General features: G+C 39.7%; 1 protein-coding gene and 1 pseudogene across 1 annotated transcript; one reads left to right on the top strand and one right to left on the bottom strand.

Annotated features, from left to right (window-relative positions):
• Positions 1–37,780: 37,780 nt before the first annotated feature.
• LOC149796556 (MAP kinase-interacting serine/threonine-protein kinase 2 pseudogene) lies at positions 37,781–38,218 on the bottom strand (annotated as a pseudogene).
• Positions 38,219–46,962: 8,744 nt separating this feature from the next.
• Positions 46,963–98,624, top strand: LOC149796555 (uncharacterized). The gene is made up of 6 exons (XM_089961254.1): positions 46,963–47,137; positions 52,270–52,366; positions 54,648–54,741; positions 60,349–60,473; positions 77,047–77,199; positions 97,331–98,624. Exons 2-6 carry the CDS (start codon positions 52,282–52,284, stop codon positions 97,975–97,977), a joined length of 1,104 nt encoding a protein of 367 aa, XP_089817380.1. The 5' UTR covers positions 46,963–47,137; positions 52,270–52,281; the 3' UTR covers positions 97,978–98,624.
• Positions 98,625–144,179: the final 45,555 nt, after the last annotated feature.

Raw genomic sequence — 144,179 nt, 5'->3', positions numbered from 1 at the left:
TTTCGCAAATTCGCAACGTACTATTGGATAGTACATACCTCTTCGACAGCGTGATCGTCCGTTCCCAGCTGTCACAGTACGGTGATTGGGCCACGTATGGTCCTCCCATGCAAGAGTTCAAAGGGAGAAAACACTTGTACTTCCCGATATGCGAAAAGCATGGCAGGAATGTACATATCCCAGTCTTTGTTCGGCGTTCACATAGTACCCTAAACCTGTTTGTCACAGTCCCGTTAAACCGCTCGACCAGTCCGTTACATTGGGGGTGTTACAGTGTGGGCGTAAGATGGATTATCGACAACAGCCGGTTCACCTCTGCCATTATGCGACTAATGAATTGTTTCCCTTCATCGATCAGGATCTCGTCGTGCTCTAAGGCTGTTGACCAAATCCCAAACAGCGGTTCAGCTGCGGTTTCCGAATCAATATTACGCAACGCGACAGCCTCCAGATAGCGTGTAGCGTAGTCTACAAACGTTAAAATATACCGATTTCCTTGCGACGATGTTGGTTTTATCCGTATGATCAAATCCATCGTGACGCGTCGAAATGGTTCATCGATAATGGATGTACTCCCCAAGAGGATGGGTCGATGATCCGTTTCCGGTGCCATTCTCTGACACTTGTCACAGGAGAGACATAACCTCTTAAGATCTCCATGGACCCCTGGGAAGTAGAATTCCTTGGCAAGACGATCACGCGTCTTGGCACTTCCCATGTGTCCTCCCATGATACTCTCATACGCGAGTTTCAACACTTCACATCGCTTCTCCTTTGGCACGACGACTTGCTTGAAGTGTTCGTCTTCCCGACGTGGTGTTACAAGTTCTCCTTCTTTTATACAAACTTCACCTGCTCCATTCAGAGTTTCTTTCTCCATTCCTTCTGCAGCGTCGGTTTCGTCTGTCAACTCTTTTACCTGGTTTCCACCTCACTCTCCGGCGTTTATGTGCAGGTTTCGAAATTCGGTTGTGGCAACATATAACGACATCGCAGTATCCCAGTATGACGTTATGTGATAGTTCATCCAAGTAAGAAACTTCAATTTTCCCATCACGTACGGTGAATCGAGATCAACAAGAGCCACTGGTGCCGCATCACGTGCACTGTTCGCTTACTGGACCTCAATTACCTCTCCTGTCTATTCCTCAGGCTTAACATACTTCTTGTCGACAAGGGCGGGAACGATAAAGCCTGTGTCGTACAAGAGTGTGGCACCTTCTCCGTTGACAGTTGCAGACGCGAGATTTGCTAGTTTCAGCTTGCCTCCGGCTGTCACTCATTTCCAGCGACGAAATTCGCTTGGCTATGCCTGCCCTTGGGATAGTTCCTTGCAAAATTCCCCGGGCGCTAATACGGCAAATAATACTAATTGCCGTATTATCACTATTTAATTACAAATAATTTTCGTATTATCAATCTTCATTACACGATATTCTGATGATACTTTTCAATCATTTTTAATCAATATTTCAGATCGACCTCGATTACGGGACTCGTCATACGGATTATATGGCGCATAGATTTTCTCCAAACTGCGGAACTGCTATAGAAATCAACGGAAAGGTGGAAATCAATATGATACAGTTTACAGACAACAGTTCGTATTAAAACAATTGCTGGTAATGACGAAGGAAAAAATGTCTCAAATGCTTAAGTGTCAGGATCATGTTTGTTATTTTCTTTCTAATATCTACATCAACAGGTCACACTGATGAGTGAGGAAACCCATGAAGAAAAAGGATAATAAAAAGATAAACAGCAATTTTATGTCAATCTTATCCAAGTGTGACTAAACTGACACTATATTACTTTCAATGGTTCATTTCCCTTTATTCATAAAGACGAAGTCGTTTAGTCATGTCAAGTTATTTTACTCTTGTAATTATTGCCATTGATTTTCTGTTTGTTTGTTTCGATATTGCTTTTTGTAGTTGTTGTTTTGCAGTGAAGTGCGTGTATATATATATATATATATATATATATATATATATATATATATATATATATATATATAGATGCACGAGGAGGTAGCTTTGTAAGTACATCAACAATTTATCATTACTTAGAAGTATCGATTTTCTGAAACGTTCTTGTCTCATTTTAACTCAATTTTCTTGATATCGACCAGTCAAGATTGTCCCATCGTTTCGTAATACAATACATATTTAGCATTCGCATTCAAGGATATTAAAGGATACAAAATTCTGCTAAATGTATCATACACACCTTAATTCATTTTATACCAGTAATAATCATATAGTTTCAATTTCTTAGCTCGTTGTTTAAGGTTATACAATATATTCAATAAATTCAAAATTCCGCAATAACCGAATACCAGAGCAAAGGAATATAATAATTATAGCAAGGAAGCTGTATGTTACAGCTTTTAACTGGGTGTCGCCACACACATTAATTTCATCGTTCCAAACTGATTTTATCACACATTCATTATTCTTTTTCCTTTAGTGCACAATTAACTAGTTAAATTTTCTTCCCCAACGACAGACAATAAATCGCGGCCCATCGGATGTGCATACAGTGCCTGGGAATACGAGCAAAGCAAACAATTATGACAAGAATACGCTGCAGTAATACTTGACCCTTACGATTTGCACACAGCTCCGTGGCGTAAGTGCCAAATAAACAATGATGCTAAAATCGGCTCCAATAATTCGCATCGTATATATATATATATATATATATATATATATATATATATATATATATATATATATATATATATATATATATAGATAGATAGATAGATAGATAGATAGATAGATATATAGATAGATAGATATATATAATGGCAAGAATGGGCTGTATATACCTTTACTCAAAGAGAAGGAAGCTTCCTTTACTTGAATCAATTTCATTTTTAGGTTGCTTTATTTTGATTGCGTATTAACAAAATATCTCGGGTTATAGAGCAAATTATACATATCTCGTCATCTGAGTTGATACGATTATGACCCTTCCGCCATCATGTATTTGTTTTAAAGAAATTCCTTCTCAATGTAGTCCTGCAAGGTTGATTGATGTATTGTGTGCAACAACTGATTCCTGTCCGATAATATTTTATTGTATTTCTTTCTTGCTTTTGAGTTATATTTTACTTTGAAGCTATATTTAATAAATTTTCTTTATTATTAAATGTAACGTTAACCAAAATTACTACGTTGTTGGTTATTGCTACGCTTTTTAAAACGTATTTAAACTCAGTGGATGACGTGTCGATAATCATAATGGTGTAAGCAGTGAATTCACTTTTGCGTCCATACAATCAAATCAAAGACTAGGCAAATGACTTGATGTATACAGTTGTATAAAGACCGACTAGCCATAGCCATAGCCAAAAGTGGGTGCATTTCAATCCGAGTACTCCGACCAGTTCCAAAAATACACGAAAAACACAATAAAGGCCTGAATATGAGACTCATAAAGTATCTACCATCTGATCCTTTAGTAAAACCACAATCGACACTAGTGTTTTATGAAGTAGGCTCCGATGGGTTATAATAGTCTACTATTATAATTACACAAAGTAAAATCCGTGTTTGTAATTACCAAGGATGACATTTATAATGGGTAACAGATTAAGGCAAAAATGATGAAATTTTATATCAGCACATTTTTTTGCTCATCTTCTGTAAGTGATATCATAGACAGCATGGTGTGATTGTCAACTAGTTGTTGTCTCTTTGATGTCTTTTGAACCAAACATATTCTTTACTTTAATGTAAATTTGAAATACTCTTTTGCCAATTATATATTTCACACACATGTACATTTATGTGCAATCTTTAAATGAAGTTTAGATTCTATAAACATTTAGAAAAACTACTGCAGCAATTTCGTAATCTATTTTTTTAGAAATGACGGTTAAACAATTTCTGGTATTTTAAATATGATAAGGACAAGATTTGATTGACAGCTTCCCATGGTTAAACTTGTATGATGTTCTTATTCTGATTTTAACAAGGTTTAAACCGAATGGATTTTCGACCGAGTAAAAACACTGAACACAAAGTATGCGAATGATTGAATATTTACGAAAAGAAAATAAAAATATGTGAAATGAAGTAAACACGTACGTTTATAACATTCTACCTTGCATACAGACAATTAATTAGACACAAAATTCATAACTATGTGAGTAAATGAAAGCCGCTAAGACTACATGAAACTACCATACTGAATATGTCAACAACAAAAACTCTAAACTAAAACAAACTGATTCATGTACGATATAACAATGTTGATTTTGGTGCATACAACTACATGTTTTATGGATGAGTATTACTTCCTAAAACTGCATGCTTTAAAAATGGGTATGATTAACATAACCATGTTATTTTAAATAAGTATGGTTCGTGCAATCATGTGTTTTACAGATAAGTATGGTTCATACCAACCATAGTTCACTGTCCTTTTTCTCAGTGAGGAATCAATATCCTTCAACGAATTTCTGTTACAAATTACGCTGCCCCTGCCAGAAAAGTTGCCACACAACGTGTCTCGCTGTTACGCATACAGCTCCGCCGGCAATGCGATTTACCACAATTTACCACAATCCATCAGAATTTACCACAGTCCACTAAAATCTACTATGAAACCTCTGCAATGACCCATATATATATATATATATATATATATATATATATATATATATATATATATATATATATATATATACTGCTGTCGGGCATTTCTGCGCACCTAAGGTTTTCGTTTCCAATATTGAAGCAAAACGCATACCGAATTCGAGCGATTGACAAAAATAAAATACAGCAATGCTTACCATTTGAAAAGATGCAGCTGTCACCAGAATATTCTGTTCAAAATAATATTAATTTAGGACACAGAGGATACCACCACCCTGTTTTCCTGACGCGCGTTATGTCGGCCTATTCTGCACATAGCTTTGAAAAGATATAATGTTTATTCATCGGGCTACAGAAAACAAATATATTACTCTGGACTGTTTCTGTCAGCAGTTCAGTCGAGTAATTAGGTCAGGTTTATAGCTAGTTTTACAAACTTAATGTAAAAATGCCAACAAATGGCAAGATATATTAAGCAAACTAAACCGATCTTGTAAAAAAGTTAGTAAAGTTCAACATTTTATGAAAAATAAGCTATTACGCGGAAGAGAAACAACAATGAATAGTATGTAATGTGTTTACAACGTCTTGTTGATGGGGAAAAATAACTACAGAATTTAGAAACAGACTATACGCCGGAGAATTTGTGGAGAATTTATCTTCTAGCGGCAAGTAGACACGTCGGGTAGCAGACGATTTTGTACGTGTGGGACAAATTCTTGCAAAATTGGAAACTTGGATTAAAATACAGCTTTGATTTAAGGTACACATTTCCATCTTGTATATAATGTATTTTATTTGTATGATTCTAAAAGATGTCTAGTAAATCGAATTTTCTGAGTTACAGGTTCAAGAAGGTCATGGAGTGGGTCTTCACGTTGCCATTTAGAAATCACATTTATATGTGCATTTCGAGTCTAAATGTGGGATATTTTTGTACACTTTATGAATATCGTTGGTCTAGGGGTATGATTCTTTTATTGGGTTCTCGGACGACCCCGTATACTTTAGTTTTCCATCCCTCAAATCATTGTTTTGATACTGTTCACGTTCTGCACAAATCGTATTTGAATAATAATAATAATAATAATAATAATAACCCTTGCTCCATTTTCTCTATACACCCGGAGTTCTCTTTCTCAATTGAGATCTTTGAAACATATCTTTCACAAGCCATATATATATATATATATATATATATATATATATATATATATATATATATATATATATATATATATATATATATAACTTTACTTTTTGTTATATCTCGGAGAACACCTTGACGATTTCTTTATATTTTAGAAATAATTTTATTCTATTGTATTTAGGAATAAAAACTGTTCCTAAGAGTACAAATTTTAAGGTGGCTATTTTTCATCCCTATCTGCTATCATCCTTTCTTTCTGCTATCATTTACATTTTTGTATATAAATCAAGCAAATTAAAGGGGGTTGTGTATTTCGTCTGCCCTTCTACTAATGTAGCTTATACTTTATGACTAAATTCAATATGGAGAGGATATTGACAAGGAGGAAGTACGAGTAAACTGCCCTTAAAAATGTGTTGGTGTTGAAACGAAAATGCTTTCAGTAAACAAAATGTGGAGAGTTCTCCATGTACCTTTTATAGGTATACAGTTATAACGGACACATTTTAAGTGTACATTAATCCAAATATTATTTTACTAGAAAAAAAATGTCTGCGAAATGTATCTGCATAGCGAAAATCGGAGTAGTGAGTGATATACAAAGATATACTTTTGAACAAGTTTAAACGTTTAATCGTTTTGCAATTTTTAATAATATACAACACAGAAATATTTATAAATGGAATATGGAGAACTCGCTCCATGGAGAACTCGCCCTGGGAAAACTCACCTTAACGGAACTGTAGAAGTCGCCCCAAAGTGGTTGGAGAAGTCATCCCAAATGGTTGGAGAAGTCACCCCAAAACCTGCCACCCAGAAAACCTATTTAATATTTATCTTTGAAATAAATAAGTAATTTTGATTTTGATTTGTTCAATTACCTAATTGAGATTATAATTCATCGGGATTACGATTCGCACTAGAATTCAAATATACCACCACATACATTTCGTTTCAATTGCTGATGATTACTAAAGCCTGTTTATGTCAGACTATTATTGCCGATCATTGCGGAGTCGTTGATTGCTGTTGTTGATGCTGTTTAGTACTGTTACCATTGTCAGACGTTATAGCAGATTTGTTGTCTGAAAGTTACCAATTACGAGATGATATAATCATCTGAGTGGTGTCCAAGATGGCAATAAATTTATGCAGCCCCGATTGTTACTTCATATAACACATTAATTTACAGATTTATAATTTCCCTCATAAGTTGTATCACCATCCATCAAAAAGCAGACTGTTCATTGTAACTGTTTATTTAACTATTTATTTTCAATGAAAGACATTATTTTCAATTGAATTTAATCTTTGCCTCTTATTTTAGTAATATCTAAATTATATCAGCAGTACCCTTTTTAATAGAAACAAACCTGGGTTAGAATAACTGAAATACATCTTAATTATGCAATGGCTTCACTCCGTCTGTTGTATATTATATGCTGCATCTGTATCCAAATTTGCTGAGGTCCTACTTTTCATCGGACATCCACTAAAACAACAGGAACACTTGTTTAAATATTAGTATTGTTGGTATCACGGGTTCATTTACGGAATTGTTTAGAATTGATTTGATTGCATACAAAAACAACGAGTCGTCATTGTTTGTAACTCTGATATAAACATTTTTGTCCTCGACCCATTTTGACAAAATCTATGTATGTCCTGTGCACAACTTATTTAAATTCATCGATGATCAAATAAATTTAATTTTATCAAACGTACTATTAAGTTGTCAGTCATTATTAAGTAAGTAGAGGGTTCACATTGTCAAATAGGTCATTGAATACATTGTCCTTGATTGAATATGTTCAGCGCGTATCCGAATACATTTTTGTGTCATTCTTTTAGACGATCCTAAGCTTGGTACTGAATACTATGGAAAATATTGCCGTTGTTTTCCATCAGTGCTTATCTCTGGGCCCCGATGATCCACGTGTTGATCATTTTGGTTACTTCGAGATTCACCTAGTGCAACGCATTGAGGAAGACAAATTAAAGGATTACCAACATATTTTACGTGGAATCTACTTAGCGGAAGAGGAAACTTCTAAACAAACTCTGACGTTTCGGTTACAGTATGCAAGATTTAGATTCCCTACTGGAGAACGAAGATCTCTGGCTAGAAAGTACGTGTATTGTTTCCGAAACAAAGAGACTATAAAAACAGGCTGCCATGCCACGATTATGTCACATATAATTGAACAGATTCCGTGGAAGGAACTCAATGACCATATTCAAACCGTGGATCATTACCATCAATTATTACAAGAACTGTATCCATTCAATTTGGGACGACAAGTGCTGTGTGTCCTAGTGACTTGTTTTCTGGGATTTCGTTTACCAGCCGATTCCTTGTGGACTCTTTACGAACAGTATTTAACACCTCAGTGGCCTTAAATGGTCACGAAAGACTCCTTTGCTCAAAGCTTTGCGTTTTCATCTGGATACTTCTCGACCTCAACGGGAAGAAAAGATTCGTCAACTTTTAGCTACCCAAGACGTGTATGACGATGTGTGTGTAGCTTTTGACTTACACCCCCATTGGACAGATGTCCGTGACTGGAAAAAAGAGGGTTTTGAGGTTTGGACCCAAGAAGAGGCCCAGTATGCACGAGAGTTGTTCAAGGAAAAAAGTCACTTTTCAACCTGTGTTAGTGACGGTGCCAGAAGAAGCTGTCACCCAGGACAGGACTATCGTGGACATGCCTGAAAGCTCATTCCGGGAGGACACTTGTGTGACCTTACCCCCTATAGAACTGGTCAGAACTTTACCCAAAACATGTTGTACAGACACTTGTGTTTATTCCACGTTAATGATTTTCATGTGCCTTTTATCGTTGTACTTAAGCCTTTGGCTTTTATGTATTTTTGTCTTTCGTATTCATGTTTAAAACATTCAATAAATGTGTCCTGAAAAAAGTATATAAACTCTCGTCTTGATTGTTTTCGCGTCACAAGTGACATTCCTAACACTATGGCTATCTCTGCTGTCTCTACTCCCTCTTCCTCTACTGTCAAAGTCATCGACGAACACTTAGATCGTGCCAGTTGGGAGGCTTTGTATCTTCGCCATCCCTTTAACATGCTCATTGCTGGACCTAGCGGTTCAGGCAAAACCGAATTCGTCAAACGTTTGATCGAACATAAACATCATTTGATCGATCGACCACCTCAGCGGATCGTGTGGTGTTACAAAGAGTGGCAATCGGCGTACAGCCTCTTGCGAGAAAGTCAAGGCGATTCCATCGTGTTTGTGGAAGGCATTCCTAAAGAAGGCGACGGCATCGTCTCTGATTCCCGTCAAACCCATTTGGTCATTTTCGACGACATGTTAGGAGAAGACGAAGAAGAAATTAAACTGTGGTTCAAGCGCAAAGGGCATCACCGTAATGCCAGTGTCGTTTACATCACCCAAAATTTGTTTCAACAAAGTAAATCCCACAGAAGAAAACTAGTCGCAAGAGAGGCATTTCGGCCAGGACGCAACCTTACACTCGCAAACCACGACCTGCCACTGCGGCGACCGCGTCTCCGGCAGCCTCACGTTCATCCACTTCCCCGTTGATGTCACCAAGAACTGAAGAGTACTTGGAGACGTTGATCACACCAAGAACTTCTCCGTTGATGACCCCAAGAAGAACTTCCCCAGTGGCAGGACCCTCCAATTTAGTGGCAGTGGCTGCTGCTCACAAAGTACCTTCTCCCAAAATCAAAGTTCAAGAAAGATCGGGCATGTTACAAAGTTTACTGGATTTGTCCAAGCAAGAACTGGCTCGATTTAGTCCGTTACGTACCCCTGCACGACGTGTCATGTCTGTCCTGAAGTTGATACGACGTAAAGACAACCAGTGGCGACGCGTTCCAGTATAAAAAAGCCTGTGACCGAGTAGGGGTATCAGTGTTTTGGTGCTCCTGAAGATTCAAAGATGTCACCTTCGAAAAAACATCCCTCTTCTAAATAACCCCAAGGAAAGAAAAGGAAAGGACTGCCACCACGTTTAGTCAAACATGGGGACATGTTATCTGTCCTGTCCAAAGCTTCTCCACCCCTACGAAAAATACTCATTCAATCGGCCTCCAAAGAGGTCATCGATACCGTGTGCGAATGTTGTTTGAACGTCTTGAAAGGCACGATCCCTTTGTCCAAACACCAGAAACAATGCTTAGGCAAACATCGTCACGTTCTTCGCCAATTGGTTCAAAAGAAAATTCGCCTTCGTCAAAAGAAGAAGATGTTGGTCCAACGTGGAGGTATTTTACCCCTCTTGTTAGGCCCATTGCTGAAAGGAGTCTTGGGAACCATGTTGGGAGGACTGGTGGGAGCAAGATAAAAAGGCCCTCGGAAGTCCCAAGATCTCAGAATCGACCCCTGACAACCCCATGGAAGGACGAAAACTAGCTTTAGTGCCTTACAAACGATGGATGGAATACCATCGTTGGCAAGAACAACGCACCCCGCATTTACCTCCCAATCCCCATTTGAGCGAGACGTCCCAGTTACAACACGAATTGCAGTCCTTGATGGATCGCTAAGATTTGTCCGAAACGGAAAAATCGCAAAAGTACGGTCAACTCTTGCAACGACTGCAACTCTTTCACCAGAAAGCTTTAGACGAAACAGCTCTACCCACTCTGAAAGATTTTAAGACCTTGATGAAAAGTCCAGCATCATTACCAGTACCACTACCACCACCACTACCAGTGACCAAGACAGAAAAAGGAGAAGAAGAAGAGGAAGGGTTTCAAACTCCACCAGAAAAAATACGCAAGTTAACAACACCACCTAACTCCAGAATTGGATGGATTAAAAAGATGATGACCACCCCTTCTTCATCACAAGAGAAAAAGAAAGTGAAGTCAGAAGTGAAACAAGAAAAAATATCCCCTGTTCCGACATCCTCCTCCTCCTCTTCGACACCTATTGCCGGTCGCACACGCAAAGCATTGCAATCCAAGAAAGTACCCCAAGAGAAAAAGAGTAGTATCTTCCAAGAGTGGGTGCTTTATTAACACACAAACAAACAAAATAAAATGGAAAAAATGTTAGCCAGCATTTACTACGATCCCTCCCATCGTGCAGGTTACGCAGGAGTTCAAAAATTGTATCGTGCTGTAAAAACTCGACTGAAAAGTCTCCGTTTACCTCAAGTGCAACTATGGTTACAAGAACAAGCTACCTACACTTTACACAAACCCATTCGACGCACGTTTTCCAGAAGTCGCACCCGAGTGGAAGGCATCGATCATCAATGGCAAGCCGATTTAGCCGATGTCTCTTATTTGGCCAGCTACAATCGTGGCTACAAATATTTGTTTTGTGTCATCGACGTCTTTTCCAAATTTGCCTGGGTCGTGCCCTTGACTTCCAAATCGAGCAGCGAGTTAGTGCGAGCCCTGTAACGAGTGTTGAAACAAAACGGTCGTCACCCTCTTCGATGGCAAACGGACAAAGGTACCGAATTTACGAACCAAGCTTTCCAAAAAGAATTAAAGAAACGTGACATTCATTTTTTTTAAAACCGAGAATCCCGAAACCAAAGCCAGCATCGTGGAACGTTTTCAACGCACTTTGAAAGAACGCATGTGGAAATAGTTTACGCATCACCAGACTCTGAAGTACATCGACATCTTACCGCACCTGGTGCAAGCGTACAACCAATCTTACCATCGAAGCATCGGACGTGCCCCGCAAGAAGTGACTCCCGACAACGAAGTGCTGGTGTTTGAGCACCTGTTTGGTACGTCCCCTACGAGGGCTGTCCCCAAGAAAAGTGGAGAGTTGACCGTAGGAGATTGGGTGCGCATTGGTAAAACCAAACACACTTTCGACAAAGGTTACTTACCTAACTGGACGACCGAATTGTTTCGTGTCACTGGACGAATGCATGGCCGTCATCGTACCGTCTATAAATTGGAAGACATGAACGGAGAAGTACTCAAAGGAACGTTTTATTTGCCCGAGTTACAACGTGTCACCAAAAAAGAAGACGACGTGTACGACATCGAAAGCATTCTCGAACGCAGAACCCTTAAAGTGGGCAAACGACGTGTCAAAGAAGTCAAAGTACGTTGGAAAGGATATCCACCCAGTTTTGATTCTTGGATCGACGCTTCGCAAGTCATCGACTATAAAAGGAAGTGACCATCATGCCCTTTCACACAGACGCAGCTACGTCGACCACTCCTTCACCTAGTTCTTCTCTGCAAGATTTACAAAAACAACCCTTATGGGTGTGGTGTGGAGAACGTGTGCCTAAAACGCAAATCGTCTTTTTCTGCCAAATCTTCGTGGTGTATTGTGTCATCGGGGCAGCCATTGCCAATTTGAGTTTGCAACAAGGAGACAAACAATTGTGGACCATTTTATTGAGCAGTTGCATCGGTCACCTGCTTCCCAATCCCTCCCTGAAATTCTCCTCGAAAGGGAACCACGGGAACCTTGTGTCACCACTCCAACCACAATAACAACCCCATTTTGGGCGGAGACACGCCTCTGACGTCCAGTAACCCCTCGGACAGCCACAGAACTCTGGAATTATGAGTCATCAAAACCAATTTTACTTAACCTCGCCCAGTGACAGTTCCATGGAGGTGTTTCCCCACAACACGTTGTGCTGTTACACGGCCAAATTACCTCAGGCCATTCCATTAGAGCACGAAGCCCATTGGGAAGTGACTTTGGTAGAAATGATTTATCCAATACAAATCAAAAACATCACTGAAACTCAAAACACTTTTGACGTCGAAATTCTGGACCCAACGGTGCAGCAAACCATGACGACCACTCATCAACATAGATCACTTTCGAAGACCCCAATACCCCGTAGCAGCAGTGACACTTCTCCTCCTTTTTACGTTTATCACTTTAAAATTAACTCAGGCCATTATTTTAGTGGTCAACATCTGGTGGAGGCAATCGCTGACAAATTCCATGCAGCATTTGACAAAGTTCTGACCGGACTAAAAAAACGTGTCACCATTGAGTACCACAAACTGTCTCACCGTCTACTCATTAAATTTGAAAGTGAGGAAAAAAGTATACGTATTAAATTTTGCCCTGAATTGTATGACATTTTGGGTGGAGACCTCAATATGGTCACGGATAGAAAGACCAAAAAGATTGAGAAATGAGACATTGACAACAACAGGCATTTTGCGAGGTATTTTCGTTTCCCGGTAGAACTGAACCAGGGACTGAATTTGATCTTCGTGTACTCCAATGTGGTGGAGTACAACGTGGTGGGACACACCTCCGTGTCGTTACTGCGTGTCATTCCTTTCAAAGTAAATTCTGCCACGAACGATGACCAGGAAGGTGGAAACACTTACCACGTCCACCGCGAATTTGTACATCCTCATTATTTGCCCGTCAGCAAGTCGTATTTGGACACGGTCAACATTGCTATAAAAGGAGATCTGGGACAAAATATTTCATTCACCAAAGGAAAAGTCACGGTGAAACTCTATTTTCGAAAACGGTTCTCTCACGACTCGTAAGTCATGTATCCAATGTACCGAGGGGTTGCTCGACAGCGAGGACACGGTTTAGGAGAAATGTTAAAATCGACCTTTCGTTCGGTGTTGAAACCGATGGTGACACGCGGATTGCACGCCTTGAAAGATGCGGCACTGACGCAAGGCAAAGAATTTTTCCAAAATGTCATCATCGACAAACAAAACCCTAAAGAAGCCTTCATGAGGGCAGCCAAAAATGTCTTGCTGCAAACGGGTAAAGACCTTTTGGGTCGACGAGAAACACCTATAAATGCCCTGCACGCTACCGAGTCAGGCATTCAGCAAGGACAAGGCAGAAAGAGACGACGAAGAAAATACCCTTTCACCAGACTTCACACTTCTAAAGCTAGAAAGGCAAAGAAAAGAAGAACCGTTCGAGACTTAGACGTTTTCGATTATTGAGACACAGAAAAAAATGATGCACCGAGAGTCATGCGCCTGTTCCAAGTCGGAACTGGATCTGTTTGCCATGCCCCCCACCATGATGACGATGCAAGAATCCCAATGGGTGGAATTTCACCCCGTCTCCTCTTTGACAGATTCCGCTCCCATCGAGTTTGAAATCAAGGGACAGCCCGAAGATTACATCGATCTGAATAGCAGTTACTTGTACTTGAAAGTCAAAGTTCTAGATAAGAATGGAGGTGCTATAGACGATGGCGAGAAAGTAGCTCCCGTCAACAATTTCATGCATTCCTTGTTCAGCTCAGTGGACTTGTACTTGAATAACAAACTGGTCAGCAGCAGCATGGATACTTACCCTTACCGTGCCTCCCTGGAAAATCTCTTGACGTACGGAATAGATACCAAGAATACTCATCTCAATGCTTGTGTGCTATGGGAACCTGACGAAGCGAGAAAGTTTGACATAATAGATAAAGACAACGACGGCTTTGAGGAAAGACGAAGCAAAATTAAAGATGGAAAGAGTTTAGAACTGATGGATCGTTTGCATTTGGACATGTGGTTGCAAGAGAAATATTTGCTGAACGGGGTAAATGTTCGCTTGAGACTGAATCGCAGCAGTGCCGCTTTCCATTTGTTGGCTGATACTACTGGTGGCAATCCCAAATCCAAATCGAGGAGGCCAAACTCTACGTACGACGCGTGGAATTGTTACCTAAAGTGGAAAACGACATCAGTCAGACGTTGAGCAGAACGACCGCCAAGTATCCGATACGACGCGTGGAAGTGAAAACGTTCACCATTATCGCTAGCCATCATTCCATAATCGAAGATCATCTGTTTCAAGGACAGTTACCCAAACGTTTAATCCTTGGTATGGTCCTGAATTCAGCCTTCAACGGAGACTTCAATGAAAATCCTTTCAACTTTGATCACTTTTTTGTGAAGAAAATCGAAGTCAGTCGCGATGGCAAGACCTTGTGTACCCGACCTTTCGAACCTGTCTTTAGTAAGGCCGTGACTAAGATGAATTACTTGAGATCGTACTTGTCCTTGTACGAAGCCACCGGACAATTAGGGACCAACACCAGTCACAGTATTACGTACGAAGATTACGCAGGAGGCTATGCTTTGTGGGCTTTTGATTTCACCCCAGACCAAGGCAGTGACGAGGGACATTTCCACCCTATAAAATCCGGCCAGATTCGTGTGGAACTTCAGTTTGCAGAACCACTGGGCAAGACAGTGAACGTCATCCTGTATGCAGAATTCGATAATACCATAGATATCAACAGTTTGAGAAAAGTCATTCTAGATTATTAGAAGCTATGGAAGACTGTTATCCCTCTTTACCTAGTGGAGAAACTTTGGAGATGGAATGTGAGGAGACTGTGGAAGAAGAAGAATCCCAAGACGAAGAAGTTATCATGATGAAGTCGAGATGGCCAGAACAAGAAGCCCATTTAGTCTCCTGTTTTGCTACATTCCTGACAGATGCAATGAAAGAATTGATCAAGGAAGAGTGCTATGGATGTCATAACGATCATCCCAGTCAAATTCAACACGACAAATGTCTGATTTTGAGCCAAGAAGAAAAATTGGACGAATATCTGGACAAAGCTTGGGGTGTCATCGAGATAGAATTCGTGTTGAACGAGTGGTATAAAGGCTTGGATAAACATTCTTCTCCTCCATTAACGTCTCTGGAGCGCCGTCGCATCGAATCTCTCTTTGACCAGAATAAGAAGTCGGAGCCAAACGCCTTTTACTTGTCAGACATTTTCAAGCAAAAAGTCAGGATCGAATTGATGACTTATCATTACCTGTGAAGAAAAAAACAATACAAATCAATGGATACCTGGGAAATTTATTACCTTTTGAACCACAGTTCGTACACGGTTTCTTGGAATCCTGTCGTCTGTGCTAAAGATGAACTCCCTCATCGCAAACCTCAAGGCCATCTAGCTTATGTGATCGACACGGACGACAGTCATCTCCCAGGAACCCACTGGGTAGCCGTCTACTTTACTCAAGAAGGATGTGTGGAATATTTCGATTCGTACGGATTGCCTCCTTTGGAAGACGATATCATTGACTTTATGAGAAGAAATGCTCAGACCACCCGATTCAATAATGTGAAATTACAAGGCACAGATTCCTTGGTGTGTGGACAATATTGTGTGTATTTTCTGCATCATCGCAGCCTGGGCTATTCCTTAGAACATTTAGTGACTCATTTTGATCCTCGTTCTTCTTCTAGAAATGATGTGAAAGTATGTCAATGGTTTTGTGACCATTATGCTTATCTTTTGTCTCTAGCTAGGAAACGTAGTGTCCATCAATGGCCTAATGACTTCCAACAGTGGAAATCACAATTTCATTCACAACGTTGTCAGCCCTGTTTAAAGCAGAGTGTTAATTGAAAAAAATGTTTGAGATTTGAAAAAAATGTTTGATGTTATATTGTTGGATTATTGTTAAAAATGTTAGAGTTGTTGGTTAGTGTTAAGTGATTTTTGAATAAAAAATGTTGTGTTTTGAAAAAAATGCCTCTGTCTTTTGTTTGGCTATAAGAATGTTGATTCATGCTCTTTGACTTCTCTCTATCTCTCTCATGACACTCATTGATCGTATCGGCTCGAAAACCGTAGAGGAATGTTTTCCTTCACGTCCGCGCTTTGACTTTAAGAACCGGGGTAGTTTCCAGTCTAACCATCTATTGTCGACTCATCCTCCTACGAAGATGTGCTCCAAACTAGCTAAGCTAAACGAAGCCTACGTGAATTTGCAAGGGGTCAGACACAGTCTGACACCGAAGCCTGAAGAGATAGAGAATGTGAGAATGCTAAAAGTCACTGAAGACCTGATAGAAGAGCTCTTCAGAGAAGAAGTGAACAGGGAGAAAGAAGAATGGACAGAGAAGTACAGACTTCAGAGACAGCAGCAACAGCAACAACAACAACAACAGCAGCAGCAGCAGCAGCAACCTGAACCTGACAGAGGCTTTGTCGATTGTCGTATCGACACCAAAGAGTTCTTCGTCTCTTTCCGAAGAAGCAGGCCTATCGTCAGAAAGTATATCCTCAGATAACGTCGCATTCTTAGAAACTAAAAAGATTGCCATAGCAAACAAAAAAAGCAGCCCTTTTCAGGGCTACTCAATACTCTAGAAAAGAAATAACAATCGATTTGCCAATGTGTGTAGGTAGAGTAGTGTGAATATAAAGACTGACTCTTTTTTTTAATTGCGAGTGTATGTGTTTGTGTATATGATTGTGTGTTTGTAAGTGCTCACGTAAGTTTGTGTGGATAGTAGATTATGATCATGTTTTTTTTTTGCTGTTTGACGTGTGGGGAGAGTAGATTTGGGGTTTGATTGCTTTGCGTATGTGGATAGTATATTGAAGTGATTAATGAAAATTTTTAAATTAGTAATGGGTAGTATAAAAAAGTGAGTGAGTGTTTCTTTTAGGTCCGCGCGTTGTTTGGTTATGATCTAGGTAAGATCAATTTTGTTTTAGGGGATGTTTTCCATCACGTCCGCGCTTTCAGTATAAATTAAAAATCGTTCGGCAGTCTAGCTACCCTTGTTGATTGATCAACACCACCAGAATGAATACCAGACTAGCTAAACTGCTTGAACTTCATGTACACCTGGAATATGCCAGGCGTATAGTGAATGAGCTGGCTGCAGAGGCCATCGTAGAAGAGGGAAGGATGAAAGAGGAGGAGAGAAGAAACAAAGAAGAGGAGGAGAGAAGAAACAAAGAAGAGGAGAGAGGAAATTTCAGAATCCCAGAGACAGAAAATTGGGATCCTGAAGCCACTTATCCCGCCTCCCCCCAAAAAGAGTGAAAAGAGACTGGGGAAGAAGATGTGTGCGTGGTGCCAGGCCTGGAAGGTGCCATCATTAACCAGGTGTCATGGAGTTCAAACAAAAAAAACAGCCCTTTTCAGGGCTACCCAATACTCTAGAAAAGAAATAACAATCGATTTGCCAATGTGTGTAGGTAGAGTAGTGTGAATATAAAGACTGACTCTTTTTTCTAATTGAGAGTGTATGTATTAGTGTTTGTAAGTGATCAAGTAGGTTTGTGTGAATGGTAGATTATGGGGTTTTGTAAGCGCTCACGTACGTTTGTGTGGATAGTAGATTATGGATTTCGTTTTAATGATTTATGTGTAAATAGTAGATTTGGGGTTTGTTTATTGCTGGTTCACGTATGTGGATAATAGATAATATGAAATGAGAAAAGTAGGGGATGTTTTCCTTCACGTCCGCGCGTTGTTTGGTTATGATCTAGGTAAGATCAATTTTGTTTTAGGGGGATGTTTTCCATCATGTCCGCGCTTTCAGTATAAGAACCCACAGTATTCGTCGTTCAAACCATTCTACAGAGAATAAAAAAGAAGATTGCTTCAAACCAACTTGATAAAATGAAAACATTGCAAGACGTCATGGACAAATTGGGTATGATGGAGCAAATGTTAGTGAGGCTAAACGAGGATCACTATTCTTATAGTCCCCATCGAGTGAAGATGGAGATCAACAATTTAAGAAAAGTAAAGGACATGATCAGTGCTCTGATGAAAGAAATAAAGGAGGAGAAGGAGGATGAAGAGGAAAGGATAAGGATGAGAGATTGGAACGAAAAAATTGAAAAAAAATGAAGAAAATGAGAAGAGGAAGAAAGAAGAGGAGGAAAAGCCAAAAGAAGAGAAAAAGGAGGAAGAAAAGAAAGGAAAGAAGAGAAAAAGTGTTGGACAGAAAATAAGAAGTTGGTGGAGAAATAGAAGAAATTAGAAGAAGAAACCCAAAGGCCCTTTTCATGGCCACTCATAGGTCTCGAAAAGAGATTGACTTTCCATTGCCTACCCTTTTTTTATTTTTATTTTTTTTTTTTAAATAGAAACCCCTCCCTGTTCAATTTTACATAGACCCTATACAGACCCAGGGTTTTTTTTGTCCATGTTAAATTTACATAGACCCTATACAGGCCCAGGGTGGTTAATGTTAAATTTACATAGACCCTATACCGGCCCAAGAAGGTCTGTAATGCTAATTCCCCTAGACCCTATACAGGCCCAGGGTTTTTCTCCATGTTAAATTTACATAGACCCTTTACAGGCCCGGGGGGTGGGGGTGGGGGGTCTGTAATGCTAATTCCCATAGACCCTATAGTGCCCCACTTCACTACTTCCCTTAAATGGGCCAAAGGAGTTCAATCTCTGCACAGGTTATGTTACACCTGGCATTGATGCGTGACTTCGGTTATAAGGGACCTTATTCTTGAAGTTCAATCAATCGATTTTATCCATTTAGACAAAATTAATTCCATTTACGAGAAATGGGCTACACATTTATCGACAACTATTAGATGTTGTCAAGAAAACTATACAAATTGTTAGGCTTGAGTAGATCTGTACGTTACATTAATCATTCATTTATTAATGTCCCCCACGATTAATTAAAATATTCCTTTAAAAACTGAAAAAGAGTGAAAACAATGTTTTATTGAAAACACGATTTATAAAATCATATGGCAATCTGCACCAGACCTTTCTGAAATGTTCTCCATGCCACGCCCACTCAATTACATAAGTAATCTTTACTAATGCATCAAAAGAAAAAAATCAAATATTGTATTTTTTCTCATGAACTAAAGGCAAGATAAAGCTTGCATTGAATCAAATACAGAATTCAAATTTTTAGTTATTCCACGTCAACATTTCTATATACACTGAAACGTTTCGAAACCGAAAACACCTGGAACCCATTTCATTCGGTTTTGAGATGTTTTGTGCTAAGTAATACTTCTGCTGTTGTGAAAAAGTATGAGCACCCACGTGACTTGGGGGGGGGGGAGACGGAAGAGAGAGAGAGACACTGCAGTTACGACAGCATCAATGTTTTTGCGTTTAAAAATGATGATTTGTTTCTCTCTCTTTTTTTTGGGGGGGGATACCAGACATAGATGCCCACCCACCCCACCCCCATCTAGCCAAAAGGTTGTAAAGGGTTTATGTGTTTATGTTTCCCCCGAAGTTGTGTTGTTTGTATTTTTTTAGAAATTTAGAATTTAAGATTATTTAGAAATTTCGAAAGGGGTATTTCAAAATTTTCCCTAGTGTGTCTATAGGGTTGTTCATCCGAGTGTGATTTCCATTACCCTCTCGGAATTCCCTCCCTTGTATTTTTGTCGACCTTGCTAGGGTCCCATGTTTGCTATATGAGTGTGCTATGTGTTATGATTGCTATTTTTTATTTTCGTGTGGGAACAGCATATTGTGTCAAATCTATTCCCAGTTGTCTTATTTTATCCCGTGTTTACATTACACCGGGAGTGTTCTTTTAATTTGGAATTTTCTGCGAGTAGCGTTATATTGTGTATAAATTTGAGACCCTATTGGTTTATATGTGTGCACTATATGTCGCTCTCGCATATTGAAAGGATTGAACTGTGCTCGAGGTGGGGTCTATACTTTCTTTATTTTGTGTATGTCTTCCATCTCGAGCAGGTTCTCTTTTATTTAAGTTTATGCCAAAGTACCAAAATATTTTTATTAAAATTTGTCTTCCCTTTCGGGGTATTTAGTACAGTTTGGAGCTGTACTATGGTTAGTATTGATAGATAAAAAAGGGGGGGGGGGGCGGGGGACCTAGGGTGATATATTTATATGGTTAAATATGTTACTTATTCTATGTTTTATTATCCCTTCCATAAGGGTTCCTTTTCCAGACTCTTCCATGGGCCTGTTCACTTCGCGTAGCGCCATGTGACATTGCCCCATGGCGTACTTATCAGTACTTTCCTCATGGGGGATGTTATCATCTATTATCTATTGTTATCACCTGTCCACAAGCTTTCATAGTTGTTACAGTGTAATTTGTTATTTTGTATAGTATATTTTTGTTAAAGTTTCCATCAATGTACAGAATATTTTGTGGTTTGTATGTCTCATTTTTGTGTATTTCAATTATAACTTGTTCTCTATTGTTTTTGGTTTGTATGCATTGTAATATTGTGTGTGTTTTACTAAAAGGGCCTTTTTTACACAGTGGACATTTTGGCGGTACTCTGACCATATGCCGTCTCACTGCAGCCTCTCCCGTCGGCCATGCATCGTGCATGTATTTGAAGCAGAGGCTCTGGATTTTTAGGAAGCCCAGTTTCGACCAGTGCCCCCATGCTTTTTTCCAATTAATGTACATATGTTCTTTTTCTACTTTACATGTTATTTTCCCTATGATTTCCTCCCTTATCCAGTTATATGTAAGTTTTTCATCAATTTCCCACAATTATTTCTTGTCTCTATATTTAAACAATAATTCTTTGTACTTTTAAATTTCCTAGGTATTTCAAGTAATTTAGTAAGACTATTATTTTTATATATGTAAATTCTATTTGTTAGCGTAAAACCAAACCAGTAAATATATATATATATATATATATATATATATATATATATATATATATATATATATATATATATATATATATATATATATATATATTCCCTCCCACGGTAATTTAGGATCTGAATTTAATCTTTTGAATCTATTTATAATATTTGATATTTTGAGAAGCATCGGGCTATGTATTCCTATTCCTCCCCTTTCTTTTGCCCTATATAACGTTTCTTTGCTTATATAGTGCATTTTGAAATTCCATATATATTTTAAAATCTGGTTATCTATCTTGTTCGGTGTAAGGTTATTTATGTCAATCGACTTCATAATATAATTTATATTAACATACATATATGTTTTTGCCACTTGGGCTCGTTCCATGATACATAATGGCGTCAGTGCCCAGATATCAACATTTTTATTTATTTTGTTTTCTATTTTTTTACAGTTTTCCTTTTCTTCATTTATTCCAAAATATATACCTAATGCTTTAACCCTTTTTTTAAAAGTTGTGGTGGTAAATCTGAGTGTTTACCTCTCCAGTTGCCTATTTCTAAAATTTCTGTTTTATCTTGATTGATTTGCGATCCTGATGATTTACCAAATTTTTCGAATTCCTTTAATAAATGTTTAAAGGATTTTGGATCTTCTATAAAGTTTGTACAATCATTAGCATGCTGTAGCATTTTCACATCATCTTTTAAATTTGGGAACTTTTATACCAAATATTTCTTTGTTGAGTTTTATGCTAATACTCAGCATTTCGATTGCTATTACATATAATAGCATAGATAGTGGGCATCCTTGCCTCACTGATTTTTGGATTTCAAATTTTTCTGTCATGGATCCATTAACCTGTACTCTAAAGGTTACGTTGTTGTACAGTATTTTAGTCTATTTTCTGAAATCATCTCCGAAACCGAATTTTTTTAGAACTTTTTGTATATGGTTATGTTCTAATCTATCGAAGGCATTTTCTTGGTCAAAAAGTACTATAGCAGCGTTTTTTTTTTTTTTATTTTCATGTAAGTAATCTACAATTGTTTTTATTTTAAGTATGTTATTTTGTATATCTCACTTTTAGGGTCCACATGTCTGATATATATTAATCATTTGGTCCATACTTTTTTAACCTGTTTGCTAATATTTTGCTTAAAATCTTATAATCCATATTTAGGAGGGAGATGGGCCTCCAATTTTTGAGGTCTTCTCTTTCTCATTTTACCTTATATATTAAAATTATAATTCCCTCCCTCATACTTTCAGACATTTTATTGTTTCTAAGTAGGATATTATTGTATAACCATTCAAGTATGGGCAACAACTCTCCACAGAATTTCATATAGAAATCTGCGGAGAGTCCATCTCCTCCTGATGCTTTCCCTTTATTCGATGTTGGAATACTTTCTCTTATTTCTTCTTGCGAGATGAAATCATCACATAAGTCTTTATGTTCTGATGATATCACTTCACAAGGGATATCTTGCAGGTATTCATCGATTGTTTTCCCTGTAATGTTTTGTGTTTTATATAAATTGGAATAGAATTCTTCAATATGATTCATAATTTCCCCCTGTTCTGTTGCTAATTTATTGTCCGCTACTTTTAATTTATCTAATATCCCCCCCCCCTTCCTTCTCTCTTCTCTTTTGTACAAGCTTTCTGCTGTTTTGTAAATTTGGGTGAAGTTTCTATCTCTAATTTCTTTCCCTCTCATTTCTTCTTCTATAATCGCATCTAATCTCTTTTTTAATTTGGTTTCTAAATCGCTATTATTAAGTTCTTGGAGTTGAAATTTTATTTGCTTCTTTTTCCAATTTCATTTTCATACTTTTTATATTTGAGAATTTAATCGCTATTTCTTTGAATTTCTTTTTTAAAGTTTCCCATTCTAAAATGATATCTATATTCGCTCTTTGTTTAAAATCCTCTATTTCTTTTTTTATTTTATTTATAAAATTAGCATCTTTTAAGAGTGAATTGTTAAACATCCATCTCCCTTGACCCCATCTTTTTCTTTTGTTTTAATTTCCATGGTCATATAAATAAGTTTATGATCTGAGATTTTTAAGTTTGATATCCCTGCTTCTTTATGTATATTTTCATCGTAATTTGTACACAGAAATTTATCTAGTCTGCTTCCTTTATTTATTTTATATTCGTATGTATATTCCTTCCTTTATATGTTTAGCCTTCTATATATGTCTACAAATTTATCTTTCTTTAAAAAGAATTCCATTTCCGGTTTAATCCTTACGTCGTTAGGTGTTAATTCCCCTTCCCTATCAATATTTTCTCCTATCCAATTGAAATCTCCCCCTATAATAACATTTTCCATTGTATATTTTTCAAGGTACTTTATAAGTTTCTCTAAAAACATTTTTTTTTGTGGTTTCTGTTAGCTGGCATATATATGTTAATCAGATGAGTCTTTTCAATGGTCATATGTAGAAGCCTTCCTTTAAAATTTTTCCATTCATCTATTCTTTCCCACATTAGTCTTCTTTTATTTTTAATCAATGTCGCTATCCACCCCCACCCCCTTACATCATTTCCTTCATAGTCATTATTCAAAAGTATACCATCTAAAATACTTTCACACAGTGCTTTGGTTTCGTTGTTAAAGCCTTTATGCGTTTCTTGGAAAAACATGATATCATAATTTATATCTTTTGGATATAAATATAGGATCCGTAAGTTCATTCCTTCCATTCCTGTCTCTTCCCAGGGTTTCGCACTGATGGTTATACTATCTTAGATTTTTGGTTTTTGAGTTTGGTTTTATCAGATAGGGGCACTGGTTTCCCCACCCCCCTCAGAAGAGTTGGGCGAGGTTTCATTTTCTGTTATCATTGTTTGATTTGTTTTTTGTAGTGTGCTATCTGGTTCGTTTGTTATTTCAGTCTCTCTTGTTCCTTCTTTGCTGTCATATTCCGTTTCTGTTTCAGTTTCTATTCCTGACTCTATTTCCGTTATTTCTTCTTCTTCATTAGTCACATCTTTTTCCTTTTTGCTCTCATTTTCGGTTCCCATTTCATCCTCATCTCTGTCTTCATCTTACTTTATCTTTTTGGGTATGCTTTTTCTTATCTCGGTTGGTTCTTCCCTGGGTGTTGTATTTTTTTCTTGTGGTGATACGAAGTCCGCTTTTCTCTTTTGTCGGTTTCTTCTGGCTAGGGGTGTCGATGTCAATGGTTTAATTCCCATCATTTCATTTTCTGCTTCTTCTTGTGTCGTTTCTATTGCCAGTTCTTCAAATCTATTTTTCGAGAGTATATTACTCTTCTTTGCAGGTCTGTGGCTCTTTCTAGTTCTGTTTGGGCTCAAGATTTCTTCCCATTCTGGTTTTTTTTGCCCATCTCCAATATTTGTAATGTCAATTTCCGGGAGTGTATGTATTGTATCTTCTTCCCCTGCTTGCTTTTCTTCTCTTATCTGCCGGATTAAATCTAGTATTTGTTCTTGATGTTCTTTATGTTGTTGTTGTTGTTGTTGCTGGTCTCTCGGTTTATTTGCGGTAACTTTGCTTGCATAAGTTGTTTCAGGTACATTTTTCTCTGCTGTTGCTCTTGTTTCTGAGCATTCTCTGGGACCATGCCCTGTCATAAGAGGCACGCTCTATCTTTTTCACAGCCCTTATACCAGCTTTTTAGTCTAAAACCTAATACATAGAAATATATAGGTATCTTCTTTGCCTCCTCTCTGTTCACGTATATAAAACGTATCCCGGATTTGATGGGGGCAATGCCCCACACAGTGGCCGTCTTGTGCGTGATGACTTTGGCCCGAACTATTTTTCAATCTTTTGCACCAGCTCCGTGATTTTAACCTCAAGTGGCAGACCAATAATATCTATTTCGGTTGCTTTTGGTTCGATTTCTCTTACAAAAGGTGGTGTTTTGGTGACTGTAACCAGCATTCATTTGATCTGTAAGGTATCCGCCTGTATTAGGGGGGATTCTCTGTTTAGGGTATAGCACTAGTTTATTGATCCCTCCATTTTGCAGTGCGTCTATTTTCCCTATGTCGATTCCTAGGGTGTTGAGCGCCATTAGCACCTCACTTTACCTCGGCATGATTTGTGTAATCCCGAAGTCCAGTGTATGTACTCCCTCGGGGTGACAAACAATGAGTCTTGTGTCCTCACCTATGGTTTGGAAATATTGCTTAAGTCTAGAGCTCCGCGGCACTGACCTGGCTGGCATTGTATCCACTTCCATGTTTTCCGAGTAGGCGATTGAGCTGTACTCAAGGCTTACAGGTAGCACACTACTATAACTATACTATGCTAAAGAAAATCTTGTTTTTAGGGAAATTAAGGCGGGCATTATTCCTGAAAACTTTGGCAAACAGGTTTTTGTAAATCTCTTTAAGGCAATGTTTGCTGTTTTTTACTTATTATGATGGTCGTTTAAGGCAAAAAGTTTAAACCAATAGGTTTAAACGGAGATAGGTATATATCTCAGTCTTGCCGACTGCCTGCTAACCCCAGCCGGGTTTAATACATGCAGCAGACAAAATCAAGATAGAATGTATGGTTAAATACAATATCAAGTATACAAAGGGTGTTAGTAGATATAAACGTCTCACCAAACTTCTCACCAGTACAGACTGTGCTGCTTTGTCCTTGCCATTTCAGATGATAAAACAACAGACTGTTTCTCTCAAGAAGGAGTATAAGAATTCTTCACTTTGCCAAAAAAAAAAGAGGCTGTGAAGATTAGGATTTCTTTTGTTTCTCTTGCCAACATATCGGTTTGTTTATCCATTTAATAAATATTTGTGTAGTCATCCACGATTTCCTGTTAGCCACGTATGACACTGGTAAGTTTATAATGTCCTTAATGCAGTGGAATTTCTGGGAATTGTCAATTACAAGTGGTTTCATTTTCTCACACGTAGCACTGGGTGCAAAAGATTGTTGAGAGGAAAGAAAAGAGATAGGTATGGCTAAATATATATATATATATATATATATATATATATATATATATATATATATATATATATATATATATATATATATATATATATATGTGTGTGTGTGTGTGTGTGTGTGTGTGTGTAATGATTATCCTCTGTTGAAAATAATTTGAGTTAATCTGATTTTGAGACTGCTGCTTTGTCTGCGTCGACAAAGCATCAAAAGAGAGATCACATGCCTGGTTAATATAACCCTGATAGTTAATTCAAAAAACACGTAAATAATATTCAGTTCAACATGTATACAAAAGAACAGCATCAATCACAATTAGATAATCAGCAGATAATCACAATCTTTATTAAATGGCTTCTACATTCTACATAGTTCTTAAGTTCATGTAATTAGCCTTAAAAACCTGTTGTTGTTTTTTTAATCGTGCACAGACGTCGGATTGGCATATTGTCAGACTTAATCTGTGTCGGCGCTAGTGTCATGTGTTTTTTTAAACACGCATACCCTGGGGATATTCTCCTGGATCCTTATTTCACAGATCACAGCACCACAGTACCTTTTAAATGTAACTTAATCTGTTCCAGCGTGTCTCAGAAATTTAGTAGTTAAATATAATCTTATGTTACGTGTTTAGGCTCAAATAAGCAGTAACACAAGAAGGAGTGAAAACAACAAGTTTTGAAAAATTTAACAAATAATATATTTCCATTGAAAAATACTGTAAAAATAACAAAATAAGAACTTACGGTTTTAAGAATCTAATCCAAGAATGACCCGCGAATAAAATTTTAGAAGTCCTAATAATAAGATGTTCTTATGATTTCAAGTTCGAGTCCCGACGAAGAATCCTAGATGGAAAGCGATGACGTATGCTGTATCCTGTACTGTGTTGACGTCTATAGTTCCTTGTAAAAATCAAGAAATAATCCGTAGTTGAAAATCCGAATAAAATTTTTAAGAAATGTCTTTGTTCAAGAATTATGTATGAGCACTCGGAATATTTCCAGAGAAATGAATTAAACCTTTAGAAATCAAATAATTCGAACAAACATTAAAATGTAATTCCCAAAATGACACAACAGAAGAAACACCTTTACTCCCAGTATTTAGAAGCAAGACTGAGAGATCTCTTCCTAAGCTATGTTTTAAAACTTGAATATTGCGCAAAACAGATGCCCGGATATGGGTAAAGTGATCATATTTACAGCACGTATTCTCAGCATGGCCCAGACAAGAACCAATCATTTTACTCAAAGAATAAAATAAAAACGTTGTTTACTTCAATAAAACTATTTACAAGACTAGGGCACGTATTCAATACAGCCTAGGTCTCACTCTTGTTATTCCCACAATACAACTAAATTTAAAAGAAACTTGTTCACGAGACTGTTACTAATTTTGAATTAAGGTCGAGAACCAGGTCAGCCTTATTTGTTTTCAAAATGAACTGTCAAGGTCAAACTATTTTCTGGAAAAGTAGTAAACAGAGCTACAATATTTTGACATATAATGAAATTAAAAAATAAAAAGATTTCAAAACTTACAAACAATTAAATCCGATATATATTAAATCAAAATATTTCTGACACTCACTCTTGAGAAGTAATGTCTATCAGATATAGCCATGGCACGAACGAAACAAACTGCACTTAGTTCCACATTCTAACTCCCATTCTTGAGACGGAAAATCTTATTTCTTCCAAAAATTTCCCATGGCACTAAAGAAACAAACTGCAAAATGATGTCCTAATAATAAAAATCTTCTTTTTTAAAATAAACAAACAGAAAATACCATAAGAAAACGTTAGGGGAAATTTAATATACTTGCTGTCCTAACATACAAATCTATAGCACACAAACAACATAGCAAATACACATACAGCATACACATGACGTGGAGAAACTTGGCAAAGGTCATTTTCAAACAAAAAGGGAAGGGATTTCGACTAGGAAATTGAAACTTAGATCGGATGAACAACTCCATCGTAAACACTTGGGAAAAAATACGTTATCAAAAATGTATTAACTGAATTTTTGGTCACAATATTTTTGAATGAAAAGGAATACCCCTACACGCACCTTAGGGGAAAACAAATGTGATGTGATGTGATGTGATTTTGATTTTTAACGTAGCTTTAACAATTTTTCAGTCATATCGCTACGATGTCTGCAATGTGGCAGTTTATAGTGATGTCTAGCACTGGGGCATCATGCCGCAGACATGTAGCATCATGTCCCACCCAGTCACATTATCCTGACACCGGGCCGACCAGTCCTAACACTAACCTCTTAATGCTGAGCGCCAAGCGAGGCAGCTGTTAGTACCATTTTTGTAAGTCTTTGGTATGACTCGGCCGGGGATCGAACCCACGACCTCTCGCATCCGAGGCGGACGCTCTAACCACTAGGCCACCGGAGCGGTAGGGAAAACAAATACACATAAATATACTTTTTACTTTTTGGGAAAAGATGGTGGGCATCTGTCTGGTCCATCTCCCCAAGTAAGTCCACATTCTGACGCTCATTTTTGACAAGGAGCGCCTTCCTATTTCATCCAAACCTTTACCATGGTTCGTATTAAATGATAACGTGAGGGAATATAAAACAATTATTTAAAAAAGAATAATAACGTAAACTAATTTTGAACAAATATATACTCGTTTTCACGACACACACACAATTGCTAGAAACAGGGAACTAATTGAAATAGAAAAATGTTTTGACACAGAAATGATAGAAACAACTAAGGGATCTTTCCTAAAATGCTCAGATAAAAAAGGAACACAGGAGATCGACATATCTGGAATAACAGAGGAGCGAAGACCCACAATGTCCATGGTAATGGTTATTTAGGACAAAGGAATAAATAATCCACAAAGTTAGCGTAAAGTTTGAACACAAAAGGAATGAGCTGATACAAGTGGTATAGTGGGATACCCTAGGTAAAATGGGACTTTAATGTTAAACTGGTGGTGGTGGTGGTGGTGGTGGTGGGCGGGTTACCATGGTGAAAATTGGAATTTAACATGGGGAATTTTAACACAGGTGGGACTATGGAGGGACAAAAAAGTATTGGGACTGTCTAGGAATATAAGGAATGGAACAGATGAGGTGACGTCACGGTACTGACTATTAGCAACAATGTAGCAAGGGGCTGAAATCAATCGGACCAAAGAGCGGAAAAAACATAGAACGCTTGGTGGGACAAATACATATATAACACATACAACATACATCATACAAACACAAACAATTATACAACCGACTATAAAAAGTGTAGGCAAGAAAGCAAATCGTTTCAAGGCGTATGAGTGGCCCTGAAAAGGGCATTTGGGTTTATGTTAGCATCGTTCCGTTAATATAGAGGGCAACGCATAGGTGTTTTCTTTCTCAAACTTCTTCTGACTTTTCATGACCGTAGATGCGAATTCGTTTCAAACAGCCTTGTCTCTCCACATAAATTCTTCTTTTCCAAACGCTCATATCGGTGATCCGGGTATTTGTCCATGATGATTTCACATACATGGGTAAGTCCGTACGGAACAGCATCGACGATACGAGAGAAGATTGTTCTACGTTTGTCCACATCTTGTGACGAGAACAGGTGAAAGGGATGAAATGAACTGTGGTTATTTGTAGTGGAAGAGCGGATCGAAACGGATTTAGTTTTTTTCACCAATCAAAACAAGCTCTTACAAATTTCCTACACAGTGCGCAGTATGTCTTCCAATCCGAAGAGAGCGTTCTGTGACGTCACATTCCCTATATAGGATCGCTAGCGTCAGTGCTTAATCAATCCATGCGACTTAGTGTTCAATAATGACGGAAACTAAGAAGACAATAAATTGGGGTGCACCAGCCGTGAAAACGAGAAGCGATGGCATAGAAGCAGTACCAAAGTCAACACAGGCCTACTTCCAGAACAGGTCGAATTTATTGGGATTTAGTCGATTTTACTTCTTCAAAAGAATTTGTTCCGGAACCAGTTCCTTAGCCACCTTCAACTTCTTTACCACGCGTCGATGATTTTAAACAGACAGAAAGAAGAATTCAAGAAATTTTTACAACAGCAGAAAAAAGCAGAACAAGCTTTTCTCCTTCAACAACAACAGCGAAAAGAAGAAGCAAGGAGGAAACGACAGGAAGAAGCAGTAGAGAAGGAAAAAGGTCTAGGAGAGAAGTAGGACAGTGAAGGTCAAACAATGACGGTATTCTTAAACGTTTTAACAGGGTTAAGGTGTCTGAAACAAATGTATCAGACGTTTTTAATACGACCCAAAAGAAAAAGACTTTCCCTAGCCAAAGACCCAACCCTGGAAGTACGCCTGCGATATCACCCCTAGTGATTTGTACCAAATCATCATTGACAGGAGCATGTCCAGATGTAGACCTTGGTCGTGGCAAAGGCTTAAGCCATTTAAAGCTGATTACTTCCCGTTCCTGAGTTTGTTTCTTTAAACAAACACCAAAACAGTCCTTTCCAGGACCAGCTACTTCTCTCGGAAAGAGAGAGCATTCATTTTCCCAACAACAATTAAAACTCCAAATCCCCTTTTTTGCCCATGATGTACGTGTGTGAATGCGTGAGTGTAGGCCCTTATTCTAAATAATCATAGCCAAGAGACACTTACTTTTTCCGTCTGGTCTATTCTGGTACAAATTTTACAATCCAATTCACAGTTTAACACTTTAAATAGTTCATAGACTTCTTATGTGTCTTTGTTCACTCTCTCTGTTTTTGTTGTTGAATTTCTTCACCTTCACGGGTTTTTCCTCCTCTTATTCTTCCCTTTCTCCTCGTGATCTTTTATTCTCTTTATATTTCTTTCTGGACGTGTCTGTGTTCTTCCTTTGGGGAGGGTACCTCTTCTTCTTTCTGTTCGCAACACCTATGTTCTTCTTACGCCTGTTGTTTCTTAGGGCATTCTGAAGACCAATGTCCTTTCTCTTGACAATGATAACAGGTATCTTGACTTTTGTCTCTTCTGACACCTGTCTTGCTATTTGGACGGTCTGGACACTCTGTAGACCAATGTCCTTTCTTCTTACAGATACAGCAAGTATCTTGACCTTTACCTCGAAAGGAAGGGGCGTAGTCCGTCGGTTTGTTTGAAGAAGACATTCTTATGACACTTCGCAAAGCTCTGTTCAGAAGTTCAATCTCTGGGGCCTCTTCCATCGTTCTGGTCGGTTTGAGAGTCAAATGAATACTGGGAGGGAAGACACTTACCCTTCTATAGGGAAAGCCCAGGTTTAACATTTATATAGGGACCCATGGTGTTTAAAATATAGTCTTTTGACTGTTTGCAGTCAAGATGAAACGATCGCATCATTTCGTGGTGAAAGATGAAGAAAGTAAGAGCCAGAAACGTTATTTATCGCCTCGCACAGTAACTAAAGTCTTGGCTGAAATTCATGCCAGTGATTTTGAAGATGACATGAGGGAGCCAGAATCCAGACCTAGAGAGTCTACACCCAACCAAAGTTCACCACAATTAATCTTAAAAATTACGACCACGTTCGAGAGACGGAAAAGCGGTTCTCTAGAAAATTAGAACCACGGCTTACACCTTACACGGTGAATTTAAAGATGTCAAATCCAACGTACCCCTGGGGAAAGCAGAAGAGTGTATAACTGAGGTGTGGGATTCTGTGTTAACCAAACTGAAACGACAATGTGAAGCCAAAGACGACGATCGCTTGAGACTTTCCATTGATCACGACAGTTTAAAGTCTTCCGTTTGGATCGAGTTTAGCAGTCCGGCAGATTTAACACCTTCCAAAGTCATCGACAAAATTCAACAATTCAACGACAAGTTTCACATCACCGATGCAAAAACGACACTTCATGACCCACGTGTCTCTTCTCCAATGTTCCGGACACAAAAAGGTGTTATTGGTCGACGACCTTTGTAGCACCAAGACGAGCCTCGTCCGAATTAACAATCCTCAAAACAAGACGTGTTTAGCCCGTGCGATCGTGGTGGCACGAACGTAGACCGACAAGAACGACACGGTAGAATGGAAAAGGGCCTGGAAGAACATTCGAAAATCGACTCGAGCCAAACAACAAAGAGAAACAGAACTCCTGTTATAGCAAGCGGGGCTACCCAAAGACACACCCTGTGGCATTCTTGAAATGCAAAATTTGCAAGATGTTCTAGCTCCACCCTACACCTTGAAGGTAAACCCTCAAGAAATGCGAGGACCTCTATTGTTCCGAGACAAATATTACAGTGACGGAGAATAAATTCAAGTCTATTATCACGATGAATATTTCGATGTCATCATTAGTATCACCGGATTCCTGGGATACGGTCATTACTGTGAGAAATGTGACTATGGCATTACCAATCGTTAGCATCAGAACATTGGGGATCGGAATGTGAAGGATGTTTGGCCGATAAAGCCTGTATGGACGAAGAACAATTTCGAGCGCATTGCCCTGCTTGTCAGGGAACTTTTGTCAACCCTGCCTGTTACCAACAACATCTGAAGACGCAAGGTTTACAGACGAAAAGTGCCTGTCAACTCCTAAAAGTGTGCCCTACTTGTGGACAAGGCATACTTACCAATAATTCCATGGCATACGTCTGTTCAGGAAACAAACTATGTCACATACAAAATGTGTGTTTCTGTTAGTAGTTAAGGTCTGTAAGTAAAAAAGTGAATGAATGACTCTTATAAGTCCGCGTGTACCATGTTTATTTGGGTAATGATATGGGCAATGAATGTTTTGGTGACAGAGGATGTTTTCCTTCACGTCCGTGCTTGACAAATATAAAAGGAAACGCGCATCAGTCTGTCTACCCGTTGTTCTAAATTCAAAATTCGTGCGAGATGACAACTTTATATCAACACCCTGGATTCGTCAATGGAGACCTTCCTATTGATCGGCGCCTGTCCTTCCGCCAACCTCCTCTCATGCCTAGGGTGGGCATCAATTAACAGCGTGCAATTCGCGCATTAATTTATACCAATCAAAATCATGTGTGAGTATCGGTCCTAATCCCACTCATCCACACAATTGGTACTAGCTAACGTAAACATGAGTGTTGGTTCCATTCCCACTCATGACAGCCCACCATTCAGGTAGCATGGGACTACATGTCTCGCTAACTAACGGCTTAATTATCAGCACTCTTTGAGTGCATAAACGCCTGGGTGATGTGGTTCCAATTCCTTCCCCAGTTAGTGTTAGGACTGGTCGGCCCGGTGTGAGGATAATGTGACTGGGTGGGACATCATGCCACATGTCTGCGGCGTAATGCCCCAGTGATAGACATCACTAAAAACTGCCACACTGCAGACATCGTAGCAATATGACTGAAACATTGTTAAATCTACGTTAAAAATCCAAATCACACACACACACACACATACACACCTTCCCCAGTAAAAATTAGCTTCCTGCTGCGCAGGAATAAACCAGAGGCACATGCAAACCGTGCTAAGCCTTTATAATCCAAAAGATCAATATATCAGTCTGGCTACTAAAGAAGATGAGCAACATAATTGTAAATTGCTTGAACTCCAAATGCACGTGGAGTAGGCCAGGCATATACTTGATGAACTAGCGATGGAAGCCATAGCCGAAGAGGCCAATATAGAGAAAGAGGAAAAGAAACAACCTATCTGGAGTTAAAACAAACAGCCCATCCCAGGGCCTACCAAATCTCTGGAAAATCTACTGTTCAAGTTGCCAATTGGTGCAAATACGGAGTAGTGTTATTATAAACACTCACTCCTTTACTGTTGTGATAGCGCGCGCGCGCGCGCGTGTGTGTGTGTGTGTGTTTGTGTGTGTAGGCTACATCCATCATCTAGAACCAACTGTGTTTCAAATTGTGAAACAAATATATTGCCATAATTGTTTATTCAATGTTGAATGGCTCGAACAATTAATTTAGACTGATTATTTAAATTTACGTCGTTTTCGTCAGAGTGGGCATAGACAACGGTTTATTCTCTTGCACCGCTAGGTGTTTCTGTTGATCATGGGGAAGGAATTAGTGCATCATCCCCCAGGCATTTATGGGTTCGAATAGCACTGATTAATTTGGCCATCAGGTTATGGGACTAATTGTTCCCTAACGAACTGAATGTAGGGCCGTTATGATTGGGAATGAATCTAACACTCACTCATGATAAAAGTTGGTAGTTAGCTGAGATTGAACGCACCAGGTGTCAACCCAACCTGTATGTAACGTCCGCTACGATTGGTCGGCAGCGATGACGTCACATTACATTAGGACACCTGGTTTTATGACGGGTGGAAATGGTTCCACATATCCGTAAATATACGATGTACGAGAGATGCAACGAAGGCAAGTACCTCTGCAAGCCGACCATGGATGTCGTGTACTCCCATAAACGCCAGCCCGTACCTATTTCAAATCTAGTCCAGTTATTCTAATGGATAGTGAAATTACCATTAATGTGTTAGCCACCTGTACAATTAAATCAAATCCAACAAGTCTAAAACAAATTCCTAATTCTTAACAAATCTATCTTATTCTAGTACATAGTGTACATAATAAATACCATACTTGAATTATTTAACTAATATGTCTAAGCGACTTATAAAAAGTTTGGTCACTATTAAGCCTCTAAAACAGAACAGAGAAAGGATCCAAGAAGAAAGAAAAAGAAAGCTAAAAGATCGCTACATCTAGAGTATCAAAATGACCAATCCCAAACTACATCGGAAGAAGGCGAAAGAAAAAGGAGAAAAGACTTCAATAATTTGACATACGACGAGGAATAAAAGGAAACACAATATTACGTTAGAGAATTTGACAATCTCTTGGAAATTGTAATAATGTCAAAGAAGTGAAAAAAGATTCAAAAGGACAAAAACCCATACCATAACCACACAATCCATACAAAGGATTCCCAAAAATAAAATATAACAAACTAATAAATAACACAAACCTATAACGTAAAGAATACAGCTTATACTACATAACAAAATCACCAAGCATTCGGGTAACATTACAGTTAGGAGGGGTCTACCTTGAATGTTCTGTAAAGATCAGACGAGAGACATTCTCATCCCCCCCCCCCCAAAAAAAAAAAATAAGTTCACATGAATAATAACTGATTAGCAGGCAGTTTTCAGAAGCCTAGCTGAAATATATGGAAGATACAAATAAAAGATCATATAAAAAAATACAAGATTAAAACTCAACTAAAAGAATCGTGCTGCACGTGCAAGATGGCGTACTGCGGAGAGCTTACAGATTTGGAGAAATTTTTCAAAACAAGAAGAGTTGAAACAACAGAAGGTTCGTTCCTAGAATGCGCTTATAAAGACAGCACCCGTGAAATAGATCTATCAGGAATTCTCATGGAAAGAAGACATTCAATGGTAACAATAATGAACACTGTTAAATGGGTAAAAAAAGAATTCACTGAATTAACTGACGGCTCAATAAAAAGGCAATATTTTAAGATCATTGGGAAACCAGCCGATAATTCTATACGAAGAAATGGATTTTGGACGGGAAACAGCAGTGATAAAAGAACCATTACCAATATTACGGAAAATAAAAAGACAAGAGAACAACACCTATGAGGCTAGAATTACCCCTGCATGCAACAATAGAGAAGTTTGAAAAAAAGTTCCAACTAAAATTCACAATTGGTACAATGGACACATTTCCCTATCCTCCAATAAAACAAAGGGATAAGTACTCTGGAAATGGAAAACATCAGATAGATAGATAGATGCATGGATAGATGGATGCATGGATAGATAGATAGATAGATAGATAGATAGATAGTATTGAAAATTAAAAATCACATCTAATTAAAACATTTATTTCACAATAGAAAACAATATTTCATTGAAATGGCACTTTTACAAGTGTCCGGCCAATGAGAATAAAAAGGAATTGCAAAATACACCATGACAGAACAAAACTAAATGCTAGTATGAATTTGCTTAATGAAGAAATATTATAAATCAAACTGAATTTTGAAACTTAAGAGTGACATCTACATATTTTCACCTGCAGATGTACTGGCACTTTAGATAAAACAATACTCTTTTTTGACATGTACAGTCTGTATCACTGTAAGCATCATATAACTTAAGTTTTACATTCCACCAACCTTGTTCATGAATAATAGCACAATTATAAAATTAAAGCACTTCTTGAAAATTAACAAAAACACTGAATAATCTCACTTTTCCAATATTTTCAAAACCATGTATTGATCATGAATAATTAGTCGCATATATGCCTTGGACATCAATGGCTTTTTTCAACTGGTTGCATAAAACCTGAAGATTCTCATTCCGGACTTTTAAGGTGATAGTGCATTGTTTTCCTTTGGTTTTAGAAGATTTAGATTTTTATAAAGGAAATAATGAATGCACCAGTAAGATCTAAGACATGATGCAATTAATTTGAAATAGAGAATTGTAATTGAAGGATACGTCAGTGAACAAACAATGCATTAATTTGTGCTATTTGCACATTGTCAAGACATATACCCAAACGGCACAAGACCATGAAAATCACAAGTTTGCAGAGTGTGTTAAGAGGACAAATAAGACATGCTTTTATATACTAATATAATTTTTGACGAAAGCAATTTGTTTTGTACAGTATTTTCTTCTTTTTTCCACCGAAATACACAATCAGACACATGCCGCAGTTACAGTCAAATTACGAGGTATTTGCAAAGACGAAAAACAAATCAAAAGTAAAAATGTAAACAAAGCAGCATTGCTTGTAAAAGCAGTTTTAACAAATGATAAAATAGACCACATGAACTATGCTCAAATGAGAACGGACAGGTGCAATTTTGATGAGACTAAATCCTGATCGGGATAAACGAATTACTGTAATACCATAGGTTGTTGGTCAAATGGTCATAAAAATCTGAGAACAAATATATAAACATATTATTTGGTGTGTAGAGCAATTTTAAAGAATTTTTTGAAAGAATTAGGATGAACATTCTGGAAATAAAACTTTAAGATGTATATACAATATGTTCCCATGCACGTTTTTGTTTGCATCTTGGCAAACATGTATCAATGGTAAGGCTTCAAAACAAACCAGAAATAAATCGACTAGCTCCTTAAAAGGTCGCAGCTGTTACAGCTCTTCCCAAAAATATGTCGGCAAATTCCTCATTATTCCAATCCAACAAGCAGAAGATTTTGGACATCAATCATCATAGCAAAATTTACAGACCAAAATTATTTGCGTATTTGCAATTATCTAAAAAAAATTGAATTCTGTTGAATTCTGTTGAACGAACACTGGTCCTGGCCTCCAAATTTGATTGTAGCTTTGCCAAGTTGGAAGCGTGTGGGGACAATTTAAAGGGTGGTACTATAATTTCTTCAGAATGGATTTCATCCCTTTCATTTCCCTCATCTTCTTCATTATAAAGAAATCTCGTGGTCTCGTTATGAATCAAATGCTGCTGCATTATGCGGTTGATTTAAATAGCCGTCTCAGCAAACGACTCAAAGTCCTTGGTACTGTTGTTCTTTGTAAGGATTCTTGGATTCGCAAGAGGACTTGCAGCAGGTGGGCAAGATACGAAGGGGTGCTTCAAGACCTGCTTGGCACCAACAAGTGACGAATAAGATACTTAGGAAAGTCTGATATTACACTCCACTCGTTATCTGGAAACTCATAAAAACCGTAATTGATACTGCTGAAAAGCAAGTCCTGGCAGTCCTGACACGTCACACCACGGGTCCATACACAATCACCTCCACAGTGGCCCTAAAAGGGAGAGTAACCGCACAGCGTGATGGATATGATTATTCCCAAGCTCATGTATTTACATTTCTTGCCATATGAGAAGGAGTCACAAGCACAAACTTCAACAACTTCAGAAGCCATATACTCTGCTGTGACGACAGGTGTCAGAAGATCTGGTATAGTATACATATGCATTTGACTTCCAACCGGCACACTACTTGCCAAGACAAAATCACGTATTCGTATCCGGGATATTTCTCCCTTTTCACACAATACTTTTTCTAGTATTAGGTCCATCTGGGCTATTCCTTTATTGTGAAGGAAATCCAAGGTTCGTGTGATACATTTCACTGTTAAGCTGACTTCCGTCTCAATATTGTCAAACAAAGTTCCTCCCAACATCTTGTCAAAGACCAAATACAACCGGTCTTCCTCTTCAAAAAAATCATCAAGCTGCATGATGTTTTCCTAATCTTGGCACAAGTGAAAGATCTATATTTCTTTGCAGTCTTCTATGGGGGATCGGATCGTGTCTTTCTGAATGATCTCAATAGCATCAATTTTTGTTGTTGGAAATGTTTTAAAGGTCTGCACTAAAGAAATAACAACATTTCGTAACATTTCTCGTCTTCGTCTGTAAAATTCGCGATTTTATTTAAGCTGTCTTTTTTTTTACTTCTTTCTGATTCTTGTTGGATTTAAAATTTGGTTGTTCTCTGCATCCCGTAAGTCATGGCTTTCCATATCCTAAAATCCTTTTCCATCTGTATATTCAATCCGCTTACCTTACAACAGTGTAGGCAACTTTTATATATGTGATTTCGGAGACAATTTGATTGCTGATTGGCTCGTGTCATCCTGTCGAAACGACTACATTTCAACACTATTCAAATAAATTGCGTTTTGACATCAAGTGTTTTAAGTAAATAAAATCTCGTGAAATATTCCTTTTATGAAAATGTACAATTTAGCATTTATTTAACATAGACGATCGCCTGCCTTTTCTATACAGTGTAAACTCACTAAAATTTGAAATGCCACTGAGGAGATATGATTAAATTATTTATCTTTATAAGTTGAATAGACCTGTTTTTTCGGGGGGGGGGGGGGGTAGTTAACAAAATGGTCGCTTATAAAGCTATGGTCGAAATTATTACGTTTTACATGAATGTAATCCCAATTTAGTTTTAGAGCAGTGTTCTCTTTCTTGATGGTGATCCTTGGATTAGGTGTATGGATTCTTGGCAGTGATTTAAAGGAAATATTTTATTTTTAAATATTTGCAATATAGTGCGATTGATTACGTGCAATTTGACATGAGTGCACAGCATGTAATCTGGTATTTATGCCGGAGGTGAAATTTTTACCCATAGCATCTTGTTTAATGTAAAGGACTGTCTCTTAGAAAAAGAATTCCAGCTATCCTATAGCAACAACTTTACAGTGAGTTCATAATTTAAAATCCTTTAGATTAAGATGGTTTGTTTGATTTGGACACCACTATTGATTCGTTGAGCGGCCCTAAAGCACGAAGACTCTTTAGGACATAACATAGGACAGTTTTGGAATGTGGTTTAGGGGCGCTCAACGCATCAATAGTAGGTTTTTTCAATAAATTTCCTCTCCTAAAACTGAACAAATGAATGTAATTTCCCCTTTTTCTGGCATCTAATTATAGAGCTCAACCAAACCAAATTGTCTATTGAAATTTGCTATGGTCATAACATTTTTGGGGCCTGGTGCTTTTTAAATGTTTGTGTCGACTTGTGAACACAAAGAGGCCATGGTTTGTAAAATAAATCTTTTACTGTTCAACAGAGTGAACATTCAATGTTTTCAAATCTAATTTAAACAGTCATGTGCATTAACAATTCAACTGATAAAATAACTGAGTACCATACAATTTCCAAAGAACCAAGCCATGAATTCCACCAAAAAAAGACCTTATATATGGCGGTCATCAGTTAAAATAAAAAAAATAAAAAAATTGTTAAATTCATTGTACGATATGAACCTATACAAAATATATTTAGAGAAGGTCTATGTCCATCTACAAAATATATGGGAAAGCATGTCTGATCCCAAAAAATCTTAAAAATAATTGGAACTACATATCAAAGTGTGCAAAGTGCATTCGTTGTTAGTAAATGCCTATGTATATGGAAAGATGTAAAAAAAGTAAAGAGTTAGGCAGGCGTCCATCCTGTGTTCTGTCTTAATCTGGTGACTTTCGACGAGTTGGCACGCGATTTAGAAAAAAGCAAAACAAATTCAGTTGTAAAGTTGTAAAAATGTAAAGTAACTTACCTAAAATGTTAGAGATTTTTCTCGAACAATCAAACGTTTCAGAAAAAAAAAATGAATTCTATGAAGTCATATATTCTTGTTTTTGTAAAGGGATGGAAGTTTAATTATAAACTGCTTAAAGAAATAATTCATGAACCAGACCTAGGAATATTACAGGACACGTCGTTTCATTAACCGTACACACAACTCTTGTAGAAGATCAAATACGCTCTTAACAAATACGCTCAGACATGCGCAGTTTGGGATGATAAGATTCAAAAACCGAAACTGATTAGCGTAAACTTCTTTTAGGTAAACTTTGCACCTTGCACAATAGCGTCATCTCCAAGCAAGAATTTATATACTTTTTGTACATGTACGATGATAGCACCCAGCATCTACGATCATTTTTTTTTATTCCAGGTATTTGGTGCGTACTACCTAAGTATGAGCTTACTGTTTTGTCTCTTTAATTTCATTAATCAAAGTATTTTCCCAAACAAATCTGAATGGAAACAATTGGTCAACGCGAATAATTTAGACATGCAAGAGACAGCTTGCTTGACGAAACATAATAAATACAAACTATGACCTTTTTTTACGATTTCGACATTGACAAGCACAAATTTGCTCCTTCATTCTGTATAATTTTGCAAAGAATAATTATAAAAAATAAATTAGCATGATTTAAAGTGTAGTGGTGGATATTCAACCCAGACCTTGATGTTTCCAATTGTAATACATCTGGTCAGAAGCATTTCGGCCAACAGTTTAATCATGTGGTCACATCATGTATAATAACAAGACAAAAGCGTCAACGACGTTCTAATAAGTTTTTGGAAATTTAGATCTGAGGTACACCCGGAACTCAATCAAGGTAACGATTAGAACTCAAATTCCTTCCCCAAATTGATTCGTACTAATGGCATCATCGTGTTCTTAGCCATGCCGGCAATGTAAAAGTACAGTCTTACTACAAACATCTATTCAGATCGTCCAGCCTGACTTATTTCAGTTTGTGGACACCCTTGTTTCGTGACCTAAAACTAATTACTGTATTATATACGGTCACTGATGTCTGAGGTTTATTAATACGACTCGTCTTACCTAAATTGTAAACTTTCACTGTGCGCCGAAAATCGATTCTGATTGTGTCTCCTATATTTGTATAACTAGACCAATTTTAACGTCTTGTACAAATCATATTATGAACGCAAACGGCTTTGACGACCAAGGTGATAAGTATGACTTGGCTACGCACAGCTGCATGTGAAATAATATTCTCACCAGGTACTCCTTTTATAAAGAAGAAACCATTGTTGTCTTCTGATGTGAATGACGGAGTTATCAAAAATAATAAAATACAACAACAACAACAACAACAGATATATAACTAACGAAATTCACTCATAATGCAACACCCGAACTTCATTCATAAAGGTTTCTCCAACTTTGATAACACCATGCAATACATTTTAAGAGAGACAGACACACCCATGCACATGACGTTGAGTTATTTTGGTGTAATGTTAGCGCATACTCAGCATGGCGAATTTTATCATATCTGTAACTTAGTAAATTTCCAAGTCAGGGTCAGTAAATGTAGTTAAAATAATCTAATTAGTTTTAAATACTTCGTTTGAAACAAATTAGGTAATTTTAGCTACATTTTATGACACAGACCTTAAAACTGTACGGAGCTACATATATGATAAAATTCACGTTGCTGTTTGGAGTGAATTATAATAGAAAATACTGTACAAGACAGGCAGGTAATACACATCATTGGTTACATAAAACTCCAAACTCTCTCAAGAGCGTCCGCAAAACCGACAGCAACCGGAAATGTGTTATGCCTGACCTGTGGTCTTCAAACTTTGTCAAACACCCACAACCATCACCAGTTGAATCAAACATTGAAAACAAACAAAAGTTCCCGCACGTAACAATCAGAGTGGTTAATTCATCAGTCCAGACGCTCTTGCACAAGAAAATGGCCATGTATATTATCCTTGTACCAGGAATAGAAACAGGACTGAAAATACAAAATTACATGAATATCACGATTTAGAAATATCCCTACAGTCATTAAACATTTCGTTAGACTGGGTTGTGTACAGTTGCCTACCATATACCTTTTTCCAAATTAGAACTGATGAAAGTCAAAAGTTCTCCGTATCAAGGATAATAATTACTTAGTGTTATTTGCTCATGGCATCCGTCGATTATATGTGATAACACAGTAATAACATCAAATGATTTGATGCTTCTATTTTCTCATGCGCAGAACATGTGTACTTAGACTCCACTGGCCACTCAGGTGCCCTTATTTAACATAATGATATTAATGGATGTTTAGAAAAATAAAAGTATGTGGTTCGAGACGCTCAGGGCAAAATACTGCAGCACGTAACAATTGTAACTTTGTCCTTGATTTTTGGGGGGTTTCTTTTCTTAGAGTAGCATATATAGCTTAAGCTTACTTAGATAATTCTTCAGATTTTCATCAAAAGTGTACTAAATCTGATGACCTTTACACAGGTTACAAAATCTTATGACCTTTATACAGCGTACAAAATCTGATGACCTTTATACAGAGTACAAAATCTGAAGACCTATATAAAGTGTACAAAAAATCTGATGACCTTTATACAGAGTAAGAGACAATACTATTACCTAAAGAATACTTTGTTTTGAATCTGCTAACAATATTGCGGAAGTGCAGGGTCATTTTAATTTAAATGGAACAATTGGGTGAAAAAAATAATATATAGTACCTGGAAAAGGAAATGCAAGTCGTTGGCTTACGTTTTATATCTCCCCCATCGACATAGCCGGGTGGGGAAACTAATAATATAACCCATTGGCTTAAATTTCCCTTGTCTAGTTGTAAACCCCAATATAAATTATCTTAACCATGTCACCAGGTTGTTGGCATTATGAACTGACTGTCTAACAAACAATGCAATGGGGAACACTAATTAGTTTGAATACTGAATTAACTCAAGTATCCCTTTTTGTTAAAATTATGTCATGCCATTTATCTCGATATTTGACCCTTCTTTGTTGTTAGGCAATTTAACAATATAACTGTAAGTAATACTTGTGTTCAGGTTACAAAAGGGTTCGTTTTCAATATGCGCCTTCTGACAGCAACATTTAAAACTTATAGAAGGTACATGGCATCCACAATTATCAGAGTTCAGGCCCTAGCAACTTCAAGATTAGTCAAAACAATTAAACTAGGAATGAGCTTTGCAACATTGTTATGATATGCCGATGTAATCAAATAGCCTATATAACCGTATTAAGAAATAAATTCTGCCTAGTATTTGACGCAAAATTTGTATCCTGAAGGTATAAGTTTCCTATCCTACATTGAAGCATAAGGCAGGGCTGTTTACCTCACGTAAGTCTGATAAAAATGGATGTCGAAATAAGTAGTGGCCTTGTAAATATGGATATAACTTTTCACCAGAAAAAGGTTGAGAATTTATTTACCTTAAAATAAAGCTTATTGCAAATAGCGTGCGCAATGGTACCAATATTTTCAGGTCCTCATCTTCGCTAGGCAAGGTTTCGATGTGTTAACCCTAGCTACACCGTGGCGAATCGTTCAGATATTTCGGTGCTTTGGATCTGTGGATTTCATTCGATGTGGCAGCAAACCTTGGTTTGCGAAGATAACAGGTCATACGATTAATCGTGACCGACAAAAAATGATGAAATAGTTCTCAATTCATCTTTGATTTAGAATAGATTTATTACTCAGAAATGATAATGAAGATATGAATTCTTCGCCTCAAATTGCACAGAAGAAGCAGTACAGGTATGTTTATCATGAATATTGTGAAAGAACGTTCAAGAGATGCTGCAATTCGGAAAGTGTTTGCTATTTTGTATGCACTATGCTTGCCGTAGATGGTCAAATAATCCACGAATCAAGATAAAGGTCATTTATAAAGTGGAATGGAGCTATCATGCACCGGTGTTCCACACTGGATTACACAATGATGCACCCATAGAAATACGACTTTTTTTATATTGCTGAACAGATAGTCATATCAATATGTCATTTCACTGATAGTGCATGCTTGGTTTTAAATGCAGATGTTGCCCTTTTTACATTGACTATGTTCACCATTACAGCCATCTTGAAAATAATTTGTATCGCAACTTCTGAGTGGTGGGTTTTATTAGTATTGTGTCTTCAATAAAGGCTTCGTATAATGTTTAGTCTACTATCCAGTATGACCACGACCATAGATAAATACTTTTCGAGTGTTTTCATCGTGGTAATTAAGATCCATAATAAACTTGCAATCAGTTATATGTGACTTTCTTGTGGTACAAACTATGTGAATTGTGTAAGACATTAGAACAGCCTCTAATGTTTTCGTGCATGGGAAATTTCGTGGAAAATTAAACTGTCACGACAATAAATGTCTTTTCCTAAAGGACGTGAAAGTATTACCATGTAAATGCATACTTCCCACTGAGTGGTAAAGTATGCAATATACCACCATTGCTAAGAACTTAAAAAACATTTTACTCACTTCATAAGGAGTTTGATTCAGTTATATGTATGTGTGGGTGCGTAGTTTATGTGAACAATTTCCGATGAATAAACAAACACGTGCATTCTTGAAAAGAAACGATATTTGCATTTACCTGTAATCAGGATCGCGTGAACGGATTTATAACCATTTTTTTTTTCAATGTATATTAAACCATAAGTCTATGGAACATAACAATCATTTACATTTCCATATCCAATAGTGAAGAAAATAATCAGATCGTGTACACTATGTTGGTAAATAATCATCCCATTTGATCTCAGGGAATCACTTGTATCTTTCTTTGTTTTTCGTTCTGAATACCCTCGCAGGTAATATGCACAGCATTTACTTTCGTCATGAAGTCGAGACAACATTCTGAACATCACGTGAAAACACCTCTGATATTGTTATAGGAATGCATATATATATATATATATATATATATATATATATATATATATATATATATATATATATATATATATATAGTTCTAAACCGCATCGAATTACTCCAGAAACCTCATTCTTAACATGACTTAGAAAGGACCAAGTATGTTCTGATTCTCGCGACAAATGTGCTTTCGTTTCGGTCAGAGAGGATAGATTTTTCTTTTAGTACCAAATCTTTGTAATGATACAATTCAAAATTGATTAGTAAAAATAAAGTCCTGAAAATAAACGTATGTTTACAGTCCCTTTACATGATTGCAGTTTTAAAAATTCTACCAGACAGCACGTCATTAAATTTTGCATTTATCAACCTTTTACTTTGTGAATCTGCGAATTAGGCATGATGTTTGTTCTAATAATTGGTGTATACATCAGCGTAAAATCCACAAAGTTCAGATCCTATATTTTGGAGGCAGAAGGTTAATGCGACCGTAGTGTGTCATTAGGGAAATGGCTTCAATGGCATTTATCCATCGCATTTAGAGCAATTTGTCTCTCAGGAAAACTGCAAGTTTATCTCATAAGAAAAGATGTAACCCCGGGTCACTTTTCTGGAGAAGGGATCAATGGCTGACAAAACATGTCCTTATAACATGATTATTTTGAAGAAGTTCTTCTTAAGGGTCAGCGTTTGCTTCCTAAAAAGGGTGGGAGAAGCGATTTCTCTCTCTCGCTCTGTTTCTCCCTCTCTCTCTCTCTCTCTCTCTCTGCGTACACAACATATATCTTTCTACTATTTTAATTTTAATCATACGTGAAATGCAAAATCAAGTACGACCTGACAATAATTTCCTAGATGAAGCCTCATGATGCTTAAATAAAGTATGAATACATTATTCTAATTTCCTGTTGAATGAAAACAAATTTTATATTCATATTTTCATATAAATTACGAGTGATTCGCTGGGTATTTTAATCTATAATCAGTGGCGTCACTCGGGTTGGTGTCACCCAGTGCCGTAGCTCATGGTGTCACCCCCATGGTCCTCCTTACCTAACAGACCATACAGAATCCTTAGTAATGTCATTTTGGTGTCACCCCCTCTGATGGTGTCACCCGGTGCAGTCCGCACCCCCGCATCCCCCTAGCGACGCCACTGCTGTGCCTGCTAGTCATGTATTTAACTATGATCGGTTATCCGCTTATGAAATCCTACTAGACCGAGCAGTGTGTGCTCTGTAAAATTTGCAATTTTTCATTTTGGTGTCAACCCTCTGAGATGGTGTCACCCGGTACGGTCCGCACCCCCCGCACCCCACTAGCGACGCCACTGTCTATAATTCAAAAAAGTGCTGCTTTTTGAGTTAAAAAAATTAAGTGTCATAAAAGCATTAAACATTTGTCTGATTTTCAGAACGTTATTTTAGACCTTGACACATGCCTATGCATACTCTATATGTGAAATGAACGTTTCTATTATCGAGAGCAGGTCTTTTACCTGTATTTTAAATTCTGGATTTGTATATAATAAATAGTATCATTCACCATGTCGATTTACTGCTGCAATCCATTCAGCGCAGTTTAAATCTGCCAAGTGTAAAATAAATAATAAGAAAGCATTCCATTCCTGTACATATTACTGTACGCGTCTTGGATTCGAAATGAATCACGTTTAATATATGTGTGTGTGTGTGTGTGTGTGTGTGTGTGTGTGTGTGTGTGTTCATTGCTATCAAGTAGTTCCTATCACTGAGTCCCAAACGATACACGCGGATGCCATTCCCATCGGCTCATTAGTTGTTAATTATTTATAAGTGTCCTGTGCACTGGAATATTTAACAATTATGTTCGTCTAACACTGTCTTTTATCGATTGTAACGTTGGCAATGTTCCAGGTAGATCGAATATACCTAGAATCGCAGGTCGATCCGAAATTGTTTTTAACGTGTTACAATGTATAGATTTTAATAAACAGTGAGACATTGTTGTCAAATAAGTTTCCGAAATGCCTTATAGGAAATAGACATTGGCAATGGCTCCAAAGGAGTTTACTAAACAAAGGATTATATTTTAAATGGAATTAGTGACAGGGTTGTGAAAAACACCTTTGTTCTGAAGGCCCGTACTTAGCATCATTTGCAGGTAAACTTTTAATTCTCTCTCTCTCTCTCTCTCTCTCTCTCTCTCTCGTAAATATACATTTGCCTATAATGTAGATTTTATCGTTAACAGCACCCACCTTTGCATAATTTTCATATATGGACAGTCCATTTAGCTTTCTCTTTATTTTATCGAGTTGGTGAGTCAATTTCACATCGAGATCCATGGAGTCAAATAGTAGAATACTGAGAATTGTTTGCAAGTAATGCTTGTAATAAGGCAAGTGTTATCCATCGCATTTATTTATTTATTCATTTATTTATTTATTTATCCATGGGCGAAGAGAGGGAAACAAACACCTATCTCTGGATTCCTGTTGGTGCCACGCAAAGGTTGAGTCTGACATATGTTAGCTGTGAGCTTTCATTGATGCATTTCAATGATAATGACAGCGGTATATGGCTAATTAAAACTCTTATTTTCGTGTATGTTTAAAACTTGGTTAATATGCAGATCAATTCTCAAATATCTGTCGTGTGTGTATGACCACCAGAACATACATATGTGTGTGTGTGTGCTGGTGTTAGCAATTCATCAAATATATGACATATAAATGAAAATTCCAAGGATGTGTGTGTGTGTGTGTCTGTCTGTCTGTCTGTCTGTCTGCAATTTTTCATTCGGTTGCCTACAGTCTCAAGATTGTTAGCGGTGGTACCCAGCACTCATATGTTTTTTAAGTGTTGCCAATTTGTACCTTAGTATGCTATAATATGGTTAGCAGTGGCATCGATTGATTGATCGTGTTTTCTGCCGACTATAATTAACTCAGAATGGATATTGACTGTAATTATTGTTGTGAAAAGTGGGCATATCCAAGGAAACTACAGATAGGAACAAAACAAAGTTTAGTAAACTAAAAGATCTGTAACAAATATCATTGAATTGTATTATCCGAATATATCAAATCTTCTCATATTTGGTCTGTTTCCGTATTTGAATGACGCCATTCCAATACTCGGTAAAGCTATTCAACGTCAGCATTCGCCATTGGTTACCGATATATACATTTTGTAATTGGCGGTAATCAATGGGTTACTGTAGGTAAGCATTGCTAAACGAAATCAACATAGGGTAATGAGAGAAACAGTTCCTTATGCGCACATCGTATCAACGCGCAGGTCCACTTTGGCTTAAATATCTTGTCAGAGACAAAGCACGAAGTAGACTCTTCATTCTAACAGTGCACAGACTGTATAGTCAGCTGCCCCAAGCATGCTAGCTAAATTGATGTATTGCTCTAACCTTTGCCATGGCATTTATAGCGATTTTTCTTTTCAAGCCTTGTTATATTTTTGTAAGAACAAGCAAACAGAAAATAAAACATCAGCTTGCTTAGCAATACGATTCTTTCTATTATTAGTATGGCTTGCCCTAAAACAAAATTTTTTGTCTCTACTTGTCCAAGACCAGGAGATATTACTTAATGGTCAGATGCCTATCGTTCGTTTCGTCCGCAAGTACAAATATATTCTCGCTACTTCTCCGAAGCTATTTTGAATGATTACTATGCAACTTTACACACGCAACCATCCCAAAACAAGGTGCCGATCTGACATACAATATGACCACCACAGCAGACATATTCAAAATATTCTTGTCACTACCCCTCTAGAACAAAAGGTCATGTCGACATGAAGACATCTTATGACGTCCACTTGGAAATAAATTAAATAGTTTTACTCAAATATCTGATATGATGAGCACATAAGCCACATAGAAAAATCTTATAACAGATATTCCTCTTAAATGGATGATTATAATAGCACAGAGTTTTTCACTCAAAGACTTTTTGTGATGTCTGCTAGGTCTTAAATAAAAATAGGGCCACTATGAGCCCCAATATAGCCACCATCTCAAAACTCTTGTTATTCATATTTCTCCTGAGCTAAAAATTCATATTGGGATGAACCTTTCAGCCGAAGACTTCTAATAATAATATATATATATATATATATATATATATATATATATATATATATATATATATATATATATATATACTTTCTGATTTCTTCACAGTGAATGGTTTATATAACAATAATTATATTCGCATTCGTTAGTGTATTGAGTACTTGTTTACCAGTTTGCATCTTTTTCATAAAGTAGAACTCCTTCGAGATGATTTGAAGGATGGTCAATTTCTTCATGAACTTTCCTTGCATGATATTTATTATGTAATTTGTTATTAATTCATTCATTGACATCATTTATATATTCAATTTTGACCAAGTTTATGATGGCGACCGTATTTGATTAAATGGGTAACACAGAAAATATAGAGAATTTGGATAATATATTCCCAACAGGTTCTGCTGACAGAGACAAATGAAGCGTGTCCGAAATCGAGTAATTTTAACGGTTCGTGTTGATTTACGTAAATACCGAATGACTTTAAATAGTCCTGTGTTAACGAATACTGAAGGCACCGAGTGGCCGAGTGGTCTAAAGTGCTATACGTTACGGATCACTGTCATCTCACCTCTGTCTGCGTGGGTTCGAGTCTCGGATTCGGCTAATGTGGGTATGTGAGAAAGCTTGCCAGTAGTTTCTTGTGGGTCGGTGGTTCTTTCTGGGGTTTTCCCGGGTTCTTCCTCCACCATTAATATTGGCCGCAATGGATAGCCTATCGTGTGCTGAAAAATGGCGTTAAACCTTACAACATCACGAATACTGAATGTACTTCGATGAGTAAATAGTTTGAGATTTTAAAAGTAAACTTGTGTTTAGGAATGTTAAATCAAGCGACACACTCATATGCGTGTTTGCTCACTTATATATTTCACGTCGTGCTTGCTTTAAGGTTTGATTAGTTTTTGATTCTACTGCATATACACTTACGGACAAATGTTTATTAAGTTTATCTTCAAGACATTCGAGTTATAATATTGTTTCTGCTAGATGCAAACAGTGTTCACTTTTATTGTAATGCTCATATTTCGAAATACAACAAATATACGGTTTCTCAAAATCAACGCTGAAATATGTCGGAAACAAATGTTACTCTGGTATTTGTGACTCATAATTTGATTTGACACAAGAATGACATCACGAAAAGATAGTATCAATAATTAAAGTTATATTAAATAAGAGAATAAAAACAGTAAATCAACTTTACGAATGAAGCCGTAAAACCAAAGAGATCTTCTACATCGACTAAATACAGTAAATAACGTGATATTATTGATGCGAATATCATTTGTGAAACTGATCACCGACGCAAAACACGCAACGAGAAAGGACTACACTGCCATTAGGAAGAAACGTCCTTGACGCTCCACGAATTGAAACACCCTCAAGCTTTCAGTGTTGAATTACTGGGGCACTTGTGGGACTGCCGACTTCCGACTTTAGACTTTGAAAACTAATTTAAAAATGTTCATTCAATCAAACATTCATTAATTGTTGCTTTGAGATGCTTTTACAGGGTTCCCATTATAGATTTTTTTTTAAAACACCCTTCAAAAGTCATTGATCTGTGGCAAATGCATGGACGACATTGGTGTGTTTTTTCCAAATAATACAGAAGACGAAATTATGGCAGACTGGAAACGTATCCATAACATTACCATACAATTATTGTAATAAGGACCTGATGAAATTATTTGAGTACAAGGTTAATCCATATAGTTTTGGTACAAAATACTTAGGGTCAAGTCACTACTATATCCTGTGGAAGAACAGTGTAATGTCTTCATCCCACTACCACCACCAAACAGTAATTGTTTTATAAGCATGAAAGCAAATATTTATAGTGTTTGAGTAATCCATTAGATGATTTTCGTGCAATGTGTACTAATAAATTATTTTTTAATTACATATTTTAAAGATATGTTGTTGACTTCCGATACTTAAGTATTTCTATATTCAAATAAAAATTTGATAACTATAATTGTCGTATTTTGTATATAATGCGTTTTGATTATTTGTTCAACAATATTCTTACTCGTTTTGTGAGTGTCTGAACCTAACCCCGTCCAATTTTATTTATCTATTTCATTTAGATAGATCCTAATGTTATAGGTAGGTCGCCTCTTCAATGCAGTTGTATTTAGGCTGACCTTTGAAACCTGAAAAACTATCAAAATTGTTTTACAAAGGTGTCTAGGTTATTTGTTTACATTATCAAGACAAGAATGTAAATAGATTTATGTCGTAAAGAATTCTTACAATGAAGCAATCAAAAGTTGTTCGTACTAAATCTTTAGACATATGCAGTATAAATTTGGGGTTGACACATATGCGTCGTTGTGTACTTTTAAGGGACATGTGTGGTAAAAATATCTTAAGACCTGCAATAAACATTGGAACCATACGTTTATATACATTGACTTAGACTGATTCACGCTCGGGATAGCTAAATAAATGCTACAGGTTGGCGGTGCATACATACACAATTTGAAGTTAATAAGATATTGAATTCTGAGTGTTGCATATCGCAAACTGCAATAACCGTATATTTGAATTTAGGACCAATGAAACACCAGTATCCGCATTTGGAAATTTGGATATTTGAATCGCCAGTATCTAAATATTTTGAAATGTGACATTATTTTCTGCAGTTTTCTTATTAATGTATAGACAATCAATATTCAAGTCTAAGACATCCACTAATCGATAAAATATTAATTTACTCTACTATGACCTATCTAAAACTATATGGACACTGGGCACACAATTCTCAAATTTCCAATATCGTTTGTTTTATTACTGGACAATGAGGTTTATAATGTCCCCATGTGTCATACATCTGACAATCCAATATTCAAAAATAATTGCATATGAATCTGCAGTAACCATATCCAAATATTTGGCAATAGGCAATTGTGACCACTGAGTTGATTACAATACGGGTAAATTGACTTTTGATTCTCAAATTTCAACATTTCTTGACATCTCAAAGTAGAAATATTCTTATGCAAGTCTTTCTTTTTGTCAGAAAATAAGATCTATAATTTTTTTGGGTTTCAAATATTCGGAACTGGATATCTCAGGATTCGTGTTACTCAACTTCAGTCGTTTGTACATTTTATCAGAATCTATCCTATATGCGTTTCTTTTTAATGATATACACTAGATAGTCAAAGAATAAAGAATGAAAACTTTCATTTCAGGGGTTCAAAAGAATGTTTGCAGATTATGGTGATCACCATGGTGCATTTCCTCTCGAATGGTGTGTGCTTACGATTATAATTGTCTTTGCGCCCTTAGGTAAGCATACTGTCACGTGACTTACATAATCTATTGATTGTAATATGCCAGAAGTGTTACATTTTACCTGAGCTGATAAAATTGGTATGTGACGGTGATTACAAATCATTCGTCAAGACTTAAGATTTTTCTATTCTTATGTTACGTGTTAAGGCTCGAATAAACAGTAATACAAGAAAGAGTGAAAACAGCAAGCTTTGAAAAATTTAACAAATTATTTATTTCCCTAGAAAAATACAGTCAGTTAAAAAAAACAAAAACAATAAGAACTTACGGTTTTAAGAATCAAATCCGAAATAAAATATTCCAAGAACAATCCACGATTAAAACTTTAGAAGTATTTATAATAAAATGCTCTAATGATTTAAAGTTCTAGTCCCTACGGAGAATCCAAGATAGAAGGCGATAACGTATGCTGTATCATGTACTGTATTGAAGTCTACAGTTCCTTGTAGAAACAAAAGAAATAATCCGGCGTTTAAATTTATGAAATTTCCTTGTTCAATAATTATGCATGAACACTCAAAATATTTCCAGAGAAACGAATTAATCTTTAGAATCCAAATAGTTCAAATAAACATTAATAATATAATTCCCAAAATGACAACAAAAGAACACCTTTACGTCCTAGCTGTTAGAAGCCCAACTTAGAGAACCGTCTCTAAGCAATGATTTAAAACTTGAATAACGCGCAAAACAGATGCCCGCAGATCATGTTTATATCACGTACTCTCAGCAATGCACTGATATGAACCAATCATTTTACACAATTAATAAAATGAAAAATGTTGTTTACTGCACTAAAATATATTTACAAGCCGAGAGTCACGTATCCAACACAGCCTCTATCTCGACCTTCTTATTCCCACAATAAAAATAAATATAAAAATAACTTGTTGACGTAACTTGAACTAATTTTGAATTAAGGTCGGGAACCAGGTCAGACTTATGTGTTTACAAAAATCAACAGTCAAGGACAAACTATTTTCTGGAAAAGTATTGAGTTCCTAGTAAACAGAACAACATTGTTTTGACGTATGATGAAATTAACAAAAAAAAAAAAAAAACTTTAAAACTTTCAACCAATTAAATCAGATATAAGTTAAATCAAATATACACAACAATATTCTGTCCACACACTTGTAGAATATTCCTTATTCACCTAAAATAAGCATTTGTTTTCTTCCAAAAAACATTTCAGAATGAACAAGATTTTATACTTGTTTCACGTTAATTTATGTGCCTCGATGACTCGATCACGTCACGCTAGTGATGTCACAAAGGTAGATTGTGAATTTACTCCTTCTAGTGTAAGCCGTGGATTTATCTGATTCTGTGTAAAGCTTTGGATAACTCTGTCAAAATGACCCTAATTTCATTGACATGTCAAGTCAGCAACGAAGACGGTAAAGATAACTCTTTCTAAGAAATTATCCAGGCCTTTTCTAATCATCACCATTTGTATGAAATTGGATTGAAAATGGTCTCATTTCCTCATATATTCATGTTCCGTCAAGGGTGTTTGACTGTGGAGATAAATGTACTGCTAGGATCGCTTTTTATATCACGAAACTGTTTTTTTTTTTTTTTTTTTTTTTTTTTTGTTTTAAATGTTATCAATACTTGAGGAATAGATTTTAAACTATTCTTTAACCCGCGCTATCAGGGAAGAAAAACTATCAAGAGCAGGGGGGGGGTGTGTTTAACCCTGCGTACAGACACGTGAATATGCGATGTAAAGTGCATACGTGTATGGCTTTATGTCACATAATTTCTTCAGATCACTGAATCTGGATAATAAAAGAGTGCCTTCGCGAAGTTTTTAACAGCCTTTACCCTCACTCATTCCCTTGCAATGGTAGCATGGGTGGGAATAAGTAGGGTTCGTGTACAATGAGAACAGCACAGGAACATAACAAGCTTTGCTAAATTTCTTCAATGGCAAAAATATGCTCATTCTTGTTTGAGTTAAGACTGAAGCTGAAATCATGTGTTTTGTTTTCCATCACTTCGGTTTTTGACATCCTTGTCCCCGGATAATAACATACCTCACAACCTTCGGAAATAAAAATCTGATTGTAAATAAAACTATGCATTATCAACAAATTTTAATACAAAATGTTCGCAGGGCAAAGGGGACTATCAGGTGATAGGTTTGATACCTATTTTTATATTCTTCATAGGCGACATAATATTTCATATAATGTAGATATATTAAATAACTTATGAAAACATCCTTGTATTGCTCATTAAAATTCAATGCCATGATTGCTCCTTTCAGGTTGGTGTCAACGTTTTGGATCTAGTGTGGAATACGTAGCAGTGTCAACGTACAAAACTTTCACCTCCGTCAACTATCCACGAGGATACTTTAAGTAAGTAGAGATGAATATCTAACTGTGTAAAGTTTCCACACAATATGTTCTTATGTTGTTACATGCGACAATGCAGGCATGTTTAAACCTTGAGTGCTTCTATTCCTTTCTAAATAAAATATGGTTTCAAAACAAAAAAGAAAACCATATTACCAACGTATAGACAAGAACCTACGACTGCCTGATTTTGAGATATTTCTTCGACAATATCTCTCTCTCTCTCTCTCTCTCTCTCTCTCTCTCTCTCTCTCTCTGTTATTTGTTATGGCTTGGGTGGGGTGTTGCCAATATTTTATTAAAGTATTGTAGAAGTCAAAGTTAAATTTAGTGAAAGATAGATGTAAATCTCCGAGCTATCCCAGTCGGCAATGTCGACGGTTAGACGGCTGAATATAAAATAAATGTTGAAATTCAATGAATAACAATGTAATATCGATTAAATAATCAAATGACTCAAATTTCCAATTACACACCTTCCGCTCGGCCATTTAACAAGCCTATTGCGTCACTTGATTAGTAGTGTGAGATTGATTTCCACCTGTCCTTGTATTTATGCTCATCTGTTGTATCCTTTCTCTCTCCTCTTTCTCTCGATTCTTTCTCCTCTTCCTCCCCGACCTTTCTCCGAAATTCCTCCTCCTTCTTCCACCTCCTCCTCCTCCTCCTACTCCTCGACATTCTCTATACCCCTTCTCCTTTTCCTCCACTTTCTCCCGCACGATTGCACTTCTGTCGACTTTGACTGTTTCGGCTAGTCTAACTTCCGTCTTCAACTCTTGAAGATTCGGGACTCAATGGAACCAGGCGTTCTGTGTCCTCATAAAAGCTTCCTGTGAAAACACAAGGACGGTACAGTCATTTTCCTCTCTCATCTCACACTACACACAGCCTATAATCAGTTGACGGCTATTAAATTTCTTCGGTCACGCAATCATTCACATCGAAATACCCATACATTCATGTATGGTAAAACAAACGCCATAATACAGCATGGTATCAATTACTTCTTATATATACGTCAATAAATTGCGTCACATCAGTACATATTCCTAATCCCGTTATACTGAACAATATCACAATAATCAGACGCATTTCTTTACCTTACAACTTACACGAAGAACGCAAATATTCAAATATCCATGCTCTGATATATGCATATGTCCATATTTACTAATCTTTTATACTTCAACCATTTTCCAAATTCACAATTCAGGCATGTGTAGATTATAATATTGCGCATTAATGAATGCACTGGTTTAATACAAAGTTACCTAATATCGAATTGCAAGATTAATTATGACCACAAGCTAACAATCTACAAAATTCCGCCTCGCATCTAATAATTCTCAACGTAAGGCTCATGACCATTTCTCCACAACGCATGTAAATGAAACATTACAAATGTAATTCTACACACTAAACTATCCTAGTAATTAAATGTACATACTACAAATAATTAAAATTACGATGTCGTAATATTCTGCAAAATCGAGCAAATAACTTACTGACCTTTTAGAAGCATTGTCGTTCCTTAGAATCTATCTCTAAGTTTTGCCGCCAAATTATGAGTGGCTTCTTCTCGGAGTAGATCCTGTTGATCAGCAATCCGTCTAGGCGAATACTAATTTGTCTCTTACAAGTTGGAAGATATCATGTGGGTCTGAATTGCAATCACGCCATCTATCTCGACTTTTGATTGGATATCGCTGTGAACCGATCCAATCAAACTTAGCGGACAATGTCTTTCTCGCTGTCTTTGAACAAGGGGACGGATACTAAAACGCCTCGTTCACCTCGTAGACTTGCCTTTGATCCTTGAACAAACTTTTAACATATAGGTGTAATAACGGCAAGCTTGGCCAACTTAAGTTTCCGGTCTCTGGCAGGTCATGGTAACCTTGCGCAAAAGTTCAACACTAACCCCAAGGCAAAGTTTAGAGATCAAGACTTTATAGCTATAGCTTAGCAAACGTGACCTCTCTCTCTCTCTCTCTCTCTCTCTCTATTCAATTGCCCTAGCTATTGTTACTTGTACTTCACCAGGTCATAATTTATTTTTTATTTACCGAGGAGTGACCACAGTACCTGCCCAGTCTGTGTGCATTGTTTTGTTATGTTTTGTTTGTTGCTTTTTATGCTGTTTCGTTTGCTTTTCGTTCTCTTCCACAGACTCTTATATTCATTTCTTCATGTGGAATTGGTCAAATGTTTGTCAAAATGGCTATAAACAGTACCGGCCTTAGCAAACGCGGGGCCCAAACTTGGATCATTTAAGCGGGGCCCCATGTAATTAAGCGCGGGGCCCCCTGTGAGCAATTCATTTGGAAATAAACTTTTAAGTAAGTATTATTATAACATTGAACTTAAAAGTTTCTTCCATCGTTTTAAAAGTACTTTCTTTATATAGATATATTTTTAAGAATTACTAAAGCGCAATGCCAAATTTGCATTTTCATCGACAAAACATACGTGTGTCTGCATTTTATGTGCATGGACGTGTGTTTGTCGATGAACTTATTGCTTATATTGAATTGCCACTCTTTTGGAAGAGTTATATTATTTTTCTCCGAAGATGTCTGTACTTCGCATGTATATCTTGCATCAAGGTTTTATGTATTGCACTATTTGACCTTAATTCAAAATAAGCAACAGCCACGTGAATAAGTTCTTTTTTTATTGTGGGAATAATAAGAGTGAGATCAAAGCTGTATTGAATACGTGACTCTAGGCTTGTAAATAGTTTTAGTGATGTAAACAATTTGTTTTCTCGGAGTAAAATGATTGGTTTTCATCATGGACATAACAGGGGCTACGTGTTTGTTACATATATATGCAAACAAAATCATTTGATCCTCTATTTCGTAATTAGGCATTTCCTAAAGTGCGCATTACTTAGTTTAAATAGTCATGTTTACGGAGAGATCTCACAGTATGGGCTAAAAAACGCTTGATGCCAAGTCGTTTCTTTCTGTTTTAGTCCGTGTAAGTTATATGTTAATTTCTCTTCAGCTTGTTTGGATTCTAAAACATTCATTCGTCTCTCTGGAAGTATTTTTGTGCTCATACAGAATTCTTGAACAAAGACATTTCTTAAAATTTTTTTTCGGATTTCCAACACCGGAGTGTTACTCGTGTTTCTACAAGGAACTGTAGACCTTAGCATAATACAGGATACAGAATATGGAATCGCCTTCCATCTTGGATTCTTCGTCAGACTCGAATTTCAAATCATTAGAACATTTCATTATTATAACTCCTAAGTTTTATTCGTGGATTATTTTGGGATTATTTTTTAATTTGGTTCTTAAAACCGTAAGGATTATTTTTTCATTTTTACAGCATTTTTCGAGGGAAATAAATAATTTGTCAAATTTTTCAGAGCTTTTTGTTTTCACTTTTTCTTGTGTTGCTGTTTATTCGAGCCTAAACACGTAACATAATAAATAGCTGTCTCAAATTTAAATTTTTTCTTATTTTCAGTTAATATATAAATATGTATTTTTAAAAAAATACTTATCAATATATTTTACATTTCAAATTTGTATAACTGGCACCCTAAATTAAAACGATACCTGAGTGTATCGCATATGGAACTTTTTGCAATTGGTTTGCAGGTTTTTGCCCACCACCGGCCTAACTTACCAATAGGCGATGACAATAGCTGTCTACCTATAGTAATGTTAATGTGTTCGACAACAAGGATGTACATCAAATAGCTGACGAGTATTGTTCTGGAGATATTAATGAACACGATGTTTCAAATAAATCTAATACATGCACAGCTGGTCCGTGGTCGCTTATGCTCGTGAAAAAGAAAACAACTTAAAATCCACCAGAGCGACATACAAAAGATTTGATCATTTCTATATTCCTACTAATTAATGGCCCAATTTGTAATATGTTTCTAAATCAATTTTCATGAACCCAGTTTATTCCAGAATTGTCCTTGTGCCTAATAATACTATGAAACAGCTACCGCGGCGAATTGTTCTTGATAACAGACACGTTCATGACAACAGCCAACATAGGTGTTCTTGACAAAAACCAACATACGCATTCTTGGCAACTTAACCATCATTATTCATTCATGATGTGCAAACCACTTCACCTAAAATGTCAAGCAACAGAAGTCAATTTAGAATTTAGCCTGACATTGTCGTGTCAAAGAATGGTGATATCTAACTACTACACACTCATCTGGTAAGACAGATGCGTGACAGCACGTTTAATTGGAACAAAATAGCCAAAATAGATTTTCTACTGTTAAAACAACAGCATGTAGTTACTTTGCTTTATTCCGTAAGACACGCTTTCTCGTTCTAGCATTGCAATCAAAAGCCCGTCTAAGGCTTTAGTCTCCATTAGAGATCGTTGACGTCGTTCATCTTGTAACACAGGCATCAAACTTGCATCCAAAAGAGCTTTGTCTAAGAAAAACTTCACGCTACTTAGTTGAACTGAATAATATCATCTATATCTTCAAAGTCTAAAATATAGTTACTTGTAAGATTAGTTCTAATATATACAAATGTTGAATCACACGTTTCTAAGATCGATGTGAAGTCACAGACTGCGAAGTTATTCCTAACAAAAATGCCGGTTAAATACCGACTTTACTACATACTTTACACAAGCATCGTCACTGTGTCGGATAGTTTAAAATGCCTAAATGTTTCTCTACCACAGCCAAATTCAAACCTAAGAATTTATGGTGTAGCATCAGTTTTTAAAAGCATTCTTAAACGGAACATCATGAAACCGTTCCTTCGTTTGTTAAATGTTGGCCTCTCGAAAAGAGCCAGGCATGCTCAAGCTGAAGAAAGTTACAATAATTTACGTTAATACCATTATTATACTCATGATTTTTTGGAATCGATTTAAATAAGTTATGGTTCATGATCATGTGTATTCTCACGTCACTTCCATGGACGGGTCACGTAAAAATGAAATATTAGTGATCCCGTGAGTTAACAAGGATGAGAGTGGAAATAGGTAAAAGTGAATGGCCAAAAAGCGCGACAACGCATATGAGGTCGCTGATTACAGTAGAGTATGGGATCATTAAGCAAAAAAGGACAAATCTAAATTGAATAATTTATATTGACAACTGGGACATGCAAACTGCAATGTTTCATTTGTGCTGACGCGTCTAAATTAATTTTATAAGCAGGTGTGCCCTTGTTTATAATTTACTTGCTAAACCTTTAGCTGACATATACACTACGATGTCATTCTGATCACGTTGGGAGGCTATTTCCGATAAACTGTGTCAGTTGATTGGCTATTTCCGATAAACTGTATCAGTTGATTTATCAATATTGCACAACAATTTATAAATATTGATAAGTATTACAAAATAAAAAGCGAGAAGGCAGCTGTCGCATGTACAATTTGTATTAGCCGTATGAAATTGACAAGTAAAGCAGTTTTGATTGATTGTATCACTTACCTAGTCAGGTTTAAACGGAGAGCTTTGGGGTGGATTGTATCGTTACTACAACTTAAGCATATTTACGACCAATTGAAAAATGTCAAATGAAGGTCAATCCACCATGAAACTACCATTCAGACTTGTAATAAATCTTTGCATTTGCTCACTTTTTTCAGCGATATGCTTTGCACTTGGATCCTAAAGGCGGAACAGGAAACCCACGCCATTCAGATGAAAGTGCTGGATTCGTACATAGAGTATCATTCGGAATGCCTCTATGACAGAGTGGAAGTTTTTGATGGTAAGAAATAAGAATTGCTCGTAATGTGAATGTAAATCATGTGGAATGAAACGTGATAGGGTCAAGAAAACAATCTAAAATCTTTTACGCTATTAACTGACATGCACCTCTACAAGTAAGCCGTCACAAAAACGAATTATTACCATTGTCCCTAATGTAATTAATACCTTCATGTAAGATATTGCTAAAAACTGCCTTTCATCAGCATTTGTACCTAATTGCATGGAATCAAAGTTTAGTTTTATGACATTTGATTTACTTCACTTGATGACATTTCCTTTTAAAAGTTTACTTTTAGAGTTGCTGTGGCAGAACAATATTTGATAAAAAGATTATCAGTTTTGAAAACAAATTGTACCACGTTCCAATGTTGATTAGAAAACGTTCATACAAACTAACCAATGCCGCATGTGAAAAGAAAATGATCTCAGTTATACTATGAATGGCATCTTTTCAAAGAAGGACTTTCTGTCGACTGATTTTAAATTTTGAATTCCTTACAATGCGTGTGTATTATGATGGCAAGTGGCTCTGTTGATAAATATAGCATAAATAAATATGAATAGTTTAGTGTTTCCAAATCACCTTAATTTCGGTCCAAATTGAAGAAATTCTGGCAAGTATTTAGTGTTATTCACTTTACATTGAGAATTATAAATAAAGACACTTCTTCCACATATCCAACAGCAGCAGAGGGGGCGAATCGGACATTTTGTCCAATCGTTATTTTGCTTAATTATTACTTTCTGCACTCAACGATCTAGTGTCGTCAGCGCCTGGTAAAAAAAAAACGACGACGTCGTTGGGGGATCGTCGCGTCGTCATTTGGTTTAATTAACACCTTCTGCGCGCCGATCCCCAGCGTCGTCAGCGTCCGGTAAGCACGTCGACGACCGCGTCGATGTCATCGCCCCCTCTGCTGCTAAGTGGTTATTTACAATGAAAATTATTTACAACTAACCGAATATTTGGTCAAGTCCGATACGATATCGTGTCCGAGGATCATGTAAATTTATCGTTACAAATCCATGTGGGGTCGACTGAGCATGACTAAAACAGTTTCGAAAAACATTAAAGTCCATGTCACCGCCGCACCATGTCTGCCAAATATTTCGTAGCGTGTGTGTATCAACGCCGTTGAATACAGCAAGAATATTACAGTTGTCTCTGATTACTTTTGGAATCTGAGTGTATCGTTGAGTGACATATATCACGTCGGTGTTTTTATGCCTGCCTCTGGAAAATATCCTAGCTGGGTTTTTCTGATTGTCTAACATAACATCATCGTACACGACTAGATTGTTAACGTCGCCATCAATATCATCGATGCCTGGTGCATCATTGATATCCGTAATAAACTCAATAACATTTTTTTTAGCGATCGCTGATGCATTCTCGTTGAAATCTTTCAACACCTCGTAGCATCGTTGATCATCTACGCTAGGAGCAACCAAATACAACTTATCCCACTTCATCCATCTCATTATTAAATTAAGTAACAATTGCGTCTTGCCGGATCCAGATGGTCCGATGATAATCATCCGGATCGAGTTTGGTAACGCTGCAACATGCTTAACTGGTTCTCTTGTTTTAGTCGCCGAAAAATCAATTATATTCATATCTCTATACATAAATTATGGATCTATATTGTGTAAAGTGTAGAGTGCGTACTGGCACAAATGATATGACAACCGTTACAACAAGGAATAATAGATCGGCGCTTACTGGCAAGTGTGTACAATGCGGTACAAAGAAATTTAGATTTATTTCTATTAGACCCGGAGATGTTTTAAAAAAAAGCGAGGAGGTGACATCGCAGCCAAATTGGCAAAACTCCCCGGAACACCGTGGGCAAAGTATCCAGGAGAAAAACACCTCCCAGGATATAACTACTGTGGCCCCGGAACACGATTAGATATTAGACTCGATGATCAAAATCAGCCCAAACCCGGTGAGTATCCAATAAACGCTATCGATAAGGCGTGTCATGCTCATGATGTTGCTTATAAAAGTAGCGATCTGCAACAGCGTCATATCGCGGATGTAAAATTAATTCACGCATTAAATGCTATTCCTGATAAATCCGTCAAAGAAAAATTGGCCTCATGGTTGGTAAAATCGGCTATGAAAGGTAAATTAATGATTGGAAGCGGAGCTTCTGGCGCTGGTAATTGAAAACGATAGCGTTTATAATAACAACATGGAATCCATCTATTATTCTCCGAGAGGATACTGGAAGGGGAAAGCCGCAATTGGTAAGCTTGCAAGCGCTGCAAAGGTAACAAAGACCACTGCGGCTAATTGGTTATCCAAACAGGCTATATGGCAAATCTATCTACCACCGCCTAAACAAATCAACTTCTCGCGCTTTGATGTCAGCGTACCTAATGAAGTTCATCAGGCTGATATACTATTTTTGCCGCATGACAACGGTTACAAATACGCGCTAACCGTAGTTGATGTTGCGAGTCGATACAAACAAGCGGAGCCGTTAAAAACAAAGTCGGCAACTGAAGTAGCCGCTGCGTTTGAAAGAATTTATCGAAGAGGCCCTCTGCGCTGGCCAAATCTATTACAAGTTGATCCCGGTAGTGAATTTCGCGGCGCTGTTTTATCAACGCTGAAACATCATAGCGTCGCGATACGACGAGGTCATACTGCGCTACATCGTGATCAGGCAATTGTTGAACGATTCAATCGGACTCTCGCTGAACGGTTATTTGGATATCAATACGCGAAGGAATTCATCCAAGAAAAACGATCTCGTGAATGGGTTAAAAGGTTGCCAGGCGTAATTGCAGCGTTAAATAACGAGATTACCCGAGCAATCAACATGAAGCCCAGCGACGCGATTAAATACGAGTATATACCCGGAAAATCAAAAATAAATAGCGTTTCCAAGCCGATTCTCGGCGATGTTACCGTGAGATATCTATATGAACCAGGAGAGCTTGAAGGCGGTAAAAAAAGAGCTACTGATCCTATTTGGAGTGTTACCACACATAACATATCAACGATAACACGATCAACTGGTAGACCACCGATCTATAGACTGGATTCAACTGCTCCCCAGCGCGGATTTACACGCGAGCAACTACAAGTGATACCTAACGATACTCAATTACCCCCACGTGGTCTTAACTAGCGCCGTTGCGTCTATTGCACTCAAGACAGGTCAACCTCACATTGTTTTTGACATGACCGAGACTGTTATCGATCCTATCCACGGTAAATTGGCGAGTGTCTTTATCCGAATAACGCCAACTCATTATACAATTGCAACTCGCGCAGTGATTATTCTGTTGTTGTCGTAGCGAGATTATTAATTCGGCATCAATATCAAAACGCCGCTGTTTTTTTTTTATCCTGTTGGCGGTAACCCGAGAGTTTTCTATCAATGACGCTTGCATCGATGGTGACTTTGTCGCCGGCTTCGTCAGTGACTCCGTCACCGGCTCCGTCAATAACAATTCTTCGAAGCTGATTTATCCTTCGTACTCTGGACACTGCAAGATAGACTAGATTCGACCATTCGATGCGATTATCAACTATCCAAACAACTGTGTCCGTGATGGTTAGTCCCTGCGAGGAATGTATTGTTGTTGCGTATCCTAGCGTCCACGGGGATTTATCAGCACGTAGCGCGTCCTCGACGACACCGATATCAACGAGCACGATATCATTCAGCACGAGAATTTGTTTTTTTTGTTCCCGACGCTGTCGGGGCTGGAATTTCAACTTCAATGTTCTGCCGCCGTGTGTCCGCGGGTCTATAACATAACGGCACTGGACGCGTTGGAAACTTTTCCTTATGCAACGTAAACAACTTCCGCTGAAGTGTGTCTCTGACTATCTTTCTACTCGCTACAATCAAATCGTTTGGTCTCCATGTTTCCCAGAATTCATTTAACGGCGTTTCCGGAATCACCTCGCGAATTATTTCACATTGAATTCTATCCGGCTGTAATCTGATTAATTTTTTAACCTCGCGCAGTTGTTCATCAAGTGCTCGGTAATCAGTATCGGTTTCTTCATAATAGTCCACAAAACCCCTTAACCAATCATGTGGACCCTCGCCGACAAATGGTGGTGGTTGGCCATGATCCCCACACATGATTACCGCTGTATTCGCGCGCAGCAACCACTCAAGAAACATTTGTAAAGTATCTAACGAAACAGTACATATCTCATCCCAGATGATAATGTCGGGAATAAATTTTTCACCCATTCGATCAGGAGTCCACTCACCGCCGCTGTATCGAAAAAAGCTGTGATAAGTAACGGCGTCAACATTTCGTTGTTTTATCTCTCGCGCTAGTCTATGGGTCGGTGTAAGCACGATTATACTTGCCCGCGTTCGAAATAATTAAATTGCCCGAGTCGTCTTTCCTGACCCGCCACAGCCGCTTAAATAAACTGTTTTATGTCTACAAATTGGATCAGAACACGATGGTGCATTAGACCATTCTGACAATTTATCACCGCGTAAGTAGTTGTTCTCAACGGTGACATCTGCTGACGGGGAATAATCGCGTCGTATTTCATTTTTAATTCTCCATGTACCCCAACTCTCGTCCGGACTAGTAAACTCGGCCACGTTTTCCTTGTACGCTACGTCAATATAAAACGAATCAACGGCTACTCTAACCGCGGTATCGGGAAATCTATTTATCATCGAGAATAAATTGATAGCGGCATAACCCAGCATAGACGCCCTCAAATGTGGATACGCCGGGCTGTCTCCATCGCTGTAGGTAACAACTGTACCCAACCTCGTTCCATTGGACAAGAAAGCTGTTTTGCAGTTCACGTATCTATTTTTTGCCACTGCGTCCTTGATTACGAAATCATATTCTGCGTCATCTATAATCAGCCGTGAGCAATATCGTTTGTAGTCGCAGTTTTTTCCACCTTGTGTGAACTTACCGATTATTCTTCTACCGAGATCTTTTGCCTCGCGGTTTCGTTGGTTAAATATCCTCCTGGACCATTCGATGATATATTCCTCGTCGGCATCAATGTTTTTTCTGGACTCGTCAATTATGCTATCTAGACGCTCCGGTTCTGGTAACCAGACTTCAGTCTGTGCCCGGTATGATATAATCGCGTCACTGACAATCAACGAAACTAGCATGCTACAATCAATCATATACCGTAGCAGCGCTATTGGCAACCACTTCTTTTCAGCCATGTGTCTACCGATCCAAATATAGCAACAGCGACGGAGTCCTGCCGCGAATTCAAATGATACTATGCGAGCGAATCCGGTTAAATCAAAATCAGGCAGTGGTCCATTAATAGCAACACGAGTCATTTCATGACTGGGGTGTCCAAATCGTCTAAAGTACTCGGCGGCGGATCCATACCCGAGAAAACTCGCTGGATAACAGGCAACCATATCAACCGAGATCATAGCGTCGCGGTTGTATTCAGTGTTCCATAGTCCACCGTGATAGTATTCCAAACAACTGGATTGTACATCCGGTAGAAATTCCCTGCGCGTTGGTCTCCACGCATTTTTCCTTGCTGCAACATGAGCTACAACCGATGCAATCGTAAAACAATTTGTTAGCAGTTGTTCATCATGCTCCTCAAATTCTATGGCGGTTTTTTTCATCATGTTGTGAAATGCTTCAGTGCGATATAATTCGCCGTTTGGTCTTACAAACTGATCAAAGGTATCCGCATCGTTTTCAGCGCTGCGAAGTAACCACACTGATACAGGGTCGTTTTTACACAAGTAGGCAATAGCATCAAATAGTTTCCTCTCCGCGAGAAAACCGTCCTTGGAGAATTGTTCTCCCAGGAATTCTTCGGGGATATACTTTACTGTTCTATCCCGTGGAAATATTGTGATCGCGGGCGTCCATGCGTGTTCGTTATGATCAATAATTTTGATTGGGGCTCCCTTCGATTTATACTTCGATTCGTATAATACTTCACCGGTGATCGTTGTAACGGTTATTGGAAATCTCAGCGATGTTTCTAATCTCGCTATGTCGCTGATGGTTGCTCCACGCTCTTTTACGGTTAGTTCCCACTGGTTGATTTTGCTACGTCGTAAATCAGTCAATTTGTTTCCTCGACATGCATTTGTAAAATGCTCTATTATTCGTTCTGCTACACAATTTATCCCAGTTGACTGTTTCATCGGTTTCAGTTTTCCGATATCAGGTTTCTTATTTAACGGGTATATTCCATAAACAACTGCTGTTTCAGGATACGCTCGTTCATAGTATGGTTTGTCAATTCCGGTTAACAACCCCGGCTTGGAGTCGCGGCTGACAGTGACTGTTTTCTTGTCGCTGAGAACTGGTTCAAATTTATCACGCATGATCCAATCGCCTGATTCCACCCGGACAATGAATTTTACTCTGAAGAAATACCTTTTACCGTCAAGTTGTGATATTATCATTGCTGCGCGGTTGTCGTTCATGGTAGCATCAACAATACCATCAATTCGAAATGTTGACCAACTGTGAGATGCGCCATCACGCTTGAATTCATTGATACAATCGCGTATTTTACTCAACAGGGTTTTATCGTTTATTAACGCTTTTGGTGTGTCCTTGAGGACTCTATCGAGATTGAACTTAATATTTTTCCAGGGCTTAATTACTGCTAATCTCTCGAACTCATCCATATAATTAAAACAAGTATTTAAATGAAAGAATATAGTATAATGAATCACTGCAAATGGTTGATGATTGGGTCGACAACCCCGTGCAATAAATCATGTAGAGGTGAATTCTGCGGGTATCATTTACAAAGCGTTCGTAATGGTTCTCTTGGCCCCCTCCCGTGCTTGGTTTGCCACGTCGGTGTAAGAGGAAAATCACAGTTGTGTATCAATTGTGGCGGAAAGCGATACAGGGAACTAAAACGCTATTATGACAAGCGAATTAAAAACGCCGTCATTGACCCCACCGCAGACTTCGTCATCAAAACTCCTCAGGACTACATTGCAAGGTTTATAATTAAACCAAATAATAAATTAGACAAGTAGTATTATTATACAAATGGACCAAGAGTTCAGACCTCACCCTGTGTTTGTTAATTACGAGGCATCTCGCGACGGTATTGTTAGAAACCGCAGACTGAAGAAGCCGGTTGGTACCGTAAATAATCACGGATACTTGCGATTTAATGCTGGGAAACAAATCTGTCTTATTCACAGGATGGTGTATGAAGCGTTTAACGGACTGATCAACGACGGTCTCGTTATTGATCACATTGATGGATGTCCTCAAAATAACAGACTGTGTAATCTAAGAGCTGTTACACCGAGTCAAAATTCCAAATTTGGAAAAACAGGAGGGATGAGAAAGGCAAAACCCGTAAAGTCATTTGATACAATAACGCACGAGGAAAAAATATTTCGCTCTATGAATGCGGCTGGTAAATACTTCGATATTTGTAGTAAATCAGTTCTAGATGTTGCGGAGAATATAACTAAAACAGCGATCTCAAAAAAGACGGGTCACAGAATTCGATTTTCATATATAACATCAAAGGGAGATAACTCGTTTTGTGATAGCGTCTCATGACAAGAGTTATGTCCCTTGAAGTCCAATTAATGTTGCGATTAATTAATCATTTTACGATGAAAACTAATGAAATACACGCTGTTATCTAACAGCTGTATTCTTTTTTTTAGTGTTTTATTTGAGTATTTGGTTTCATTTAAATGCCGTGAAACACCATTAATAAGTATTTAAGGGTTTAACGATTCAAGGGAATTCAAATTAACACACACCTTGTGACTGACGCCGCTGTATTAGTCACTTTATATATAAGATGACTCGTTATAAGCCTGGGGCTTTCGAAAGCCAATTCAACTAATCAAAACTAACCCACGCTCTTGACCCGGGCGTGTGGTTGTCTTTTGTTCACAATCATGCAACCGGGTTAATTTAATTGGGTTGCTTTTGATTGGTTGAATTATCCGTAGAGTTCCGCCCCGTCGTTTTATGTTTGTGCTGTCTTGTGCCGTCCCATCATCCATCAATCATTTCATTGTAAATATATTCATCCTTAATTAAGTACATGTAGTGATGTCCCCCAAGCATATCTTCTGGGCGGTCTACGATGACGTTTGTCACCCTAGGCCTCCCTCCCGGAGATGTATGCTTTGGGGTTCCAAGATGTGAATGTCCTTAATTAAGTATATGTATATGCCTGTAATCTGCCACAACACTCGAGTGGAGATTTACGGCATTGTACTGTCCATGTATGCCTGTAATCTGCCACAACACTCGAGTGGAGATTTACGGCATTGTACTGTCCATGTATGCCTGTAATCTGCCACAACACTCGAGTGGAGATTTACGGCATTGTACTGTCCATATAATTTTTATTAAATTTTAACTTAAATTTTATTAAAATTTTTGATATTAGAAATAAGATGTTTATAAGAATAATGAATATCGAAGACATCAATAATATATTAACTGAGATTTCAAAATTAAAAAATCAAGGAATTGAATTATCAGATGGTCTCGACAGTGAAAAAATATTATCCGATTATGAGATTATTAACGAACAGTCGAAACGGGGGCGTTTTACCCTGGCCCGCGAGTATTTTTTTATAAAACGATTACAACATACGATTAATGAGAACCTGTACCACAATGACGCAAATGCATTCATTGGACTATTCACTGCCGTTGAAATAATACGAAAAAAACTCGGACGTGTTTATGAACGACGCCGGGAGATTTCTAGTAAGATCAAAAACATTAGAAGGATTATAGACGAAAACTCCGTGGAGCCCCCGATGGTACACTCGGCGGAAAATTAGAAAATTGCGGATCAATTTACAATAATGGTAGGTGAATCACTTACTACTCGGTTAGCCAGAGAGCGGCTAGCAGCGCTTAAAAAGTTCATACCGTTACGAGACAGAGTGAGAGAGAAACTTCAAACGCGACAACAAATGCAAACCGATTTTACTGTTGGAAGCGAACAGTTATTTGCCCCGGTAACTAAAGCGACTAAGGATGTTACAGCTGCAACAGAACGAGCAATATACGGGGATATTCCTAAGGAGGGCGAACGGAAAGAGGCGCCTCTTCTTCCTGTACTTGAAAAGATAGCAGCAGAGACAGAACAAACACAGCAACGGATAAAACAACTTTCCAGTGATATAAAAACCCAACGAGAGTATGAACGATTAGCTGATATTGATGATTCTGAACAGGGTGATGTTGGTGAACTTCAAAAAATTTCCACTCAAAAAGGAGTCCCCTTTATAGATAAACTCACTGAAGGGGCTATAGCACAAATAAAACGACCTCAATTACTGAAATCCGACGAGTATAGGGTTTTTGGTAATTTTGCCGCTCAAAGCTATCATTCAAGAAAAAACTTTTTAAAAGACGAGTATAAAAACAATAATATAAAACGAGATGACTGGGTTAATTGGTTGTATAAAACGAATAAAGAGATTGATCGCTTGGATACAAAAGAATTGGGATATAAAGAATTTAAAAAAGGAATTGATGATTATGATATACGACAACAACAAGAAATACTACAACAGCAAAAAGAAGAAGTCCGAGAAAAACGTAAAAAAAAAGCTGGTTCTAAAAAAACAAGCGGAGAGGGGTATCCAAGTGGTAGTGGTCTAGTTGAAAACGCTAGTGTTACCTGCCCTAATAGTGTTCTCAGTGATATATCACGGCTAGAGGTATTAATTGGAGGAAAACGAGCCGGAAATAACTCTACGGAAATAATCAATGAGGCTGCTGATATTTGCAAGCGGTTATTTGCAGGCGGTATCATAGACATTAATACATATCGAACGCTCATAGACGAACTCGTGGATGATTAATTGGAAAACTGGTGTTTTTAATAAGGATGATCATACACTACAATCACGATAAACCAGTACTCGTCTACGTGGTAAACTCGCGATTGCCTGTTTACCGTGCGTACTATGGAGATGGTCTCGGTAGCACCATTGCGGGGTTATTTACAAGAATGGCTCCAAAAGTAGCGCCGTTAGCCAAACAATTAGGAATGAAGGCTATTGATGTTATTCGTGATAAGGGAATTAGTGCTATTGGAGATGTTGCCGGAAAGGCGCTTTCAGCCGCGCGGGACAAACTAATGTCGTTGGTGAAATCCAAGAGATTTTCAAGAAAAAAACAGATGCCATCAACGACAGTGATGCCTGCGAATGTCAGTAAAGTAATAAATAACGCCGTGGAAGAAAAACTAGAGTCGTTGGTAAACAGTAATCAAGATGACACCGCAAACATAATAGCGGGGAGTGGTTTAAAACGACGACGATGATTTAGATGCATCAGCGTATTATTAAATAAAATGTTTAAACGAACAGCTGACCCGGCGTTTGATATGGACGCACCAGTGCACAAGGATGATTCCGTCCGTAATTATCAATTTTATTCCTATTATGCAGTACAACCCGACATACGATCGCGAATTGAACTTCAAGTCCATGATACCAGTAAATACTTTTTACCGTGTGAAGCGTTTATTGAAATCGAAGGAGAACTTGTAACAGAGGCCGATACTCCTGCTGTAACAGCACCGTATCCAGATGGTACCAAAGTTGGCTTAGTCAATAACGGCGTAATGGCGCTGTTTGAGAGCGCAAAATATCTCATTGACGGGCGAGAGATCGAGTCTATAGAACGCGATGTTGATGTTGCTACAACAATAATCGGGCTAGCAAGATATTCCGACGATTACACAAGATCAGCGGGTCCATCTATGATGTTTGCAAAGGATACTAGAAACACTGCCGGAAACTCGCAATTTGTGGTAAGACGACCAAAAAAAAAATGCTGGTGACGCTGATGCTGATATTGAGAATATGATTATAAACAGCGATCCTAATTTCAACATCGGAGCCGTAACACGCATGTCAATGTTAACAGGACCGCGTAGATCTTTCTCATGCGCGATTCCACTGCATCATATATTTGGATTTTGTAGGAACGTGCGAAAAGTTATCTACGGAGCAAAGCATACCGTGGTACTTGTGCGAAAAGGTGATGATAGAAATGCAATTTGGAGAATTCCAGCGGATACTGCAAATCCAAATAATGACCCTGGTAAAGTCGTTTTAACTAAAATGTCATTGTGGATGCCGGTGTTGACTCCATCCATTACCACAGAGGCACGATTGCTATCCTTCATGGAGCAGGGAGGAAAATCATTACTAAGTTGGCTAACAACAACAACAGATACTAAGCAATCAAATATCAATGGTATATTCACATGGAACCTGGCATCACAACAAGGTATTTCGGCTCCGCGTCATATATTTGTTGCGTTGCAGGATATGACGAGAGTTGATAATCAATTATCCAGCCATATGATATTTGATCAATTAGGCGTTACTGACGTCTCGCTGAGAATAAACGGCCAGCAGGAACCATCTGAGGATATACAACTTAATTACGGTCAAAACCATATCGCACGTGTGTATCATCGATTGCTGTCATATATGGGTCGTGATCAAAACGTCGACACCGGTTTGCAAATATCACAACTTGATTTTAAAAACCTGTATCCGATTTATTATTTTTCGCTGGAACATCTTGATTTAACGAGACAATCCGTCGTTGATATACACTTCCGAGCTCGTATAATCCCCCCGGGTGGTGACAATTATAGAGCGGTTGCTGTCATTCTCAGCGATAAATCAATGCTGCTAGAAGGTGTTGGTGGACGAATGAGAATCGTTGATGCGCCAGTGGAAAACATGTAATTGAAAGCACAAAACGCGTTTACAATAAAATGTCGTATAGTGTCGTCAATGTAGAGTTGACTGATGGTCAAGTCAAGAAATTACGATCAAAGTGGGCTAAACAATGCGGGACCACAATAACGCTGAAGCCGTCGCAGATGGCGGGTGGTAATCATAAGATATCGTTGACGGTGCGTCAAATAAAACATTTCAATGATGCGATGAAGAATAAAAAGGGTGTTCAAATAGATTTTTCAGCCGCAGCAATTAAAAACATGGAAAAGACCGGTGGAATATTTCCGCTGTTAGCTGCGATTCCGGCATTGATTGCCGCGGCCGCACCAGCAGTGGCTAAGGCGGCGGCGTTAGGAGCCGTTGGTACCGCGGCGGGGATGGCATTGAAGAAGGCAACCGGGAAAGGCTACAAAAAAAAAACGACCCGTGGCCGGAAAGGGTCTAAGACTACCGGGAACCCCGTATTCATGGTACTCGGGAAAGGGTCTAAGACTACCGGGAACCGTTTATTGACTCGGGAGTCAATGACTCCTGAGTCTATGACTCCAATGTCTAATTTTGATTTAATAGACGCCGCAAACGCGCTAGCGATAAAAAACTTCAGAGGTGTTTTTATGAGAGATCAATTACCGGCGGCACCAGGAAATATTGAAACCGGCATAATTAACCTCGATGGGTCCTCCGGAGCGGGAACTCATTGGGTTGCGTACGCGATTGATCCGCGTGCGATCGTCTATTTTGATTCATACGGGTTAGCTCCGCCGAAAGAGTTCATGCGGTATATCCGGGCGTGTTCAGCCCCGGCGTGTTCAGCCCGGGTTTTTTATTCCACGCTGCCAACACAGCGATTAAGTGACCCACCGATATGTGGCCGTGAGGTATTGAACGTACTTGCGGCGATTTCATCATCGCGGAAACCACCTCATGTGGTTGTAAACGAATACACTAGTGGGGTCGTAGAAGCTCAACGGATTTTAGAGAATAACATTTACAATAATAATGATTGATATCTGGGGGCGACCGGTTTCGGCGCTGAAAGAATCCACGGAAACGGCCGCCGCCGACATAAAAAAACTAATTGAGGATGAAATCGCTGATATGTTGAATCTAACAAGTGTTGACCCGGGCGAAATAGTTGTATTTCAAGACCGCCAGGGTAAATTGAAATCCGGTAATGTGTCACTGAATGACGTTTTAATACGACAGCGTGATGCCGCCGAGGACACTATCGCGCTGTATAACAGCGACGGACGACTCAAACCGGGTGAATCCATCTTGACGATAAATGGAAAAATAAGTACACTTGGCGACAATTATATAACCATGTCAAATTCGTTAAAAGGTTTACGTAGTGAAATTAAATCGTATGAAGAACGGATCGTGTTGACGCTAACGCATTTCGACGATGTGCGACACATTGTCGATAGTTTTTTTCTGGGGCCCCCGACGGCAACCGAACCGAATTTTATAATAATAACAAATGCTATTTCGGATCTTATGACGCTGCCGGGCCAATTTACCTCGTTACGAAAAAATGTTAACAGGATCGATGACAACTTTGATAAATTCTTTGGTAAAAAAAATACCAAGCCGGATGAGATCACAATAACTATAAATGATATCACTGCGTATAGACAGGAAATAGAAACAATCAAAACTAATGTTGCAACGAACAAAAAGAGTGTAGACTCGCATGAACGGGAAATAGAAACAATCGGCGCTAATGTTGCAACGATCATAAATAATGTAGACTCGCATGGACGGAAAATAGAAACAATCAAAACTGATGTTACAACGATCATAAATAATATGGACGCACATACACAGGAAATAGGAACAATCAAAACTGATATTGAAGCGAACAAAAAGAGTGTGGACGCGCATACACAGGAAATAGGAACAATCAAAACTGATGTTGAAGCGAACAAAAAAAATGTAGACGCGTATTGGCGGGGAATAGGAATAATCAAAACTGATGTTGCAGCGAACAAAAAAAGCATAGACGTGCATACATATGAAATAGGAACAATCAAACTTGATGTTGCAGTGAACAAAAAAAGTATGACCGAGAATACACGGGAAATAGAAACAATCAAAACTAATGTTGTAACGATCATAAATAATGTAGACGCGCATGGACAGAGAATAGAAACAATTAACACTAATGCTATAGCGAGCAAAAAAAGTATAGACGTGCATGAAGGGGAAATAGAAGTACTCAAAATTAATGTTATAGCGAACAAAAAAAGTATAGACACGCATATACAGGAAATAAATACACTCATTACTAGGGTTGCAGCGAACAAAAAAGATGTGGACACGCATATACAGGAAATAGGAACGATTAAAACTGATGTTGAAGCGATTAAAGACGGACTACCGAGAGTAGCAGAGCAATTCGAAAAAATAAAAATCCCTCATGAGAACATCATCAACACAGTATACACAATTCGGCATGGATCATTCGATTGGACTCCTACACAGAATACAGTAAATATTACCGCAACTGTTAAGGGTATTTATCGATTGACACTGGTTTCAATGATGCAGTTTAATATATTATCGTCGAGTTCATCCGGGTTTAACAATACAATATCAACAATTATAGACAGGAACGCAACTGAACAGTTTACAATTTATGCCGTTGATAGAAATCTAGCCCGGGCAAACATTACATGGTATGTGGAATTTGCAGCGAATCTAAGTAATTAAAAACACTAGCTCTTTTAAAATAAAAATGACCACCAAGGAAATTGAATCAGAGGTATCACCGACGTCACATCAATATCGATTCGATACCGCAAAAGAATTTTCCGCGAACTTGAAAACGCTTTCCGAACAATACCGTGCAAAAATAAAAAAATACCGCAGAAAAATAACCGCCATCGACGCGGTCGTGTACTCGGTATCGGGTATAGTAGCTGGCGCCGGTGTTATTTTATCCACGGTGACCACGATAGCCCCGATCGCTGTTCCAATCGCTGTCTCCGCAATGACAACAGTTGCTGGAGTTGCCAACGCAATCACTAGGAAGATATCATCGTGTTTTCAGAAAAAACTCAACGAGTATACAGTAAAACATCAAATAGTATCCGACGCATACTCGAAATTATCCGGGTTGATCTCGTTATCGATTGATAATTTGTTCGTATCCGATGTTGAATTCTCCACGATGGTCCAGTTATATAGCTCCGCGATGTCAAAAATCGAGGATTTTCAACTGGAAGCCGAAACCACCTGGTTGTTAAAATTAGACACTAAAAACAACGAATAATAATAATGTCGCTGAACCCCGAAGGGTCTCAATTACTTCAGCGGATCGCGGAGAATACCACTCCGGTACAAACAAATATGATATCGATAACATCAACGAAACCCGAATTCAGTGTAAACTTTCCATCACCGGTTCCAGTAAAGGAAATAGCGCTGGCAAAATTGCGAGTATATCACAGTTGGCCTAATATCCGAGCGGACGCATTTAACGGACAACAACCTAATAACTCGCTGGTTTTTGCACGGAAAAATAAACCCGATGGGACCCCAGACTGGGAGGAGGTTACAATACCAACTGGGTCATACCAAATAGAGCAAATCAATAAAGAATTTCAACGCAGAATAAAATCGATCACAGGAAAGGAATCAAAAATCGCTATTACGGTTCATGAACCGACGTTATCGTCGACGATTGAAATAAGCACACCGGGGTATATGGTTGATATTTATAACAGTTCAATAAGAACCATACTAGGATGGCCTAAGAATCCACCCGCGGATGCCCCCCCCCCCCATCAACTTATATCCTCAGACACGATAACGGAGATGATGGTAGGCATATTGCCCCGTACAACGTAAATATCGCATCGGTGATAGCGATTAATCTAGTGTGTGATGCTATCGAAGGAAGTTACCAGGTGGATACCAAGCAATCAAATCAGGCTCAACAGGGATATATCCTTTATTCATTTTCACCAACAGCCCCTCCGGGATTTTTAATCGTTGAGAGTCCGATTAATCCGGTCTATATGCGATGCCATGATCGGTTTTTAACGAGAATTAATTTTAGAATTACCGATCAGTCAAATGACCTAATTGATCTGCAAGAGGAGGAGTTAGTGATCACTCTGTTTGTAAGATCATTGTAAATAACCACTTAGCAGCAGAGGGGGCGATGACATCGACGCGGTCGTCGACGTGCTTACCGGACGCTGACGACGCTGGGGATCGGCGCGCAGAAGGTGTTAATTAAACCAAATGACGACGCGACGATCCCCCAACGACGTCGTCGTTTTTTTTTTACCAGGCGCTGACGACACTAGATCGTTGAGTGCAGAAAGTAATAATTAAGCAAAATAACGATTGGACAAAATGTCCGATTCGCCCCCTCTGCTGCTCCAACATATATAATATGTATTAAATGGGATTGTATGAAATACATTATTGAGGAAAGAGTTCGGTATTTAAATAATCGAGTCAAATTTGCCAGTAATACTCATAAGGCACTGTACATCCTTTTAGATACGGAGGAATGTGTTTATTTGTTATAAATTGTCACCCAAAATATGGTAGTATCAGTCCTTAAACAAAGGTCAGTTTTGTGGAAGAACATAAACTTTCATAGGTGAGATGGATAAGTGAACGTCATGTGGCAATATCAATTAAGGTGATTGTTTAAGAACTCAAAAGATGTTTAGTGATAAAGATAATAGGCAACTGATGTGATCCAATATACAAATTATTGGTCGGGGAGAAATAATACAGATATTGGTCCTTTGTATGGAAAAATGTAAAGATAATACACATATGCGTGGATAATTATTTTAATAAAAGTGTTATTTCCAGGAAATTCCGATTCAAACACTTCACTGGGCTATTTCTGTGGAAACTCCATGCCATCATATGTGAGCAGTGAGAACTATATGATTGTCACATTTACATCAGACTACAGTTTGGTTTCCAAGGGATTCAGGGCGCAATACAAATCGGGACCACGAGGTAGGTTATGACAGCTTATTACTAAATCGAATCCTATCTTTAGGTCGTGAAGTGTTTGCATGAATTGCTGTTAATTCACATCTTTCGTGAGTATCAACTTTCGTCGATTTCGTGGTTGTTATCATCCACGAATTTAAATTTCAGCGGTTAGTCATTTTTATAAAGCAAAAATAGATCCATTTCTAGTACCAACGAAGATATAATATTTCACACAGTCGAGAAAATCAATACCACCAGGGCTCGTTTACAAATGAAAATAAGAGCACTGATCAACGGGTAGAGTGCTGGGTGGTCCAAATGTAAAAGCAGAACATGGGTACATTGCACACACACCCAAACCAGTTACTGGCACCCATACCGCATTACAAGCGTAGTTTAAATGGTAACCGATAGGAGTAAATAAAACAAATGTCAATGAAGGTCGATCTCCGATCTGGCAGAAAGTTCTCAAACTATGGCATTTTTCCAAATCAAAGAAAGCCAATATCCGGTCACAAAACATCAAATCTTGAATCATCATTGTGCACATAAACACCTTTTTAGGCAAGACAATGTAAACTTTCTACATCCACTAATCCTCCCTTCACACGAATATCCAACAACTGGAATGCTGCTTTCGTGGAATCAACATTCTTTATGTGGAAACAGTCCAATCGAAATCCATGTATAAGACGTGTGAACCACTCAAAGCGAATGAGCAAGTGACATCACACATGAATTTAAATTGGATCTACACATTTGAACAATGATGTTGACTTTGTTAAATGTAATATTGATATCGAAGCATTAGTTTGTTAAAAATTATCACGAAATGTTAATGGTTACCACACTGTGCATTATTGATTCAACTCGCATTTAGAATTGAAAGGTGCCTCGTCTGAGCCAGACTTTAATGAATGTTGCTATGAAGTTTTTCTTCATTTTCTCTAATGCCTAATGACAATATTACATTTATGAAACTCGTTGAATAATTTCTAGCTATTGCTCTCCATGAAACACTGCATATGGAAATTATTAAAACTCGTTTCATAAATTTAGTGTTAAAGCATTACCCATTTGAGATCCTTTACCTAACACATAGTTCGCATCCCCTGCATACAGTGCGTGCTTTTTAATATGTGTGATATGTCAGCAGGTTAACATAGCATTCTACACGAATCTGAGTAGTCCAAAAGCGCCCATTTTGTTTCGCAGTATTCTCTTAGTAATTGGCGACGATCATGGGAATATTCCTTCAACCGCTTTCTATAATTTTTCCTTCCTTTGTTTTTTAGCATTATTATCAGTATTTTGGCAGCCATCTTTAGAATTGGTTGCGTGAGAGATTTGATGGAAAAGGTTACATCTGTTGGAACATGACTAATTAAAGTTGAATTATCAAGCACAAGGGAGCAACCTTAGTAGTGAATGGGGCCACTTTAGCGACAATGGGAATTAGCATTAAAACACCCCTGGGCCACTTTGGCGACAATGGGAAATTTAACATTACGAAAACCCCTGGGTCACTCTAGTGATGATGGGAAATTAACATGGGGAATAGAGTTTGGGCCTGTTGAGCGACAATGGGAAATTAACAAGGGGGGAATAGATTGTGGGCCTGTTGAGCGACAAGGGAAATTTAACATGGGAGAAAAAAAGCAATTCTAGGGAAAAGGGGAATTTAACATGGGAATAGAGTTTGGGCCTGTCTAGGAACTAGGGGAAATGGAACAGGGTCGGGATCCTATTTTAATACGGTCCGGACCTGATGGTCTCTATTTTTTTTTTAAAAAAAAAATAAATAAAAAAAAAACAAAAAAATGGGGTAGGCAATTGAAAGTCGATCTCTTTTCGAGAAATGTGGGTGGCCCTGAAAAGGGCCTTTGGGTTTATATATGCCCTTAACATGAAGGGCATCTGTGACTTCTTCTTGTCCTTAGGCTTCGTCTCACTGTAGGACCGTAAATCAGGACTCTTTTGAGGCATCCTTGCCTCTCCACGTAAATCCTACGTATCCATAGGTTGCTGGCGGTCCTATGGACAACTGTCCATTCGGATCGGACATACATCGGTATGTCCGTCCTGAACATCATTGTTGACACAAGGGTGGAAGATTCAACGTCAGTCCACATGCTGAGGCGACGAGAACAGGTAAATCAATGCAGTGAACTGCGCTTATTTATAGGTAGAGGAAGGATTGAAACGGATTGAGTTCATTGACCATTCCAAACACGCGTTACAAAATTCAGTCAGCTCGCATCCAATCCGAAGAGAACAGTCTGTGACGTCACGTGGTCTATATAGATTCGCTACCGCCTGTGTGCAGTCAATCGATGCGAGACAGTGATTCAACATGACGGAAACTCAGAAAACGATCCATTGGGGTGCACGAGCAGTGGAGACTACACAAGGGAACCCGGACTTACTTTCAGAAGAGGTAAATTGGGATTTTGTGGATTTTCTTACCTCGCAAGAATTTGTTCCGGAACCTTCGTCACCTTCATTACCACACGTGGAGAATTTTAGACAGAGACAGAAAGAAGAATTGGAGAAATTTATACAACGACAAAAGGAAGCGGACCAAGCTTTTCTTTTACAGCAACAACAGCAAGAAGAGGTAAGAAAAAACAACAACAACAACAACAAGCAGCAGCAAAGAAACAAGAGGGTGAAAATCAAACGGTCACGGTACTGTTAGACATTTTAGCGGAGTTAAGAAGTCTGAAGCAAATGTATCATACTTCTTTATCACGACCGAAGAGAATACGACCTTCCCGAGCTAAACACGACAACCCTGTGACTAAGCCTACCGTACCACCCTTAGTGATTTCAACCAAATCATCTTCATCAGAAGTAGGCCTCGGCCGTGGCAAAGGCTTAAGGCAGTTAAAGTTGATTGCTTAAACTCACCCCTACACCAAAAACCAAAGGCCCTTTTCAGGGCCACCCACTTCTCTCGAAAAGAGATAGACTTTCAATTGCCAATAACTCAAACAAACCACAAAAAAAACCATTTTACCCCTATAGTACGTGTATATGAGTGCGTGAGTGTAGCTTCTTATTTAAAATCAAAACTCAAAGACACTTACCTTTTTATACCTAATTTATTCTTTTATCAATAGTTACAATCCAATTCACAATTCACAACAGAGCACTTTAAAAAGTACATTCACTTCTTCTGTCTCACTGTTTAGTCTCTCTGTTTTTTAAATTTCTTCACTGTCACAGCCTTTTCCTCCTCTTCCTCCTCACTTTCTTCCCTTCTTCTTTTCTTCTCCTGTTTCTTTTTCTTCACCTGTCTGCTATCTTCCTCCTCTTCTTCCTCTGAAGAATCCCTCTCTTCTTCTGACTCCTCTTGTTTCTTTTTTGGGCAATCTGGAGACCAATGTCCTTTTTCTTGACAATAATAACAGGTATTTTGACTTTTGTCTCTTTTAACCCCTGTTTTTCTTTTTTGACGGTCTGGACACTGAAGACCAATGCCCTTTCTTCTGACAGATATAGCAAGTATCTTCACTTTTATCTCGAAAAGAAGGAGAGTAGTCCGAAGGCTGGTCTGAAGAAAATTTTCTAATCACTCCTCGCAAAGCTCTGATGAAACGTTCGATTTGGCTAGTCTCTTCCATCGTTGTGCTCGGTTTGAGAGTGAAATGAATAGTGAAAGGACAAGACACACACCCTTTTATATACGCTGGTCTGCCATGACTATAAATTAGTCCATGGTGTTTAAACTTTAGTCATTTGACGTTTTGTACTCAAGATGAAACGATCCAATTCATTTGAGAAGAAAGACGAAGAAAGTAAGAGGCAGAAACGTGATCTATCGCCTCGTACCAGGGCTGAAATCTTGGCACAAATTCATGCCAGTGATTTTGAAGAGGACATGAGTGAACCAGAATCCGAACCCTATAAACAAAGTTCACCACCCTCAGTCAACCCTAAAAAGTACTATTCCATTCGAGAGACGGAAAAGCGCTCCTCTAGAAAATTTAGAACCACGGCTTACAAATACACGGTGAAGTTTAAAGATTTCAAGGCTGAAGTACCGTTAGAGAAAGCAGAAGGGTTCATCACCGGGATGTGGGATTCTTTGCTCACTACACTCAAGCGACAATGTCAACCCAAAGAAGACGATCGCTTGAGACTTTCCATACAACACGACGGTTTGAAATCCCCTGTTTGGATTGAGTTTAGCAGCCGTGCAGAATTGACTGCTTCCAAAGTCATGGACAAGATTCAACACGTACAACAATCCAATGACCAGTTTGACATCACCGATGGAAAAGCCACACTGGACATGACCCACGTATCTCCTCCTCAAGGGACTGGCCGCAAAAATAGTCTTATTGGTGAACGACCTTCGCAGCACCAAAAAGAGTCTCGTCCGAATTCACAACCCTCAAGACCAGATGTGTTTAGCCAGGGCTATCGTGGTGGGACGAACCTATCTAACAAGAATGACACGGTAGAATGGAAAAGAGCCTGGAAAACTATTCAACGATCCGATCGAGCCAAACAACCAAGTGAAGCAGAACTCCTGTTGCAACAAGCCGGCCTGTCCAAAGACACACCCTGTGGCATTCCTGAAATGCAAACATTGCAAGATGTCCTAGCTCCACGCTACACCTTGAAAGTGCACCCTCAATAAATGCGTGGGCCTCTGTTGTTTCGAGGGAAAGACTTTAAGGATGGAAAATACATTCATGTCTATTATCATGATGACCATTTCAATACCATTACCAGTATCACTGGATTCCTGGGATACAGATATTACTGTGAGAAATGTGACTATGGCTATAACAATCGAGAGCAGCACAAGCATTGCGGATCGAAATGCTCAGGATGTATGCATCTCCACCCTGTCTGAACGAAGGACGAGTGCATTGTCCAGCTTGTCTGCGCACGTTTGTCAGCCCTACCTGTTACCAACAACATCTCAAGACGCAAGGTTCACAGCAGAAATGCGCTTGTCAACTCCTGAGATTGTGCCCTATGTGTGGACAAGGCATACGTACCAACAGTGCCAAGGCACACGTATGTCGAGGAAAGAAAAAATGTCACATTTGTCACCACATCGTGGACTTGGAACACAAATGCTACGTGCAAAAATACCAACCCCAACCAGAGAAAGAGGATGGTCACAAGAAGAAAGGCAATTTCATCTTTTTCGATTTCGAATGCATGCAAGAGACTGGCATTCACATTCCTAATTTCTGCCTGGCTCATCGAGCGTGCGAGAAGTGCATTCAAGAACCTATCTTCAATCATTGCCCTCACTGCAGCAAGATTCCTGGAGGACGTGAAAAAATCTTTCGGGGACCGAACACGCTAGCCGATTATGCCCAATATGTCTTAGACCCCATCGACAAGACGTGGAGCCAAGAGGACATCGAACGTTACGGAGATTGTCATCGTCATGCCACGGTGATGGCTCACAATTTCTCCGGATACGATGGACAGTTTCTTTTGAGATACTATACGGAACAAGGCACCGAGCGTCCTAAAGTCACTTTGAACGGAGCCAAAATCATTTTCATGCAAGTGGGACAAGTACAGTTTAAAGATTCGATGAGTTACTTGGCCATGCCTTTGAGCCGAATGCCTAAAACATTTGGAATGACAGAAATGGCTAAAGGGTACTTTCCACATTTTTTCAATATGGAAGCCAATCAACACGCCGTTCTACCCCATTTACCTGAGGCTCACTATTACGACCCTGACAACATGCGTACCGAACAACGAGAAGCTTTCTACGCTTGGTACCAAGCTCACGCCTCGGACCCTTTTGACTTTCAGGAAGAAATGTTAAAGTATTGTCGTTCCGACGTGGACATTTTACGACGTTGCTGTGGAAAATTTCGAGAACTGTTCATGGAACACGGAGGGGTCGATCCTTTGAAAGAAGCTTGCACCTATGCCAAAGCGTGTTCCTTAGTGTACCGCCAACGATTCATGCCTGAAAACACTGTGGCTGTCATCAGTCCTCAAACGACCAACTATGTCAAACGTCAATACTCGGTCAAAGCCCTACGCTCGTTAAATTACTTGTGCGACAAGGAAGACAAATGGATTCAGCAGCATACCCGCAACGGAGGGTGGCGAAAAGACCATCGGAACGTATTCGGTCGATGGCTGGGACTTAGAAAACCCCAAGATCGTGTACGAGTTTAACGGTTGCTTATTTCACGGATGTCCCGTCTGTTACCCTGACCGTGGCACTAAAAATCAGTTTTTACAACGAACCATGGAAGACTTGTACCAGGACACTTGTCAGCGACGCCTAAAATTAGAACAGTAAGGATACCAAGTGGTGGAAATGTGGGAACACGAATACGATCACCGTTTGAAAACCGATCCCGAATTTAAACGCCTCGTGGAAAGTTACTAGTTCATGGACCATCTGAACCCAAGGGATAGTTTGTACGGAGGAAGGACCAATGCCATCTGTTTGCTGTACTAAGCCGACGAAGAGAAAGGAGAAGAAATCAAATACTTGGACGTGTGTTCGCTGTATCCCTACGTATGCAAATATTGTCGCTTTCCTGCAGGGCACCCACAATTGTTCACGGAACACATCGACCTGAAAAACATTCGACAATACGAAGGCTTGATCAAGTGCAAAGTTTTGCCTCCCAAGGACTTGTACCATCCCGTCTTACCTCACCATTGCCAAGGCAAACTGATGTTTCCTTTGTGCCGTACTTGTGCCGAAACGTGCAACCAAGATCAGCGTTGTCAGCACACCCAGGAAGAACGGGCTTTGACGGGAACCTGGGTCAGCGTAGTATTGTTCAAAGCTCTGGACATGGGATATCAACTGTTAGAAGTGTACAAAATTTGTCACTTTCCCAAGACACAACAATACCACAAGGGTGACCCCATGGAGAAAGGCATTTTCGCCGACTACGTGGATGCCTTTTTGAAACTGAAACAAGAAGCCAGTGGCTATCCTTCCTGGTGTCACACTCCCGAAGACCAAATGACATTCAAAGAGAAATACTGGGCACAAGAAGGTATTACTTTAGATCACATCGAGAAAAACGAAGGCAGGCGATCGTTTGCCAAAGTGATGTTAAATTGCTTGTGGGGTAAAATGGCACAACGTCCGTGTTTACCCAAGACGGAGTATTTGACAGAACATTGCCGCTACTTTCAGATGATTCACGACAAAACCAAATTCATGAAACACGTTGACGTCGTTCGCGACGATTTGATCTTGGTCAATTACGAAGAAGATCTGGACTTTGTACAAGACGACCCTTTTGGAAATGTCATCATTGCGGCTTACGTGACAGCTCATGCTCGCTTAAAATTGTACGAAGCTTTAGAACTGTTAGGGGAACGCGTCCTGTACTTTGACACGGACAGTTGCATTTACATCCATCACCCGAGTCAACAGCACCCTGACATCGAAGGAGACCGTTTAGGAGCCTGGACAGACGAGCATCCCGACGACAAGATTCTAAGTTTCGACAGTGGTGGTCCTAAAAATTACGGCTACGAATGCCAGGACCCACAAGGAGAAGTGCACACGAAGTGTAAATTGAAAGGATTGAATCTGAATTATCGTACCAGTCGTGTGGTAAACTTTGGGGTATTGAAAGAAGCCTTGCAATCTGGACAGGATGAACACTTTAAAGTGACCACCTATCAACCCAACAAGACTGTACGTTTACCCACTCACCACATCGTCAGTCGACCCTTGGAAAAAGTCTATCAAATCGTGTACCAGAAGCGAGTGCGACTTCCCAATCATTTCACCTTGCCGTATGGACACGCCGGTATTGGTCTGCATATAAAAAGGAACCCTAGGCAAGATCGATAGTTCATTGTGACTACCAAGACCAAGTGAACAAGATGAATACTTTCAGAGAAACACAAAACAAGTTTAGAAAGGCACAATTCAAGTTTGGGGCTTCTGAAGTGGAATGCTGTGTTAGTGACAGTACCAGAAGAACCCGTCACCCAGGACAGGACTCTCGTGGACATGCCTGAAAGACCATTTCGGGAGGACACTTGTGTGACCTTACCCCCTATAGAACTGGTCAGAACTTTACCCAAAACATGCTGTACAGACACTTGTCTTTATTCCACGTTGATGGTTATCATGTGCCTTTTACCGTTGTACTTAAGCCTTTCGCTTTTATGTATTTTTTGTCTTTCGTATTCATTTTTAAAAAATTCAATAAACGTGTCCTGAAAAAAGTATATAAACTCTCATCTTGTTTGTTTTCGTGTCACAAGTGACATTCCTCACACTATGGCTACTTCTGCTGTCTCTGCTCCCTCTTCCTCTACTCTCAAAGTCATCGACGAACACTCAGATCGTGCCAGTTGGGAGGCTTTGTATCTTCGCCATCCCTTTAACATGCTCATTGCTGGACCTAGCGGTTCAGGAAAAACCGAATTTGTCAAACGTTTGATCGAACATAAACATCATTTGATCGATCGACCACCTCAACGCATCGTGTGTTGTTACAAAGAGTGGCAATCGGCGTCCAACCTCTTGCGAGAAAGTCAAGGCGATTCCCTCGTGTTTGTGGAAGGCATTCCTAAAGAAGACGATGGCATCGTCTCTGACTCCCGTCAAACCCATTTGGTCATTTTTGACGACATGTTACGAGAAGACGAAGAAGAAATTAAACTGTGGTTCACGCGCAAAGGGCATCATCGTAATGCCAGTGTCGTTTACATCACTCAAAATTTGTTTCAAGAAAGTAAAGCCCATCGCACCATCAGTCTCAATGCGCATTACGTGGTCTTGTTTAAAAGCCCCCGAGATAAATCGCAAGTGCAAGTCTTAGCTAAACAGTTAGGAACGCCTTGGCTCACTCAGGCGTACGACGATACCACTCAAACTCCACACGCCTATTTAATTGTCGATTTGAAACCTACGACCCCCGATGATTTGCGATTTCGTACCCACTTGTTTCACCACTGGTGCCAAGACGGAGGGCTGTCCTGTACACGTCTCCTTCCTCGACTTAACTTCATTCCACAAAAAAATCTATAAAAACTTCAGACCCTTTTCATCTGTCTCACACACATTTTGAACATGACGTCCCTTCAGTCGCATCTTCCCGTCAAATTGATTCGTGCCTTGTATGGCATCAGTCGAGAAAAAAAATCCACAAACACGAGCTCCTGTCTTAGAAGCTAGTCTCAAAGAAGTCTTACGATGGCACGTCAATTACTCCAAGGGATCATTCAGATTCCTCATCAAAAAACGCTTTATTGATCGAAACAATGTCGCTTTGACCCAACTGGCCGATCCCCGCATCGACACTCAAACCAAAAAACAAATCATTTTGAAACCTGGAGGGAGGGGTCATCATTCGCTCTCTCTTAAGATGGGATCCTAATGCCCCCAAAGTTCTCCCCAAGAAAAAAGTCAAACGAAGCTCCAAGAGGAAAAAAAGACAACGTCCCCAAGGAGACCCGTGTCTGCAAGAACTTCTCCAGTGGCGGGACCCTCCTCTTACCAGACACCACCCCGGAAAAAGAAAAGAAGCCCCCAGAAAAAGAAACAGAGAAAAAGTCCCCAGAAAAAGAAAAGTCCACAGAAGAAAACTAGTCGCAAGAGAGGCACTTCGGCCAGCACGCAAACTTACACTCGCAAACCACTACCTGTCACGGCGTTGACTGCGTCTCCGGCAGCCTCACGTTCTTCCACTTCTCCGTTGATGACACCAAGAACTGAAGAGTACTTGGAGACGTTGATCACACCAAGAACTTCTCCGTTGATGACACCAAGAACTTCCCCAGTGGCAGGACCCTCCAATTTAGTGGCAGTGGCTGCTGCTCACAAAGTACCTTCTCACAAAATCAAAGTCCAAGAAAGATCGGGCATGTTACAAAGTTTACTGGATTTGTCCAAGCAAGAACTGGCTCGATTTAGTCCGTTACGTACCCCTGCACGACGTGTCATGCCTGTCCTCAAGTTGATTCGACGTAAAGACAATCAGTGGCGACGCGTTCCAGTATAAAAAAGGTGTGTGACCAAGTAGGGTATCAGTGTTTTGGTGCTCCTGAAGATGTCACCCTCCAGAAAACATCCCTCTTCTAAACAACCCCAAGGAAAGAAAAGGAAAGGACTGCCACCACGTTTAGTTAAACATGGGGACATGTTATCTATCCTGTCCAAAGCTTCTCCACCCCTACGAAAAAAACTCATTCAATCAGCTTCCAAAGAGGTCATCGATACCGTGTGCGAATGTTGTTTGAACGTCTTGAAAGGTACGATCCCTTTGTCCAAACACCAGAAACAATGCTTAGGCAAACATCATCACATTCTTCGCCAAATGGTTCAAAAGAAAATTCCCCTTCGTCAAATGAAGAAGATCTTGGTCCAACGTGGAGGCATTTTACTCCTCTTGTTAGGCCCATTGCTGAAAGGAGTCTTGGGAACCATGTTGGGAGGACTGGTGGGACCAAGATAGAAAGGCCCTCTGAAGTCCCAAGATCTCAGAATCGACCCTTGACAACCCCATGGAAGGACGAAAACTAGCTTTAGTGCCTTACAAACGATGGATGGAATACCATCGTTGGCAAGAACAACGCGGGGTGCATTTACCTCCCAATCCCCATTTGAGCGAGATGTCCCAGTTACAACACGAATTGCAGTCCTTGATGGATCGCCAAGATTTGTCCGAAACAGAAAAATCGCAAAAGTACGGTCAACTCTTGCAACGACTGCAACTCTTTCACCAGAAAGCTTTAGACGAAACAGCTCTACCCACTCTGAAAGATTTTAAGACCTTCATGAAAAGTCCTGCACCATCACCAGTACCACCACTACCAGTGACCAAGACAGAAAAAGGAGGAGAATAAGAAGAAGGGTTTCAAACTCCACCAGAAAAAGTACGCAAGTTAACAACACCACCAACCTCCAGAATTGGATGGATTAAAAAGATGATGACCACCCCTTCTTCATCACAAGAGAAAAAGAAAGTGAAGACAGAAGTGAAGACAGAAGTGAAACAAGAACCGATATCCCCTGTTCCGACATCCTCCTCTGCGACACCTATTGCTGGTCGCACACGCAAAGCATTACAATCCAAGAAAGTACCACAAAAGAAAAAGAGCAGCATCTTCCAAGAGTGGGTGCCTTATTAACACACAAACCAACAAATGGAAAAAGTCTTAGCCAGCATTTACTACGATCCGTCCCATCCTGCAGGTTACGCAGGAGTTCAAAAATTGTATCGTGCTGCCAAAACTCGACTGAAAAGTCTCCGTTTACCTCAAGTGCAACGATGGTTACAAGAACAAGCTACCTACACTTTACACAAACCCATTCGACGCAAGTTTTCCAGAAGTCGCACCCAAGTGGAAGGCATCGATCATCAATGGCAAGCCGATTTAGCCGATGTCTCTCATTTGGCCAGCTACAATCGTGGCTACAAATATTTGTTTTGTGTCATCGACGTCTTTTCCAAATTTGCCTGGGTCGTACCCTTGACTTCCAAATCGAGCAGCGGGTTAGTGCGAGCCCTGCAACGAGTGTTGAAGCAAAGCGGTCGTCACCCTCTTCGATGGCAAACGGACAAAGGCACCGAATTTCTGAACCAAGCTTTTCAAAAAGAATTAAAGAAACGTGACATTCATTTTTTTTACCACCGAGAATCCCGAAACCAAAGCCAGCATTGTTGAACGTTTTCAACGCACTTTGAAAGAACGCATGTGGAAATATTTTACGCATCACCACACTCCGAAGTACATCGACATCTTACCGCACCTGGTGCAAGCGTACAACCGATCTAACCATCGAAGCATCGGACGTGCCCCGCAAGAGATGACTCCCGAAAACGAAGTGTTGGTGTTTGAGCGCCTGTTTGGTACGTCCCCGACGAGGGCTGCCCCCAATAAAAGTGGAGTGTTGACCGTAGGAGATTGGGTGCGCATTGGCAAAACCAAACGCACTTTCGACAAAGGTTACTTACCTAACTGGACGACCGAATTGTTTCGTGTCACTGAACGAGTGCATGGCCGTCATCCTGCCGTCTATAAATTGGAAGACATGAACGGGGAAGTGCTCAAAGGAACGTTTTATTTACCCGAGTTAGAACGTGTCACCAAAAAAGAAGACGACGTGTACGACATCGAAAGCATTCTCGAACGCAGAACCCTTAAAGTGGGCAAACGACATGTCAAAGAAGTCAAAGTACGTTGGAAAGGATATCCACCCAGTTTTGATTCTTGGATCGACGCTTCGCAAGTCATCGACTATAAAAAGAAGTGACCATCATGCCCTTTCACACAGACGCAGCTACTACTGCTACCACTCCTTCACCCAGTTCTTCTCTGCAAGATTTGCAAAAACAACCCTTGTGGGTGTGGTGTGGAGAACGTGTGCCTAAAACACAAATCGTCTTTTTCTGCCAAATCTTCGTGGTGTATTGTGTCATCGGGGCAGCCATCGCCAATTTAAGTTTGTAACAAGGAGACAAACAATTGTGGACCATTTTATTGAGCAGTTGCATCGGTTACCTGCTTCCCAATCCCTCCCTGAAATTCTCTTCCAACGGGAACCACGGGAACCTTGTGTCCAGTGCCAGTGTCAGTCATTAACTCCAATAATAACCACAATCAGAACCCTGTTTTGGGCGGAGACACGCCTTTGACGTCCAGTAACCCCTCGGACAGCCACATAACTCTGGAATTATGAGTCACCAAAACCAATTTTAGTTAACCTTACCCAGTGACAGTTCCATGGAGGTGTTTCCCAAGAACACGTTGTGCTGTTACACGGCCAAATTACCTCAGACCATCCCATTAGACCACGAAGCCCATTGGGAAGTGGCTTTAGTAGAAATCATTCACCAGGCTCAAGTCCTCAGTGTCCTTCCCAATCAAAATTTTTTTGATGTGGAAGTTCATGACGAACAATTGCAACAGTACTTGGATACCTATGGCAAATATGACAAGAAAACCCCTGGCACAAAAGATCAAAAGTACACCACCTATCACTTGTTCGTTCCCCCAGGCTATTATTTTAGTGGTCAGCATTTGGTGAGCACCATAACCTCCAGGTTAATGTCGTGTTTCTGAAAGCTTTGGAAAGTGTCAAAAAAAGTGCCACCATGGAATACCACAAAGCAGCTCGTCGCTTCTTGATGACATTTGACGGGGGCAAAATCGTGTCCATTTTATTTTGTCCTGAATTGTTTGACATGTTGGGCGGAGACATGGACATGAGAAAGGCCATGCTCAAGAGAAACGAATTATCAATCATTTACGACAACGAGTCTTTTAGCAAGTTATTTCGTGCCCCGGTAGAACTGAACCATGGACTGAATTTGATGTTTGTGTACTCCGATGTGGTGGAGTATAACGTGGTGGGACACACCTCTGTGCCGTTACTGCGTGTCATTCCTTTCAAAGTGGATTCTGCCACGGTCACTGACGAGGAAGGTGGAAACACTTACCATGTTCACCGCGAATTTGTACATCCTCACTATTTGCCTGTCAGCAAGTCGTATTTGGACACGGTCAACATTGCTATAAAAGGAGATCTGGGACAAAATATTCCATTCACCAAAGGAAAAGTCACGGTGAAACTCCATTTTCGAAAACGGTTCTCTCACGATTCGTAAGTCATGTATTCAGTGCACCGAGGGGTTGCTCGACAGCGAGGACACGGTTTAGGAGACATGTTAAAATCGGCCTTTCGTTCGGTGGCCCCGGTGTTGAAACCGATGGTGACACGCGGATTGCACGCCTTGAAAGATGCGGCACTGACACAAGGCAAAGAATTTCTCCAAAATGTCATCATCGACAAACAAAATCCTAAAGAAGCCTTCATGAGGGGAGGCAAAAATGTCTTGCTGCAAACGGGCAAAGACCTTTTGGGTGGACGAGACACACCTATAAATGTTCTGCACGCTACCGAGTCAAGCATTCAGCAAGGACAAGGCAGAAAGAGACGACGAAGAAAACACCCTTTCACCAGACTTCACACGTCTAAAGCTAGAAAGGCAAAGAAAAGAAGAACCGTTCGAGACTTAGACGTTTTCGATTATTGAGAAAGAGAAAAAAATGATGCACCGAGAATCTTGCGCCTGTTCCAAGTCGGAACTGGATCTGTTTGCCATGCCCCCCACCATGATGACCATGCAAGAATCCCAGTGGGTGGAATTTCATCCCGTCTCCTCTTTGACGGATTCCGCTCCCATCGAGTTTGAAATCAAAGGACAACCCGAAGATTACATCGATCTGAATAGCAGTTACCTGTACTTGAAAGTCAAAGTGATCAAAACGGACAACACCAATCCAGGAGGCGATGCTAGGGTAGCTCCTGTCAACAATTTCATGCATTCCTTGTTCAGCGAAGTGGACTTGTACTTGAATAACAAACTGGTCAGCAGCAGCATGGATACTTACCCATATCGTGCCTACCTGGAAAATCTCTTGACGTACGGAAAAGAAGACAAGAATACTCATCTGGATGCTTGCGTGGTATGGAAACCTGAAACGGCAGGTGTAGGCACGTTTAAAGACACAGTCCTAACAGAAGATGAAAATCCTCACAATGTGGGGTTTAACGACCGTCGTAAGAAAATTCTGCAAGGGCGAAGTTTAGAAATGATGGATCGTTTGCATTTGGACATGTGGTTACAAGAAAAGTATTTGCTGAACGGGGTGGATATCCGTCTGAGACTGAATCGTAGCAGTGCCGCTTTCCATTTGATGGCCCATGCCAATGAATACAAAACTATCATTCAAGAAACCCGACTTTACGTGCGTCGTGTGGAAGTGTTACCTAAAGTGGGAAACGACGTCAGTCAGACGTTGAGTAGAATGACCGCCAAGTATCTGATACGACGCGTAGAAGTGAAAACGTTCACCATTCCCGCTGGACAACGATCTGTGATCGAAGATCATCTGTTCCAAGGACAGTTACCCAAGCGTTTGATTGTTGGTATCGTCAGGAATTCAGCCTTCAACGGAACCCACGATCAAAATCCTTTTGAGTTTCAACATTACAATGTGTCCAAGATCGAAGTCAGTCGCGACGGCAAGACCTTGTGCATCTGACCCTTTGAGCCCAACTTTGGTGTCGCGAAGAATTATTTGAGATCGTACTTGTCCCTGTACGAAGCCACCGGACAGTTAGGAACCAACACCAGTCACGGTATTTCGTACGACGATTATGCAGGAGGCTACGCTTTGTGGGGTTTTGATTTCACTCCAGACCAAGGCAGCGACGAGGGACATTTCCACCCCATAAAATCGGATCAGATTCGTGTGGAACTTCAGTTTGCAAATCCACCTCCAGATCACACAGTGAACGTCCTCCTGTATGCAGAATTTGACAATACCATAGAAATCAACAGTTTGAGAGAAGTCATTCTAGACTATTAGAAGCCATGGAAGACTGTTATCCCTCTTTACCTAGTGGAGAAACTTTGAAGATGGAATGTGAGGAAACCGGGGAAGAAGAATCTCAAGACAAAGACGAAGAAGTTCTCATGAGGAAGTCAAGATGGCCAGAACAAGAAGCCCATTTAGTCTCCTGTTTTGCCAAACACTTGGTCGAAAAAATGACGGAATTGATCAAGAAAGATTGCTATGGATGTCAAAATGATCATCCCAGTCAAATTCAACACGATAAATGCCTAATGCTGAGTCAAGAAGAAAAATTGAACGAGTATCTGGACGAAGCTTGGAGTCTCATCTCGGACGAAGTCGTGTTGCATCAGTGTATAAAGACTTGCGTGAACATTCTTGTACACCATTAACCACTCAAGAGATCCATCGTATCGAAGCTCTCCTGAATCAGAGTGGGGAGATGAAGCGAAGAAACGGTTATTTGTCAGACATTTTCAAGCAAAAAGTGAGGATCGAATCGATGACTTATTATTACCTGTGAAAAAGAAGAAAAACAAAACCACACAGAACATGGATACCTGGGAATTTTATTACCTTTTGAACCACAGTTCTTACACGGCTTCTTGGAATCATGTCATATGTGCTAAAGATGAACTCCCTCATCGCAAACCTCAAGACCATCTAGCTTATGTCATCAACACGGACGACAGTCATCTCCCAGGAACCCACTGGGTAGCCGTCTACTTTCCTCAAGAAGGATGTGTGGAATATTTTGATTCGTATGGATTGCCCCCTTTGGAAGACGATATCATTGACTTTATGACAAGAAATGCTCAGACCACCCGATTCAATAATGTGAAATTACAAGGCACAGATTCCTTGGTGTGTGGACAGTACTGTGTGTATTTTCTGCATCATCGCAGTCTGGGTTATTCCTTAGAACAATTAGTGACTCATTTTGATCTTCGTTCTTCTTCTAGAAACGATGTGAAAGTAGATCGATGGTTTTGTGACCATTATGCTTATCTTTTGTCTCAAGCTAGGAAACGTAGTGTCCATCAATGGCCTAATGACTTCCAACAGTGGAATCACAATTTCATTCACAACGTTGTCAGCCCTGTCCAAAATAATGTGTGAGTTGGAAAAAAATGTTTGTCATTTGAAACAAAATGTTTGATGTTATATTGTTGGATTATTGTTAAAATGTTAGAGTTGTTTGTTAGTGTTAAGTGATTTTGAATAAAAAATGTTGTGTTGTGAAAAAAATGCCTTTGTGGTTTGTTTGACTATAGAAATCTTGATTTCATGCTCTTTGACTTCTTACTATCCCTCTCATGACACTCATTGAATGTTCCGGTTCGAAAACCGTGGAGGGATGTTTTCCTTCACGTCCGCGCTTTGACTTTAAAGCCGGGGTAGCCTCCAGTCTAACCATCCATTGTCGACTCATCCTCCTATGAAGATGTGCTCCAAACTAGCTAAGCTAAACGATGCCTACGTGAATTTGCACAGGGTCAGACACAGTCTGATACCGAAGCCAGAAGAGACAGAGAATGTGAGAATGCTAAAAGTCACTGAAGACCTGATAGAAGAGCTCTTCAAAAAAGAAGTGAACAGGGAGAAAGAAGAATGGACAGAGAAGTACAGACTTCAGAAACAGCAGAGAGAGCAGCAACAGCAGCAACAGCATCAGCAACCTGAACCTGACAGAGGCTTTGTCGATTGTCGTATCGACACCAAAGAGTTCTTCTTCTCTTTCCGAAGAAGCAGACCTATCGTCAGAAAGTCTATCGTCAGAGGACATCGCATTCTTAGAAACTATAAGATTGCCATAGCAAACAAAAAAAAAACCCAGCCCTTTTCAGGGCTACCCAATACTCTAGAAAAGAAATAGTAATCCATTTGCCAATGTGTGTAGGTAGAGTAGTGTGAATATAAACACTGACTCTTTTGTGGTGTGAGTGTATGTGTTTGTATATATGATTGTGTGTTTGTATGTGCTCACGTACGTTTGTGCAGATAGTAGATTATGATGATTTTATTTTTTGCTGTTTGACGTGTGGGGAGAGTAGATTTGGGGTTTGATTGGATTGCTTTGCGTATGTGGATAGTATATTATTTGTTTAATAAAATTTTTTAGAATGGTGATGGGTAGTATAAAAAGTGAGTGAGTGCTTCTTTTAGGTCCGCGCGTTTGTTTGGTTATGATCTAGGTAAGATCAATTTTGTTTTCGGGGGATGTTTTCCATCACGTCCGCGCTTTCAGTATAAATTAAAAATCGTTCGGCAATCTAGCTACCCTTGTTGATTGATCAACACCACCAGAATGAACACCAGACTAGCTAAACTGCTTGAACTTCATGTACACCTGGAATATGCCAGGCGTATAGTGAATGAGCTGGCTGCAGAGGACATCGTAGAAGAGGGAAATATGAAAGAGGAGGAGAGAAGAAACAAAAAAGAGGAGGAGAGAAGAAACAAAGAAGAGGAAGAAAAGGAGAGAGGAAATTTCAGAATCCCAGAGACAGAAGATTGGGGTTCTGAAGCCACTTATCCCGCCTCTGGTCTCCCGCAAAAAAGAGTGAAAAGAGACTGGGGAAGAAGATGTGTGTGTGGTACTAGGCCTGGAAGGTGCCATCATTAACCAGGTGTCACTGGAGTTCAAAAACAAACAGCCCTTTTCAGGGCTACCCAAACCTTTAGAAAAGAAATAGTAATCGATTTGCCAATGTGTGTGTTTGTAGAGTAGTGTGAATATAAACATCGACTCTTTTTTTTAAATTGTGTGTGTGTGTGTGTGTGTGTGTTTGTAAGCGCTCACGTACGTTTGTGTGGATAGTAGATTATTGAGTTATGAAGAGCTAAAGTTGGTTTGTGTGGATAGTAGATTAGGGTTTCATTTTAATGCTTTGCGTGTGTGGATAGCAGATTTGGGGTTTGTTTATTGCTGCTTCATGTATGTGGATAGTAGATCATATGAAATGAGAAAAGTAGGGGATGTTTTCCTTCAAGGCCGCGCGTTTTAGGTAATGATCTAGATAATATTAATTTTTGTGTCTTTGGGGGGATGTTTTCCTTCACGTCCGTACTTTAACTATAAGAACCCACAAGATTCGTCGTTCGCACCATTCTACGGAAGAACCCAAGAAAATGAGTATTGAACTATTTAATGAGGTAAAGGATAGTTGGTACTGGATGACAGATGCAGCCTATGTGGTGGAAAGGCTAGAGAAGGAGTGGATGCATGAAGTTACTAAGGACTTTGTCAAAAGTCAAGTGACGAGTCTAAAACATGCCAGGAATCTGATTGGGGACATGATTGAAGAGGAGGTTAAAAAGTTAAGAGGCTTCATACAACTTGACTATGTGAAAGTAGGTAAACTGAAAGAGGCCCTTGATTATGCTATTGAAGTGAGGTGTTTTTTAACAGATATTTTGGAGTGGACTGAGTGGTCCTATTCCTATGTGAAATGGGGTTTAAACCAAATGATGAAAGCAGAGGAGATGATGAGGAAAGTGATGAGAGAACAAGTCGAGATAATAAAAGACATTTGGACTGTAGAAAGAAAAGAAAAAGAAAACAAAAAGAAAAAGGAAGAGTTTGAGCGGCTTAACAACAATTGGATGAAAATCCAAAACAAGTTCCGAGCCATGGGTCACCCGGACTGGATACCGGAAAATGAAAAGAGAAAGAAGAAGGGAATTTTGGCAAAGATAAGGGGATGGATAAAGAAGTTAAGGAGTTAGAAGAAGAAGAAAACCAAAGGCCCTTTTCAGGGCCACCCACATTTCTCGAAAAGAGATCGACTTTCAATTGCCTACCCCATTTTTTTTTTTTTTTATTTTTGAAAAAAAAAACAAAAAAAAAATAGAGACCCATCAGGTCGGGACCGTATTAAAATAGGGTCCCGACCCTGTTCCATTTCCCCTAGTCCCTAGATAGGCCCAAACTCTATTCCCATGTTAAATTCCCATTGTCGCTACTGTGACCCAGGGGTTTTCGTAATGTTAAATTTCCTATTGTCGCCAAAGTGGCCCAGGGGTGTTTTTAATGCTAATTCCCATTGTCGCTAAAGTGGCCCCATTCACTACTAACCTTTATGATTAGCTGTGTGCTCAGACTATGTGCAATTTCCATAAGATTCAATATCCACAATACATGAACGTGAAACAGAGGTATGCCAACATTTTACCCATTGTGCATCTTTTGCTTGTCAAGTATCGTGAAAGAGAGAAATGATTTAAGTGGTCACATTGATAATGAGCAATCAGATTCTTATTGGCCTGATTAATGTTATTCGTTGAGGAACAGCACTCGACCAAAACCATTCATTTTCGTATTCTGTTCAGATATAGTAAGTGAATTACTTTAGACTGAGGGCTTGTGTACATGATGTGCAACGCAAGAAGTGAGCCTCTTAATGGTACTCTTTGAAGCTTGATCAACGCCTTCAAAGTAACACCAAGAGGAAGTGAAAAAGTTATATGGCTTTTTTGTCAATTACTACCAGGATATTGCAATAATAATAATAATAATAATAATAATTACATTATTATTATTATTATTATTATTATTATTATTATTATTATTATTATTGTTGTTGTTGTTATTATTATTATTATTAGTAGTAGTAGTAGTAGTAGTAGTAGTATTCTTATTATTATTGTTATTATTAAATCGTTAGGGCAAAATCAATAAACCACCCTGTAACACACAGAATACTTCATGTTAGTATTCTCGGAAACTGACAAAAAGAATGTGAGCAGGCGTGGTTCTGCATGCAAAGAAATATTTTTAATTATAATGATTTTTAATTTTCAGATTCCTTATTGGACAAAAACGAAGGGAAAAATTCAACGAACATAGTGGCTTGTGTGGCTGGTGTTATCGGATCACTGGGTGTGGTAATACTTCTGATAGGTATTGCTTTTGCATACATCAAGTCTACTAAAGCCAAAAGAAGTCGCATTCTTGATCTCCATGGCAACCACCGAAGGGGACATTCAACTAGAACGAATACCACAGATGTGCAAATGTTAAACCATTACCCTATTTACTGTCCGCCTCCACCCCCATGCTACGGAAATTTTTATGAGTCCCCTTCATCCCCTCCCCCAGCATACTCTGAAGATGACCCGCACCCCGAGAGAAGTAACGGCATTAACAGTGATGATATAAGTGCTAATGGTGGCATTTTTTCTGTATCTAATATCATGCAAACCGCAAATCATCATAGCAGACCGCCTTCTTGCACTTCATCTACATTTTCGAGGAACCCACGTGAACTTCTAAATTCTAGCAATGAACACAACTTTCGGCACACCTTGACTATATCACCGGCCCTTTGTGGCATTTTAAATCCCAGATTCCAAGAAGGGACCAGCTCAGGAGCCAGAAGGCCTGCTTCGACCACATCTCATACGATTCAGTGCACAACTATACCCAATCAAGTGGAGTTTGCACAATAAGCGACTGAGCATAGGATGGATCAGACTAGTTCCCACCAGTAAACAATGAGTCAAATTAGGGGACATAATTCAGTAAGAGGAAGGCACTTTTACGGGACTTTAGACATATCTTGTTACTTAAAGTTAATCGAACATTGGCATCTGTTTCACAAAGATTCATTTCACGATGCACATACCTATAACTAAAATAGACATGATGAATATGACACTATTGTGATACTAAAGGGAGCCCAAAACAAATGTATAATTCCTAATAAAATGTAACAAACTTTTAGAAAAGGTGTATATGGTACAATTATGATCAAGTCGAACTGAGCTTTTGAAAAAGATAAATCCATAGCAGAATTATTTGTAAGGTATGAAAGTAACATTAGCAGGAACGCAAACAATTTAAGAGAAAAACAAGTCAAGGAGGAAAGTAATGTACATCACTACCAAAAACTACGAAACATAAAAAGAACGATAAGCAGAAAGTATTTATCAGAATAAAAACTATCTATCGAATTTATAACGGGCATTTCGTCTCTCCTGAGTATACATTAATTTATCCGTTGATTTGTTTGATACATCTGTGATATGCAACATTACACACATACACATTGTTGTGTGCTCTTGACAATACCTTATCAGTAAAAAATGTACTATGACCATTTGCGCATATTTCTTCATTTTCTTTTCTACATTATCTTCTTACTTAGTCTATTCCATTATGCTGTCATCATTACCTCTATTTAATAGGCGGCCAATAATATGTATGTTGATTACACTGTCATTTATACGTCTAATTTACAGGCTGTCATTAATATGACTACTGAATGGGCTGTCACTGATGCGTCTATTGAGTAAACTGACATTAATACGTCTATTGAATTGGCTGCCATTAAGACATATTACAAATGTGAAACAAATGTGTTTGTGCTGAATCACCGACTATTAAAGAAAGTTTAATTCCTGAAACTAAATTGGTATTCGTAAGGCAAAGGATTGTGTCTATGGGTAACTTGTTTTGGAATTTCGAACATGCACAAAATATATGTTATCATATGCTTTCGTTTGTTCCTGCGTGTGCTCACGCTAACAAATCCAGTTTATTTCGGAACATTTATGGCAGATCAAAGAGAGTTATCTTCCGCGGTCTTCGCTCTTGTATACTCAGAGGTAAAATTAGTTCTCAATCCGAAAACGAGGTTAATAGGGCGAGAAGAACAATTGAGCATTGTTGGCGTGTAAAGAATATAGTTCTCGTGCCTCGACCAATGACACCCCCAGCCGTAGTTTAGCAATCTGTTTGATATTCTAGTCCAAATGCCACCACACCCCAGCTTCTGGGTTGTTAATAAGTGCGTTCGTCATAACATGCGTGCTCATCCCTAAGCCTACAGCTTGACACATGAACCCTCGGCATGTTCCGAAATCTCTTCTACTTCTTTATTTATTTCCTTAGAATACAAAGTGAAAATGTAAAATTAGCTTACGGTATCGCAATTAAATCCCAAATAAACCCAAAATTACTAAAACAAGTCCCAATTAAAAGAGTTCTCAATAAACTTTAATGGTATTCCAAAATTCCAACGCTGAAGGTGTTGATGTACCTGTGATGGTCTGTGTCATCACGATGTATCAACAGTCTTTTGTTGCATCACAATAAAATAACCCTACAGTACATCCTTCTTTGAATTTCACTCCAAGTCTCTCTGTCCAAGGATATTATAATCGAGCACTTTGCATTTCCAGCAAAGAATAGTTTGAATAATTATAAATAAAAAATACTGTCCACCATAATGACTTCTGCCCAAATGTTAACGCTGGAATAAATTATTTGTCTGCTGTACAAGATGCTCCTCTATCTGGCCTAGGCCAAAAACTAGCATTTTCAATAACCAAAAAAAATATTACCTAATAGAAACTTTCATTCTAGAAGAATCCAAATGTTTACAGGATACAATATTATACGACCGTTCAGTTGGTCTAGTGGTTAGAGGTTATAGGTTCGAAATCCGGCCGAGTCATACCAAAGACTTCTAAAAATGGTACTAACAGCTACTTTGCTTGGCGCTCAGCATTAAGAGTTAGTGTTAGGATTAGTCGGCCTGGTGTCAGGATAATGTGACTGGGTGGGACATCATGTTACATGTCTGTGGCATGATGCCCCAGTGCTAAACATCACTTTAAACTGCCACACTGCAGACATCGTAGAGATATTACTCGAACATTGTTAAAGCTACGTTAAAAATCTAAATCACACACACATACAGTTTTATACTAAAAGTATAATATATAATATATGTTAACACTATGTCCTTGACGCAGACCAATATAAACACGTTTACCTCTATTCCAGTGATCCTAATACTAAATCCATATTGACAGGGAAAATAAAAGCTGTGTATTAGTAGCCCACGGGGTTAGACAAAATCAATGAGTTTGGTCAGGTAAACAATTAACTTGATCTTGGACAAGGTAAGCTATAAGGTTCAATTTTAAATAACCCACAACATATAATTGAAAACGTACCAAACGATGCAAATTGAAGATAAATATATAGATATTTATATATTTAGTTATTTAAAATTTCGGTTGTATAATTTATCTCATGTCATACCTGTCCATCTGTCCATACACCAAGTAACAAGATTAGAGATAAAAACGCTGATAAAGACCTTTAAATAACATACTAGGTCTTGCGGGTAGCAAGCAAGCAAGCCACAGCAAGTAACATTGGTTGACACTAGGACACGAGAAAGAGCATATCTCTGCAATGACCGTATGCTCACAGGTACAGCAATAAAAAAGTAACAACACTGTAGTGTTTGTGACTTAATGCACTAATGTTATGTATGTTTGATTTAATTTATATTTAATTTAATTGATTGTTTGTTAGTTTTATTTTTAATTCCGTTACATGCTTTTGTAATGTAACTTTTATTTACTGGAATAGATTTAAGTTCTGACTGATTTTGTTTTTCCAAAGTAAATAATTAATAATAGAAACTTTGTATATAATGCTGACCCAGTTCCTGACCTTGATTCAGAACCAGTAAGAGTTGTAGTAAATAACTTTTTTAATTTTTTCTCAGAGTAAGATTCATAAACTAGTATTGAGGCCATACTTGGAGTACGTGACAAATAACACGTGTTTATTGTTACAAACGTTTGGTTTTAGAAGGATTAATTCTTGACCTGCATCTAGAAATCTGTTTTGCGTTGTTGTTAGATTTATTGCTAATGTTTTGAGAAAGAACTGTCATTCTTGCCTCAATACTGGAGAAGTTAAAGTGTTTAATGTTGTGACAATTTTTTGGCTAATTATTTTATTTTCTTCAAATTATTTTAAAGAAAAGTGGTTCTTTCTCTGGAAATACTAGTGTTCTAAATTAATTCTTGGACAAGGATATTTATCAAAATTTGTACATAATTCAAAAACTGGAATAACATTTTCAGAGATTCAGCAAGAGACTGGTAACACTGTAACACTTCACAGGCTACAACAGAAGTTAGGTTCTTCCATTTTAGATTTAATCGGGACTCTAACTCAGATATTTTTTTAGACTTTATAATAATAGGATTTCGAGTTTTTATTTCTTGGATTAATTTTGGACTTGATTAGTAAAACCGTAAGTTCTTTATCTCACTTTTACCTTGTTTTTCTAGGAAAATAAAAAACATCATAAAATTTTACAAACCTTGTTGTCTTCACTTTTTTCTTGTTACTTTTGTAAGAGCCTAAACACCTAACACTACAATGGACGTTTATTTAGGGGATGAAGACCTGAAAACGGTTTCTGGTTGTTATGCCTAACACCGTCTTAAATGAAAGCAGCAATTTGGTTTACTTTCAAAGCATATATATATATATATATATATATATATATATATATATATATATTCCTTCATCGTCTCCTCTTTTATATGTACACGGGTTTGGTAACTGTACACTCTAAATCCATACAAACACAAACAAAAACACCTGAATGTTACTGGATGTATTGCGGTTATTTATAAGCTATATACTTTGAAGATCGCTATTATATGTTATCTAATATGTAGGTAATGCACATAATGAGGTTTTATTGTTTACGCTAAATTATTATCGGATGTACCATGATGAAGATAAAGAGGGTAGTATGTGTGCTTGTCTTTTTTTAATCTGTACATACGTTAAACAGCTTGATACAAGTAAGTAAAGCGACACAAAAGCTTATGTGGAAAGATCCAGCGTTTTCTCAGCTTCAGCCTTGTAGAATAGTGGATTCCTATATAAATTCAATGCTAGATATGTAAATTAATGCTGACGTAAAGGAATTAATGACTAGAAAAAATTGCAGTTACTGAGCAAAAGTACTCGTACGATGATGCATCAGATCAGATTGGCAGCATGCACGCACGCGTATCAATCTATAGCCATTAGCATAGAGTGTTCTCCAAATGATAATAATCTATTTAGGAAAGTATCTGCGAAATGTACTCAATGTTTTACCGCTATGTTTTAGTTGCTAACCCACCATGGGCAGACGAGATACCCCGCAGTCGCAGCCTGACCATCCGTACTTGCCAACGTCTGTCTCTACTCACTACGCACAAGGTTGACAGAAACAACCACGGAATACATGTATTCGAAACCCCTAGCACTTCCGTCAGTCCCCCTCCCCATCCGATGCAAGGCAGTTCTAAGGTAGATTTCTTCGTCGGGCCCATGCAGGGTCACTCCTGCCACCAAGTCATTCCAGATTCCCTTCACCGCGTCCAACATGCTACTCTTGATGCTTTCGCCGGGCCAAAAACAATTAATGTACCATTTTAATTGACGACTGGCGTCGACTGTAGTTTATCTTGCTGTGCTGTCATTTTTGTGACACACTCTAGCCGTTAGTTACCAAACGTGGCCTCATAAGGTTCTTTACAACTTACAACAACGCTAATTTTTGTGAGTGGGCCGGATAAATACTTTTACACCTACTGTTTGTTGTTTTATTTTTTGTAATTAGAAGGCTTATATATGCTTAGATGGGACAATTAAAAGTGTCAGTTCTAGTTTTAATGTTAAAGAAATCACTACTCGCCATGTCAAAGTGTAAGCATAATAAATATAAACAAATGCAATGAAACTAAGAATGTTAATACTGTGGATAGTGATATTTTCTTGACTGAAGTATAACAGTAACCTCGGTGCTAGCATTGTAGGGAACTCTGCCAAAGGCATCATTTAAAAAAGTCTTCCTTTTACCTCCATTAAGAAACCATAGCAAATCATAATTGGTGGAGCATGCTAAATGCAATAATCATGTATTAACACTCGTCATACCTAAACCATCAAAAGGTCAAATTCATTAAAATATGACACGATACAAACAAAATACTTGTTTATTCTGCACATTCATTATGACAACTGTGAGAAAAATAAGCACTGTTACCCAGTGTTTGTAGAGAAGAGATTTTCCGTTCATTGCAATAAATGTTCACGGATTTATTACAGTGCTAGAAGCTGAGTGCTTCAGCGATACGCCCAGTTTCGGTCCCATATGCATTGGATAGCTAATAGCCACGCGCAACAGCTTTCACTTCAAAGGGATATAATAATAATAATAATAATAATAATAATAATAATAATAATAATAATAATGATTTTGTAAGGATAACGCATATGTACTCCTCAACGATTAAATATGAAAACTATAAACACAACGTATATGTACGAGTAAAACTTTACTTTCTACATTGCCTGATATGCTCACAAGTAATCATAAAATAAACATACATACATACATACATACATACATACATACATACATACAATAGTAGTGAATGGGGATACTAGAGCGTCAATGGGACTTAGCATTAAAAACGCCCCCTGGGAACATATAGCGTCAAGGGAAATTTAACATGGAGAAAAATCGTGGGAACATATAGCGTCAAGGGAAATTAACATGGAGAAAAAATCGTGGGACTGTTGAACGTCAAGGGGAATTGAACATGGGAATAGGGACTGTATAGCGTCAAAGGAATTTAAACAGGATGGGACTGTATAGTGTCAAGCGAAATTTAACATGGGATTTTTTTTTTTTTTTTTTAAATTTTTTTAAAAAGTTGTAGGCAATGGAAAGTCATTCTCTTTTCGAGAAATGTGGGTGGCCCTGAAAAGGGCCTTTGGTTTCATCATTATCTTCTTTTATTTCCTCCACTTCTGTAGCCATCTTCTAACTTTTGCCATTATTCCTGTCTTCTTCTTTATTTCTGATTCAGGCATCCAGTCCGGGTGACCCATAGCTCGAAATTTCTCCTGTATTCGTATCCAGTTATTGTTCAGTTTCTCAAAGCTTTCTTTTCTCTTTCTATTTTCTTCTTCTTTTCTTTCTTTATTCCATCTCTCTTTAATCTTCTTTACCTCTACCTCCATCACTTTTCTCATCAACTCCTCTCCTTTCCTCAGTCTGTCCTGACCTCTCTCCACAAAAGAGCACTCTGTCCCATGTGACATATTTTCAAGAAAGCACCTGACTTTGTTTGCATTGTCAAGTGCTTCCTTTAGGCTTCCCACTCTGACATAGGTGGGATTTATCATACCTCTCAATCTCTTTTCCTCCTCTTCTATCATTTCTGCTATCACTTCTTTTGCTACGTTTAGGCATTTAGCGTAGTCCAGATACTCTGCTATCTTCCAATCTTTTTCTAGTCTCTCCACTACATAGATACCATCCATTATCCAATTGTATATATCTACCAAGTTGTTGAACAAATCACTTGCAACCACCATCTTCGTTTTTATTATTCCGTAGAATGGTTCGAACATCAAACTTTGTGGGTTCTTATAGTGAAAGCGCGGACGTGATGGAAAACATCCCCCTAAAAATATAAAATTGATCTTACCTAGATCATGACCAAACAACGCGCGGACGTGAAGGAAAACATCCCCCTACTTTCTCATTTCATATAATAAAACCCAAACTATACTCTCCACATACGCTAAGAAACAATAAAGAAACCCATAATCTACTATTCACACAAACTTACGTGACCAGTTACAAACACGAACACAAACACACAAACACATACACTCACACTATGAAAAAAGAGTCAGTGTTTATATTCGCACTACTCTACCTACACACATTGGCAAATCGATGGTTATTTCTTTTCTAGAGTATTGGGTAGCCCTGAAAAGGGCTGGGGTTTTTTTGGAACTTCATGGACACCTGGTTAATGGTGGCACCTTCCAGGCCTGGCGCCACATACACATCTTGTTCCCCAGTTGCTTTTTACTTTTTTGGGGAGAGAGCAGAGGCAGGATAAATAGCTTCAGAATCCCAATTTTCTGTCTCTGGGATTCTGAAATTTCTTCTTCTTCTCTCCTTTTCCTCCTCTTCTTTGTTTCTTCTCTCCTCCTCCTCTTCTTTGTATCTTCTCTCCGCCTCTTCTTTGTATCTTCTCTCCTCCTCTTCTTTGTTTCTTCTTTCCTCCTCCTCTCTCATCCTTCCCTCTTCGACAATGGCCTCCGCGGCCAGTTCGTTCAACAGGCGCCTGGCATATTCCAGATGCACATTAAGTTCCAACAGTTTCGCTAGTCTGGTGTTCATTCTGGTGTTGATCAATCAACAAGGGTAGCTGGACTGCCGAACGAGTTTCAATTTATACTAAAAGTGCGGACGTGAAGGAAAACATCCCCTAAAAACATCAAATTGATCTTACCTAGATCATGACCCAACAACGCGCGGACCTAAAAGAAACACTCACTTTTTTTATACTACCCATCACTATTCTAAAAAATTTTTTCATTAATCACTTCAATATACTATCCACATACGCAAAGCAATCCAATCAAACCCCCAAATCTACTCTCCCCACACCTCAAACACCAAAAAATCATCATCTTAATCTACTATCCACACCAACGTACGTGAGCGGTTACAAACACATACACTCGCACTATTAAAAAAAAGAGTTAGTGTTTATATTCACACTACTCTACCTACACACATTGGCAAATCGATGGTTATTTCTTTTCTAGAGTATTGGGTAGCCCTGAAAAGGGCTGGTTTTTTTTTGTTTGCTATGGCAATCTTTTAGTTTCTAAGAATGCGATGTCCTCAGAGGATAGACTTTCTGGCGATAGGTCTGCTTCTTCGGAAAGAGAAGAACTCTTTGGTGTCGATACGACAATCGACAAAGCCTCTGTCAGGTTCAGGTTGCTGCTGCTGCTGCTGTTGTTGATGTTGTTGCTGTTGCTGCTGCTGCTGTCTCTGAAGTCTGTACTTCTCTGTCCATTCTTCTTTCTCCCTGTTCACTTCTTCTCTGAAGAGCTCTTCTATCAGGTCTTCAGTGACTTTTAACATTCTCACATTCTCTATCTCTTCTGGCTTCGGTATCAGATTGTGTCTGACCCTATGCAAATTCACGTAGGCTTCGTTTAGCTTAGCTAGTTTGGAGCACATCTTCGTAGGAGGATGAGTCGACAATGGATGGTTAGACTGGAAACAACTCGGTTCTTAAAGTCAAAGCGCGGACGTGAAGGAAAACATCCCTCCACGGTTTTCGAGCCGTAACGTTCAATGAATGTCATGAGAGGGATAGAGAGAAGTCAAAGAGCATCAATCAAACATTCTTATAGCCAAACAAAAGACAAAGGCATTTTTTTTAAAACACAACATTTTTTATTCAAAAATCACTTAACACTAACCAACAACTCTAACATTTTTTAACAATAATCCAACCATATAACAAACATTTTTTTTCAAATCACAAACATTTTTTTCAATTCATACTCTACTTTAAACAGGGCTGACAACGTTGTGCATGAAATTGTGATTTCCACTGTTGGAAGTCATTAGGCCATTGATGGACACTACGTTTCCTAGCTTGAGACAGAAGATAAGCATAATGGTCACAAAACCATCGATCTACTTTCACATCATTTCTAGAAGAAGAACGAGGATCAAAATGAGTCACTAAATGTTCTAAGGAATAGCCCAGGCTGCGATGATGCAGAAAATACACACAATATTGTCCACACACCAAGGAATCTGTGCCTTGTAATTTCACATTATTGAATCGGGTGGTTTGAGCATTTCTTCTCATAAAGTCGATGATATCGTCTTCCAAAGAGGGCAATCCGTACGAATCGAAATATTCCACACATCCTTCTTGAGGAAAGTAAACGGCTACCCAGTGGGTTCCTGGGAGATGACTGTCGTCCGTGTTGATCACGTAAGCTTGATGGTCTTGAGGTTTGCGATGAGGGAGTTCATCTTTAGCACAGACGACGGGATTCCAAGAAGCCGTATACGAACTGTGGTTCAAAAGGTAATAAAATTCCCAGGTATCCATGTTTTGTGTGCTTTTTTCTTCTTCTTCACAGGTAATAATAAGTCATCAATTCGATCCTGACTTTTTGCTTGAAAATGTCTGACAAATAACCGTTTCTTCGTTTCGTCTCCTCACTCTGATTCAGGAGAGCTTCGATACGATGGATCTCTTGAGTGGTTAATGGTGGACAAGAATGTTCACGCAAGTCTTTATACCACTGATGCAACACGACTTCGTCCGAGATGAGACTCCAAGCATCATCCAGATACTCGTCCAATTTTTCTTCTTGACTCAACATCAGGCATTTATCGTGTTGAATTTGATTGGGATGATCGTTTTGACATCCATAGCAATTTTTCTTGATTAATTCCGTCATTTTTTCCACCAAGTGTTTGGCAAAACAGGAGACTAAATGGGCTTCTTGTTCTGACCATCTTGACTTCATCATGACAACTTCTTCATCTTTGTCTTGAGATTCTTTTTCCACGGTCTCCTCACATTCCATCTCTAATGTTCCTCCACTAGGTAAAGAGGGATAACAGTCTTCCATAGCTTCTAATAGTCTAGAATGACTTCTCTCAAACTGTTGATTTCTATGGTATTATCGAATTCTGCATACAGGATGACGTTCACTGTCTCTGGCAGCTCTTTTGCAAACTGAAGTTCCATACGAATCTGGCCAGATTTTATAGGGTGAAAATGTCCCTCGTCGCTGCCTTGGTCTGGAGTAAAATCGAAAGCCCACAAAGCATAGCCTCCTGCATAATCGTCGTACGTAATGCCGTGACTGGTGTTGGTCCCTAACTGGACGGTGGCTTCGTACAGAGACAAGTACGATCTCAAGTAATTCATCTTCTCGTCACTAAAGTCTGGTTCGAAAGGTCTGGTACACAAGGTCTTGCCTCGCGACTGACTTCGATTTTCTTCACCTTGAAGTGTTGAAAGTTGAAAGGATTTTCAGCGAAGGCTCCGTTGAAGGCTGAATTCAGAACCATACCAAGGATTAAACGCTTGGGTAACTGTCCCTGAAACAGATGATCTTCGATCATGGAATGCAGTCCAGCAGGAATGGTGAACGTTTTCACTTCCACACGTCGTATGGGATACTTGGCGGTCGTTCTGCTCAACGTCTGACTGATGTCATTTCCCACTTTAGGTAACACTTCCACGCGTCGTACGTAGAGTTTGGCCTCCTCGGTTTTGCTTTTAGGATTGCCACTAGTAGTAGCATCAACATCAGCCAACAAATAGAAAGCGGCACTGCTGCGATTCAGTCTCAAGCGGACATTGACCCCGTTCAGCAAATATTTCTCTTGCAACCACGTGTCCAAATGCAAACGATCCATCAGTTCTAAACTGTGTCCATCTTTGATTTTGTTTCTTCGTTCTACAAATCCCTCATTGATGTCTGCTTTTTTGGGGGGTCTTCACTAATACCTGTTATATCAAAATCGCCCGCTTCGTCAGGTTCCCATTGCACGCAAGCATTGAGATGGGTGTTCTTGGCATCTATTCCATACGTCAAGAGATTTTCCAGGTAGGCACGGTAAGGGTAAGTATCCATGCTGCTACTGACCAGTTTGTTATTCAAGTACAAGTCCACTGAGCTGAACAAGGAATGCATGAAATTGTTGACGGGAGCTACTTACTCTTCGCCGCTTATAGAATCTCCTCCCTTATCTAGAACTTTGACTTTCAAGTACAAGTAACTGCTACTCAGATCGATGTAATCTTCGGGCTGTCCCTTGATTTCAAACTCGATGGGAGCGGAATCGGTCAATGAGGAGACGGGATGAAATTCCACCCACTGGGATTCTTGCATCGTCATCATGGTGGGGGGCATGGCAAACAGATCCAGTTCTGACTTGGAACAGGCGCAAGACTCTCGGTGCACCATTTTTTTATTGCTGTGTCTCAATAATCGAAAACGTCTAAGTCTCGAACGGTTCTTCTTTTCTTGGCCTTTCTCGCTTTAGACGTGTGAAGTCTGGTGAAAGGATGTTTTCTTCGTCGTCTCTTTCTGACTTGTCCCTGCTGAATGGCTGACTCGGTAGCGTGCAGGGCATTTATAGATGTTTCTCGTCGGCCCAAAAGGTCTTTACCCGTTTGCAGCAAGACATTTTTGCCTGCCCTCATGAAGGCTTCTTTGGGGTTTTGTTTGTCGATGATGACATTTTGGAGAAATTCTTTGCCTTGTGTCAGTGCCGCATCTTTCAAGGCGTGCAATCCGCGTGTCACCATCGGTTTCAAGACTGGGGCCACCGAACGAAAGGCCGATTTTAACATATCTCCTAAACCGTGTCCTCGCTGTCGTGCAACCCCTCGGTACACTGGATACATGACTTACGAGTCGTGAGAGAACCGTTTTCGAAAATGGAGTTTCACCGTGACTTTTCCTTTGGTGAATGGAATATTTTGTCCCAAATCTCCTTTTATAGCAATGTTGACCGTGTCCAAATACGACTTGCTGACAGGCAAATAGTGAGGATGTACAAATTCGCGGTGGACGTGATAAGTGTTTCCACCTTCCTCGTCAGTGGCCGTGGCAGAATTTACTTTGAAAGGAATGACACGCAGTAATGGCACGGAGGTGTGTCCCACCACGTTGTACTCCACCACATCGGAGTACACGAACATCAAATTCAGTCCCTGGTTCAGTTCTACCGGGAAACGAAAATACCTTGCAAAATGCCCGTTGTTGTCAATGTCTGCTATGTGAATCTTTTTGGTCTGCTTATCCGTGACCAAATTGAGGTCTCCACCCAAAATGTCATACAATTCAGGGCAAAATTTAATACGTATACTTCTATCCTCACTTTCAAATCTGATGAGTAGACGGTGAGACAGTTTGTGGTACTCCATGGTGACACGTTTATTTAGTTTGGTCAGAACTTTGTCAAATGCTGCATAGAATTTGTCAGCAATGGCCTCCACCAGATGTTGACCACTAAAATAATGGCCTGAGTTAATTTTCAAGTGATAAACGTAAAGAGGAGGAGAACGGTCACTGCTGTTACGGGGTAATGGCTCCTTCGCAAGAAATGATCTATGCTGAGGACTGTTCGTCATGTTTTGCTGCACTGTCGGGTCCAGAATTTCGACGTCAAAAGTGTTTTGAGTTTCAGTGATGTTTTTGATTTGTGTTGGGTGAATCATTTCTACCAAAGCCACTTCCCAATGAGCTTCGTGATCTAAGGAGATGGCCTGAGGTAATTTGGCCGTGTAACAGCACAACGTGTTGTGGGGAAACACCTCCATGGAACTGTCACTGGGTAAGGTTAAGTAAAATTGGTTTTGGTGACTCATAATTCCAGAGTTCTGTGGCTGTCCGAGGGGTTAGTGGACATCAGAGGCGTGTCTCAGCCCAAAATGGGGTTCTGGTTGTGGTTGGAGTGGTGACTGACACTGGCACTGGACACAAGGTTCCCGTGGTTCCCGTTGGAAGAGATTTTCAGGGAGGGATTGGGAAGCAGGTAACCGATGCAACTGCTCAATAAAATGGTCCACAATTGTTTGTCTCCTTGTTGCAAACTCAAATTCGCAATGGCTCCACCGATGACACAATACACCATGAAGATTTGGCAGAAAAAGACGATTTGCGTATTAGGCACACGTTCTCCGCACCACACCCACAAAGGTTGTTTTTGTAAATCTTGCACAGAAGAACTAGGTGAAGGAGTGGTCGACGTAGCTGCGTCTGTGTGGAAGGGCATGATGGTCACTTCTTTGTATAGTCGATGACTTGCGAAGCGTCGATCCAAGAATCAAAACTGAGTGGATATCCTTTCCAACGTACTTTGACTTCTTTGACACGTCGTTTGCCCACTTTAAGGGTTCTGCGTTCGAGAATGCTTTCGATGTCGTACACGTCGTCTTCTTTTTTGGTCACACGTTGTAACTCGGGCAAATAATACGTTCCTTTGAGCACTTCTCCGTTCATGTCTTCCAATTTATAGACGGTAGGATGACGACCATGCACTCGTCCAGAGACGCGAAACAATTCGGTCGTCCAGTTAGGTAAGTAACCTTTGTCGAAAGTGCGTTTGGTTTTGCCAATGCGCACCCAATCTCCTACGGCACTTCGTTGTCGGGAGTCACTTCTTGCGGGGCACGTCCGATGCTTCGATGGTAAGATTGGTTGTACGCTTGCACCAGGTGCGGTAAGATGTCGATGTACTTCAGAGTGTGGTGATGCGTAAAATATTTCCACATGCGTTCTTTCAATGTGCGTTGAAAACGTTCCACGATGCTGGCTTTGGGTTCGGGATTCTCGGTGGTAAAAAAATGAATGTCACGTTTCTTTAATTCTTTTTGAAAAGCTTGGTTCAGAAATTCGGTGCCTTTGTCCGTTTGCCATCGAAGATGGTGACGACCGCTTTGTTTCAACACCCGTTGCAGGGCTCGCACTAACTCGCTGCTCGATTTGGAAGTCAAGGGCACGACCCAGGCAAATTTGGAAAAGACGTCGATGACACAAAACAAATATTTGTAGCCACGATTGTAGCTGGCCAAATGAGAGACATAGGCTAAATCGGCTTGCCATTGATGATCGATGCCTTCCACTCGGGTGCGACTTCTGGCAAGCTTGCGTCGAATGGGTTTGTGTAAAGTGTAGGTAGCTTGTTCTTGTAACCATCGTTGCACTTGAGGCAAACGGAGACTTTTCAGTCGCGTTTTGGCAGCACGATACAATTTTTGAACTCCTGCGTAACCTGCAGGATGCGAGGGATCGTAGTAAATGCTGGCTAAGACTTTTTCCATTTGTTTTGTGTTGATTGGTGTGTTAATAAGACACCCACTCTTGGAGGATGCTACTCTTTTTCTCTTGGGGAATTTTCTTGGATTGCAATGCTTTGCGTGTGCGACCGGCAATAGGTGTCGAGGAGGAGGATGCCTGAGCGGAGGATATCGGTTCTTGTTTCACTTCTGTCTTCACTTCTGTTTTCACTTTCTTTTTCTCTTGTGATGAAGAAGGGGTGGCCATCATCTTTTTAATCCATCCAATTCTGGAGGTAGGTGGTGTTGTTAACTTGCGTACTTTTTCTGGTGGAGTTTGAAACCCTTCCTCTTCTTCTCCTTTTTCTGTCTTGGTCACTGGTACTGGTACTGGTACTGGTACTGGTGATGGTGCTGGACTTTCATCAAGGTCTTAAAATCTTTCAGAGTGGGTAGAGCTGTTTCGTCTAAAGCTTTCTGGTGAAAGAGTTGCAGTCGTTGCAAGAGTTGACCGTACTTTTGCGATTTTTCTGTTTCGGACAAATCTTGGCGATCCATCAAGGACTGCAATTCATGTTGTAACTGGGACATCTCGCTCAAATGGGGATTGGGAGGTAAATGCGGGGTGCGTTGTTCTTGCCACCAATGGTATTCCATCCATCGTTTGTAAGGCACTAAAGCTAGTTTTCGTCCTTCCATGGGGTTGTCAGGGGTCGATTCTGAGATCTTGGGACTTCCGAAGACCTTTTTATCTTGCTCCCACCAGTCCTCCCAACATGGTTCCCAAGACTCCTTTCAGCAAGGGACCTAACAAGAGGGGTAAAATGCCTCCACGTTGGACCAACATCTTCTTTTTTTGAGGAATGGGAATTTTCTTTTGAACCATTTGGCGAAGAACGTGACGATATTTGCTTAAGCATTGTTTCTCGTGTTTGGACAAAGGGATCGTGCCTTTCAAGACGTTCAAACAACATTCGCACACGGTATCGATGACCTCTTTGGAGGCCGATTGAATGAGTATTTTTCGTAGGGGTGGAGAAGCTTTGGACAGGACAGATAACATGTCCCCATGTTTGACTAAACGAGGAGGCAGTCCTTTCCTTTTCTTTCCTTGGGGTTTTCTGGAGGGTGACATCTTCAGGAGCACCAAAAAACACTGATAAACTTGGTCACAGGCCTTTTTTATACTGGAACGCGTCGCCACTGATTGTCTTTACGTCGTATCAGTTTGAGGACAGGCATGACACGTCGTGCAGGGGTACGTAACGGACTAAATCGAGCCAGTTCTTACTTGGACAAATCCAGTAAACTTTGTAACATGACCGATCTTTCTTGAACTTTGATTTTGGGAGAAGGTACTTTGTGAACAGCATCCACTGCCACTAAATTGGAGGGTCCTGCCACTGGGGAAGTTCTTTTTGGGGTCATCAACGGAGAAGTTCTTGGTGTGATCAACGTCTCCAAGTACTCTTCAGTTCTTGGTGTCATCAACGGAGAAGTGGATGAACGTGAGGCTGCCGGAGACGCAGTCACCGCCGTGGAAGGTCGTGGTTTGCGAGTGTAAGGTTGCGTCCTGGCCGAAGAAGAAGTGCCTCTCTTTCGAGTAGTTTTCTTCTGTGGGCTTTTCTTTTTCTGGGGACTTTTTCCCTGTTTCTTTTTCTGGGGGCTTCTTTTCTTTAACGGGGTGGTGGTGTCTGGTAAGAGGAGGGTCCCGCCACTGGAGAAGTTTTCCTTCTTGGGGACCTGGTCTTTTTCTTCTTCTTGGAGCTTCGTTTGACTTTTTTCTTGGGGAGAAGTTTGGGGGCATTAGGATCCCATCTTAAGAGAGAGCGAATGATGACCCCTCCAAGAGTACCGCTCCCTCCAGGTTTCAAAATGATTTGTTTTTTGGTTTGAGTGTCGATGCGGGGATCGGCCAGTTGGGTCAAAGCAACTTTGTTTCGATCGAAAAAGCGTTTGGTTTGATGAAGAATCTGAATGATTCCTGGGAGTATTTGACGTGCCGTCACCGTGAACCATCGTAAGACTTCTTTGAGACTAGCTTCTAAGACTCGAGCTCGTATTTGTGGATTTTTTTCTCGACTGATGCCATACAAGGCACGAATCAATTTGACGGGAAGATGCGACTGAAGGGACGTCATGTTCACACTGTGTGAGACAGACGAAAAGGGTCTGAGGTTTTTATAGATTTTTTTTTGTGGAGTGAAATTAAGTCGAGGACGGAGACGTGTACAGGACAGGCCCTCCGTCTTGGCACCAGTGGTGAAACAAATGGGTACGAAATCGCAAATCCTCGGGGGTCGTAGGTTTCAAATCGACGAGTAAATAGGCGTGTGGCGTTTGAGTGGCATCGTCGTACGCCTGAGTCAGCCAAGGCGTTCCTAACTGTTTGGCTAAGACTTGCACTTGCGATTTATCTCGAGGGCTTTTAAACAAGACCACGTAATGCGCATTGAGACTGATGGTGCGATGGGCTTTATTTTGATGGAACAAATTTTGGGTGTTGTAAACGACACTGGCATTACGGTGATGCCCTTTGCGCGTGAACCACAGTTTAATTTCTTCTTCGTCTTCTCCTAACATGTCGTCGAAAATGACCAAATGGGTTTGACGGGAGTCAAAGACGATGCCGTCGTCTTCTTTAGGAATGCCTTCCACAAACACGATGGAATCGCCTTGACTTTCTCGCAAGAGGCTGTACGCCGATTGCCACTCTTTGTAACACCACACGATCCGCTGAGGTGGTCGATCGATCAAATGATGTTTATGTTCGATCAAACGTTTGACGAATTCGGTTTTGCCTGAACCGCTAGGTCCAGCAATGAGCATGTTAAAAGGATGGCGAAGATACAAAGCCTCCCAACTGGCACGATTAAAGTGTTCGTCGATGACTTTGACAGTAGAGGAAGAGGGAGCAGAGACAGCAGAGGTATCCATAGTGTGAGAAATGTCACTTGTGACACGAAAACAAACAAGACAAGAGTTTATATACTTTTTTCAGAACACGTTTATTGAATGTTTCAAACATGAATACGAAAGACAAAAATACATAAAAGCCAAAGGCTTAAGTACAAGGATAAAAGGCACATGATAACCATTAACGTGGAATAAAAACAAGTGTCTGTACAACATGTTTTGAGTAATGTTCTAACCAGTTCTATAGTAGGGGGTAAGGTCACACAAGTGTCCTCCCGAAAGGGTCTTTGAGGCCTGTCCACGACAGTCCTGTCCTGGGTGACGGGTTCTTCTGGTACCGTCACTAACACTGGTTGAAAAGTAACTTTTTTCCTTGAACAACTCTCGTGCATACTGGGCCACTTCTTGGGTCCAAGCCTCAAAATCCCATTCTTTCCAGGCACGGACATCTGTCCAATGGGGATGTAAGTCACAAGCTACACACACATCGTCATACACGTCTTGGGTAGCTAAAAGTTGACGAAATTTTTTTTTCCTGTTGCGGTCGAGAAGTATCCAGATGAAACCGCAAGGCTTTGAGCAAAAGGAGTTTTTCGTGACCATTTAAGGCCATTGAGGTGGTAAGTACTGATCGTAAAGAGTCCACAAGGAATCGGCTGGTAAACGAAATCCCAGAAAACAAGTCACTAAGACACACACCACTTGTCGACCCAAATTGAATGGATACAGTTCTTGTAATAATCGATGGTAATAATCCACGGTTTGAATATGGTCATTGAGTTCCTTCCACGGAATCTGTTCAATCACTTGTGACAGAAGCCGTGGCATGGATTCCTGTTTTTATGCTCTCTTTTTTTCGGAAGTAATACACGTACATTCTACCCAGACATCTTCGTTCTCCAGTAGGAAATCTAGAAAACTGTAACCTACAGTTCAAACTTCGATTAGAAGTTTTATCTTCTACTAAGCAGATTCCACGTAACATATGTTGGTAATCCTTTAACTCGTCTTCCTCAATGCGTTGCTCTAGGTGAATCTCGAAGTACCCAAAATGATGAACATTTCGTTCATTCACTAACTCACTAACAAGGTCTGACCACTGAAACAATTTTTGACGAATCAGTTCTCTTATACCATTCAGGTACCAGTGGTTAAAGATCTGGTGACGTAACGGATGCAATTGTTCCTTACGTTTGACTTGTATTTTGACCAGCTCTCGCTAAATGCGTTCTCTCAACTCCACAGGCAAAGCACGAATGTTCTCTTGTAAAGTATCCATGAATAGGTCAGTCCGTACAATTCACAATCTTCTCCTAGAGCAAAGGTAATCCACATAGTGAGTAATTTCTGGCCACTGCCATGCAGGGTAACGTCCAAGAATGTCACTGAACTCTTTTGATGTAAACGGTCTAGAGTAATACAATAGGACGAATGCACACTTGACCCAAAGAAATCTAACACACTGGTTGACTTTTTTCACTTTCCTCTTATGAATTTCTCGGCACAAAAGTTCTACAGTCACCCATTGAGATTTCACTCTGGCAAGTCCCTGCCAAACTTCCTTGTAAATCTTCTCTTGCAGTTCTTTAGGTAATGATTCAATATCGTTTTTGAAATGAAGTTTAAATACTGGTCTCGTTGATGTCCAACATTTGACTCCTAGCCAAACTGGTTTCTTCTTCGTCAACGACATGGTAAGTTACTTTAATGTCTCGGTCCCACTAAGGGTAAGTAATGACAATTCGGTGACCATCGAGCATGTTCTACGTAGGCCGAATCTTGCGGTTCCCAGTGGTGAAGTGACACACCGCAACTGAAGCACTTGACTTTATCTCCTTCGCCCAAGTAGAAAAATCCGGCTCTGGCTAATTATTCGGGGGTCGGTCTTCCCAGATACTTAGGCCATTTTCCTTTGAACGATTGAAGACGATTTTCAAAGTCGCAGTATTCCGACAAACGCACAGGAAACGAATATTCGTCTTTCACGGGTTCGTTTCGATGAGGGTTGGGTGACATGAACAGGAGTTTGCACAGGGCTGGATGACATCCGTAGGGGGTAGACGTGAAGGTGAACATTCCCCTTTAAAACGAAACCAAGTAAAATGTCCAAGAGGACGAGCAGCATCGCTTTCGCATCCCTCAGGTTTGACACGCACAGCATCACTTTCCATAATAGGGGTAGTGACACTAAAGTTCCCATGATGCTTTACGGCATCGCTCAGGTCACAACGTACAGCATCGTACCCATCGCAAGGCTCACAATCACATTCCACTTCAGAAGCCCCACACTTGAATTGTGCTTTTCTAAACAAATTGTTTTCTGTTTCTCTGAGAGTATTCATTGCTCGCTCGGTCTTGGTAGTCACAATGAACTATCGATCTTGCCTAGGGTTCCTTTTTATATACAGACCAATACCGACGTGTCCATACGGTAAGGTGAAATGATTGGGAAGTCGCACTCGCTTCTGGTACACGATTTGATAGACTTTTTCCAAGGGTCGACTGACGATGTGGTGAGTGGGTAAACGTACAATCTTGTTCGGTTGATAGGTGGTCACTTTAAAGTTTGCATCCTCTCCCGATTGCAAGGCTTCTTTCAATACCCCAAAGTTGACCACACGACTGGTACGATAATTCAGAGTCAGTCCTTTCACTTTGCACGTCGTGTGCACTTCTCCTTGTTGGTCCCGGTATTCGTAGCCGTAATTTTTGGGACCGCCACTGACGAAACTTAGAATCTTGTCGTCGGGATGTTCGTCTGTCCAGGCTCCTAAACGGTCTCCTTCGATGTCAGGGTGCTGTTGACTCGGGTGATGGATGTAAATGCAACTGTCCGTGTCAAAGTACAGGACGCGTTCCCCTAACAGTTCTAAAGCTTCGTACAATTTTAAGCGAGCATGGGCTGTCACGTAAGCCGCAATGATGACATTTCCAAAAGGGTCGTCTTGTACAAAGTCCAGATCTTCTTCGTAATTGACCAAGATCAAATCCTCGCGAACGACGTCTACGTGTTTCATGTATTTGGTTTTGTCGTGAATCATCTGGAAGTAGCGGGAAGGTTCTGTCAAATATTCCGTCTTGGGTAAACACGGTCGTCGTGCCATTTTACCCCACAAGCAATTTAACATCACTTTGGCAAACGATCGCCTGCCTTCGTTTTTCTCGATGTGGTCTAAAGTGATGCCTTCTTGTTCGTAGTATTTCTCTTTGAATTGTATTTGGTCTTCGGGAGTGTGACACCAGGAAGGATAGCCGCTGACTTCTTGCTTCAGTTTCAAAAAGGCATCCACGTAGTCGGCGAAAATGCCTTTCTGAGTGGGGTCACCCTTGTGGTATTGTTGTGTCTTGTGAAAGTGGCAAATTTCGTACACTTCTAACAGTTGGTATCCCATGTCCAGAGCTTTGAACAATTCTACGCTGACCCAGGTTCCCGTAAAGGCCCGTTCTTCCTGGGTGTTCTGACAAGGTTGGTCTTGGTTGCACGTTTCGGCACAAGTACGGCACAAGGGAAACATCAGTTTGCCTTGACAATGGTGAGGTAAGACGGGATGGTATAGGTTCGTGGGAGGCAAAACTTTACACTTGATCAAGCCTTCGTATTGTCGAATGTTGACCAGGTCAATGTGTTTCGTGAACAATTGCGGGTGCCCTACAGGAAAGTGACAATATTTGCACACGTAGGGATACAGCGAACACACGTCCAAGTATTTGATTTCTTCTCCTTTCTCTTCGTCGGCTTGGTACAGCAATCAGGTGGCATTGGTCCTTCCTCCGTACAAACTATCCCTCGGGTTCAGCGGGTCCATGAACTGGTAACTTTCCACGAGGCGTTTAAACTCCGGATCGGTTTTCAAACGGTGATCGTACTCGTGTTCCCACATTTCCACCACTTGGTATCCTTCCTGTTCCAACTTTAGGCGCCGCTGACAAGTGTCCTGGTACAAGTCTTCCATGGTTCGTTGTAAAAACTGATTTTTAGTGCCACGGTCAGGGTAACAGGCGGGACATCCGTGAAATAAGCAACCGTTAAACTCGTACACGATCTTGGGGTTTTCTAAGTCCCAGCCATCGACCGAATACGAGCAGCAGAGGGGGCGAATCGGACATTTTGTCCAATCGTTATTTTGCTTAATTATTACTTTCTGCACTCAACGATCTAGTGTCGTCAGCGCCTGGTAAAAAAAAAACGACGACGTCGTTGGGGGATCGTCGCGTCGTCATTTGGTTTAATTAACACCTTCTGCGCGTTGATCCCCAGCGTCGTCAGCGTCCGGTAAGCACATCGACGACCGCGTCGATGTCATTACCCCCTCTGCTGCTATGATCTTACAAACAGAGTGATCACTAACTCCTCCTCTTGCAGATCAATTAGGTTATTTGACTGATCGGTAAGTCTGAAATTAATTCTCGTTAAAAACCGATCATGGCATCGCATATAGACCGGATTAATCGGACTCTCAATGATCAAAAATCCCGGAGGGGCTGTTGGTGAAAACGAATAAAGGATATACCCCTGTTGAGCTTGATTTGATTGCTTGGTATCCACCTGATAACTCCCTTCGATAACATCACACACTAGATTGATCGCTATCACTGATGCGATATTTACGTTGTATGGAGCAATATGCCTACCACCATCTCCGTTATCGTGTCTGAGGATAGTTGATGGGGGGGTGTCCGCGGGTGGATTCTCAGGCCATCCTAGTATGGTTCTTATTGAACTGTTATAAATATCAACCATATACCCCGGTGTGCTTATTTCAATCGTCGACGATAACGTCGGTTCATGAACCGTAATAGCGATTTTTGATTCCTTTCCTGTGATCGATTTTATCCTGCGTTGAAATTCTTTATTGATTTGCTCTATTTGGTATGACCCAGTTGGTATTGTAACCTCCTCCCAGTTTGGGGTCCCATCGGGTTTATTTGTCCGTGCAAAAACCAGCGAGTTATTAGGTTGTTGTCCGTTAAATGCGTCCGCTCGGATATTAGGCCAACTGTGATATACTCGCAATTTTGCCAGCGCTATTTCCTTTACTGGAACCGGTGATGGGAAGTTCACACTGAATTCGGGTTTCGTTGATGTTATCGATATCATACTTGTTTGTACCGGAGTGGTGTTCTCCGCGATCCGCTGAAGTAATTGAGACCCTTCGGGGTTCAGCGACATTATTATTATTCGTTGTTTTTAGTGTCTAATTTTAACAACCAGGTGGTTTCGGCTTCCAGTTGAAAATCCTCGATTTTTGACATCGCGGAGCTATATAACTGGACCATCGTGGAGAATTCAACATCGGATACGAACAAATTATCAATCGATAACGAGATCAATCCGGATAATTTCGAGTATGCGTCGGATACTATTTGATGTTTTACTGTATACTCGTTGAGTTTTTTCTGAAAACACGATGATATCTTCCTAGTGATTGCGTTGGCAACTCCAGCAACTGTTGTCATTGCGGAGACAGCGATTGGAACAGCGATCGGGGTTATCGTGGTCACCGTGGATAAAATAACACCGGCGCCAGCTACTATACCCGACACCGAGTACACGACCGCGTCGATGGCGGTTATTTTTCGGCGGTATTTTTTTATTTTTGCACGGTATTGTTCGGAAAGCGTTTTTAAGTTCGCGGAGAATTCTTTTGCGGTATCGAATCGATATTGATGTGACGTCGGTGATACCTCTGATTCAATTTCCTTGGTGGTCATTTTTATTTTAAAAGAGCTAGTGTTTTTAATTACTTAGATTCGCTACAAATTCCACATACCATGTAATGTTTGCCCCGGCTAGATTTCTATCAACGGCATAAATTGTGAACGGTTCAGTTGCGTCCTTGTCTATAATTGTTGATATTGTATTGTTAAACCCGGATGAACTCGACGATAATATATTAAACTGCATCATTGAAACCAGTGTCAATCGATAAATGCCCTTAACAGTTGCGGTGATATTTACTGTATTCTGTGTAGGAGTCCAAGCGAATGATCCATGCCGAATCGTGTATACTGTGTTGACGGTGTTCTCGTGAGGGATTTTTATTTTTTCGAGTTGCTTTGTCATTTTAGGTAGTCTGTCTTTAATCGCCGCAACATCAGTTTTAATCGTTCCTATTTCCTGTATATGCGTGTCCACATCTTTTTTGTTCGCTGCAACCCTAGTAATGAGTGTATTTATTTCCTGTATATGCGTGTCTATACTTTTTTTGTTCGCTATAACATTAATTTTGAGTACTTCTATTTCCCCTTCATGCACGTCTATACTTTTTTTGCTCGCTATAGCATTAACGTTGATTGTTTCTATTCTCTGTCCATGCGCGTCCACATTATTTATGATCGTTGTAACATTAGTAATGAGTGTATTTATTTCCCGTTCATGCACGTCTATACTCCTTTTGTTCGTTGCAACATTAGTGTTGATTGTTTTTATTTCCTGTCCATACGCAGTGATATCATTTATAGTTATTGTAATCTCATCCGGTTTGACATTTTTTTTACCAAAGAATTTATCAACGGCGTTATCGATCCTGTTAACATTTTTTCGTAACGAGGTAAATTGGCCCGACAGCGTCGTAAACTCCAAAATAGTATTTTTTATTGTTGCAAGATTCGGTTCGGTTACCGTCGGGGTTCCAAAAAAACTAGCGGTAGTGAGTTGTATATCGGTCACCGATCTATCTAACCTTGTAAAACCGTCTTGGACTAATGTTACCCTATCCGTCACCGTCGACAGATGTTCACCCGGTTTGAGTCGTCCGTCGACGGTATACAACGCGATAGTGCCCTCGCCGGCATCACGCTGTCGTGTTAAAACATCATTCAGTGACACATTACCGGATTTCAATTTACCCTGGCGGTCTTGAAATACAACTATTTCGCCCGGGTCAACACTTGTTAGATTCAACATATCAGCGATTTCATCCTCAATTAGTTTTTTTATGTCGGCGGCGGCCGTTTCCGTGGATTCTTTCAGCGCCGAAACCGGTCGCCCCCAGATATCAATCATTATTATTGTAAATGTTATTCTCTAAAATCCGTTGAGCTTCTACGACTCCACTAGTGTATTCGTTTACAACCACATGAGGTGGTTTTCGCGATGATGAAATCGCCGCAAGTACGTTCAATACCTCACGGCCACATATCGGTGGGTCACTTAATCGCTGTGTTGGCAGCGTGGAATAAAAAACCCGGGCTGAACACGCCCGGATATACCGCATGAACTCTTTCGGCGGAGCTAACCCGTATGAATCAAAATAGACGATCGCACGCGGATCAATCGCGTATGCAACCCAATGAGTTCCCGCTCCGGAGGACCCATCGAGGTTAATTATGCCGGTTTCAATATTCCTTGGTGCCGCCGGTAATTGATCCCTCATAAAAACACCTCTGAAGTTTTTTATCGCTAGCGCGTTTGCGGCGTCTATTAAATCAAAATTAGACATGGGAGTCATTAAACGGTTCCCGGTAGTCTTAGACCCTTTCCCGAGTACCATGAATACGGGGTTCCCGGTAGTCTTAGACCCTTTCCGGCCACGGGTCGTTTTTTTTTGTAGCCTTTCCCGGTTGCCTTCTTCAATGCCATCCCCGCCGCGGTACCAACGGCTCCTAACGCCGCCGCCTTAGCCACTGCTGGTGCGGCCGCGGCAATCAATGCCGGAATCGCAGCTAACAGCGGAAATATCCCACCGGTCTTTTCCATGTTTTTAATCGCTGCGGCTGAAAAATCTATTTGAACACCCTTTTTATTCTTCATCGCATCATTGAAATGTTTTATTTGACGCGCCGTCAACGATATCTTATGATTACCACCTGCCATCTGTGACGGCTTCAGCGTTATTGTGGTCCCGCATTGTTTAGCCGACTTTGATCGTAATTTCTTGACTTGACCATCAGTCAACTCTACACTGACGACACTATACGACATTTTATTGTAAACGCGTTTTGTGCTTTCAATTACATGTTTTCCACTGGCGCATCAACGATTCTCATTCGTCCACCAACGCCTTCTAGCAGCATTGATTTATCGCTGAGAATGACAGCAACCGCTCTATAATTAACACCACCCGGGGCTATACGAGCTCTGAAGTGTATATCAACGACGGATTGTCTCGTTAAATCAAGATGTTCCAACGAAAAGTAATAAATCGGATACAGGTTTTTAAAATCAAGTTGTGATATTTGCAAACCAGTGTCGACGTTTTGATCACGACCCATATATGACAGCAATCGATGATACACACGTGCGATATGGTTGTTGTCGTAATTAAGCTGTATATCCTCGGATGGTTCCTGTTGTCCGTTTATTCTCAGCGAAACATCCCTGACTCCTAATTGATCAAATATCATATGGCTGCGTTCTTGATTACCCAATCGTTCCCTATTCTGCAGCGCTATGAATATATGACGCGGGGCTGAAACACCCTGTTTTGATGCTAGGTGCCATGTAAACGTATCGGCGACGTTATCTTCTTTAGCATCAGTTGTTACCGCTAGCCAACTCAACAACGATTTCCCTCCCTGTTCCATAAATGCTAACAATCGTGCTTCCGTGGTAACTGATGGAGTCAGCACCGGCATCCACAATGCCATTTTAGTTAAAATGACTTTACCGGCAGCGACGCCAGCAGCATGCCATATTGCATTGTTATCATCGCCCCTTCGCGTCAGCGCGATTGTATGCTTAGCCCCATAGACAACTTTTCTGACATTTCTGCAGAATCCAAATATGTGATGGAGTGGAATCGCGCATGAAAACTTTCGGCGTATTCCTTGCAACATCCCTACTCGTGTTGCGAATCCTAGATTGAAATCATTGTTGGTGCTTTTTATAATAGTGAAATTAGCGCCTGGTCCTGCTCTGCGGTCTGGGTTATTTGCTTCAGCCTGTGGGTCAGTTGCGGTATCTCTTTCCACCAGCACGTTGATGTACTGAAGATGGTCAGCGTTATTGGTGGTGTCCTTCGAAAACATCATAGATGGGCCCGCCGATCTTGTATAATCATCCGAGTATCTCGCCAACCCAATTATCGTTGTTGCAACATCAACCTCGCGTTCTATTGATTCAATTTCTCGCCCGTCAATAAGATATCTGGCGCTCTCAAATAACGCCATGATACCGTTGTTGACGAAGCCAACTCGAACACGATGGTCATCTGCGTATGGTGCATTATCGGCGGCATTTGTCACGAGTTCTCCCTCGATTTCGATAAACGCTTCACACGGCAAAAAGTATTTACTGGTATCTTGGACTTGAAGTTCAATTCGCGATCGTAGGTCAGGTTGCGCTGCATAATAAGAATAATATTGATAATCGCGGACAGAATCATCCCTGTGCACTGGGGCGTCCATATCAAACGCGGGATCAGCGGTACGCGCAAACATTTTATTATTTATCATGTTGATGTTTTCAATTGCGATTTTTTCGTCGTAAATTCTTTGAATTTAAACCACTCCCCGCTATCGCGTTCATGAGTGCGTTGGTTGCCGCATCGGCGGATGGCGAAGTCGCCAACGACGGAGTCGTCGCCAACGACTGAGTCGCCGCCAACGACTCTAGTTTTTCTTCCACGGCGTTATTTATTACTTTACTGACATTTGCAGGCATCACTGTCGTTGATGGCATTACCGGTGGTTTCTGTTTTTTTCTCCTGGATTTCACCAACGACATTAGTTTGTCTCGCGCGGCTGAAAGCGCCTTTCCGGCAACATCTCCAATAGCACTAATTCCCTTATCACGAATAACATCAATAGCCTTCATCCCTAATTGTTTGGCTAACGGCGCTACTTTTGGAGCCATTCTTGTAAATAACCCCGCAATGGTGCTACCGAGACCATCTCCATAGTACGCGCGGTAAACAGGCAATCGCGAGTTTACCACGTAGACGAGTACTGGTTTATCATGGTTGTAGTGTATGATCATCCTTATTAAAAACACCAGTTTTCCAATTAATCATCCACGAGTTCGTCTATGAGCGTTCGATATGCATTAATGTCCATAATACCGCCTGCAAATAACCGCTTGCAAATATCAGCGGCTTCATTGATTATTTCCGGAGAGTTATTTCCGGCTCGTTTTCCTCCAATTAGTACCTCTAGCCGTGATATATCACTGAGAACACTACCAGGACAGGTAACGCCGTAGGATTCTTTACCAACAGGGTATCCTTTTCCTTTTTTTGGTGTTATACTCTTAACTTCCTTGTGGAATTCATCGTAATCGGGATCACCACGATGTGGTAATGCTTCTTTATGTTTACTCGCTAAATACACTATTCTTGCCCAGTCCTTTAACGACTTTATATTTTTCTCGTAACCGCTATTGATATGCTTCTTATCTCGTATGCTCTTAGCAAAATTGTTGGCAGCAAAATTAATTAATTCTTCCCTGCTGCTGAAGCCTCTAATTTTATCTATTGTGCTCTTCTTGAGTACAATACGGGGTATATTCCCCTCTTTTTCTTCCGGTATTTCTTCTTCTGGTATTTCCTCTTCTGGTATTTCTTCTTCCGGTTCTTTCGCAGTAGCACCTAGTTCTTCTTCATCGGCCATTGTAACATAGGGTTCTTGTGGTTCGGTTATAGCGAGTGGTGGCAGCCTCCGTGTTGTAGCAGCCGCTATTTTTGCAGGAAGTGTTTCTAAAGACCTTTTTGTTTGTTCGGTCTGAGCCGCTATCTTTTCAAGCGCACCAAGAACGGGTACAGTTGCCGCCGTAACATCTTTGGTCGCTTTAGTTACCGGGGCAAAGAGTTGTTCGCTTCCAACAGTAAAATCGGTTTGTAGTTGCTGCCGCGTTTGAAGTTGTTCTCGGACCCTGTCTCGTAACGGTATAAACTTTTTAAGCGCTGCTAGCCGCTCTCTGGCTAGCCGAGTAGTAAGTGATTCGCCTACCATTATTGCAATTGCGAAGCAATTTCTAATTTCTCGCCGGAGTTTTCGTCTATGATCCTTCTAATGTTTTTGATCTTACTAGAAATCTCCCGGCGTCGTTCATAAACACGTCCGAGTTTTTTTCGTATTATTTCAACGGCGGTAAATAGTCCAATGAATGCATTTGCGTCATTGTGGTACAAGTTTTCATTGATCGTATGTTGTAATCGTTTTATAAAAAAATACTCGCGGGCCAGGGTAAAACGCCCCCGTTTCGATTGTTCGTTAATAATTTCATAATCGGATAATATTTTTTCACTGTCGAGACCATCAGATAATTCAATTCCTTGATTTTTTAATTTTGAAATCTCGGTTAATATATTATTGATGTCTTCGATATTCATTATTCTTATAAAGCATCTTGTTTTTAAATAAAAAAAAAATGAAACCCCCGTGTATCAATTCCGAGGTGTTCATACTTTGTTTTCTTCCGGAACGGACAATTTATTGTCAGCGCCGGTGGCCTTGTCAGTGCCATAGGCGCCGGTGACTTCGTCACTCGCTGATATTTACATATGAAAATCGAATTCTGTGTCCAGTCCTTTTTGAGATCGCTGTTTGATATACTCGTTCTGCAACAAATCGTACTGAGGCCCTACAAATGTCGAAATATTTTCCTGCCGCATGCATGGAGTGAAATGTTTTTTCCTCGTGCGTTGATGTATTAAACGATTTGACACCTCTTGCTTGAATTGAACACTTACCAGTTTGGCCTTTTTTAATATTTTCGCTCTGAGAGATAGCTTGCAGATTACACAGTCTGTTATCTTGACAATTAGAATTAATGTGATCAATAACGAGGCCATCTTTGATCAATCCGTTAAACGCTTCATATACCACCCTGTGAACAAAATACGTCTTCTTTCCAGCACTAAATTGCAAATACCCCCGATTATTCACGGTACCAACCGGCTTCTTCAGTTTGCGGTTTCTAACAATGCCGTCGCGAGATGCCTCGTAACTGACGAGCACAGGATGCGGCTGAAAATCTTGGTCCATTTGTATAATAATACTATTTGTCTAATTTATTATTTGGTTTAATTATAAATCTTTCAACGTAGTCTTGGGGGGTTTTGATGACGAAGTCTGCGGTAGGGTCAATGACGGCGTTTTTAATTCGCTTGTCATAATAGCGTTTTAGTTCCCTGTATCGCTTTCCGCCACAATTAATACATAACTGTGATTTTCCTCTTACACCGACGTGGCAAACCAAGCACGGGAGAGGGCCAAGAGAACCATTACGAACGCTTTGTAAATGGTATCCGCAGAATTCACCTCTACATGATTTATTGCACGGGGTTGTCGACCCAATCATCAACCATTTGCAGTGATTCATTATACTATATTCTTTCATTTAAATACTTGTTTTAATTATATGGATGAGTTCGAGAGATTGGCAGCAATTAAGCCCCGGAAAAATATTAGGTTTAATCTCGATAGAGTCCTCAAGGACACACCAAAAGCGTTAATAAACGATAAAACCCTGTTGAGTAAAATACGCGATTGTATCAATGAATTCAAACGTGATGGTGCATCTCATAGTTGGTCAACATTTCGAATTGATGGCATTGTTGATGCTACCATGAACGACAACCGCGCAGCAACGATAATATCACAACTTGACGGTAAAAGGTATTTCTTCAGAGTAAAATTCATTGTCCGGGTGGAATCAGGCGATTGGATCATACGTGATAAATTTGAACCGGTTCTCAGCGACAAGAAAACAGTCATTGTCAGCCGCGACTCCAAGCCGGGGTTGTTAACCGGAATTGACAGACCATACTATGAACGAGCGTATCCTGAAACAGCAGTTGTTTATGGAATATACCCGTTAAATAAGAAACCTGATATCGGAAAACTGAAACCGATGAAACAGTCAACCGGGATAAATTGTGTAGCAGAACGAATAATAGAGCATTTTACAAATGCGTGTCGAGGAAACAAATTGACTGATTTACGACGTAGCAAAATCAACCAGTGGGAACTAACCGTAAAAGAGCGTGGAGCGACCATCAGCGACATAGCGAGATTAGAAACATCGCTGAGATTTCCAATAACCGTTACAACGATAACCGGTGAAGTATTATACGAATCCAAGTATAAATCGAAGGGAGCCCCAATCAAAATTATTGATCATAACGAACACGCATGGACGCCCGCGATCACAATATTTCCACGGGATAGAACAGTAAAGTATATACCCGAAGAATTTTTAGGAGAAGAATTCTCCCGGGATGGTTTTCTCGCGGAGAGGAAACTATTTGATGCTATTGCCTACTTGTGTAAAAACGACCCTGTATCAGTGTGGTTACTTCGCAGCGCTGAAAACGATGCGGATACCTTTGATCAGTTTGTAAGACCAAACGGCGAATTATATCGCACTGAAGCATTTCACAACAGGATGAAAAAAACCGCCATGGAATTTGAAGAGCATGATGAACAACTGCTAACAAATTGTTTTACGATTCCATCGGTTGTAGCTCATGTTGCAGCAAGGAAAAATGCGTGGAGACCAACGCGCAAGGAATTTCTGCCGGATGTACAATCCAGTTGTTTGGAATACTATCACGGTGGACTATGGAACACTGAATACAACCGCGACGCTATGATCTCGGTTGATATGGTTGCCTGCTATCCAGCGAGTTTTCTCGGGTATGGATCCGCCGCTGAGTACTTTAGACGATTTGGACACCCCAGTCATGAAATGACTCGTGTTGCTATTAATGGACCACTGCCTGATTTTGATTTAACCGGATTCGCTCGCATAGTATCATTTGAATTCGCGGCAGGACTCCATCGCTGTTGCTATATTTGGATCGGTAGACACATGGCTGAAAAGAAGTGGTTGCCAATAGCGCTGCTACGGTATATGATTGATTGTAGCATGCTAGTTTCGTTGATTGTCAGTGACGCAATTATATCATACCGGGCGCAGACTGAAGTCTGGTTACCAGAACCGGAGCGTCTAGACAGCATAATTGACGAGTCCAGAAAAAACATTGATGCCGACGAGGAATATATCATCGAATGGTCCAGGAGGATATTCAACCAACGAAACCACGAGGCAAAAGATCTCGGTAGAAGAATAATTGGTAAGTTTACACAAGGTGGAAAAAACTGCGATTACAAACGATATTGCTCACGGCTGATTATAGATGACGCAGAATATGATTTCGTAATCAAGGACGCAGTGGCGAAAAATAGATACGTGAACTGCAAAACAGCTTTCTTGTCCAATGGAACAAGGTTGGGTACAGTTGTTACCTACAGCGATGGAGACAGCCCGGCATACCCGCATTTGAGGGCGTCTATGCTGGGTTATGCCGCTATTAATTTATTCTCGATGATAAATAGATTTCCTGACACCGCGGTTAGAGTAGCCGTTGATTCATTTTATATTGACGTAGCGTATAAGGGAAACGTAGCCGAGTTTACTAGTCCGGACGAGAGTTGGGGTACATGGAGAATTAAAAATGAAATACGACGCGATTATTCCCCGTCAGCAAATGTCATCGTTGAGAACAATTACCTACGCGGTGATAAATTGTCAGAATGGTCTAATGCACCATCGTGTTCTGATCCAATTTGCAGACACAAGACGGTTTATTTAAGCGGCTGTGGCGGGTCAGGAAAGACGACTCGGGCAATTGAATTATTTCGAACGCGGGCAAGTATAATCGTGCTTACACCGACTCATAGACTAGCGCGAGAGATAAAACAACGAAATGTTGACGCCGTTACTTATCACAGCTTCTTTCGATACAGCGGCGGTGAGTGGACTCCTGATCGAATGGGTGAAAAATTTATTCCCGACATTATCATCTGGGATGAGATATGTACTGTTTCGTTAGATACTTTACAAATGTTTCTTGAGTGGTTGCTGCGCGCGAATACAGCGGTAATCATGTGTGGGGACCATGGCCAACCACCACCATTTGTCGGCGAGGGTCCACATGATTGGTTAAAGGGTTTTGTGGACTATTATGAAGAAACCGATACTGATTATCGAGCACTTGATGAACAACTGCGCGAGGTTAAAAAACTAATCAGATTACAGCCGGATAGAATTCAATGTGAAATAATCCGCGAGGTGATTCCGGAAACGCCGTTAAATGAATTCTGGGAAACATGGAGACCAAACGATTTAATTGTAGCGAGCAGAAAGATAGTCAGAGACACACTTCAGCGGAGGTTGTTTGCGTTGCATAAGGAAAAGTTTCCAACGCGTCCAGTGCCGTTATGTTATAGACCCGCTGACACACGGCGGCAGAACATTGAAGTTGAAATCCCGGGCCCGACAGCGTCAGGGACAAAAAAACAAATTCTCGTGCTGAATGATATCGTGCTCGTTGATATCGGTGTCGTCGAGGACGCGCTACGTGCTGATAAATCCCCGTGGACGCTAGGATACGCAACAACAATACATTCCTCGCAGGGACTGACCATCACGGACACAATTGTTTGGATGGTTGATAATCGCATCGAATGGTCGAATCTAGTCTATCTTGCAGTGTCCAGAGTACGAAGGATAAATCAGCTTCGAAGAATTGTTATTGACGGAGCCGGTGACGGAGTCACTGACGAAGCCGGCGACAAAGTCACCATCGATGCAAGCGTCATTGATAGAAAACTCTCGGATTACCGCCAACAGGATAAAAAAAAACAGCGGCGTTTTGATATTGATGCCGAATTAATAATCTCGCTACGACAACAACAGAATAATCACTGCGCGAGTTGCAATTGTATAATGAGTTGGCGTTATTCGGATAAAGACACTCGCCAATTTACCGTGGATAGGATCGATAACAGTCTCGGTCATGTCAAAAACAATGTGAGGTTGACCTGTCTTGAGTGCAATAGACGCAACGGCGCTAGTTAAGACCACGCGGGGGTAATTGAGTATCGTTAGGTATCACTTGTAGTTGCTCGCGTGTAAATCCGCGCTGAGGAGCAGTTGAATCCAGTCTATAGATCGGTGGTCTACCAGTTGATCGTGTTATCGTTGATATGTTATGTGTGGTAACACTCCAAATAGGATCAGTAGCTCTTTTTTTACCGCCTTCAAGCTCTCCTGGTTCATATAGATATCTAACAGTGACATCGCCAAGAATCGACTTGGAAACGCTATTTATCTTTGATTTTCCGGGTATATACTCGTATTTAATCGCGTCGCTGGGCTTCATGTTGATTGCTCGGGTAATCTCGTTATTTAACGCTGCAATTACACCTGGCAACCTTTTGACCCATTCTCGAGATCGTTTTTCTTGGATGAATTCCTTCGCGTATTGATATCCAAATAACCGTTCAGCGAGAGTCCGATTGAATCGTTCAACAATTGCCTGATCACGATGTAGCGCAGTATGACCTCGTCGTATCGCGACGCTATGATGTTTCAGCGTTGATAAAACAGCGCCGCGAAATTCACTACCAGGATCAACTTGTAATAGATTTGGCCAGCGCAGAGGACCTCTTCGATAAATCCGCTCAAACGCATCGGCTACTTCAGTTGCTGACTTTGTTTTTAACGGTTCCGCTTGTTTGTATCGACTCGCAACATCAACTACGGTTAGCGCGTATTTGTAACCGTTGTCATGCGGCAAAAATAGTATATCACCCTGATGAACTTCATTGGGTACGCTGACATCAAAGCGCGAGAAGTTGATTTGTTTAGGCGGTGGTAGATAAATTTGCCATATAGCCTGTTTGGATAACCAATTAACCGCAGTGGCCTTTGTTACCTTTGCAGCGCTTGCGAGTTTACCAATTGCGGCCTTCCCCTTCCAGTATCCTCTCGGGGAATAATAGATGGAATCCATGTTGTTATTATAAACGCTAGCGTTTTCAATTACCAGCGCGAGAAGCTCCGCTTCCAATCATTAATTTACCTTTCATAGCCGATTTTACCAACCATGAAGCCAATTTTTCTTTGACGGATTTATCAGGAATAGCATTTAACGCGTGAATTAATTTTACGTCCGCGATATGACGCTGTTGCAGATCGCTACTTTTGTAAGCAACATCATGAGCATGACACGCCTTATCGATAGCGTTTATTGGATACTCACCGGGTTTGGGCTGATTTTGATCATCGAGTCTAATATCTAATCGTGTTCCGGGGCCACAGTAGTTATATCCTGGGAGGTGTTTTTCTCCTGGATACTTTGCCCACGGTGTTCCGGGGAGTTTTGCCAATTTGGCTGCGATGTCACCTCCTCGCTTTTTTTTAAAACATCTCCGGGTCTAATAGAAATAAATCTAAATTTCTTTGTACCGCATTGTACGCACTTACCAGTAAGCGCCGATCTGTTATTTCTTGTCGTAACGGTTGTCATATCATTTGTGCCAGTACGTACTCTACACTTCACACAATATAGATCCATAATTTATGTATAGAGATATGAATATAATTGATTTTTCGGCGACTAAAACAAGAGAACCAGTTAAGCATGTTGCAGCGTTACCAAACTCGATCCGGATGATTATCATCGGACCATCTGGATCCGGCAAGACGCAATTGTTACTCAATTTAATAATGAGATGGATGAAGTGGGATAAGTTGTATTTGGTTGCTCCTAGCGTAGATGATCAACGATGCTACGAGGTGTTGAAAGATTTCAACGAGAATGCATCAGCGATCGCTAAAAAAAATGTTATTGAGTTTATTACGGATATCAATGATGCACCGGGTATTGATGATATTGATGGCGACGTTAACAATCTAGTCGTGTACGATGATGTTATGTTAGACAATCAAAAAAACCCAGCTAGGATATTTTCCAGAGGCAGGCATAAAAACACTGACGTGATATATGTCACTCAACGATACACTCAGATTCCAAAAGTAATTAGAGACAACTGTAATATTCTTGCTGTGTTCAACGGCGTTGATACACACACGCTACGAAATATTTGGCAGACATGGTGCGGCGGTGACATGGACTTTAATGTTTTTCGAAACTTTTTTAGTCATGCTCAGTCGACCCCACATGGATTCGTAACGATAAATTTACATGATCCTCGGACACGATATCGTATCGGACTTGACCAAATATTCGGTTAAATTGTAAGTAGCCACTTAGCAGCAGAGGGGGCGATGACATCGACGCGGTCGTCGATGTGCTTACCGGACGCTGACGACGCTGGGGATCAACGCGCAGAAGGTGTTAATTAAACCAAATGACGACGCGACGATCCCCCAACGACGTCGTCGTTTTTTTTTTACCAGGCGCTGACGACACTAGATCGTTGAGTGCAGAAAGTAATAATTAAGCAAAATAACGATTGGACAAAATGTCCGATTCGCCCCCTCTGCTGCTATACGTTCCGATGGTCTTTTCACCCCCTCCGTTGCGGGCATGCTGAATCCACTTGTCTTCCTTGTCGCACAAGTAATGTAACCAGCGTAGGGCTTTGACCGAGTATTGACGTTTGATATAGTGGGTCGTTTGAGGACTGATGACAGCCACGGTGTTTTCAGGCATGAATTGTTGTCGATACACTAAGGAACACGCTTTGGGAATGGTGCAAGCTTTTATCAAAGGATCGACCCCTCCGTGTTCCATGAACAGTTCTCGAAATTTTCCACAGCAACGTCGTAAAATGTCCACGTCGGAACGACAATACTTTAACATTTCTTCCTGAAAGTCGAAAGGGTCCGAGGCGTGAGCTTGGTACCAAGCGTAGAAAGCTTCTCGTTGTTCGGTACTCATGTTGTCGGGGTCGTAATAGTGAGCCTCAGGTAAATGGGGTAGAAGGGCGTGTTGATTGGCTTCCGTATTGAAAAAGTGTGGAAAGTACCCTTTAGCCATTTCTGTCATTCCAAACGTTTTAGGCATTCGGCTCAAAGGCATGGCCAAGTAACTCATCGAATCTTTAAACTGTACTTGTCCCACTTGCATGAAGATGATTTTGGCTCCGTTCAAAGTCACTTTAGGACGCTCGGTGCCATGTTCCGTATAGTATCTGAGAAGAAACTGTCCATCGTATCCGGAGAAATTGTGATCCGTCACCGTGGCATGACGATGACAATCTCCGTAACGTCCGATGTCCTCTTGGCTCCACGTCTTGTCGACGGGGTCTAAGACCCATTGGGCAAAATCGACTAACGTGTTCGGTCCCCGAAAGATTTTTTCACGCCCTCCAGGAATCTTGCTGCAGTGAGGGCAATGACTGAAGATAGGTTCTTGAATGCACTTCTCGCACGCTCGATGAGCCACGCAGAAATTAGGAATGTGAATACCGGTCTCTTGCATGCATTCGAAATCAAAAAAGATGAAATTGCCTTTATTCTTGTGACCGTCCTCTTTCTCTGGTGGAGGTTGGTATTTTTGCACGTAGCATTGGTGTTTCAAGTCCACGATGTGATGACAAATGTGACATTTTTTTTCCTGACCATACGTGTGCCTTGGTACTATTGGTACGTATGCCTTGTCCACACGTAGGGCACAATCTCAGGAGTTGACAAGCACATTTCTGCTGTGAACCTTGCGTCTTCAGATGTTGTTGGTAACAGGCAGGGCTGACAAACGTGCGCAGACAAGTTGAACAAGGCACTGGTCCTTCGCTCAGACAGGGTGGAGAGGCCAAACATCCTGAGCATTTCAATCCGCAATGTTTGTGTTGCTCTCGATTATTATAACCATGGTCACATTTCTCACAGTAATAACCGTATCCCAGGAATCCAGTGATACTGGTAATGGTATCGAAATGGTCATCGTGATAATAGACATGAATGTATTTTCCGTCCTTAAAGTGTTGGCCTTGAAACAACAGAGGTCCGCGCACTTCTTGAGGGTGCACTTTCAAGGTGTAGCGTGGAGCTAGGACATCTTGCAATTTTTGCATCTCAGGAATGCCACAGGGTGTGTCTTTGGATAGGCCAGCTTGTTGCAACAGGAGTTCTGCTTCGTTTCGTTGTTTGGCTCGGTCCGATTGTTGAATAGTTTTCCAGGCTCTTTTCCATTCTGTCGTGTCGTTCTTGTTGGCATAGGTTCGTCCCACCACGATGGCTCGGGCTAAACACATCTGGTCTTGAGGGTTGTGAATTTGGACGAGGCTACGCTTAATGCTGCGAAGCTCGTTCACCAATAACATCTTTTTGCGTCCGGTCCCTTGAGGAGGAGAGACGTGGGTCATGTCCAGTGTGGCTTTACTATCGGTGATGTCAAACTGATCATTAGATTGTTGCACGTGTTGAATCTTGTCCATGACTTTGGAAGCGGTCAATTCTGCAGGGGTGCTAAACTCGATCCAAACAGGGGATTTCAAACCGTCGTGTTGTATGGAAAGTCTCAAACGATCGTCTTCTTTGGGTTGACATTGTCGCTTGAGTGCGGTGAGCAAAGAATCCCACACCCCAGTGATGAACACTTCTGCTTTCTCTAACGGTACTTCAGCCTTGAAATCTTTAAACTTCACCGTGTATTTGTAAGCCGTGGTTCTAAATTTTCTAGAGGAGCGCTTTTCCGTCTCTCGAATGGAATAGTATTTTTCAGGGTTGACTAAGGGTGGCGAACTTGGTTTAGAGGGTTCAAATTCTGGTTCACTCATGTCCTCTTCAAAATCACTGGCATGAATTTGTGCCAAGACTTCAGCTCTGGTACGAGGCGATAGATCACGTTTCTGCCTCTTACTTTCTTCTTCTTTTTTCTTCTCGAATGAATAGGATCGTTTCATCTTGAGTGCAAAACGTCAAATGACTCAAGTTTAAACACCATGGACTAATTTATAGTCATGGCAGACCAGCGTATATAAAAGGGTGTGTGTCTTGTCCTTTCACTATTCATTTCACTCTCAAACCGAGCACAACGATGGAAGAGACTAGCCAAATCGAACGTTTCATCAGAGCTTTGCGAGGGGTCATTAGAAAATTCTCTTCAGACCAGCCGACGGACTACTCTCCTTCCTTTCGAGATAAAAGTGAAGATACTTGCTATATCTGTCAGAAGAAAGGGCATTGGTCTTCAGAGTGTCCAGACCGTCAAAAAAGAAAAAAGGGGCTAGAAAAGACAAAAGTAAAGATACCTGTTATTATTGTCAAGAAAAAGGACATTGGTCTCCAGATTGCCCAAAAAAGAAACAAGAGGAATCAGAAGAAAAGAGGGATTCTTCAGAAGAAGAGAGGGATTCTTCAGAGGAAGAGAGGGATTCTTCAGAGGAAGAAAGAAGACAATTCAATTTACAAGAGGCAAAGAAACGGGAGAAGGAAAGAAGAAGGGAAGAAAGTGAGGAGAAAGAAGAGGAAAAGACGATGAAGAAATTTAAAAAACAGAGAGACTAAACAAGGAGAGAGAAGAAGTCAATGAACTTTTTAAAGTGTTCTGTTGTGAATTGTGAATTGGATTGTAACAATGGATAAAAGAATAAATTAATTATATAAGGTAAGTGTCTTTGAGTTTTGATTTTAAAATAAGAAGCTACACTCACGCACTCATATAGACATACTATAGGGGTAAAATGGGGTTTTTTTTGAGTTATTGGCAAATTGAAAGGCTATCTCTTTTCGAGAAATGTGGGTGGCCCTGAAAAGGGCCTTTTTTTGGTGTAGGGGTGAGTTTAAGCAATCAACTTTAACTGTCTTAAGCCTTTGCCACGGCCAAGGCCTACTTCTGGACTGCGTACTGTTGATGATGATGATGATTGGGTTGAAATCACTAAGGGTGGCACGGTAGGCTTAGTCACAGGGTTGACGTGTTTAGCTCGGGAAGGTCGTATTCTCTTCGGTCGTAATAAAGAAGTCTGATACATTTGTTTCAGACTCCTTAACTCCGCTAAAATGTCCAACAGTACCGTGACCGTTTGATTTTCACCCTCTTGTTTCTTTGCTGCTACTTCTTGTTGTTGTTTTTTTCTTACCTCTTCTTCTTGCTGCTGTTGCTGTAGGAGAAAAGCTTGTTCCGCTTCCTTTTGTCGTTGTATAAATTTTTCCAATTCTTCTTTCTGTCTCTGTCTAAAATTCTCCACTTGCGGTAATGAAGAAGGTAACGAAGGTTCCGGAACAAATTCTTGCGAGGTAAGAAAATCCACAAAATCCCAATTTACCTCTTCTGAAAGTAAGTCCGGGTTCCCTTGGGCGGTCTCCACTGCTGGTGCACCCCAATGGATCGTTTTCTGAGTTTCCGTCATGTTGAATCACTGTCGCATAGATTGACTGCACACAAGCGCTAGCGAATCTATATAGACCACGTGACGTCACAGACTGCTCTCTTCGGATTGGATGCGGGCTGACTGAATTTTGTAACGCGTGTTCGGATTGGTGAATGAACTCAATCCGTTTCAATCCTTCCTCTACCTATAAATAAGCGCAGTTCACTGCATTGATTCACCTGTTCTCGTCGCCTCACGATGTGGACCACAGTCGAATCATCCACCCTTGTGTCTTCAATGATGTTCAGGACGGACATGCTCATGTATGTCCGGTCCAAGTGGACTGTTGTTGATAGGACAGATACTAGTCTATGGATGAGAAGAGTTTACATAGAAAGACAAGGATGTCTCAAGAGGGTACTTGTGTATGGACCTGCAGTTAGAAGGAGTTAAAGAAGAAGAAGATGTGACAGATGCCATCTATGTTAATATTAATATTAACATAAACCCAAAAGGCCTTTTCAGGGCCACCCACATTTTTCGAAAAGAGATAGCCTTTCCATTGCCTACCCCTTTTTTTTAAAAAAAAAATCCCATGTTCAATTTCCCTTGACACTATACAGTCCCAACCTGTTTAAATTCCTTTGACGCTGTACAGTCCCTATTCCCATGTTCAATTTCCCTTGACGTTCAACAGTCCCACGATATTTTCTCCACGTTAATTTCCCTTGACGCTATATGTTCCCACGATTTTTCTCCATGTTAAATTTCCCTTGACGCTATATGTTCCCAGGGGGTGTTTTTAATGCTAAGTCCCATTGACGCTCTAGTATCCCCATTCACTACTTACAATATACATACATAATATACATGTTATGTTTGGGAAATGGGAACATGGTGGAGGAACCAGATAAGTTTTCTCTGTATTTTAGTTACGACATAATCAGAAAGAACAAATTTATGAATTATACTCGACAAAATGTGCAAACTGTAAACGGTTTGTTGTACCGAGTCGTTGTAAATGTGGGCAAACACAGATTAGAGCACGAAATTTACAGCAGATTGTGTGACTAGATATTGAAATCTGGAGTTAGGAGATCGTTGAGATATTGAAGAGTCCTGCAGAGAAAATATGTCATAATAGCATGAAAGTAATTTATTCTATAATGAGAAAGGGTAACCATTGTATATTAACAAACAAACTAGTGGATGGATCCCCTTGTAATCATTCTTGTGGCTTTTTATTTTTTGTAGTGTAATTATACGATTAAGACTGGTAGCATTGCGATTCCCCCCATAGTGCTTCCATGATGAAACATAATTAAATATATATCAAATATATCAACTATAATACATTTTACGAAGATTCTGGCACATACGAAGAAAATTTATTTCATAAGGCCATTCTGGAGAATAAGGCCGAACACACGGACTTTATTTGATTTTCCCACTATAAATGCCTGTCAATAATCAGACTGAAATAGTTATGATTTTATGTGGTGTTTTAAAATTTTGTTCGCTGAACAAAATATATGGATGTTTTTTATTCTTTGTTTTAATCCCATTGTCATGCAGTTATTTTCTGTGTTTAAATGCAATTTTGGGTTTCGCACCACAGTATGAAAACATCAACGTCTTTTTGTAAATTTTGCCCAAAGGATATAATTGTATCAATCATGGCTTGTAAGAATGTGTCATTCCCAAAATGGCCAGTTGTAATGGCATTCATATGCATTGGTAAAGCATTAATGAAAAGGGGAAACAGCAAAGGGCCAAGAATAGAGTCTTGAGGAACTTCATTTTAAAGGTATTGTAAATAAGATGTTTTTATGGTCAAATAAACACCTTTTTGCCTTACTATTAGGTAAGAACCGAACAAAGCATGATGAATTATCACCGACTTTGGATGCCGTAAAATTTCATCAATTTTCATGATCTACTAAATCAATTGTTTTGCTAAGTTATATAATTTGCTCCGATTGTTTTTTCCGTCATCGACAACTGCTAGCTATGTATCAAGCATGAATGCTTTCCTCTAAAACCTAATTGTGAGTTATGTAAACGATCATATTTCTTTACAAATCGGTACAGAAAGTCGTTTTCCGAAAAATGTAGGCTTGGTGTCATTGTATAATCTGATTCAGATCAAATCCCCACTGTCCTATGTGAACATATGACAACGACCGCTTAGGGTCATGTTCTGGTGACCAATGTTATTACCATAATCGCTCATTGAATCGGTAAATCAGACTGAGATAGTATTTCTTCGCATTTTAGAGACTGATCAGTACTGCTGAACAACATTAATGACTGTCGAACGATTTGATTCACTTTCAGATTTCTGAAAACTGCATTCCATCGGTTAATTCAAAGGTCGCCTGATCATGACCCCTAAGCGGTGGCTGTCATATCTTCATGTAGGGCAGTGAAGATCTGGTTTAATCAGATTGCAGTATTGCTACAGGTCAGTAATTATTTACTGATGATACGGTTTAAACTGATATGAATTATTCATCCTTCAGTAAATGTTTAATTTATATAATACGCAAGACAAAATTGTATAACATTTCAATATTCATCAGACTTGAAATCAATTTGCTCTTCCATATATATTGAACAAAGAATGGTGAACAGTTTCCATTAAGATGTCAATATAATGAAGATTTCTTCTGATTTGTTTATTGCTTCGAATGCAAGCATACTATTTTTTTAGAGTGACACAAAGTCAATACAAATGGTTTTACAAACCTTGAACTAAATCGATCAATACCACATTCTGTCCCATTTTGTATAGTCTGCAAAAAAGGTCTCATAATGTATATGTTTGTGTGTGTGTGTGTGTGTTTGTGTGATTTTGGCTTTTAAACATAGCTTTAACAATTGTTCAGTCAAATTTCTACGATGTCGTCAGTGTGGCAGTTTATAGTGATATCTAGCACTGGGTCATCCTGCCGCAGACATATTGCATGACGTCCCACCCAGACACATTATCCGGACACCAGACCGACAAGTAAAAACACTAACCTCTTAACGCTGAGTGCCTAGCGATGCAGCTGTTAGCACCAGTTTGATTAGTCCGAGTTTCCTCTGACCCTTGTCACCCCATTTTTGATATTTAGACATTTATGTTGGGATGTAGGATCAGAGTCCAATTCCAATCGAAAAGTTGGAATTCGCCGACACCATTTGGTGTCGGCATGGGGTAGCCGCTTACTAGCAGGCCCAGCAAAATTGAACGAAATTTTATCAAGATACATTTATACATGCATGAAATCGATAGGAATAGCAATCCTGTATTTTTTATTGATATAAAATTATCTGTGGCGAATCTAACTGCATATCTAGGACATATTTATCATCGATAATAAATGTATCGAAACGCACGCAAACACTGAAGATCTTAAATGAGTAAAATGCGGTGACTCACCATCAGTGTAACTCACAAGTGTACCTAATTTAGCTCCGTCCGATAAATTAACAGTACTTTGACTTATAAATGTGTTTCTCTCCGTTGTATCAATAATTATAAAATCGAGTTTAGCATCGTCTATAATTAATCTTGCACAATGTCGTTTATGATCACATGATCCTCCTTGCATAAATTTACCAATTATTGTTCTGCCAAGATATTTTGCTATTTTATTTTCAAAATCAGTAATATCAAGATTTACATTATCAGAATATTCTTCTATTGTGGAAACCAAACTTGTTTCTGCGGACTATATGATATAATTGCTTTACTTACTCTTAACAATAATAGTATTTTTACATGAAGCATATACCATGATAAAACTTTTGGTGCCCACATTTGTTCTGAAAAACTTTTTCCAAACCAGACATAAAAAATCGAATGAAGAACTTCAGCTAATTCGAATGACTTAATACAAGCAAATCCAGTCAATTCAAAATCGGGTAGACGTCCAATTATCGATACTCTGGTAATCTCGTGTCCCATACATACACCGTATATCATCGAAGTAGAGTTGTAATTCACCACTGTCCTGTCAGGTTTAGCTTCTATTACTTTCCATAAAGGACCGCTCCGACGGTCTAGTGGTTAGAGCGTCCGCCTCGGATGCGGGAGGTCGTGGGTTCGATCCCCGGCCAAGTCATATCAAAGTCTTACAAAAATGGTACTAACAGGTGCCTCGTTCGGCGCTCAACATTAAGAGGTTAGTGTTATGACTGGTCGGCCTGGTGTCAGAATAATGTGATTGGGTGGGACATCATGCTACATGTTTGCATGTAGATATCGTAGATATATGACTGAAAAATTGTTAAAGCTACGTTAAAAATCCAAATCACATCACATCACACTTTCCATAAAGGATTATTCTTATAATTTGGAGTATTTTCACAATACGAATGTTTATCTGAAATATAATCTGATCATTTAGCTTGAGGTGTTGATGTAGGTATTGGCGGTGGAACCTCAGGCCATGCTAATATGGTTCTGATCGACGAGGAATATATATCAACGGCATAATCTAGCAAATGTATATCTATCGCGGCTGATAATGTTGGTTCGTGAACAGTGATAGTAATTTTAGATTCTTTTTTTTTCTACAATGTATTTAATTCTAAGTTGGAATTCTTCGTTGATTTGCTTGATCTGATAACAGCCTGTCGGAATACTAACAACTTGCCAATCGGGTTTCCATCTTGTTTATTTTATAGGCAAATACCAGAGAATTATTTGCTTCCAACCCACCGAATGAATTGCATCTAATATTTGGCCAACTATGATATACTCGTAATTGTGCTAGTGCTATTTCTTTCGCTGGCATTGCAGTTGGAAATCTAACGTAAAATTCATGATTGGTTGAGCTCGCTTATATTATTGTGGTTTTAAACGGAGTTTTATTAGCGTCGATCTGTTGTAGCAGTTCGTTTGACATTATCATTATTATCATTATTATTATTATTATTATTATTATTGTTGTTGTTGTTATTATTATTATTATTATTATTATTATTATTATTATTATTATTATGTTCTAAATCGGACGTAGATACAGTCTCCAAAGGTATATTTATACATTCACGGTAAACCTTAAGCAATTCTGTGAATTCGCTATCTTATATTATTCCATCGCTAAGGCATGATGATATCAACGAAGATAATTTGGAGTATGCATGCGTTGCTGTGTTTAACTTTATTGCATACTCATGCAATTTTGTATTTGTACTTGTATATATATTTTTGGCGATGATATTAAGAATACAAGCAATTGTTGTTGCAGGGGAAACACAACTTGTTATAACTACCGGTGATTCCATTGTTATTGTTGATAGCCATATGCCAGTTCCAACGATAACAGCGGACGCCGAATACACAGTTATGTCCACGACAACTACACGTCTGCGATATTTTTCAACTTCTGCTGTATACTCGTCGGTGATATTTTTCAAATTCTAAACCCCACTTGGCTCCGTACACCAGTAATGTCAATGTCGGAGGTATTTTAACACATCCTCAATTGCAAACGAAAGTTATTATATGTCCTTAAATGTTTGTTTTTCTCTCCTTCCCTTGTAGTGTCTATACAATTTTATGTTTGTATATGTAAATAAACACCCTTTGTCTTTTATCTTCTTTCATTCCATATGTGATAGCGCAAAAGTATGCCTGTTAATGCTTGAATACTCCTGACAGATGCTTAGTAGATGAGTGGAAGATGGAATCCGATCACAATTAATAGTTCAGGTCCCAGTCTATTTTTAGAGCATTTTTTTTCCGGTTTCCTTTTTGGTGGTGACACAAGAGTTAGATTTAAGCATTCTTGGTATGGGTTTAAAGGTAATTGTTTATTCTTTAGAATTCGAGCTTATGGTGTTGTTGTCTGCGTATGTTTCTGCAACAGTGCACAGTGAGTATTAAGGCTTTGGTGATGATCCAGAAGCGAAATCTGTTTTAAACTGCAGGTTGGTTGGTTTACATTGAAGCCTCTCAAAGAAACGCCAGTGAATTTATGACAAGAATGTCTCAGTGAAGTCATCTTTGAAGGTATTTTAGATTAACACATGGTCTCTATTGATTGTCACCCAGTGAAAAGTTCATTTCTGAGAAACAACACTAGAAAAACTATAGTAAAATTAATTAAATTAATTGTTGTTCTGGGTCCAGTTGGTCACGTAGAAAAAAAAAAACAAAAAAAAAAAAAACATGTCACTTCAAAGACTGTATTGGACAACAGGTGTACTTTTGACATTACATTACCCACTTTGCTACTATATAAAACTACACACATGGAGTCTACGGAGATTTGTAGAGAATAAGATTGTCCCTAGAGAAACCGATCTTGTTAAAACAATGGACATTTTTTTACATTTCGTTTCCCCGTAACTATAAATCCAGAAAATGGTGGTCTAATGTTAAATTTAGATTCTCAATATAATCACTCATCTTGTTAAAATTCGTTATAAACCTGTTGACATTTTAACGTCACATTTGCTGTCTGAGGTCGTAGAGTCCCACAACCACAGAATTAAAGTCTCAGTGTTAAATTTCCGCCATTGGCAACATCGCCTAACTATATGTATATACTGTCGGGGCCCCAAACCGGTTACCACCCTGGCTAAATTGGGTAGAGGTAAAATAAAAATTGACTAAATAACAACAATAACCACCACTTTTTCACCTGCTACACCGTTGTCCATCATATTACAGTGAAATGGTTTCAAAACTGCCTCATACTTGAACATACTTGATAATTTTATTTTGCAAGCTATGACCGGACTCTGGCAATTCTTATGCGCTTATTGTATCTTTGGAACAATTTTACCTTTGATTAACTCTGGCATCTTGCACTGCCCTGGGAAAATCAAATAGGTTGGAATTTAATTTTTGAGTGCATTTCAGAGCGCCGAAGAGTGTCACGGTTTTGTCTCTCTCTGACATAGTGGCTGTGCCTAGTAGCCCTGACAAGCCTCAATGGATGGAAGCTTATGTTCCACACCGATACCCTTTTCATCGATTGTATTGATGTTTCGTGGCTTATCTTTTAGGTCTTGTTTCATCATAATGTGTTTTAGCGCTCAAAAAAAAAGCTGAGAATGGATTTCTTTGATGCACATTTGACGGCTTAGTTGATGCAATTCATACCAGGAATCCACGAAAGTTCCAAAACCACATCATTGTAAAATGTCTTCCTTCTTTTTCTTTTTGTCTCCAAGATGTATAGTTTAATCAATTGCCATTGCAATCACAACAGTCGGATTATAACCTTATCTGACTGCTGAGAGATCTTTAATGTGCAAAG

This window comes from Sinohyriopsis cumingii, chromosome 6 (assembly GCF_028554795.1).
Source record: "Sinohyriopsis cumingii isolate HCF-2022 chromosome 6, ASM2855479v2, whole genome shotgun sequence".
Classification (NCBI taxonomy): domain Eukaryota; kingdom Metazoa; phylum Mollusca; class Bivalvia; order Unionida; family Unionidae; genus Sinohyriopsis; species Sinohyriopsis cumingii.
The sequence above is the reverse complement of the archived record's forward strand: the minus strand, read 5'-3'. Positions and strand labels throughout refer to the sequence as shown.

What these genes read in the sequence shown, in the direction of transcription:
- LOC149796555 (XM_089961254.1), top strand. Translation starts at nt 52,282, where the DNA reads ATGTTTGCAGATTATGGTGATCACCATGGTGCATTTCCTCTCGAATGG. An exon ending in CAGAGTGGAAGTTTTTGATG is followed by an intron (nt 60,474 to 77,046) that starts GTAAGAAATAAG and finishes TGTTATTTCCAG; the next exon opens with GAAATTCCGATTCAAACACT. An exon ending in ATACAAATCGGGACCACGAG is followed by an intron (nt 77,200 to 97,330) that starts GTAGGTTATGAC and finishes TTTAATTTTCAG; the next exon opens with ATTCCTTATTGGACAAAAAC.